Genomic DNA, 140,829 nt, shown 5'->3' with positions numbered 1-140,829 from the left:
TATTTTACATTATCAATTATTCATTCTAATCATTGGTACCTTTTAGGTATACAATATAATGACATTCATGATTTGGAAATCTGCGGCTTTACATAATCTCTCTTGGTTCTTATTTTTCACCCTTGCCCAGCCCTCCCTTCAACCCCTCCATTCCTCCCTATTTACAAAGATTTTGTTCCTATTTTTCCATTTTCTCCTATTAATCCCATTCCCTTCTATCATTTCCCCTAGCCCTCCAACTTCCTTCCCCTTTGCCCCTTTTCTTCCTATTTCACATTACCTATTATACATTTTAGTCCTTATTTACACTTTCAGTTTCTCACACCAGAGAAACTATTCTGTATTTATACATGTGTGTCCTATTTATTTCACTTAAGAGTATCGCCTCAATGTGCATCCACTTAGCTATAAACTTCTCTAATTTCTCATTTTTTATGGCTGAGTAGCACTCCATTTTATTAAAAAACCACATTTTCTTGATCCAGTCTCCAGTTGATGGGCATTTGGGCTGTTTCCAAGTTTTAGCTATCACAAATTGTGCTGCGATGAACATGGGTGCACATGTATCACTGTGGTATGATTCTTTTAATTCTTTGGGGAAGATCCCCAGCAGTGGAATAACGGGGTCAAATGAGACTTCCAGTCATAGTTCTTTGAGGTATCTCCATACTGATTTCCACAGTGGTTGCACCAGTCTACACTCCCACCAGCAGTGGAGCAGGGTTCCTCTTTCCCCATAGCCCTGCCAGCATTTGTTATTGGTTGATTTCGTGATAGCAGCCATTCTTTCTGGAATGAAGTGGAATCTCAGTGTTGTTTTCATTTGCATCTCTCGAATGATAAGTGATGTTGAACATTTTTTCATGTATTCATTTGCTATTTCTACTTCTTTGTCTGAGAAATGTCTGTTCATTTCAGATGCCCATTTTCAGATTGGGCCTTTAAATTTGGGAGGTCTGATCTTTTTAAATTCTTTATAGATTCAAGATAGTAGAGCTTTGTCTGAGGAAGAGCAGGTGAAGATATTTTCTCACATTGTGTGTTGTCACTTCACACTGCTGGTGGTTTCTCTTGTTGTGTAGAAGCCTTTTAATAAGAAGAGATCCCAATTTGATTGTTTGTGCTAGTTCATGGGCAACTGAGGTTTTGTTCATAAAATCTTTTCCTACACCGATGTCTTCAAGAGTTCTACCTAACCTCTGTTCCAACTGGTTCAGAATTTCTATTTTAATATTTAGATCTTTAATCCATTTAGATTTTACTTTAGTGTACAGCAAGAGATATAAGTCTAGTTTTAATCTTTGGCAAGTTGAAAGCCAATTTTTCCAGCACCATTTTTAAAGAGGCTATCTTTCCTCCAGTGAGGGTGTTTGGCTCCTTTATCGAAGATGAGATGGCTGAGTGTGTCTGGCGTTGTTTCTGCATCTTCTAATCTGTTCCACTGGTCCTCAGGTCTGTTTCTTTGCCAGTACCATGCTGTTTTTATCACAGTAGCTTTGTAGTAGAGTTGCAGGTTGGGGATTGTGATACCCCCTGCCATGTCTCTGTTACCTGGAATTGCTTTTGCTATTCTGGGTCTCTCCTTGTTCCAAATAAATTTTTGGATTGTTTTCTCAAGGTCCATGAAGTATGCTGTTGGGATCTCACTTGGAATTGCATTAAATCTATATAGCAGTTTTGAAAGTATGGCCATTTTCACTATATTAATCCTTCCTACCCAGGAGCAGGGGATGTCTGTCCATTTTCTGATCTTCAATCTCTATTTTCAGAGTGCCATAGTTTTCAGAGAAGAGGTCTTTGGTTTCTTTCATTAGGTTGATTCCTAGGTATTTCAGTTTTTTGGATGCTATTGGGAAAGGAATTATTTGCCCTATTTCTCTCTCAGTGAGTCTGTCATTTGTGTAGAGGAAAGCTATTGATTTTTGTATGTTGACCTTGTAACCAGCTACTTGGCTGAATTTGCTTATCAAGTCTAGCAGACTTTTGGTGGAGTTCTTGGGGTCTTCTATATAGAGTATCATGTCATCTGCAAATAATGACAATTTGACTTCTTCATTTCCTATCTTTATTCCTTTTCTTTCTTTCTCTTGTCTAATTGCCGTGGCTAATGTTTCCAGAACTATATTGAACAAGAGTGATGATAGTGGACATCCTTGTCTTGTTCCTGATTTTAGTGTTAAGGATTTCAGTTTTTGACCATTTAGTATAATATTGGCTGTTGGTTTTTCATAGATGGCTTTTATCAGATTGAGGTAGAGGCTGTGTATTCCAATTTATTTTTAGGGTTTTTATCATAAATGCTTGTTGAATTTTGTCAAATGCTTTTTCTGCATCTATTGATACGATCATATGGTTTTTGTCCCTGGCTCTACTGATATAGAATATTACATTTATTGATTTGCATATTTTGAACCATCCCTGCATCCCTGGGATGACTTCCACTTGCTTAGGGTGTATTGTCTTCTTGATGATCTTCTGCATTCTATTTTCCAGTATCTTAGTAAGGATTTTTGCATCTATGTTCATTAGTGGGATTGGCCTATAGTTCTCTTTTTCAGTTGGGTCTTTCTGTGCTTTGGGGATGAAGGTGATGCTTGTTTCCAGGAATGATTTTGGGAGTATTGCTTCCCTTTCAATTTCATTGAAGAGTTTAAACAGTAATAGCAGCAGTTCCTCTCTAAATGTCTTTCAGAATTCAGTGGTGAACCCATCAGGATCCGAGCTTTTCTTAGTTTGTAAGTTTTTAATTACGTTTTCAATTTTATTGATTGATATTGAGTTGTTTAAAATTTTTAGGTCTTCTTCATTCAACTTTGGTAATTCATATGTGTCTAGGAATCTGTCCATTTCTTCTGTGTTTTCTGTCTTATTGGCATACAGGTTCTCAAAGTAGGTATTGATGATCCTCTGGATTTCTGCTGGATCTGTTGTAATTTCACCCTTTTCATTCCTAATTGCATGGATTTGGGTCTTTCCTTTCCTTTTTCTGATAAGGTTAGCTAAGGGTTTGTCAATTTTTTTATTCTTTCAGAGAACCAACTCTCAGCTTCATTGATTTTTTGTATTGCTTTCTTAGTCTCCATTGCACTGATTTCTACCCTGACCTTTATAATTTCCTCCCTTGTATGAGCTTTGGATTTGTCCTGCTCTTCTCTTTATAGAAGCTTGAGATCCAGTACCAGGTTGTTTAATTGGGCTCGCTCTGTTTTCCTAATATGAGTATTCACTGCTATGAATTTCCCTCATAAGACTGCTTTCATTGTGTTCCATAGATTCTGATATGTTGTGTTGTCATTGTCATTTATTTGAAGGAACTGTATGATTTCTTCATTAATTTCCTCTGTGACCCATTGGTTATTCAGAAGTGTGTTGTTCAATTTCCATGTGTTTATGAAGTTTTTACAGCTTCTTTTGCTATGGATCTCCAATTGCATCGCACTATGGTCTGATAATATACAGGGGATAACTTCAATTCCTTTGCACTTACTTAAACATGTTTGATGAGTGAGTATGTGGCCTATTTTGGAAAATGACCCATGTGCTGCTGAAAAGAATATGTATTCTGATTTTGTGGGGTGGAACACTCTGTAAACATCTCTTAAGTTCATTCCTTCAGCAGTTAGAGTTCTATTATTTCGTTGCTTAATTTTTGTCTAGTTGATCTATGTCTTTGTGACAGTGGGATATTGAGGTCTCCCACTATTTTATTAGGGCTTATTTGATTTCTCATGTCCATTAATATTTGTTTTTTATCATTGGGCACACTAGTGTTAGGTGCATATATGTTTATGACTGTCATCTCTTCATCTTGGATTGTTCCATTTACAAGGATGTAGTGTCCTTCCTTTGTCTCTCTTAATCAGTGTTGGTTTGAAATCCACTTGATCTGCAGAGAGGATAGCTACACCTACTTTTGGGGGGGTTCCTTTCACATGAAGTAATGTTTTCTACCCTTTCACTTTCAGTCTATGATTTTCTTTTTGAATTAATTTTGTTTCTTATATGCAGCATATTGTTAGATCTTGCTTCTTGACCCATTCTGTCAGTCTATTTATTTTGACTGGTGAGTTGAGACTATTAACATTGATCATTGTAAGTTATACATATTGGCTTATCATTGTCATGACTTTCTCTTTTTGTTGGATTATCCCACTTTGTGTTTAATTTCTTGTCGTGCCCAATGGCTTCATTCTGCTGGGCTTCTGAGGTGGTGATCCTCATTGTCTTTTCCTAGGATATTGTCTAAGATTTTTTGGAGTGTTGGTTTGGTATTCATGAAGTTCCTAAGGTGCTCTTTGTCATGAAAGTATCTTATTTCTCCATCAATTTTGAAAGATAGTTTTGCAGGGTACATCAGTCTGGGTTGGAGGCTATTTTTCTTGAGGCTTGGAATATATCATTCCAAGCTCTTCTTGCCTTGAGGGTTTGCATTGAGAAGTCTGCTGTGATTTTGATGGACTTTTCTTTGTATGTGATTTGTTTCTTTTCTCTAACTGATTTTGGAATTTGGTTCTTCTGTTGGGATTCTGGAATCTTAACTATTATATACCTATGTGTAGATGTCTTTTTATCACAGCTAGTTGGAGTTCCATATGCCTCACTTATCTGTATGTCAAGTTCTTTTCCCCTGCTGGGGAAGTTTTCTGCCATCACTTCTGTGAACAGTTTTTTACGTCATATGCACTCTCTCTTGTTTCTTCACTGACTCTAATCAGTCTTATGTTATTCTTCTTTGCATCATCTGGCAGCTGTTGGATTGATTTCTCATAGTCTGTTACAATTTTAAAGAAAGTTTTCTCTCCCTGGTCACTAATTTCTATCTTATCTTGTATATCTGAAATTCTGTCCTCACAATGGCTCATTCTGCTGCATAAACTTTCAGTGGAGTTTCCAATCTCCTGGAAATCTGTTTACATCTGTTTTATGGATTCCATTTGTTTCCTATGTTTGGATTCTATCATGTTACTCAGCTCCTGTATATTTTTATCTGTGTCCTCTCTAGATTTATTAATGATTTCTTGCACTATGGGCACAATCTCTGCTGCAATCTGAGAAATTATTTCTGATTTTTTTTTCAGATCCTCTTTTGTTGCCAGTTCAGGGAGTCTAGGTGGTTGAGTATCAGATTTTTTCCATCTTGTTTCCCTTTGAGGTTGCTTTATGTGATCTGGACATCTTGATTTCAGGCTTGTTTAATGTTTCTTCTCATTTTAGTGGTGGAGGGGAGGGATGTGTGTTGCTGGCGCCCACGTGGCTCACCTCCTCTGTGTTGGAGGTGGTGGTAAGGCAGCCCAGAAGGTTCACCTCCTCTGAGCTGTGGGCAGCTCTGCTCTGTGGGGCTGGGGGCAGTGGTCTATTTCACAGATCTTTCCCATTTTCTCACCTACTCAGATGGGAGAGGCCATCTAGTCCCTGCTGTTCCACCTTTGTCACCTGTGAAGACTCTAAATAACTTATTTTCAATAAGTAACTTAATTTTCCTTTTAAGAGTGCCTTTCTCTGCATAAAAGACATATTCATCTACATGCTGTCTGAGGTTTCCTCTAGGTTGCAAATTATGACACTAAAACCCTCGCTCTATACTTAAGAACATTGGCTACACTATTGATCTTCTAGGACTCTTGGCACATAGTCCAGGGAAAGAATGAACTGTGAGACAAGGGACACTTCTCACAGAGGTTTAAATAAATGCTAAGGTACAAAAGATGAAATCTCAAAGCCTTAGCTTTCCAAATATAAATACCTTTTGCAACTTAAATTTCAGTTCCTGTATATGAAAGCAAACTTACCCTTAAAATACAATGCTGAAATATCTTAAAGAAATGAAAATAAAATCAAATGCAATATAATGGATTCAACTACTTTTGGCCTTGCTAGATGCTGCTGCTGGATTGATTTCTCATGGTCCCTTACAATTTTAAAGAATTTTTTTCTTTTTCTGGTCACTAATTGCAATCTTATATTCTGTATCAGAAATTCTGTCTTCACATTGCCTCATTCTGCTGCATAGACTTTCAATTGAGTTTTTAATCTCCTGGTAATCTGTTTGCATCTGTTTTATGGATTCAATTTGTTTCTTATATTGGCATTCCATCATGTTCCTCAGCTCCTCTATTTTTTATCTGTATCCTCTCTAGATTTTTTAATCATGTCTTGGACTATGGGCACAATCTTTGCTGTTATGTGAGAAATTATTTCTGATTTCATTTTTACCGGATCCTTTTTTGTTGCTAGTTCATTGTGTCCAGGTGTTTGCGTATCAGAGTGTTCTATCTCTTTTTCTTTAGGGGTTGCTGTAGGTGATCTGGAAGTCTGGTTCTGAGGCTTGTTTATCTGTCTTCTCATTTTGACAGCAGGCAGGGGTGTGTGTTCCTGGTGCCCATGTGGCTCACCTCCTCTGTGCTGGGAGCTGTTGCACACCTACCCAGAAGCCTTCCTAGCTGGGAGCTGTGGCATGCTGGCCTGGAAGTCTCCTCTGGTCTGGGAGCCGTGGGATGCCAACTCAGAGGCCTCCTCTGTGCTGGGAGCTGTGGCACACCTACCTGGACCATCTTCCTGTTCTTGATGCCAGAAGTCACCTCAAGCAAGGTTAGTGTTCTCTCTCTTCATATTATATACTGTACTATACTTTGTTTCATATTTTTGTGGTTAAAAAATACATATGGTTCAGAACTGATTAACATTATTTACATTGAACCTTGTGGGGAAATTTGATTTGGTTCATGACCAAGTTGGTTCACAGTCAGAATTATGGAATGAATTCAGTTCATGAATGGAGATACCATTGTATACAATTCCTCAACAGAGAACCAAAGGAATGAAAGTCAATAAAGTTACCTGTATACTCATGTTTATTGAAGCTAAGCTATGAGAGCATTCTAGTTGCCCAGCGATAGATGAATGAATAAATATGTTATATATATGTATAATATTTTATATGTTATTCATCCATAAAGAACAAAATCATATCATTTGCAGAAAAAAAATAGATGGAAATGGAGACCAGCAAGTTGAGTAAAATATGTCAGACCCAGAAAGTCAAGTAGTGCATGATTTCTCTTATATGAGGAATCTACTAAAAACATAATTGAATTTTTAAAAAGAAACAACAGGAACACGCTGAATCAGCCCACTGCAGACAGGCAGGTCTGTGCGTGCCCTACTGAAGTCCCGAGTCCCACAGAAAATGCCAAATCAGCCTGCTGCAGATAGGCAGGCCTGCGCATGCCCTACTGAGGTCCTGAGTCAAGTGGAAAATACCAAATTGGCCTGGGCCATGGCAACAATCCACTGGACCCCTGCCCTGCTCCTCTGTACTGCCACCTGGTTCCACACTACAAAGATGCAGAGGACACTGGAACACCAGACCACAGTACTGAGTCCCACTGTTCCTGGCCCAGAGGTAGGGGCTTCTGAGCCATCCTCCCACTGCTCCTGATCCAGAAGAACGGACTTCCCCGCCACCATCCCTCCCACTGCTCCCAGCCCAGAGGAAAGGGCTTTTGGCCCACCTTCTGTCCTGCTGCTCCTGGACCAGAGGAAGGGGCTTCCAGGCCACCATCTCTCCCACCACTCCCAGCCCAAATGTAGGGTCTTCTGAGCCACAATGACACTGCTGCTGGACCAGAGGAAGGGACTTCCTGGCCACCATCACTCCCGCTGCTCCCAGATCACAGGAAAGGGCTTTTGGGCCACCGTCCCTCCCACTGCTCTTGGCCCCTGTCCCACCTCTCCCAGCTCAGAGGAGGTAATCCATGCAGGTGCCAACACGCCCCCCCCCCAGTCAAAATGAGAAAACCCATAAATAAGTCTCAAAACCAGACTTCCAGATCACCTACAGCAACCCCAAAGGGAAATGAGATGGAGCACTCTGATACTCAACCACCTGGACCCACTGAACTGGCAACAAAAGGGGATCTGGAAAAAATGAAATTAGAAATAATTTCTCAGATAATAGGAGAAATTGTGCTCCTAGTGCAAGACATGATTAATAAATCTAGAGAGGGGCTCAGGAACAGGATGGAATCCCAACATAGGAAACAAATGGAATCCATAAAACAGATGCAAATAGATTTCCAGGGCATGAAAAACTCCACTGAAAGTCTACACAGCAGAATGAGCCAATGTGAGGACAGAATTTCAGATATAGAAGATAAGATTGCAATTAGTGACCAGGAAAAGAAAAATTGCTTCAAAATTGTAAGGGCCCATAAGAAATCAATCCAGCACCTGCTAGATGATGCAGAGAAGAATAACATAAGACTGATTGGAGTCAATGAAGAAACAGGAGAGAGTGCAGATGACATAAAAAATCTCTTCACAGAAATAATGGCAGAAAACTTCCCAAGCAGGGGAAAAGAGCTTGACATACAGATAAGTGAGGCACATAGGACTCCAAATAGCCTTGAACAAAAAAAAATCTACACATAGGCATATAATTGTTAAGATTCCAGAAATTCAACAGAAGAACAAAATTCTACAAGCAGTTAGAGAAAAGAAACAAATCACATACAAAGGAAAACCCATCAGAATCACAGCAGACTTCTCAACACAAACCATCAAGGCAAGAAGAGCTTGGAGTGACATATTCCAAGCCCTAAAAGAAAACAGCCTCCAACACAGATTGATATACACTGCAAAACTATCTTTCAAAATTGTTGGAGAAATAAGATACTTTCATGACAAAGAGCACCTTAGGAACTTCGTGAATACCAAACCAACACTCCAAAGAATTTTACACAATATCCTAGGAAGAGACATTGAGGATCACAACCCCAGGAAACAAAGCAGAATGAACCCATCTGGCATGACAAGAAATTCAATGTAAAGGGGAAGAACCCAACAAAAAGAAAAAGTCATGGCAATGACAAGTCAATACGTTTCAGTTATAACCATCAATGTTAATGGTCTCAATTCAGCAGTCAAAAGAAATAGACTGGCAGAATGGGTCAAAAGCAAAATCCAACAATATGCTGCATACAAGAAACACATTTAATTCAAAAGGAAACTCATAGACTGAAAGTTAAAGGGTGGAAAACAATACTCCATGCGACAGGAACCCCCAAAAAAGCAGGAGTAGCTATCCTCTTTGCTGATCAAGTAGATTTCAAACCAACACTGATTAAGAGAGATGAAGAAGGACATCCTTGTAAAGTGAACAATCCTAGAGGAAGACATGGCAATCCTAAATATCTATGCACCAAACACTAGTGCATCCAGCTATATAAAACAAGTGCTAATGGACATGAAAAGTCATATATGCACTAATACAATTGTAGTGGGTGACCTCAACACCCTACTGTCACAAATAGATAGATCAACTAGACAAAAAATAAGTAATGAAATACTAGAACTCAATCGAACTCTTGAACAAATGAACTTAACAGATGTTTACAGAGTCTTCCACCCCACAAAATCAGAATACACATTCTTCTCACCTTCACATGGGTCATTCTGAAAAATAGACCACATACTCACACATAGAACATGTTTAAGTAAGTGCAAATGTATTAAAGTTATCGCCTGTATATTATCAGACCATAGTGCAGTGCAATTGCATAGCAAAAGAAATTGGAAAAATTTCATAAACACGTGGAAATTGAACAACACACTTCTGAATAATCAATGGTCACAGAGGAAATTAAAGAAGAAATCAGACAGTTCCTTCAATTAAATGACAATGACAATACAACATATTGTAATCTATGGGACACAATGAAAGCAATCTTATGAGGGAAATTCAAAGCAGTGAATACGCATATTAGGAAAAGAGAACAAGCCCAATTAAACAACCTGATGCTGAACCTCAAGCTTCTAGAAAAGAACAGGACAACCCCAAAGCTCATACAAGAGCTTATTAAAATTATATAGATCAGAGGAGAAATCAATGCAATGAAGACTAAGAGAACGATACAAAAAATCAATGAAGCCAAGAGCTGGTTCTTCGAAAGAATCAACAAAATTGACAAACCCTTAGCCAACTTTGTCAGAAAAAGGAAAGAAAGGGCCCAAATCCATGCAATTAGGAATGAAAAGGGTGAAATTACAACAGACCCAGCAGAAATCCATAGGATCATCAATACCTACTTCCAGAACCTATATGCCAATAAGATGGACAACACAGAAGAAATGGACAGATTCCTAGATACATATGAATTAACAAAGTTGAACAAAGAAGACCATAAAATTCTGAACAACCCAATATCAACCAATGAAATTGAAAATGTAATTAAAATCTTATCAACTAAGAAAAACCTGGGCCTGATGGCTTCACTGCTGAATTCTACAAGACATTTAGAGAGGAACTGCTGCCACTGCTGTTTAAACTCTTCAATGAAATTGAAAGGGAAGCAATAGTCCCAAATACATTCCTGGAAGCAAGCATCACCTTGATCCCCAAAGCAGAAAAAGACCCAACTGGAAAGGGAAACTATAGGCCAATCTCACTAATGAACATAGATGCAAAAATCCTTAATAAGATAATGGCAAATAGAATGCAGAACATCATCAAGAAGATCATCCACCCTGATCAAGTGGGATTCATCCCAGGGATGCAGGGATGGTTCAACATATGCAAATCAATCAATGTAATATGCTATATCAATAGAGCCAAGGGCAAATCCAAATGATTATGTCCATAGACACAGGAAAAGCATTTGACAAAATCCAATATGCATTTATGATAAAAACCCTACAAAAAATTTGAATAGATGGTCTCTACCTCATACTGATAGAAGCCACCTATGAAAAACCAACAGCCAATATCATGCTAAATGGTCAAAAACTGAAATCCTTCACACTAAAATCAGGAACAAGACAAGGATGTCCATATCACCAATCTCATTCAATATAGTTCTGGATACATTAGCCATGGCAATTAGACAAGAGAAAGAAATAAAAGGAATAAAGATAGGAAATGAAGAAGTCAAATTGTCATTCTTTGCAGATGACATAATACTCTATATAGAAGACCCCAAGAACTCCACCAAAAGTCTTCCAGACTTGATAACCAAATTCAGTCAAGTAGCTGGTTACAAGGTCAACATACAAAAATCAATAGCTTTCCTCTACACAAATGACAGACTCACTGAGAAAGAAATAGGGCAAATAATTCCTTTCACAATAGCATCCAAAAATCTGAAATACCTAGGAATCACCCTAATGAAAGAAATCAAAGACCTCTTCTCTGAAAACTATAGCACTCTGAAAAGAGAGATTGAAGATGATATCAGAAAATGGACAGACATCCCCTGCTCCTGGGTCAGAAGGATTAATGTAGTGAAAATGGCCATACTTCCAAAACTGCTATATAGATTTAATGCAATTCCAATTGAGATCCCAGCAGAATACTTCATAGACCTCGAGAAAACAATCCAAAAATTCATTTGGAATAAGAAGAGACCAAGAATAGCAAAAGCAAATCTAGGTAACAGAGACATGGCAGGGGGTATCCCAATCCCTAACCTGCAACTATACTACAGAGCTACTGTGACAAAAACAGCATGGTGCTGGCAAAGAAACAGACCTGAGGGCTATTGGAACAGATTAGAAGATGCAGAAACAATGCCAGACACACTCAGCCATCTCATCTTCGATAAAGGAGCCAAACACCCTCACTGGAGGAAAGATAGCCTCTTTAATAAATAGTGCTGGAAAAATTGGGCTTCAACTTGTCAAAGATTAAAACTAGACCTGTATCTCTTGCCATGCACTAAACTAAAATCAAAATGGATTAAAGATCTAAATATTAAAATAGAAACTCTGAACCAGTTGGAACAGAGGTTAGGTAGAACCCTTGAAGACATCGGTGTAGGAAAAGATTTTATGAACAAAACCTCAGTTGCCTGTGAACTAGCACAAACAATCAACAAGTGGGATCTCTTCTTATGAAAAGGCTTCTGCACAGCAAGATAAACCACCAGCAGTGTGAAGAGACAACCCACAATGTGGGAAAAAATCTTCACCTGCTCTTTCTCAGGCAAAGGCCTACCATCTCGAATCTATAAAGAACTTAAAAAGATCAGACCTCCCAAATTTAAAGACCCAATCCAAAAATGGGCATCTGAAATGAACAGACATTTCTCAGACAAAGAAGTAGGAGTAGCAAATAAATACATGAAAAAATGTTCAACATCACTTATCATTCGAGAGATGCAAATGAAAACAACACTGAGATTCCACTTCATTCCAGAAGGAATGGCTGCTATCACAAAATCAACCAATAACAAATGCTGGTGGGGCTATGGGGAAAGAGGAACCCTGCTCCAGTGCTGGTGGGAGTGTAGACTGGTGCAACCACTGTGGAAATCAGTATGGAGATACCTCAAAGATCTATGACTGGAAGTCTCATTTGACCCTGTTATTCCACTGCTGGGGATCTTCCCCAAAGAATTAAAAAAATCATACCACAGTGATACATGTGCACCCATGTTCATAGCAGCGCAGTTTGTAATAGCTAAAACTTGGAAACAGCCCAAATGCCCATCAACTGGAGACTGGATCAAGAAAATATGCTTTTTTTATAAAATGGAGTGCTACTCAGCCATAAAAAATGAGAAATTAGAGACATTTAGAGCTAAGTGGATGCACGTTGAGACGATACCCTTAAATGAAATAAATAGGACACACATCTATAAATACCAAATAGTTTCTCTGGTGTGAGAAACTGAAAGTGTAAATAAGGACTAAAATGTATAATAGGTAATGTGAAATAGGAAGAAAAGGGGCAAAGGGGAAGGAAGTTGGAGGGCTAGGGGAAAGGATAGAAGGGAATACGATTAATAGGAGAAAATGGAAAAATAGGAACAAAATCTTTGTAAATAGGGAGGACTGGAGGGGTTGAAGGGAGGGCTGGGCAAGGGTGAAAAATAAGAACCAAGAGAGATTATGTAAAGCTGCAGATTTCCAAATCATGAATGTCATTATATTGTATACCTACAATGTACCAATGATTAGAATGAATAATTGATAATGCCAAATAGGAAGAAAAAGTCCAAAGGGGTAGGGGTAGTGGGAGGGGCAGGGGAAAGGAAAGAAGGGAAAAGAAAAATGCTGAGAAATGGAAAAAATGGAAATAAAGTCTTTGTAAATAGGGAAGGTTGGAGGGGGTGAAGGGAGGGCTAGGAATGGGGAAAAAATAAGAACCAAGATGCATCATGTAAAGGTACAATTCCCAATGAGAAATGTAATTGTGTTGTATACCTACAATGTACCAATAAAAGAATTTAATAAAAAATAAAAGAAAAGAAAAAAGAAACAACACGTAAGTAGAATTTAAACTACTAAAGGGAGGACATCAGGGGAGGGTAAAGGGAAAATGGTGGAGGAAAATTATCTATCTATCTATCTATCTATATACTCATGTATGAAATGTCAAATAAAAACCTGTCTTGTAAAATTATTATATACTAACTTTTAAAATTAATAAAATTAATATTACAATAATTTCCCATGTTCATTAAATTTCATATTAGATATTATTAATTTTATTAATAAATCTTAAATTGATATTTCATATATATTACATAAGTCTTATACAGTATAAAGGCAGTTTACCAAAAGCTAATTAGTAAGTGATGCTATGAAATTTACAGGAAATAATTATACAAATTTCCCCCTACTTAAATAGTATTACACTCTCTATTGTAAGTTAAGCCTTCTCTGACTCATTACTATTAACATGATTAAACCTAATTATAAAAGAACTGTCATCATTAACCAAGTTCCTCTTTAGAATTAAATAATGGCTATTTGATCCAGAAGCAGGTGTTATAATCTTTTGAGGGGTTTTCGTCACAGCACATTACTACTGCTTTACATAATTCAAGGTAACCCAACGGGAAATGTAAGTGATTTATGTTCCATATATCTGTCCTGAAGATCAAAATATGTTCATTTTATTTTAGACATAGGAACATCTTATCCTTCCCATCTCCTTATCTCAGGTAAAGTATTTGCTTCATTACTTTAAAATAAATGCTATTTTTAAAAGGAAAATTTTATGACTTTTAATTTTATTACAAAATTTACTACTGGTAGAAAAGAGTATATTATTAAAATTTATTTCAAATATCTTTCTCAGCATTGCCTAGATCTAATACACCAAAAAATAGATCATACATGGAACATTTTGCTCATAATTGCCATAATACTTTTTAATGGAATTATTTAAAAAATGAGTTCATTCAAGATAAAGCTACTAGGGTACTGAGGAAATCCAAATCATGTCATACTTAAATTGACTGAAGGAAATAAGTCATTTAACTTTTCAGACAGATGTCTTAGTGAGACTATGCTGGCTAGCTTCAACTATTAGTGGTCATGAAGAAGAATTAGAATGAAACTTAGTGGGTAAAAGATATTTCAAGAAGAAAATTTTAAAATAAGAGAATTGAATGGTTTTTTTTTATTTTGCAAAGTCTATTATGTGTGCTGGTCCCTATTTACATTTTCAGTTTCTTAAAGGGGTGGGGGGAAGGGAGGAAGAAAAAGAAAAAAATTGAGAAAAGAAGGAAAAAATGGAAACAGGGCTTTTGTAAATAAGGAAGGGGAAGAAGAGTTGAAAAGAGGGGAGGGGAATGAGAAAAAAATGAATCACGATACATCATGTAAAGTTACAAATTCCCTATGATGAATGTGATTATTATGTAAATTAAATTGCACCAATAAGATTAAAAATGAAAAAAATAAAATAAGACAATTGTTATAAAACTAACACTTCACAATGATTCTATTATAATAGAAAGTTATATGAATCTAAAGTAGAAGTGTAATGGAACCATAAATTCATCACTTTCTTCAAAGGTATCTTTTCAGATGTATGTATGCATCATTAGAGGTTATCATTAGTGTGTATGCTTGATTTTCTCAGTGGTATAACAATCATAACAGAGATGAAAGGTTTCAGATTAACTTCCTTACAATTGGAGATGCTTATCAGTAATAAGGATTACCACAGATCAAAGTTTTACTCTTAGCTATTGTTTATAACTCAAATTCTTGTCCTTCTAAAAAATTTAATGCTATATTTTTATATTCCATCTTAGGAATTAGTAATCGAGATAGTTTGCTTTTGTAGGTAAAGGATGAAACTGATATTTATCAATGCAAACTGTCCATCTCACTAAAGATATCTATTCTTACAGAATTTCCAATCTACAAAAACTACATAATCATTTATGTAATAATAATAATTTATGTGATACATAAATAAACTACATAATAATTTATGTAATAATTTATTTAAAATGTAATATATAATATAGCTGTTTCATAACATAAGCTATATGTATTCACAAATCTTATAAATGCATCATTTCTTCTCAGAGACAATGATATTGGCAGGTATATGCTTCATGGTGCTGCTCCAGCACGCTCCTGGCATGGTATGGATTTTACTTATAAAATAGATTTTAAGCCCTATTATTGGGGCTGATTCAATTTTACTTATAGTGGGTATTACATAGACAGATCAGAAAATACAATTTTTACCTCATCTTGTTCTCATCAGTATGTATCTTTAATGACAAAGTAATCAGGCAAATCCAGCTTTTCGGGTAGAAATAAATCTGGATAGATTTATTAACAGTATGGGGCAAGCAACAAAACAATAAGCCAGCAATATAAACATTCCATATGAAATACACCATGAATCATAAGTATAAAATCAACACTCCACTTACTTTCTAGGAATTTATTTTATCCTGAGTAGGCTGTTCAGTTAAAAGATGAAATATATGTCTAATGATCTAATTTCTATACCTGCAGAAGTATATATTTCTAGTATTCCAAAATTCTCAACAGCAATAGATCAGAAATGGACCTATAATCTTGGGTTTCAAAATTGAACTCAATATATTCCAATATAGTTCAATTCAACAACTACTTTATAGTGTCTAGTGCACCAAGTATTGTGCTAAGTCCCAGGGGTAGAGAAATTCAAAGATTAACATAGTAACTTTCTGCACAGCACTTCAGATTAGTAGAGGATTTACAAGCCAAAGGGAAATTTCTTTTTTTTTTTTTTGGTACTGGGGATCAAATTTGGGTCCTTGTGCTTTCGAGGCAGGTGACAGAACCACTGAGCTAAATCCCCAGACCCCAACAGGCAATGTTAGAAGAATGGTAAATATCATGTGAAGGCAGATAAATGGTTCTACATAATATCAGCGCTGAACATTTAGTGTTTTTAAAAATTCTAAGCACTTTTTATTCATGATCTCACCTAGACTTTATGATGATACAATTAATGGGATTTAGATCAGCATAGAGAAAATATTTGAGGAAAAGGTTACATAAGATTTGAAGTATAGCAAAAAGACAGCATAAAAGTTTGAAGGTAGTCAATGTTTGGTGGAATCAGTGTTCAAATTAGAGGTTGATTCAATCAGATTTGCATTTTATGGGGCAAGACTAAAGGCAAAGAAACTAGTTGGGAACTTGTTCAGTAATGTAAATGAAAGAATATGATTGTGATCAGTACTCAGTTATAGGAATGAAGATCTAATTTGAAAGTAGAAGCTTTTGGACTTGAGATTGGTTAAACATAGGTTTCAGAAGAAAGTGCCAATATCTGGTTTCTATCACTGTGTAGCTGGTGATACCATTCGCTAGAATATGGAGTATCTGATGACACAGAGACACTGGGTAGGGCCAAGGAATTAGTGCTATGGGTTTCAGGTGAGGTGTGAATAGGATCTGCGTTGGAGAAGAGAGACCAGATAAGTGTTATAAAACCATAAAAGTAGAAAATATATAAAGTGAAAAGAAACAGGGGCTTAGAAAATAATACTACAAAAGAATGCCAAGATTTAAGAGTGAGCTTGAGGAAAGGAAGCTGTGGAGAAAGGAGATGAAATAGCTGTCAGAAATAAGGAAGAAAAAGGCACACAAAAGCTAAGGGAAGAGAATGATTCAAGAAGGGGAATGATGCAACATTCCCCAGTGCTACTGAGACAAGTAAGATAAGGAAGGAACAGTATCCATTTACTTATCCATGCTATGGCTGTGATAGTCTTGCCAAATTTTGATTCTGTGGGGTGCTGAGGACAGAAGGCAGGCTGCAGTATGTCAAGAAGCAAGTGGAAAGTGACCAATTAGAGGAAGACCCAAATATTAAGATAAATCAGACATAATCTACTTCTTGCCAAAAGAGGAAATTCAATCAAGTAATGCAAGATCTAGATGATATATTTCTACATCCTCTTAAGCTCCTTGGAGGAGTTGCCTTGGCAATTGACTTTAAGAATAAATAGAACAATGTGGAAGTAAAGTTATGTACAGGAAAAAGAAGTTGACTTTATACCCAAAACCAGAGTCATTATTATAATTTGACTTCTGTGTTATTTTAAGGAATAGAGTGTTTTACTTCTGAAAAATTGGAACATTTTCCTAACTAAAAATGTATCTGAAGAGATCAAAAGATAAAGCAACTTCCATACTTTTCAAAAGAAAGTTATCCTAGAGTTCATTATCTGCAGAACTTTTTTAGTGAATTTGTCAACCACCATGTAAAAGTTAAGGAGCTCTCTATCTGAATGTGGAACCTATATCAAGATTACCAACACCAGGAAGTCTTTCCACTCCTAAATCTCAGTAATTAAAGGAGGATATGATACAGAGTTTGGAGCCAAGAAAGTAGGTCGATAATGGAGGCAGCTACTCCCAGAAATGGAGGCGGATGTAGGGAGTCAGTTAACAAGAAGTGCCCCACCTCTTTCTTTCCCACGGTCTGTTCTTTCAGTGTCTCATAAACCTGGAAAAGAATCTCACACAGTGTAAGCCAGAAGGATCAGCTCCACTGTACAGTGCAGGGCAGAAGAGGGTGGCTAACAAATAGGCTGAGTGAGACAGCAAATAAGAATCAGCACAGCATTATACAGGACCATTCCTGAAGGTTCATTCAGCTAGAGAGCTCCCTAACTTTTACATGGATAATTTTTCTATTTTTCAAAATTATTCCATTGTCTGATTATACTTCTATTAAGACAGGAAAGTGCAACTTTTGAAATTTGTTTAAGCATACATATGTACACAGGAACTTCATAAGATACTGAATTGTTGCCAAGCACACCCCAGAAAAACACTCATTTAAAAAATCTGAATAATATCTGATATTATTTGATATTGATAATATCAATAATATTATATTGATAATATGAATAATATCTGATATTATATGATAATGTTCATATGCATTATTATACTAATAAAATGCTGTTATTCTTTACATTTTTGAGTCATCATTTCTTGCTGTATATCATATGGGTTACCTTTTGCTATTACAGAATTCCAGGAATTATTTCTTGTTTTATTAGAAATTTCTAGTACTAATAGAGTCACTGATGAGGATCTTGCATTATAAGACAGAATTCTGTGTAGGCAAGTCATAGATCAAGTTAATCTATTACAAAAGCCAAAAAATAGTAATATTCTTAAAGATAGGTGCAAATTCCTTTAAAAATTCTATGTGCTAGACCAAGTGGTTCTCAAAGCATGGTTCCTGAAAACTTAGGAGAAATGCAAATTATCTGTCCCCACCCAAGCTTTCTGAATCAGAAACTATGGGGATGGAGTCCCGTAATCTGTATATTAACAAGTTTTATAGATGTCTAATTTGTGTTAAAGTTTGAGAACAAAAATGAAACATTTTTATTAATTTTCATATTGAAATAAATAAATTATAGATCTGTTACTTTGATTTCCAATGCTGTAATACTTTAACTTTTTACTCCTTTTTGAAGATAAACACCTCATATATCTCTTTATTGAGCCATCATCCATCAATTCAAGTGGAGATTATTGATAAGCACAATGATTTTAGGAGGATGGTAAAACCCAGTGCTAGAAACATGCTTAAAATGGTAAGTCATGCCTTGTTAATGAATCATCATCAATCAACATTTAGCCTCTTGGCAATGGACATTAAACCAGAAATTATATTTCTAAAATACTGTAATCTGTTTATTTCACTAGGAAATTGACATCTCAGTGTATAGGCTGGTAGTTAACTATATTTGATCTTACTCTCTCTATATATATGTATATCTATCTATATAGAGATCTATAAATCTCTATATCTAGATCTATATATATTTGAACCATATACATATATACTCTATCAGTATAGGATGGAGGTATAAATCATGGTAGACAGGTGATATGTAAGTAACATTACAGATTACATAATTTGAATAATTGGACACCAAACTCTGAATAAAATCTTAAATTTTCAATATGATGTAAAGTCTATAAAATGAAAAACCTACTCTTTTTTGCTATGGTAAGCTCATAGGTTATAGAATGTGTACATATTTGGACAACACATTGATCAAAGGAGCAATCAAAGGATTATCATGATTGGGGCCTGTAAACCAAATACAACAGAGTAGATCTTTTGACTAAAGAATGTCCTAAGACAATCTGATAGTTGATTCTGGAATAGTTACTTAATCTGGAAAAACCACAGCTTTATTTCTATCAGTGGAAATAATTCAAACTTTAACCTTGTGAAAATAAATGGATATAATATTAAATAAATAAAATTCCAGGAACAGATGGTATACTTAGCAAAACTTAGTTCCTCTTTCTCTTCCAAGTTCAACTGTTTAGTGCTATTATATGGAAGTTTAATCTGATTTGTTGCAACAAATCAAAGATATTTAAAAGGTAATACTCATATACTTCAATTACAGGCTAAATGTCTTGTAGTAGGGTTTTCTATAACAATGAGTAATAGAACCTAGTCTTTCCAATCCTGAGACTCTGTGAAAGCTGGTGCTTCTTCTAGGTTACAGGAAGGAAATTTTCAAGGCTCATGTTAGCTTCATATCTGAGATAAGATCTTATGCCATGTGCACAGAATAAATATCTCATGACCATAGCAAGCAACTGAATTATCTTGTCTGCTCTATTTTAACATGTCTTCTCATATTTGATTGGAATATTTTTTCTTCTTTAGAAACAATCTTTGCTTAATTTGCTAAATTTACATTGATTTTCCTAGGGTTTTTTTACATATGGGATAGAGTGGACATTTTTTTCTGTACGTTTTGTCCTTCAAATGCTATATTGCATTTAGTACTTTATACAAACCTACTGTTCCATGTAACATTTTACAGTATATTAATCTATAAGGGCTGTTACAAATACAGTAGGAACCATAGGGCAAACAAGCACTTGCTTAGATCTCAGGTCTAATTATGTTTGTACTTGGGAGGCTGAGGCATGAGGACCACAAGTTTAAGCTCAGCCTATGCAACTTAGTGACTTAGTGAGACTCTATATCACAATAAAACATAGAAAAGAGCTAGTGATGTTGCTCAGTGTGACAGCTTTGGTTCAATTCCTGGTACTGAAAAAAAAGTCTGTATAGCCTATGAGTATCCAGCCAAAAAAATGTAGAATTTGTCTAGAATATTTATTTTATTATTGGAAACTGGATGACTACTTTTTCCAAAAATGCTGTACTCTATGACAACCCCCACACCCCGAAAAAGATCTTTGTGGCAGCTAAATCATTTAGGAAAGCAAGAAATATGATTTTTATAGAGTAATAGGCAAAAGAAAAAATCTTAGAAAATGATTCTTCAAGTGGGCATATATTTTAAATATATTCATATGTTTCCCTATTATCTTTTTTTTTTCTTTTTTTTTTCTGGTACCGGGGATCAAACTCAGGACCTTGCGCTTGCAAGGCAAGCGATGGAACCACTGAGCTAAATCCCCAGCCCTTTCCCTATTATCTTGTGAAAACTTCATATTTTAATTTCCATATATTTGCCATATATTCCAAGACATGGAATGCTGAAGTTGCAAAGAATGCTGAAATTTGGGCAAAGAAGTGCATCTTTTCTCACAGTCCTAAAGATCAACGAAAAATTAGTTGTAAGTTGAATTCATGCAATGAATAATGTTATAAAAGCTAAATGAACTAAAAATCATTGAAATAATAAGTTTGAGAGTGCTAATCTTGTTTTTGCTCATTGGTTTTACTTTACCACTTCTAGTTACACTCATGTATCTTGCTTCCATCTCTGTATTTTCTCTTTTAAAACTCTTGTTCTAAAAGCTCATTACTCCTGCTACTCCAAGCCAAAAATTTAGACTGAGTATGAATAATTTAAATATTTTCTGAACTTAAAGTCATTCAGATACTAATCATCCATAGTAGCCATGTGCCAAGTTTCAGTCTTGAAAATCTGAAAAAGCTCCTATTTAGCATATTATAGGACAACCATCCAGACCTTGAGCTCCTGGTGGAAAATAATTATATCTCTTGGAATAATTTTCCATAGCATAAGTATGTAGATACTAAATAGGATAATTGTAAATTAATTATCACCTACTTTCCAAGGTACTCAGTATGTTCCATTTTACCTGTTCACTCTATTCCAATCTACCATTTTTATTAAGATCTGGTCAGCCTACTCATTCCCAGAGACAGCCCATTGTCACTTTTGCGTCCATGACTTGGACTTTATTATTTTCCTGCTAGAGATTCCCATATAGATATGTAATCTTCCATCTGACCTGCTTGCTGTCTACTACACATGTGCCTGTTATTTTCACAGCTTATGAGGCAAAGTTCAAAAGTAGTATTTAAGTATAACATTTTAACTATCCCTTCTATTGTACACTGTGAAGGTATAAAATATTAATGTTCAACTGACTGAATATTGATATTTATCAGTATTACTAAAATGATGATTATAACTTTATTATGACACACAATCAGTTTGAAAATGCATCATTAGTTACATTTTAAACAAGTTAGGGCTGGGGATTTAGCTCAGTGTTTCCACCACCTGCCTCACAAGCACAAGGGCCCGAGTTCAATCCCCAGTACCAAAAAAAAAAGAAGTTACATTTTTAAAAAGTTATTCATAAGCTGAGGTGGGAAGCAAGTAATTCCAATTAACAGAGCAAAGGTTTTGAAATTGAAGTTAGATTCTCCTCTAGATCTGCCAGTTTAAGATGACTGTACATCTTTGGAAAGTAATATTGATCACAAAAACTAAAATATTTTAGTAGTTTTCAATAAGAATTCTTCACAAGTCCTGGTTTAACTATTGTTGCATTGCCTTTCCTAATTTCCAGTTGCTGACTGTGGGGAGAATTACTTCTTGTCCAGTGATCCCAGAACATGGTCATATGTAATCCAATCTTTCTATGATGAAGTTAAAGATTTTAAATATGGATTAGGAAATATTCGAGCCAATGCTATAACTGGCCATTATACCCAGGTAAAAATAAAATGACAGAAGCTTAATTTTTTCATCTTCCATAATCCCAGACTTACCTTTCCTCCTCAGTTTTTCCTGTAAATACCAAGCACGTGTCTGAGCAATGATATTTGAGCTTGTATAGAAAAACTATCCTGCATTATGAAGCACATTTTACCCATACACAGATATAAGTATATTTCATAATTTCTTGTGTATTCACATGCACCCACCTGATCATTGTAACTCTGGATTTACCACAATAGATTCTTTTAAATAATGGTTTGTTAATAATGGGAATAGTGGGAATAAAGTGATAGATTAATTACATGTTACCAACATTAAATCATCTTCAAACAAAAGAAATTCTAGAGATACTTTCTCTGGGTCAGTTACAGGATGAAATGCTAAAGAAAACACATTATCAGAAACAGTATGATTTTATACATGCAAGTTATTTTTACATTATTAAATAAAATTTTACATTTTTATCTAAAATTAGAAGTTACATTGGGAAAAGTGAGATTATCTGCACAAAAACACAAGGTCAACAGAATTTGTTCTTGTTTTTCCCTTCAAAAATGGAATTGCCCACCACCTGCCTTATAAGCTCAAGGTCCCGAGTGCTATCCCCAGTACCAAAAAAAAAAAAAATAGAATTGCCCTTAGATCCCTTTCCTTTTTGTCCAGTCCTCCATTGCTTATATTTTTATGAATTTTAGGGATGATTCACCATTTTAACAAGTGTAACATAAAAGTGTTGTGTCCTTTAACTTTCAATGAAACCCTATAACTGGAAATAATTTTTTAAGGAATTTTCATCAAGTTTAGATAGAAATTTTTAAAAAAACAATGTTTTTCAGCTTTTTAAATTGCCACCACTGATAGCTTTTAATAAGAAACAAAAAGCCACATAGAGAAAAAAACTATACATTTAATTTAAATTATTTTATTTTAAATTTTCTACTTGCAGCTTGTTTGGGCCACTTCCCACCAGCTTGGCTGTGCATTAGCTCACTGTCCTCACAAGAACTATAAATATTTCTATGTTTGCCAATATTGCCCCACGTAAGTATAACATGGGGATTGCTTTGGGCCATGGTGGCCAAGTAACCTGCACTTGGGCTAGAATCCAGCCTCTTTAGTCCATCTAGAGTTACACGGTACTTCACACAGGCTGTAGAAAGAATAGGGAGCATTGGAAAAGACAGGAAAGGACACCCAGTGTGTTTTAAGGGTGGCAAACCCACAGTGATCACACAGCACGGTGGGTGGAGCATGGCTCTGCAGGCCACAGATTAAAGGACAGCATTAGCTTTGTTACTCATTAACTGTGTGGTACTCAGTTCACCAATAAATCACTCTGATATCCTTCTTGTTTTTCTATAAAGTAGCAAGGTCATAGATTTCTTTCAGGGATTTTTGTGAGGATTAAACATAATAGGCTATATTATGTGTGTAGCCAGTTTATGGCATATTAATTGATTCTCAATAGAAGAAAATTCTTCCAACAAAGAAATAAAAATATCGGAACCCTTCCACAATCTTGTACTGTGGTTCCACGCCCTTTGCTGTGTTACCAGGCAAGGTGGTGTCTATAATCCAAGCACTCAGGAGAGTGAGACAGGAAGATTCTGAAGTTGAGGCAAGCCTGGGCTACATAACAAAAACTTGTCTCAAAAAGAAAAAGGAAGCAAAAGAACTATTGCAGCATCAGCTTCTATCTTTTGTGTGTATGTAAATCCTGCACAACTTACTTTGAAATTTTTATGGCTTTAACCTGCAGAAATCTTTTTTTTCTAAGCTCATGTGACTCTTTTATATCCTATCCACATGGCACAATCTCAAAAAATTATTCTTAACCCTTTTCTTCAAATGTTCCATTGCCAGGGGAAACAATGTGAGAACAATGAAGACACCATATAAAATAGGACAGCCATGTGGGGACTGCCCTGGTCATTGTGACAATGGACTTTGCAGTAAGTAATATCTACTTTGTACCTTTTTATGGTGTTATCTCCAGGGATACTGACCTTATGTAGAAGACAGCTCAGTCTCTGGTTTGGGGTACATAGGTCCCTCATCTTCTTCAGGGCCCTCACTTTCCTACTTCAGTCCTACTCTTAGCAACGAAAACATAAAAACAGTGCAATGGCAAGTGCAGCTGCCATTTGAGGATGATGAGGACTAAAACAAGAAGTATATAATAGAAGTCATGTAAAGCAAATTTAAGCCAAGCCCAAGTGAAGATGAAGTTTCCCTTTAGCTTCTTTTTGTCTCTTCAATTGATTGTTTTCCATCAGTTAAGGAATAGAAAGGTAGATGTAGAGAAACTAACCAATTACACAATCTTGGATAGAGTCAGATTTTATTTGCTCCTGACCCTAAATAAAAACCAGGGAATATATGAAAAGAAACTTTGTACTGTTCTTTCTGTTATACCTACTCCTTTCTGCACACACACACACCCCCCCAGAACATATAAGGCAAACACATATATATACTCTATCAAATACATCACTTGATTTCTTTAGTAACTGCACATTATATTTAGGAAGTAGGCACTTAAAAATGTGGGCTATTTTAAGCACATATGTTGAAGTTTCAGCCAGTCTTCTATGAATCCTCAGGAATACATACAGACATATATAAAGCAGAATCACTGCTAGTCTGGGGTGCTTTTCTTTGCTATGATTGCAACTATGGACCTGAGTAAAAGAGTTTGTTGAATGGAATATGAGCTAGACTTGTGTTCCCTATTTGTGACCCTGGCCCCTTTGTATGATTTCATTGCAAAAGCATATATGGTTGCTCATACACACAACCAGACTAATACATTTGGAATTGGATTTATTTCAGTCACTGTATACCTTATTGTGACAGAGTAGAGAAATTTACTTGATTTCTTAAAGTTCTATGTTATGAGAACCCCATACCTGCTACATCAGTATGTCTGTTTATATAAAACAGTGGTAATGAACCTATGAAATGCATATTATTGTGTTTCTCTTTTAAGACAAAAGATGTTAATGTATGAGTTGATTCTTCTAAACTAAAACCTCAGTATTCAGGTTTAATTGCAGTTTTGGCATTTTGCAATAAAAGAGTTTTGGGTTGTAGTTTAGCACCTGGTCTCTAAAAGGTTTGCCATCACTAATATAAGGTTCTTCTGTTCACACCAACTGTTTGATAACAATTCAAGCCTAGCTCCCCTTATTTAAAAAAGAAGTCTTAAATAAACTATTACAAACAATGTGTTTTCCTTAAGAAAATATAATTTGAGATAACTAGAACTATAATAAAGAAGCAGCATTTCATTTGTTTTTTGTTTCATTTTAGCCAATCCATGCATGCATGCGGATACTATCTCAAATTGTGCTGCTCTGGTCAAGCAACATGGGTGTGGTATAAAAATCACAAAAGAAAGCTGCAAGGCTACCTGCAAATGCCCTTCAGAAATAAAATAATGCATCCTTAAAGGTGATATTTAGTGTCAAGAATAAACTTCACAGGTCTTAAATCACTGAAAATTTCATTGTCTTCTTTTAAACAAATGCACAGATTGAAGTAGTCTTTTATTCAATACATTCTAATACTTTCATCAATTAAATTTGATAATATCTCAGTAAAAGAAAAATATGTACTAAACACAGTAAATTCAATACCTGTGAGCAACAGATAAAAATGTAATGCTGAATCGAATAGTATTTAGTTATCATAATTGGTAGAATACGTTTACATGCATTTAAAACTTTGTATAACTCATGAATAAATGCTTTCAAAACTTTTGAAGCAGGGGACTCAGAAATGCTTTCCTTTCTTATTTATGTCATTAAAAAGTGCACTGGTGATGGCGTGCTTCTGGACAGCTTTGTCGTGGCCAAAAGGCACAACCTAAAGATGACACGGGGTTTTCTGATCTTAGTGGTGATTAAATACAGACATAAACCTAACTCTTTGGGCCAAAATGTGAAAGAAGTTTCTATACCTATAAGTGATCACAAACACCCCAGCTGTTGTTCCTAAATCAGTGCATAGTTCTGAGCTCCTCGATTGAGGGGAGGACTGTGTCCCTAGAGAACAGTCCCAAAAGTGTACCTAGAAGACTCTGGGCCACTTACAAATCTGACAGACACTGGAAAGTGGGGAAAGCATTTTTGTGGCTTATTAAATACTGAAAAATAGTATATGTCTGAAGAACTGAACTGCTACCACAGTGCAGAGATTGGAGTAGAACTTACTACAAAGGAGAATGGAGTAGGACATGTCAGATTCACACCAGAAGACCTGATTCTTTGGTTTATTCTGCAGTTCCAAACTGTAGAGTAGAAATAAATATATTTAAAAATTCTCAGATTCCCCCACATTGGTTCTCTGACCTGAAGATTAAAAGTTTCATGGTAAAAAGGGATAACTGAAATCCACTGGAACTACCCATTCCTCTCGACAAAGAATCAAATCAAAACTAAATTATCATGGGCCAGGATTTAGCTCAGTGGTGCTGTGCCCTGCCTCCCAAGCTCAAGGTCCTGAGTTCAATCACTAGTACACACACACACACACACACAAAAACACGAAAACTAAAACTAAATTTTCATCCCTTGGGCATTATAGGGTTTGTTATTATAATTAAAACATAACATTTTCATGGGTGGTAATTACAAACATATCTCTATTTATCATGCTAGTGAAAAACCAGGATGGGTTATAGATAAAAGTTGTAGACAGTCACAAACTTGATAACATGGTCTTACCATCCACAACTGGGATTTAACATTTATCTTTACAAGCCAGGCATGGTGGCACACACCTGCAATCCAAGCACTCTGGCAGGCTGAGGCAGGAAGGTCCCAAATTGGAGTCCAACCTGGGCAATTTAGCAGCTTAAGACCCTCTCTCCAATTAATAGGGCTGGGGATATAGTTCAGTGAAAAGGCCCTGGTTCAATTTCCAATATTTTAAAAAAGAAGATATTATCTTTGCTAGAGCAAACCAGCATATTCAATAGTAGCAGGATTGTATCTAGTGTCTTATGTTTATTCTAATGTAACAAGCAAGAATACTCAGAAACATTTTTCCTTTATATGACAAGAAAAATAGTGTACTTTTAATGCCTAGTCTACTCTCCTCACACTAGTTCTGCCACCATCCCCTTTCTGGAGATTCACATAATACTTCATTTATACACACAGAATATCACATTATTGTCTTAATACTGTAGTTCTTAATGTTAAGGTCTTAATAATGTTGTTCTTAATGTAAAGAATATGATAGTCACATAGTATGCCACACTATTGTTCTAATAACATTAATGAAAAGAATAAGGTTTTGTGCTGACAGTATAGAGATCAATATAATAAACACTCATGTATTCACCTCCCAGCTTTAGAATAAAACATTATCAAATTGTAATCTTCCTTTTTCTTCTTTCTTTTATCTTGGATTTGTTGCTTATCATATACACGAATATTAATATAGTTTTTTTCCATATTTTTTCCTTGCACAGATTTAGTATTATTTTTTAGGTAAATGCTAGCATACCATGCATACCACTTGTAACTTGCACTTTTACTTCAATTTTTAGAAATTAGTCATTCTGAGATCACCAGGCTCTTTACATTCATATTTTCTTTTATATAAGTATTGAAATATATTCTCTAACACACTTTATGTATTCATTCTTCTGTTTGTTGACATAAGATTGCAACTAACTTTTCACTATTGAAAGTAGTATTATAATAAACATTTTATATCTAACCTTGTAAACATACACCAATATTCTCTCAGACTAAAACTACTGAGCCGAAGATAGTTTGCATTTTCATCTTTAATGGAAATTGCCTAATTATTCTCCAAAATAACAGGATAAGTGTACACATCCTACAACAGGGAAGGGGATTTCCAGTTATTAAATATCCTTAAAAGGCCTGCTTTTATTACATTTTAAAATTTGCCCCAATATGGTACACTTTTTTATTCTTTTAATTATTTGTGAGATTGTGTATATTTGCCTATGTTATTTGGCTTGTTGGAAATTGCACTTTGGTATTCTTATTTTATTGCCTATGTCTGCTGATGTCAGCTCTGTATATGTGTGTGGGGGGGTTGTATTTTCTGAATAACTTAAAGCTTTGTATATATTATAGATTGTGATCCTTTGTAAGTTTTGACTTTGTAAGTTTGTTTCTTATTGTTTTCAGTTTTTACATGGTGGCTTTTGGTACAAAGAAATCAAAATTTTGATATAATAAATTTATTGTACTTTTTGTTTTTTACCATTTGTTCCTATCTTCTTAATTTTTGAGATACTCTATTTTCTTTCAAACTTTAAAAACATTCCTTTTTGTAGGAAACAGATAGTGGTTTTTTTGTTTTGTTTTTTAATTCATGATGATGAGCCATCATTCAATAGGACTTCTCAAACACAAACACTTAAATTCCAGAAAATTTCAAAAAAATATGTCTTTGAACTTTGAGACAGATTCTAGACAGTTTCAGACAGATTCAGTAGAGTAGCTGGATACAAGGTCAACACTCAAAAATCAATAGCCTTCTTGTACATAAATAACAGACTCACTGAGAGAGAAATTAGGGAAACAATCTCTTTCACAATAGCATCCAAAAAACTGAAATATCTAGGAATCAATCTAATGAAGGAAGGAAAAGACCTGTACATTAAGAACTACAATATTCTCAAAAAAGATGGAAGAGGATATAAGAAAATGGAAAGACATCCCTTGTCCTTGGGTAGGAAGAATAATTATAGGTAAAATGGCAATATTTCCAAAACTCCTATACATATTCAATGCAATCCCAATTGAAATCCCAACAGTATATTTCACAGAATGAGAGAAAACAATCCAAAAATTCATTTGGAACAAGAAAAGATCTAGACTAGTAAAAGGAATTCTAGGCAACAGAGACATGGCAGGGGTCTCACAATCCCCAACTTGAAACTATACTGCAAAGCAATTGTGATAAAAACAGGATGGTACTGGCAAAGAAACAGACCCCAGGATAAGGGGAATAGACTAGAAGATGCAGAAACAACTCCGGACACACTCAGCTACCTCATCTTTGACAAAGGAACCAACTATCCTCACTGGAGGAAAGATAACTTCTTTAATAAATGGTGTTGGAAAAACTGGATTTCAACTTGCCAAAGATTAAAACTAGACCCCTATATTTCACCATGCACTAAACTAAAATCCAAGCAGATTAAAGATCTAAATATTAAAACAGAAATACTAAACTTGCTGGAAGATAAGTTAGGTAGAACTCTTGAAGACATTGACATAGGAAAAGACTTTATGAACAAATCCTCAGTAGCATGGGAACTAGCACAAAGAATCAACAACTGGAATCTCATATTAAAAAGCTTCTGCACTACAAGAGAAACCACCAACAGAGCTAAGAGACAACCTAAAATGTGGGAAAAAAATTTTACCAGCTCTTCCTCAGAGAAAGGTCTACTATCTAGAATACATAAAGAAATTTTAAAAAATCAGACCCCCCCAAATTTCTAAACACCCCAATTATAGTCAATGAAATTGAAAACGTAATTAAAATCTTACCAACAAAGAAAAGCCTAGGTCCTCATGGCTTCACTGCTGAATTCTACAGGACATTTAGAGAAGAACTATTTCCACTACTGTTTAAACCCTTCAATGAAATTGAAAAGGAAGTAATACTCACAAATTCATTCCTGGAAGCAAGCATCTCCTTGATCCCCAAAGCAGAGAAAGACCCAACCAAAAAGGAGAACTATAGGCCAGTCTCACTAATGAACATAGATACAAAAATCCTTAGTAAGATACTGTCAAATAAAATGAAGAAGATCATCAAGAAGGTCTTACGCCCTGACCAAGTGGGATTCATCCTAGGGATGCAGGGATGTTTCAACATATGCAAATCAATAAATGTAATATTAACAGAGCCAAGAACAAAAACCATAAGATCATCTCAATAGACAGAAAAAGCATTTGACAAAATCCAACTCAAATTTATGATCAACACCATACAGAAAATTGGAATAGATGGTCTTTATCTCAACCTGATAAAAGCCATCTATGAAAAACCAACAGCCAACATCACACTAAATGGTCAAAAACTGAAAACCTTCATGCTAAAATCAGGAACAAGACAAGGATGTCCACTATCACCAATCCTGTTCAATATAGTTTTGGAAACAGCCACAGCAATTAGACAAGAGAAAGAAATAAAAGGAATAAAGATGGGAAATTAAGAAGTTAAATTGTCATTATTTGCAGACGACATGATACTCTATGTAGAAGACCCCAAGAACTCCACCAAAAGTCTTCTAGTCTTAATAACCAAATTCAGTAGAGTAGCTGGATACAATGTCAATGCACATAAATCAATTGCCTTCCTGTACACAAACAACAAACTTTCTGAGGAACTGGAGAAACAACTCCTTTCATAATAGCATTCTCAAAAATGAAATATCTAGGAATCAACCTAATCAAAGAAATCAAAGAAAACTTAGCACTCTGAAAAAAGAGATTAAAGAGAATATCAAAAAATGGAAAGACATCTCTTGCTCCTGGGTAGGAAGTACCAAAATAGTCAAAATAGCCATACTTTCAAAACTGCTATATAGATTGTTATGGTTTGTATTTAGATGTGCCCCCAAAGCCTCATGCTGATGAAGCGGGAGTTTCTTTTTTAGAGGTAGTTTAATCTGGAATGTGTAATGCTGGGGTTAAGGTCATGTGCTTACTAAACCAATACATGTGAGTGATTAGTTTGTCAACACCCTAATCCCGGTAGTCTGAATAAGATAAACAGGACAGAAAGATGCAGTTAACTCTCTCTTGTTGCCTTTGCCTTTGCCTTGTGGGCAAAATGTTTCTTCACTGCAGTGCCTGTTTGCCATTCCTACCTTGGAGCCAGCTGATTATGGACTGAAACCCCTACTAACTGTAAATCAAATAAACCCCTTCCTTTCCAACTTTTGGTGTTGGGTGTTTTGTCTCAGCAACAAAAGAAAAGTAACTAACACATAGATTCAATGCAATTCCAGTTGCGATTCCAACAGCATACCTCACAGAACTTGAAAAAACACACCAAAAATTCATTTGGAACTAGAAGAGACCTAGAATAGCAAAAGCAATTCTGGACAAAAGAAAAGACAAGGTAGGGTATATCACAATCCCCAATTTGAAATTATACTACAAGCAAGGCTACTGTGATAAAAGTAGCATAGTACTGGAAAAAAAAAAAAAAAAAAACAGACCAAAGGATCAGCGGAACAGATTAGAAGGTGTAGAAACAACTCCAGACATACTCAGCCACCTCATCTTTGACAAAGGAGCCAATGATCCTCATTGGAAGAAAGATAGCCTATTTAATAAATAGTGTTGGAAAAACTGGATTTCAACCTGCCAAAGATTAAAACTAGACCCGTATCTATAACCATGCACCAAACTAAGATTGAAGTGGATAAAAGATCTAAATATTAAGACAGAAACGCTAAATTTTCTGGGAGATAAGCTAGTTAGAACCCTTAAAACATTGGCATAGGAAAAGACTTTATGAACAAATCCTTAGTAGCATGGGAACTAGCACAAAGAATCAACAACTGGTATCTCATTGTATTAAAAAGCTTCTGCACTGAAGAGAAACTACCAACAGAGCTAAGGGACAACCTACAATGTGGGAAGAAATTTTTAGCAGCTGGACCTCAGACAAAGATCTACTCTCTAGAATATATAAAGAATTTTTAAAAATCAGACCCCCCAAATTTAAAGACCCAATTCAAAAATGTGCATCTGAAATGAATAGACATTTCTCAGACAAAGAAATAAAAGCAGCAAATAAAAATGAAAAAATGTATAACATCACTGGTCATTGGAGAGATACAGATGAAAACGACACTGAGATTCCACCTCACCCCAGAAAGAAAGGCTGCTCTCAAGAAATCAACCAATAACAAATCCTGGTGGGGGTGTGAGGAGAAAGGAACCCTTCTCCATTGTTGGTAGGAGTACAGACTGGTGTAACCACTGTGGAAATCAGTATGGAGATACCTCAAAGAACTAGGAATGGAACTCCATTTGACCCAGCTATTCCCCTGCTGGGGATCTTCCCAAAAGAATTAAAAGAATCATACCACAGCGATATATGTGCACCCATGTTTATAGTGGCACAGTTTGTAATAGCTAAAGCTTAGAAACAGCCCAAGTGCCCATCAACTGAAACTGGATAAAGATGTGTATTTTTATAAAATGGAGTACTACTCAGCCATAAAGAATGACAAACTAGAGACATTTATAGCTAAATGGATGCATATTGAGGCCATACTCTTAAGTGAAATAAATAGGACACACATGTGTAAATACCAAATAGTTTCTCTAGTGTGAGAAACTGAAAATGTAAATAAGGATTAAAATGATTAAAATGAATAATTGATAATTTGAAATAGGAAAAGGTCCAAAGGTGTAGGGGTGAAGGGAGGGGAAGGGGAAAGGAAGGAAGGGAAAGGAAAAAATTATGAGAAAAGGAAAAAATGGAAACAAAGTCTTTGTAAATAGGGAAGGGTAGAGGGGGTGAAGGGAGGACAGGGAATGGGGAAAAAATAAGAACCAAGATACATCATGTACAGGTACAAGCTCCCAATGATAAATGTAAATGTATTGTATACCTAAAATGTACCAATAAAAGAATTTAAGGAAAAAAATACGTCTTTGAAAACTTCCTCTCCTTTTTTTAAATTTTTGTCCTCCAAATATTCAGATTGGACTCTTTGAATGCTCTTCTCATTTTTTTCTTGCGTTTTCTCCCACCTTACACTTCCTTTGCTGTGAGTGCTCCACTTGGAGACAGCCTTCTTTAACTTTATTTTCTGTCTCCCCTTGATCTTTTAATTGCTTGCTGTCTTTATATTTATTTATAAAATCTTTTTGTCCTCTTGATATCTTTTTAGCATTCTAATCTTCCTTCATTATATATTTAAAATTTTAATTTTATTGGTACAACTAAACATACATAATGATCACATTCATTATAGGGTACTTGTACCTGTACATGATGTATATTGATTCCTCTCTTTTCCCCATTCATCTTGCCTCTCCCCCTCCCTATTTACAAAAGCCCTGTTTCCATTTTTTCCTTCTTTTCTCATTTTTTTCTCCTTTCTTTCTTTCCCTCTTCCTCTTTAGTTGCCCCTTTCTTTTGAACAATTTTTTTCTTATTTCACCTTGCCTATTATACATTTGGTTCCCATTTACACTTTCAGGTTCGTACACCAGAGAGACAATGCAATCTTTACACATTTGTGTTTGATTTATTTCACTTAAGAGAATAATTTCAGGATGCAGCCATTTAGCTATAAATGTCTCAGATTTATCCTTCTTTATTGCTGAGTAATACTGAATTGTATAGAAAAACCATATCTTTTTTATCCATTCATTGGTTGATGATGGGCATTTAGGTTGTTTCCAGGATTTAGCTATTAAAAACTGTGTCACTATAAACATGGGTGTACATATATGGTTATGGTATGATGCTTTTAGTAATTTTGGGAAGATACCCAGAAGAGGAATAATTGGAAGAAGTAAGACCTCTAATCCTAGTTTTTGAGGAATCTCCACACTAATTTCTACAGTGATTACACCAGTCTACACTCCCACAAACAGTGCAGAAGGGTTCCTTTTCCCCCACAGCCCCACCAACATTTGTTGTTGGTTGATTTCTTGATATTAACCACTCTTTTTGAAATGAGATGGTATCTGTATTGTTTTAATTTGCATCACTCTGGCAAAAAAAAAAAACTACCTGAGGATCAGTGGAATAGATTAGAAGATGCAGAAACAACTCCACACTCAGCCACCTTATCTTTGAGAAAAGGGTCAAACACATTCACATGAAGAAAGATAGCCTCTTTAAGCTGGAAAAACTGGCTTTCTACATCCTGAAGACTAAAACTAAACTCATGTCTCTCACCAAGCATGAAACTAAAATTAAAATGGATCAAAGATCTAAATATTAAAACAGAAACACTAAATCTGTTGGAAGAGAAAATAGGTAGAACATTTGAAGACATAGGTGTAGGCAGAGACTTTATGAATAAAATGCAGACCGCACTGGAAATACTACAAAGAATCAACAACTGGAATCTCATCTTATTAAAAAGCTTTTGCACAGCAAAAAAAAAAAAATCAACAGAGTGAATAGACAACCCACAAAGTGGGAAAAAAATTATATCCAGTTGTCCCTCAGATAAAGACTACTATTGAGAACATACAAACAATTGAAAAAAATCAGACCCTCAAATTTAAAGACCCAATCCAAAAGTGGGCATCTGAAATTAATAGACACTTCTCAGATGAAGAAGTACAAATGGCAAATGACTATATGAAAAAAATATTCAACATTTCTTTCATTGTCCTATCTTCTACAGGTTACTAGCAGTGGGAAAGCTTGGGAGTGAACTCTAAGTTTTAAATTTTTCTTCAGTTTCTTGTTTTGCACTTATGTCCTCCAAATTCCTTTCCTCTTTCTTTTCATTCAAATGGTGTCAGAAGATTTCATCAAATTCATGATGACTCTTATTGTTTATTCATATGGAAGACTGGGATGCCAAAATGTAGAGCAGATGTTTGGTGAGCATAGATAGAGCTGCTTGACAGGAAAGCCTTATACAAGAGTGATTTTGCAAGAACTCACCTATATAATTGGAAGATTTCTATCTGCTAATTTATATAGATATTTCTGCTGTTCAATTTATCCAGAAAGAAATCTTTCAAACCCTTGACTTAAGAGTACAAACCACATTTCAGAACACTGGGAATTGATTAGAAGTAGATAAACAAGAGTAGGTGTTCACTTAGTTCTCGCATTTTTAGTAGGGAATCTTTCCTTCAGCTATGTTTGGTTTCTGTGAAACCTGCTTGAGTCTTGGTTTAACCAGTCCAAAGAGCAAAGCTTTTGTCTGTTTGGAGGAGGAAAAGGGAGTTACCTGGATGCTCAGAAAAGGGGAATTACTTTAATGTTTCTAAAGTAGACTTTCAGCCAATCCTTCTTTTGAAAAGTTCTTTCCACATCTACGATTTCAGAAGTACCTGGTGTAACCATTTCCTGGGACTTCCTTGTATTCTACATCATTATTTGGCCACTCTGACTTTCCCTGGCTCTTGGTCTTCTTGGGGCTATTGTTCAGTATAGATAAGATTTTAGATTCAAAAATTCCATATGCATGTATGTGAAAAGAAATGTTTTCAGTAGAAAATTTTGAAAATTAAAATGTGGCCAAATCAATCATTTTTCCTCAACCTTTTACTGGTGTATATATCAAGATCTCTTCTTGGGAATGAGAACTGTAGGTAACCGTTGTTTCTAGCTCAGAGAGCCCAGAGTAAAACCAAGGCGGCTTTATGAGACCTTTTAACAAATAAAAAAAACCCGCATTTTTCAAAACACTTTTTTCCCATTCTAATACATGATCTTTGTGGGTGTATGGCAGACTTGAATAAATCAAGAAGTTTAAGGTGGTGGAGAAAGAGCACTTGGGTTGATGCACTCATGGGGCAGAAGGGGAAGGAAGAGTGACCTTCTCCTCCCTGAGTAGGGGGACGTTCATGTGTTCCTTGGCAGCCACCTGAAGATCTTCAATCTCAGTCTTAAATCTGACGACCACCTTCCTACTTGCTTTCTCACAGCCAGCCAAGGGAGTTTTGGGATTCTAGAAAGCTAATATATGAATGATGCTACAGCTGCTGCTCAAGAGAAGTTAATCTTTGTGGTAGACCAAATATTAGGGCTCAAAACAGAATTCACGGGAACTTTGATATTTGCCAGTCATGGTTAGTAAACTACATTTTGCCAAACCAAAATCACAGCCTTGAATTTCAGGCCTATTGCAGTTTTTCTATTGATAAAATATTGGTAATGAAATTAAGAAGTTTCACCAGTACAAATTAAATTTGTAATTGAATACTGATTTCTCCATTTCTAGTAATATCCATTTTTTTCACATGCATGAAGTTCTCACTTTGGTAAAGCTTACAATGTAAAAAAAGTACTACACATGGCATCTAATTGACATCCTGAGAAAAACGAATAGTCAGTATAAAGAGACAGTCAACATATTTTCAACTTATTCACATAAATAATGAAAGTAGAACAAATTACAGAATAGTTAACTATAGGAATAGACAGTCACAAAAAAGCAATATTTTAAAACAATAACATGCAAAAAGAAAGTCTGGCATCATTAATCCCTTCTTTAATTGATATTTATTGACAACTGCAAGTGCCAAACCCTAGTTGCTCTCATGATGGTGTAATATGGGAAAGGTGGCATTACATAGAACATTGAAAATCTACATGGTATTTCAGGTTGTGAAAAGAAACAGTGAAAGGTTTGAGAGGTGGCAGTGTTATTTTAGGTTGTATAGTTCCAGGAGGCCTGTTTAATGAGGTGTGTGTCTGTTTTCAGTTTTTTGCCTCTTGGCTCCAAATTCATCCTTCTTTGCCCTGCTTTATGTTAACTGGATCTCTCCCCAATTCACTCCTTCCCCCACCTCAGCCTAAGAGACAGAGGGTGGTTCCTAAATCTATTTCTATATTCTTTATTATTCCCTGTTCCTTTCCTGGTAGCAAATCCACTATTTCAGTAATTCTTTATATTAAATTCTGTTAAAATTACTGGTGTTTCTCTTTCCTGAATGGACCATGACAAAGACCACATGTCAATACAGCAGAGACCTAATAATAATTAGCCTGTTTTCCATAAGAGTGTCTGTGGGAAGCAGTTTCCTGCCCACAACCCTAAGTCTTTAAAATGGGAGCAGAGCACCATTTACATATTTAAGAATAGCAGGAAGGACAATGTAGCTACATTTAGAAAGAAACAGGAGGAAAAGAAGCTTAGAGAGATAGTGGAGGCCAGATTGCATAGGACTTCTTATGAGAAGGCATGCAAGGCAAGAAGTGCATATTCTGAGAGTGGTATGAGAAGCCATTGGAGAGGAGGGATTGGGGAAACATGACTGACATGAAATGATTTATCCTTTAAAAAAATCACAGTGGTTCATGCCTATAATCTCAGCACTCTGGGAGGCTAAGGTATGAGTAGTTCAAGATATGATGGGCAACTTAGCCAGACCCTGTCTCAAAAAGGGTTGGGGCAGGGGAGACTCAGTGCAAAAGCCCTGGGTTCAATCCCCAGTACTGGAAGGAAAAAAATGATAGCTCTTGCTGTATGTGCAGACTAGATTAACAAGAGGAATCTAAAAAGTGCAAAATACACAATGAGATACTGCAGTTTCTCAATCTGGCATTAAGTTTTTTTATTAGTAAAACTTCATATTACTGAGAATAAATTCATAAAAATTTTATTGGAAGAAAATTAATAATATCTCTTGAAAGCCTCACAGCTGGAAAAGAGTAGAAATCAAAAGAGAGGCTTCAGATTCAGACTTGTGCCCTGGTCCTGGTTCTGTTCCCTACTGGATACCTGGTTTTGGGTAAGTCACCTACATTCTGAGACTGTTTAAAAAAAAGCTTCAGAAATAATGATACTTAGGTCACAGAGTAATATTAAGAAAGTAATATGTAGGTATAAAAATGGATTGACCTACTGTATTGGGCCAAGTGTTTTAACTTAATTAAATGTAGGAGCTAATCTGTCAAAAATAATAGAATTGGCTTTGGAATAACTGATCTGAAATCTTTAACTCTATAATTAATGGACTTATTTCTTTTTCTTTTTTATTGGTACATATATGCAGTGAGCAATGATTACATTCATTGTAAGGAGTTGATAAATGTACAAAACATTTTAATTCTTTCTTTTGTCTCATTATCTGCTCTTCTCTCCATCTTTTGTTCCTCTTTCATTTCAGAAAAAGTCTACCTCCCTGTTTTCTATTTTCTATTTTTTATTTTGCTCTTTAATTTATTTGTACTTTGAGTTTCTGATATGAGAAAATATGCAATATATAGGCTTGTATGTTTAATTTATTTCACTTAAACTTCTATTCTCTAGGTGCATATATTTTTCTACAAAGGAATCAAATTTATCTTGTCTGTGGCAGAGTAGTTCTCCATTATATATAATTAATGGACTAGAAAATTAATATTTGTCTCAGTTTACTACAATAAATTCTAAATTTCTGGATATATTTCTGTAATTCACATCATCTTTGATGGAATATAGCTTGCTTATCAAGATGAAATGAGATAGATACATATCTAGCTTATCAAAAATATTTATGAAAGCATTTGGACCAATGCTTTGAATAACCTGTACTTAATTATTATTCTAACAATGTTAGCCATTGACCTTGGTCTAATTTCACTTCTAAGAATTTGTTCTAAAAGAATCTTTGTTCTAAAGGAATACATTTGAAAAATTACTTTTAAGAATCACTATATTCATAAACACTAAATCTACAACAATTAGTTAAGTAAGTTTAGAATATTTATGTTGTGGATTTCTATGTAAAGTTAGAAATATGTGTATGAAAACTGGGGATTCCAATTTTTTAAAATATATTGATATTTTCCACAATTTCTATAGTTAATACAGTACCTATTTCTTCTTTTACAAGTCAACACAGAATAACTTCAGGCTCTCTTACTAGCATGGTACCTTTCTGTTATTTACTTATTGGAGGGGGGAAAGATGGAACTCAAAGCCTAGAGGATACTAAGCTTATGCTATACCACAGAGCTACAGCCCCAGCCTTTGTCAAAAGTACCATTCAGCTCAATATTTAAACTTAATGCTCTGATATTCAAACTTAATAGTTTTAAGATACAATATTTATATAGGATTTATCAAGGTATGGGTAGTGTACCATATTTACCCCTGCAAGAAACTTTTGGGAGTCTGAGACTTGCTCTGTAATTGTGGATAAAAATTGAGTTTTTACATACTTGTAGATTCATTTCTGAGAACATACAATTTTGATCTTATTTTTATAACAGTTTGTGCTTAGAAGATAGTAAGCACAATTGCTTTGGTTACTCTAAAATTTATTTTGGTTAAGTCACAGTCATGAAAAAAAATTATCTAGGGGTCACATTCTTTTGTTTCTCCATTAAATTGCTTTTGACAAACTGTGCTTGGACATTGTGCCGTCAACTTGCACTGAAGAATGTTATAAGTAACATTTCTACTAAGTTTCTTATTGTATGACTGCAAGGATGTGGTTAAGAAATTAATATCCAGCACTCTGGGAAGTAGAGGTAGGGAGGTCACAAGTTTGAGCTTGGTCTGGGCAACTTAGTGAAACCCTGTTTCAAAATAAAAAATAAAGGGTTGATGATGTAGACCAGTTCCAAGGCCCTAGGTTCAACCCTCAGTACCACAAACACACACACACACACACACACACACACACACAAGATTAATTAATGCTCTCAATTACTCAATGTCTTTTCCTCATGAATTCATAGGGGAATTTCCCTTTGGTCTCAATGTTTAAAATAGTGACTTTCCCCAAGTAATCTATTGTTTCTTATTTTTTGAGCTCTTTGTTGCTGTTGCTTTATTTTCCTCTTCCTTTTAGTTGAAGAATTCAGGAGAGCTCTGGAAAAACTTCTTGTTATCTTGCTGTTGAAAATTCAGAACTGGAACAATCCTATGAAAAGAACATTGACAATAGCTACTAAAACTGCAAATGCAACATTCTCTTTAACCTATAATCCCACTTCTGGAGTTTACACCACTCCAAAAATACATAGATGCTTAAAAAAATACAAAGTATGTATGTTCAAATGTTTTTGCTGAAGCATAGTTTAGAATATCACAAATTGTACACAATCCAAGTATTTATCATAGACTTATTTAATACATTTTGTCAGGTGCCTAGGATGGAATGTTACACATATTTTTTAAAGACCAGAAAGGTTTCTGTATTCAGAAAGAACTCCATAATTTTTATTTTGCTGGGGAAAATTTCTAGTACAGTGGGTAGCATTTGTGTTTATTCATAATTACAGAAAGACATTCTGGAAAGGTCTATAAATACTAGAAATGTAAAAGTATTCACAGAGCAGGGAGGAGATGAAAGTAAAAATGGAACTTTTCCCTGTTTGTCTCTTTTTTAAAGAAATATGTTCATATAATACTGATCATTGATAAATATACATTTTGACATAATAAAATAAAAATTAAATTAGTTTTACAAAAATAGAAGGCATTATTTCTGAGTTTTGGAACCAGTTCTAAATTCATTGTTTATAATTTTGGAATCAAACTCACTGTGTTTTTGTCATTAACCTCTTAGAACTTAAATTGGACAAGTGAGAAACATTAACTCCAGTGTGCATGAAGTTGGTAAAATATGAGGTCAGTACTAATTTTGCAGTAGATATTAGATGATCGAGCAGATGTATCATTTTTAAATTACAATTAAACTAAAATACAAAATTTAGAAAATCTTATAAACAAATGATGAATTTCAAGAAAATTTACTCAGAAAATGTCTGAGGATCATAAGGTATGAAAGTATTGGAGCTAGAGATAAAAGTATTAGGTTTAAGCCTTAATTCTTCCACTTACTAGTTATGTGGCCTTGCACAACTTGATTCTTTCACTGTTAAATTGGAACACCAATTACCACCTCAAAGAGCTATTGTAAAGGCTGAGTGAAATCATGTTTCTGAAAACAAGGATCTGACCCAAAATAAGTAAATAATTTCAGTTTCAACTTCTGAAAAATGGAGTGAAAATAGCCAATTTAAAAATCCCTCCTAAACCTGCTTCTCTCTCTGCTTGTCACTCTAGTAAGGGTTATTCAAAAGAGTAAAATAGAATTTGAATTTTTTAAAAACTCCTATTTTATTTTATCTGTCCTGCGAGCAGTTTTACTAGTGTCAAATTTTCACATGCAAATTGAACTGTAGTGCAATTTTCTACAGAGTGCAAAAACATACAAATACTACAGGTGATTGTAGTGTTTTCCCTAACTTTGAAAATTTTATTCAAGTGGCCAGGCATTTGTGTAATGGTGCATTTCCCACATCCTCAAAGAAACTAAAAGATTTGTTTTCCCTATAAAATATTGACAAAGAGGGAAATGAATCACCTATATAATGTGAAATAGGAAGAAAAGGGGCAAAGGGGAAGCAAGTGGGAGGGGTAGGGGAAAGGATAGAAGGGAATGGGATTAATAGGAGAAAATGGAAAAATAGGAACAAAATCTTTGTAAATAGGGAGGAATGGAGAGGTTGAAGGGAGGGCTGGGCAAGGGTGAAAAATAAGAACCAAGAGAGATTATGTAAAGGCGCAAATTTCCAATGATGAATGTCATTATATTGTATACCTAAAATGGACCAATGATTAGAATGAACAATCGATAATGCCAAATAGGAAGAAAAGGTCCAAAGGGGTAGGGGTAGTGGGAGGGGCAGGGGAATGGAAAGAAGGGAAAGGAAAAATGCTGAGAAATGGAAAAAATGGAAATAAAGTCTTTGTCAACAGGGAAGGTTGGAGGGGGTGAAGGGAGGGCTAGGAATGGGGAAAAAATAAGAATCAAGATGCATTATGTAAAGGTACAATTCCCAATGAGAAATGTAATTGTGTTGTATATCTAAAATGTACCAATAAAAGAATTTAACAACAACAAAAAAAAAGAATCACCTACATCCTACCATATACCAAAACAAAAACATGTACATAGTACTTTAAGGGTACCTTGAGTGATTTCTAATGTTACTACTTATTATGCATCAAGTATAATTTATAAAAGGAGATACCTGTGAAGCATGAGAGTGAGGAAAGATATGGGAAGTAATATATTTTAAATATTTTAAATGTTTTTTAAAACTTTTATACATCTGATCAACCTCAGATTAAGACCTCAGTTTTCCTGTTTTTGTCATACTAATTTTTCATTGGACTCTTAATACCTTACAGAAAATGTAGTGTTTTAAATATTTAGGATATATTTTGAGTCATTTCATAAATTTAATTATATCTTGCTATAAAATTATTTAAAAGAAAGAATTGCATGTAGATTAACTGGTATAATATAACAAAACTATATTCAGTAACATTCTATTCATCAAACAGAAAGTACTGTGGCAGTGAGTAGGTGTAAGGAATCCTCAGACTCCCTCTGTGAAAGTTGTAGCACTAGCAAGTCCACCATCACTTATACAGTATCCCAGGAGAGCCCCTCTCACTTTCCAACTGCTGTTTCCCAGAGGCTAAAATGTATGCTTAGAAAAAGTTAACATTTAATCATAGTTTACATTTTTACCTTGCAGAAAAGTAAACTTAATTTGAAACTCACTACTGATTTAGGGAGAAATATAAACCATTCCTGTGACAGTTTCATTGATATAAAGAAATGACATGGATAAACATTTTTAAATGATATGTATAAATATCTTAAAAGAATGATATAAATGTTAGTCATTATGTGATCTGTATGTGTAGTGAAATCAACCTAAACATACAAACAAGAATATATTGTGTGTTTTGGAATGAATTATTTTTGATATTTCACAATGTACTCATGAAGTTTTTAGGTAGGAACACAAATGTTGATTCAAGTAATCCATCTAGAAATCATGTGCATTTTCTGTACACATGGCTGAAGGTTATATTTACATGGGCACAAGTTGAACTTCACAAACATGGTTGGATAGTCACACATAAAGAACAATTTGTTTTTCAAGGATATTAAAGTTTAACTCTCAGCTCCATTACCGAACTCCTAATCATCTTCAATCCCCGCCTCGGGCAGTGCTAAAGATTGAACATGCTTGGCAAGTACTGTACCACTAAGGTGCATCCCCAACTCACCTATTTTCAATTCTAAGGAGAGAAAACCCCAGTATTGCTTGTTTTCTTCTCATTGCCATGGAACTTACAAGACTCCAGTAACCATTTGTGAAGTAGGCAGTTGGATGTTTTGTCTTCCTTCATATTTAGTTGCTTCCTGACTGTTGGAGAATATGATTTTTTTCTATTTTTAGATTTATCAATATAATATACCTGGTTATCCCCTTTGTCACTGCTTTACTATAACATTCTCCAAGAGAAATGTTTGGTGTCTCCACCCTACTTATATTACATATATAGCACATGACATTGTAAAGTTACTTAAATCTTCTCATAACAGTGTTATAAATGATATCATTTATACTTAATAAATTTAAAATTAAAACATGAAATAGGATTGAGTCATGTACCTAAAGCAATAGAAGATTGTTCAAAGAGCATGAGTCATCAAACCACACAGATTAGCTCTGAATTTACAAGCTATGAGATTTTGGACAAATTAGTTTAATTTCCCATATGTTTCAACTTCATCTTCAAAGAAAAATGGAAAAACAATAATAATACTATCCTCCTCAGATGGTTTTAAACATTAATAATAGTATACAATATGTTATTTAAAAGCTACAGTGAATGTTAAAAAATACTTTAAACTCATTACATTAAAACACATGGCTATTAATCCCCCTCAACATACTTTCCTTTGTTTCAAGCACACGTATACCTTTGCTCTTGACGTTTTCTTAAGCAGTTCTGGAAGTCCTCTTTCATGAGTGTCTTTAGCTGTGGTGTCATGGCTGTCTCCATGATGGAAGGGATCAAAAACATTTACCTTTAATAATAATTTTGACTTTGGAGAAGAGCCACAAGTCACACATTGCCAGATCTGGTGAATAAGGTGATTGAGGAGACACTGTAATACTTTTATTTGACAGAAATTGCCAGTTACTTTTCAGGCCAGGCATCCTCTCTATAATCACCTTCAGCTGTTTGTTGTTCTTTCATTTGTTTGTAATTTAGTTCAATAGCAGCCATAAATGCTCTCTTGACCAATTTTTGTTCAGTTTTTTGTTTCCAATAAAAATAGTTCCACATTCATACATGAATTAATCAACATAAATACATCTCAGCTTCTATTATATTAATTACAATTTTCTAAGTACATTTATATTGCATTCTCTCATGTTTTCTTGAGATTACTAAAACTATATAGTAAAAAAACAATGAAAACATCTATTGACAATCTACTTTGTGTCAATTGCTGTAATGGAAGCTCTCCCATTTCCTTGTATTTTTACAAAGTAAGTATTCTCAATTTTAAAGTGATAAATTAAAAGTCAGAAAAAATTACAAACTTTGACCAAGTTTTTAAAAAATAGTAAATTTCAAAATTGACAGTTTAAAAGTTTGAATTTTAGAAGTCTCACCTCTTTACACAAGCATCATACTTTGTCAGGAGGGAAAATTAAAGCACAGATTAGAGAAATGGCTTGCTTGGTTGACAAGAAGGAGATGTAATAAGCAGACATTTTCTTTTCCTCTACAGAATTCAATGGTTTTTGTCCATTACATGTACAAAAATGTTACACTGACTTTCTTCTTGCGGGGCATAAACTTTTTGTTCTTTTCTAATAGTTTTCCCTGGTATATGCAATAACTCACATTAATAAGACGCATGGGCTGAATTACCCTGGGTCACAGAAAGAGGTATCCAGAAGTCACAGAATTTAGTTTCATCTGAATATTGTCCTAAAATTAAAAGCTAAGCAGCCTCACAAGGCAGATTACATCATCCTCAAAGAGTCCAGAAAATTTTTTCAGGACAAGGAGTCTTTTGTGAGCATTTGTTTCCTTTAGAATAGTCCAGGAACATGCAGAATGGTTATTTCTGACTTCGGTTCTTGTTTGCTTGTTTGTTTATTTGTTTGTTTTTAATTTATATTGTTTTTATTTTGGCAGCACTGTGGAATGATCCCAGGGGCCCTCTATTGAACTACATCCTCAGCCACTTTTATTTTTTATTTTTAGACAGTGTGTCACTAAATATCCCAGACTGACCTTATCTCTTGGCTCAGTCTCCCAAGTAGCTGGTATTAAACACCTTGTTGACTTGGGTATTCTTCAGTGTCTTCCTGGCAGTACCTAATGTTGCCAAGTAAGTCTTCTCCTGGTAAGTATGGTTAGAGTTAAACATCTGTAAATTATCCAAAAGCTGTCTAAGATAAAAAAAAAATAAATAAACTCTCCCTAGTCCCAAGATATTTCTACCTTCATCCACCAACCATTTCCTCCCCTGCCCTCATCAAATGGCCAGGAACAACATAAATAGGCAAGATGTCATGAATACCAATCTTTCTTCCAGTAGCATGATTTTTATAACAAGTAGGAGAAGAGAAGGTTCTGTACATTGGAATAACAATGTTGCAATTATAGTTGAGCCAATGCAATCAACTATAATTTTAAAAGCTTAGTAAATATTACTTTTGATGTTTCTTTTATTTTTTATGAAGTTTCAAACCAGTCATCTCACAGTGCTAATATATATATATATATATATATATATATATATATATACATATATCTTCAGAAACAACATGAACAACTCTTTCCAGAAGACTCAAAGGAATTTTATATCAGACATAAAGGTAACATGAATAACATTTCTATAAATAAGAGAACCTAATCCTGTCATCAAGAGGGTTATCAGTATTTGAATATATCATCAAATTTATCATTTGAATAATACTGATGGCTAATACTTGGAGGTTTCAAAATGAAATTAATTAATTTTCCTCAAATTGTGTGTTGAATTTTAAATGTTGTTTCTTTTTTCTCTCTTAGAAAGACTATTTAACCAAGGAAACATTCATTTTATAGAGTAAAATTAAAATCATTATAAAGTTCTTCAATATATAATTAGATAAAACACTACTTTGGAATACACATTACATTTAAATTCTTATAGCTGAATACAATTCATTCAATTAAAAGCCTTGAGGAAAAAGAAAAGATTATTTTTAAAGGCAATAACAAAACAAAAACACTTACAGAGAGGCTTATATATGTTTAAAAGTTAATAGCAATCTATTTATGGTAACAAATATACTTTTATGGGCCATGTATATGCTTAAAAATGAAATTAAAAATGTTTTTGAAAAGCAGCTTGATTTCATGAATATTTTCAGAGGTCTGACCATATAATTTCTCTCAAAACAGTTTGTTGAATATTTTGATACAATATTTGTAAAGTAAAACACATCATTTAGTAATTTTACAAGTATCTGCTTTTAAAATGATATTCCACTCCACTTTAAAATCCCACTATTACAATGTCCCAAAGCATAGTTATTCTATCTAATTAAATGAAATTTTTTTGGTGTTCAAAATATAACCTATCTTATATTTTTAAGGCAGAGCATTGCAGGAAAGAAGCAAAAGAAAAGGAAGAAAAGGGGAAGGAGGGAAGAAAGGAAAATAATTAGAAAAAGGAAGATTTTAAAAACACAAGAAGAAGATAGTGGAACTAGTATATTATTAGAATGCAAACTTGTTTTTAAATGAGTTATCATAATGATGTGACAGAGATGAATGACAAATTATAAAACTATTCCAATAATATTCTTAAAGTTGGCAAATTTGGAAGACCACAGGAATTGTTTTTTAACAAAAATTATGGAAATAATCTTGAAGCAAAATTCAAATTGCAAAATTTCTCTAATTTTTGGTTGTATAATCACTTTCTCCACTAGCATGACACTTTTTTCTAATGTGAGAGAGTGATTCATTAAAGTTTTTATTTTCTCCAAGAAAGCCCTAAATTGAGGCTATTGGAACATAGTTTGCTTGCACGCTAAGGGAATCTCTGAGAGGCAGTGGAAGCAGCAACTGGTAAAGTTATATCTAGAAGGTGGCATGACATACTTTATTTTGCAGCCAAAAACAGGGGTATTGTACAAGGAAAATGTGCTAAGTTAGTTATTGGCAAAATGCTGAGTTACATAAGTATTTAAACCTATGTTCATGATCTGAACATATAATCTTCAACAGTAAGTCGTGGATGAATCACTTTTTTTTTCCAGTACTGGGAATGTACCCAGGGCCTTCAGCATGCCAGGCATGTGCTTTACCAATGAGCTACACCCTCACTCCTAGTTTTTTAATTGTGATAAATTACATAGAAATGTGCTGTTTTAACTATTAGGCATACAGTGCAATAGTATTAAGTACACTCATAATGTGCAACCATCATCCACCTCGTAATGTACACTCATAATGTGCATGGCTATCCACCTCCAGAACTTTTTCATCTCCCCAAAATGAAACTATAAAAGTTAAATCTTTAACTCCTCACGCATTCTTTCTTCCAGCTCCCGTCAAACACTATTCCATTTTCTGTCCCTATGTACCTGAGTACTCAAAATACTTCACAAAAAATAGAATCATACATATACAAAATTATCCTTTGTGTCTGGTTTGTTTCACTCAATCTTATGTGAATATAATTTCACTCAGGATTCAACTATGTAGAGGTTAAACCATTCTACAATACTATATACTATGTTAGGTTTTGATTTTTAAGCTTAAGTTTTATTATATATACACTATTTCATGTATCCATTCATACATCAATAGACATTTGGGTTGTTTGTATATTTGTTAAGCAGAGTTTAAAAAATTAATTGAAATAATAATAAACTAGGTTGAAAAAAGAAAATTATCCCCTTCAAAACCTGTAGTAGCCTGCACTTCTTGCTTTAATTTTATTTTTTAAAAATATATCTATTGGCATCATGCAGATGGCAGGCTTAAAATATATCTTCTTTTGGCATTCTAAAGACTTGCTCTAGAGGATCTTCAAATGCTCAACAGCAAAGAGAGAGATTATATATAGAGCAGAATCTTCCCTTGATTCATGTGATACATTTTTGAAATATTAATAAGTACACTAAACTAACAACTTGGATTTTTCTTTTACTTAAATCTGTATATGTGTGAAGATTAACATCTGTCCTAAGAGCACAGAAGATAGATGGGAAAAGTCCTGGCCTGGTAGATTTGAATCTAATAGAGAACAGCCCTGATATATTCTGGCTGTGTGATATTTTAAAGTTAGAGCTATAGGTTTTTAATTTTCATCTTTCAAAAAAAATTTTCATCTTTCAAATATGGGTATTGAATTATTTAAATGACTAAGATACAATTTTATGTGATAAGTTTATCAACACCTAAGAGAGGACTGCATTATACTGTTATCCCTTAGTATCCCCAAGGCTTAGTTCTAGGACCCCAGAATACCCCCACAGACACCAAAATCCATGGATGATTAAATCCCTTATGTAAAAGGGCATAGTGTTCATATATAACCCATACATAGCCTCCAGTATACTTTAAGTCATCTCCAGATTACTTAAGAGTATCTAACATAAATGCTATGTAAATAGTTGTACTGTTTAGGAAATAATGGTAATGAAAAAGTCTGTATATGTTAGTACAGACACTACCATGCTAGGCCTATATATGAAGTATGTCATGTGCAGTTGTTTGAATCTGCTGATGTGGAGCCTGTGAATACCCAGGGTCAGGGAATGAAGTGGGAGGAGATTATGGCCATGGATCTCTTCAATCTACTCTTTGGAAAATTTGAATTTTAAAGAGTTTTAAGAGATGGAAATAGCTGACACAGTGGTGTTAGGTCATAATATGGTAAGTACTGATAGGTCTGCTCTTAAGATTAAGCTCTTTGTGCTGCTCATTAATGTTTAAAAGTATAATGGGGCTCTGAAACTCAAAGGGTTTGAAGACTGCTGCCATAAAATATTTTATCCATTTTATATAATAAAATAACTTCACTTTATGCTTCAAAGATGATAAAATAGAGAAAATAGTTATTCAGATAATGTTGTATTCTTCCAGAAACACAATGTCATTGTTTGGCAAAAAGGAGGATGAAATTTATTTGGAAAATCTGCCCTAAGTAAACTGCAGTCATATATTTGTATGTCACTAGTATTGAGCACATGGCTCATGTCCAAGAAATTTGCTCAGGAAAAATATGCATCGACTTGGAAAATAAACAAAGAAAACAAAAACCCATGAAAGAAAGGGAGTGCTTCAGAATTCTTAACAGTCCAAAACATAACCCATGTGGATTATGGACTTGTCACTAAAAATTCCTTGTAAATATAGTAGTTTCATGGTTGAGAAAGAAGCTTGAATGGAGGAGGGCACGATGAGATCTGGATGTACTGGCCTAAAAGCTATTAAACTTGAGTACACAGAGGGTTTACATGTGGAATTTGTTTAAAATTATGATCTTTGACTACCCCTTGAAAGATTCTAATTATAAAAACCTGCAGTCTGCATTTTAACCAGCATCCCAGATGTGCTGATGTATGGTCTCCATAGATCATGTTCTGAGAAACACTATACAGTACTAAGAAAAATTGAGATAAGTTCTGATTGTTCTGCTGTGGGTTTCTGATTGTTTCTGATTGTGAGTGTCCGTCCCATCAAACCCGCAGCACAGTAATTTGGAAAGCACTGAAGTTAGGAGTGGGAACCATCGCTGATCTGCAGCATGTCCTGGCTGTTCTGGATGCTGTGGATCATCTCCAGGAGGATTTCTTTTTCTTTCTCAATAGCAGTTGCTGCTTCTCCCCGCAGCTCCAGCTTCAACCCACAGCTCCAGCTGGTCCAGGCTCTCCAGCAGGTGATCCAAGCGGTCAGCCATGGACAACAAGTGACAGAAGCGGCCCTCGTTGGCCTCTGAGATAAGTTTAATAAGATCATAGGAATCAAATGCTAAAATATAGACTAAAATGTGAAGAATGATTTACTTTTTCTGTTTATATGTAATAGAGGTTATACCAGATTGATATTAAAATAATAATAATAAATTAATCTACTATTTAGTAAAGAAGAATAAGGTGAGTTCATTGTGAAGGGGTTTGGAGTGTTAAAGCATGTGGATGGGTGGATTGCACAAAGGAAGGCTATTGTTATTGCTTCTTGGGAGAGATAACAAGTCAAAATCACTCTTGAAGATATATACCCATGATGATATGCAGAATTTAATGAAACTGTGTTTTCCTCTTTTAAGGATGTACCTACTCCACCTGCTCTTATGTCTGGTCTCTGTTCTCCAACACTCCATACAACAGGTAAGCACCATGAGCATGGCACAGAAAAACAGACTGAAGCTGTCTCTTCATGTAGCCCCTAAACATACAAGAAGTCCCCCTAAATGTATTTTTGTTGTCTAACCCTTAGAGTAACTAATCTTTATTAACCTGTGAAGAAAAATAAGAAGGCTTTAAGGAATGAAAGAAGGATAAATTGTGTTATTTATATTTAAAAGTAACAAGCATAATATATACAGTTTATATATTTATGGTATGGTACTAGATTTTAAAACGAGATTCAGAAATTCTCACTGGAAGAAATGATTTTACTATTTTGGCTTTCTGCTCCCTTTCTAGCAGTATTATTCCCATTTAATTAGCTTATTAATTTAAAAACATCAATTTTAAAATGTTATATATGCAACAGAATACTGTTAGCCCTTAAATAAGGAAGGAAACCCTGTCTTTTGTGATAACATGGATGAGCCTGGAGAACAATACATTAAGTGAAATAAGGTAGACATAGAAAGAAAAAGTACTGTATTATCTCACTTATGTGTGGACTCTAAAATAACCAAACTCAGAGAAGCACAAGTAGAAAGTGGTTGCCAGGGAGGAAGGGATTGTAAATTGGGAAGCTATAGGTTAAAGGGTACAAAATGTCAGTTAATCAAGATAAATAAGCTCTGAAGATCTAATGTACACCATGTCAACTATAGACCATGATGTTGTATACTTTAAGTATTGTATACTTGAAGTATTGTATTCTTGAAGTTTGTTAAGAGGGTAGATCTTAGTGTTCTCATCATAGAAAGAAAAAAAGAAAACAAGGAGAACAGTTGCTGTATGAGGTGATATATATGTTAATTACCTTGATTATGGTTGTATTTGTCAGTTTTTGTTGCTAGGAGAAAGTACTGACATATACAACTTCAAGGAGAAAAGGTTCATTTAACTCACAGCTTCAGGGGGTTAAGTTCATAGTCAGTTGGCTCCAAAGCATAAATGGTGAAAAAAGAGAGAGAGAGAGAGAGTTATAGAGAGAAAGAGATTGATTCTCCAAAGGCACACCAGCTCCCATCTTTTAAGAGTACATTCAGCTATGAACATCATGGATTAATCCACTGATGAGTACAGTGGCCCCATGCCCTGGTCACTTATGAGAGTTTAATTTCTGAACACATGATACTTCTGGGGGACATTTTAGATCTAACCCATAACAGTGGTGATCACATTAAAATCGCAATACAATTTTTGATATTCTAAAATATCAAATTATGCACTGCAAATACATTAAATTTTATTTTAACAGTTGTATCTGATTAACACCAGAAATGAAGTCTTGCCAAGTATGGTGGTCCACACCAAAACCCCAAAACTCTAGAAAGCTGAGGCAGGAAGACTGTAAGTTTGGGCCCAGCCTGGGCAACTTAGCAAGACCCTGTCTCAACATAAAAAATAAAGAAGGCTAGGTATCTTGCTCAGTTGAAGGCCCTAGGTTCGATCCCCATTAACAAGAAAGAAAGAAAGTTATCTTTGGGTAATCACTGTATAAGGCTTGAGGATAAACCCAAAGGACAATATTTCATTATGAAATTTAGACCAAAAGACTAAATGTTTTCATTTTTACATGCCTTTCACTTAGGATAGCATTTCATTGTCTGACTTAAACCCTGAAAGAAAAGAGGTACAGAATATAATCCTTCATCTTCACAATGAAGCAAGGTCATCAGTAACACCATTTGCAAGTGATATGTTGAAAATGGTAAGATAAACACACAGAAGAAAAAAACTGTAAAATCCTTCATCAACATTTCCTCTCAACCAAGAAGTAAACCTTTAAGTCTCATTTCTAATTAATCCATGTAAGGTTTTCTACAAACTTCAACTAAATTCTATTTCATTTTCCAAGAACATGCTCATCACACCTTCCATAAGCCATTCTGTCCATTTGAAACACCCACTTTCCTCTACACCATCTCATCTCTCTTGATAGAAACCTTACTTGTATTTGGAAACCCATATCAAATGTTCTCTTTTATACAAATTCTTCATAATACTTTCAATCAGATGAAATTTATTTGGGGAAGGCAAGAGGATGGTGGATATAGTTATTCTCCCAATTCTTTTGAACCCCTAATCCTCCAGTGACACATTCTGTTTTTGTTGTTATTGTGATAAGATTTGATGTAGGTATACCCCAGTTTAAAATACCATGTTTTTCATATTCCAGAGGCCAAAATGCAATTATGTCTGAAATGTCCTAGCTGGGCTGTAGGCAGGAGAACTAGGCCTACTCAAATGATTTTTCCCTAGAACTATGTAACATTGCTCCCAACAGGTATTGCTATTGTAATATTAATTGTTTTCAAATATTGTGATAAAAGAAACACACATTAGTTTCCTTCCTAAGCGATGATGTCATGTAAATTCCACAGGAAAGAAAAATCAAAAGGAAGGAAAGATTTCTCATATATCTAGATTGAGCACAGTATATTTGTCCATAATGCTTTCCCAAAGACTGAATAAATATCTTTCTTAGAAAAATGCACACACCTACCTCAAATTTTTTTCTGGATATTAAATAAAAAAGGTTTTTTGCTTTGAAACATTAATGTTCTTCCTTCCATCTTATTCTTGTTTTTTTTTTACTGCAAATTGTTTTGAAAAGGAAAAATTCTATTAATACATCCATCCTATTATGCTTTGGATATGCTAATATCCAAATAGGATATTAGCATATCCTATTATGTTCCTATTATGCAATCTACTAAAGATTCTAATTTGGTCCTTGGGAATTATTTCTACAATTGGAAAGAGTTCTTTTTCTGTTAGTGTATTACGTGGTAATGTGACACCAAAAACAGGCAACAACACACAGAGTGATTAAAGAATAATTCAGTAATGAAGCACAAGTCCACATCGTTACCACTGTTTGTTTATTAGGAACTAAATCATTCAACTGGATTCCACTTCTTTCTGCTTATCCAATACAGGTTTATTCCTTCAAATGAAACAAAAATTAGGAAATTTATGGAAATAAGCCCAAACTACTCTCATACATTAAAGTTCCATTTCCAATCCACAATCAACCCACTTTCCACTTAGATTTTTAATAAAGTAGTACTTAAACATAAGAGACATAAATTGCCTTTTATGTCTACTTGGTGACCTACTGCTTAATAAATTCTTCAGCTAAATGAGAGCCTCAAAAATTTTATTTATTTTTTTTAATTTTTTATCTTAATATAATACAAGTAGATATTAATGAAGAAAATGTAAAACCTGTTCTATGAAAAATTAATTTTTCATAACAAAAATGATTAGAGAATAACAATGGTAAATACACTGTGCATCATAATGTAAAAAGAATATATTTTCATTTGCTAATCTTTCAGCTCATTTCCTAATAATACTATACCTTTTTTTTGCTTAAAACATTTTAAGTATTTGCAAAGCATCTCACATTCTGTATAATTTTGAACAATTTCTTCCTACTTCACAGTATTTTTTATTCTTTTTGGTCTTTATTTTCACTTACAGTTTCTCACACCAGAGATATAATGCGATAATTACATGTGTATTTGATTTATTTCACTTAAGAGTATGTTCTCAAGGTAAATCCACTTACCTAGAAATGTCTCGTTTATCCATCTTTATAGCTGAATACTATGCCAATATATAAAAAATCTTTCTTTATCCAGTCATCAATTGGTGGGCATTTAGGTTGTTTCCAAGATTTAGCTATTACAAACTGTGCTGCTATAAACATGGGTGCACATATATCTCTGTGGTATGATGATTTTAACTCTTTTGGAAAGATACCCGAAAGGGAGAATAGGGACCTCTAATCCTGGTTTCTTGAGGAATCTCCACAATGATTTCCACAGCAGTTGTAGAGTGGGAACAAAATTTTAACCAGCCCCCAGACAAAGGACTAATATCTAGAACATATAAAGAATTGAAAAACATCAGTCCACCAAAATATAAAGACTCAATTCAAAAATGGGCATCTGAGATGAATACACACTTCTCAGATGAAGTAGAAACAGCAAATAAATACATAAAAAAGTGTTCAACATCATTGGTCATTTGAGAGATGCAAATTAAAACAATGCTGAGATTCCATCTCACTCCAGAAAGAATGGCTATTATCAAGAAATCGACCAACAACAAATGCTAGTGGAGCTATGGGGGGAAAGAAACCCTTCTTCACAAATTATTTAAAAATAAAAAAATTACTGATGATGCCTAGCCACACTGCTTATAAAAATAGCACACATTGCTAAATACATTACATTTCATCTCTTGTTTTGTAGGTTTCTTTCTAAACAGTTGTTTTTGTTTGTTGTCAAAATATTGTATCCTTGACTGAATGTTTTCTTTATGCTTTGGGGGATAAGCATGCAATATTCCCTTATTAATTAACAAATGTAAAGGTATGGAATTTTCAAAGGGATGAATACATTCCATTTGCAGCCTGCTGATGACACCCTTTTGTGGCCTCTTTTAATCTGGTGATGCCCTCCTCAGCAAACTAATTAATACTTTTCAAGCTATTTCATTTTTAAAACCAAACTACAATTAGGAAAATCATTGTACACAAAAATGAATCTCAGAATATTAGAATTATACAATGCCATAGGGCATTGAGAAGGACATAAAGATTTTGACTCATGGCAATTTATGAACTGCCACTTTCCAGCAGAATAATGCTCCCTACAAAAGTCTCCAAAATATTCTAGGGAAACTAGAATAAAACCTTAAGAAAGTCATGTACTCATCTATGGAAGATCCTTGAGATCGGAGAAGCTACAGACCACACACTGAAGCAGTACAAGCAAGCCAGTGTGAGGAAAGAATGATACCATAATGTTCAGAAGCAAGGAAAATAGATTTGAGCAGGCATGGTGGCAGACACCTATAATCTCAGCACTCTGGGAGCCTGAGAAATGGGGATCTCAAGTTCAAACCCCGCCTGGGAAATTTAACAACTTAGCAAGACCCTGCCTCAAAATGTAAAATTTTTTTTAAAAAGCTGAAGATGTTGGCAGGGGATTTAGCTCAGTGGTTTCGGCGCCCGCCTTGCAAGCACAAGGTCCTGAGTTTGATCCCCAGTACCAAAAAAAAAAAAAGCTGAAGATGTTATTCAGTATTGAATAACAGGAAAAAACTGTGAATGTATTAAGGACTTTCAATCTGAGAAGATTTTTATTTTTTTTCAGTCATCATCTCCTCTTTAGTACACAGCCATATGTGGAGCAATTTCCATAACTTCTCAGCCATCTGATTATATTAACACTCAGTCCAACCTAGTTTTAAAAAGCATTCAAATATAGTGTAAAAAGGACTCTAATTCCCTTGATGTGTAGGATGGGGAAAGGACAAGAATAGTGGCAGGAAGTGTCTTATATAACTCCCTGAATGTCAGTGAGGCAAAAGGTGACCACCGCTGATTTTATTTGTGCTCAAACTGATCCTGTGTGCTGTTTTTACCTTTTGTTTTCATACTGGTCTTTATTTAGCTGTGCCTCATTTGGCACTCTCTCAATTCTATGTTCTCACTTAGATCTCCAAATGGACAATCCTGTTTGGTGGACATTAGGACAGCCATATTGCACTTAACTTTCCTCTTTGCCTTCACCTGGAGCTCTAGACAACACCTAAGCTCTCCTTTGTGCTTCTGAGGGAGCCAGCTATGGTGGTATAGCTGATACCAGTTTCATGGCCTTGTCCACTGGGCCAGGGCTGTTCTTTCTCTCCAGGTACAAGCTACTAATGGCTTTCTGAAATCTCCCAATTTCCATTAGGCACAAACATTTGTGTTCAAATGAACCCACAATGCTTAAGCCATACCTCTTCAGCTCTACCTACCAAGAATTTCCCACCTTCTGTTCTGGAAGTGGCAGCCATGTGTCTAGGACTCTGCAGATCAGCACACATCCAGCGAAGAACTCAAGGTCCCTGTTTGGAAACCCTTCCCATCTCTAGAGTCCACCCTCCTTTGCATGTCTTGGAGTGGGTGGGAGAGAAAACAAACTGGCCCCTGAAAGCTCTTGTCTTGGTCCTTTTCCTAGTCTTACTCTATAAATTAAGAAGAAATGGGGCTCACATAATAATCCCAGGGGTGCTGTATCACAGAATCAGATTATCTCCCTCCTGGTACAACAATGACTGATTTCTCCAGCAAATCAAATCAACGTGAAGGAGACTGCTGTCACAACCAAATTTTTCCATACTGGTTTCAACAAATCAACTACGAAAAACACCTTTGTGATAACTAGATATTTGAATATGGATTCTTGTTAAATGATATTAAGAAATTATTATTTGTTTTATTAATTGTGGTATCATTGTTATGTTTTAAAAAGAAGCCATTCTCAGACATGCTGAGTGGAGTATTTATGAGTTATGGGGCATGACATCTGGGATTTATGAGTTTAGGAAATTAGTAGAATGAAAAATTGAGAGTAGCGGTAAAGAAAATAAAAAAGGCAAAATACGGCTAGGCTGTCAAAACAAGGTGATGATGACATGGGGCTCAATAAACTATTCTATTTCTGGGACTATTTGAAATTTTCCAACAAAAATGTTTTGGGGGGGGCTGGGGCTAGGGCCGCTGGCGAGGCAGGGCTCAGGCCCGGCCGGGCAGGTCCGGAGGTTGGCGGGGGGTGTGGGGTGTGGTCCGTGCCTCGTGCTCTCCTCTCCCTGGACCCTGAGGTTAATGCCACCACCCGCAGGGCTGGACCCCGACGCAGTTAGAGCCGCGGAGCCTGGAGAAGCCCGGAGCGTTACTGCTTTGGAACAGCCATAGATGTAATTACATAAAGTAGTTTTATATGTAAAACTTGCAGAGGATCAGAACAATGCCTCCAGGACCATCACCAGGTAAACTGTGGGGCATCCACTTGATGCCCTCAAGAATCCTAGTAGAGTGTTTACTACCAAATGGAAAGATCGTGACTAGAATGCCTCCATGAGGTTACATTAATAACCATAAAGCATGAACTATTTAAGGAAGCAAGAAAATACCCTCTCCATCAACTTCTTCAAGATGAATCTTCTAACATTTTCTCGTTACCCAAGAAGCAGAAAGAGAAGAGTTTTTTTGATGAAACAAGACGACTTTGTGACCTTCGGCTTTTTCAGTCCTTTTTAAAAGTAATTGAACCAGTAGGCAACCGTGAAGAACCTCAGTCGAGAAATTGGTTTTGTTATCGACATGTCAGTGTGTGAATTTGATGTGGTTAAAGATCCAGAAGTACAGGACTTCTGAAGAAATATTTTGAATGTTTGCAAAGAAGCTGTGGATCTTAGGGATCTCAATTCACCTCATAGTATAGCAATGTATGCCTATCCTCCAAATGTAGAATCTTCACCAGAACTGCCAAAGCACATATACAATAAATTAGATAAAGGTCAAATAATTGTGGTGATTTGGGTAATAGTTTCTCCAAATAATGCCAAACAGAAGTATATTTTGAAAATCAACCATGACTGTGTACCAGAACAAGTAATTGCTGAAGCAATCAGGAAAAAAACCTCGAAGTATGTTGTTATCCTCTGAACAACTAAAACTCTGTGTTTTAGAATATCAGGGAAAGTATATTTTAAAAGTATGTGGGTGTGATGAATACTTCCTAGAAAAAATATCCCCTGAGACAGTATAAGTATATAAGAAGCTATATAATGCTTGGGAGGATGCCCAATTTGATGCTGATGGCTAAAGAAAGCCTTTACTCTCAACTGCCAATGGACTGTTTTACAATGCCATCCTATTCCAGAGGCATCTCTACAGCTACACCGTATATGAATGGAGAAACATCTACAAAATCCCTTTGGGTTATAAATAGTGCACTCAGAATAAAAATTCTTTGTGCAACTTATGTAAATGTAAATATTCGAGACATTGGTAAGATCTATGTTCCAAAGGTTATCTACCACAGAGGAGAACCCTTATGTGACAATGTGAACACTCAAAGAGTACCTTGTTCCAATCCTAGGTGGAATGAATGGCTGAATTATGATATATACATTCTTGATGTTTCTCATGCTACTCAACTTTGCCTTTCCATTTGCTCTGTTAAAGCCTGAAAGGGTGCTAAAGAGGAGCACTGTCCATTGGCCTGGGGAAATATAAACTTGTTTGATTACACAGACACCCTAGTATCTAGAAAAATGGCTTTGACTCTTTGGCCAGTACCTCATGGATTAGAAGATTTGCTGAACCCTATTGGTGTTACTGGGTCAAATCCAAACAAAGAAACTCCATGCCTAGAGTTGGAGTTTGATTGGTTGTGCAGTGTGGTAAAGTTTCCAGATATGTCAGTGATTGAAGAGCATGCAAATTGGTCTGTATCCCAAGAAGCAGGATTTAGTTATTCACATGCAGGACTGTGTAGCAGACTAGCTCGAGACAATGAATTAAGAGAAAATGACAAAGAACAGCTCCAAGCAATTTGTACAGGAGACTCTCTATCTGAAATCACTGAGCAAGAGAAAAATTTTCTGTGGAAAAACAGACACTATTGTGTAACTACCCCTGAAATTCTACCTAAATTCCTTCTGTCCATTAAATGGAATTCTAGAGATGAAGTAGCTCAGATGTATTGCTTAGTAAAATATTGGCCCCTGATCAAACCTGAGCAGGCAATGGAGTTTCTGGACTGTAATTACCCAGATCCTATGGTTAGAGGTTTTGCTGTTTGATACTTGGAAAAATATTTGACAGATGACAAGCTTTCTCAGTACCTAATTCAGCTAGTACAGGTCCTAAAATATGAACAATATTTGGATAACCTGCTTGTGAGATTTTTTTACTCAAGAAAGCACTAACAAATCAAAGGATTGGACACTTATTCTTCTGGCATTTAAATCTGAGATCCATAATAAAACAGTCAAAAATTGTCTGATTTTGGAATCCTATTGTAGTGCCTGTGGGATGTATCTGAAGCACCTGAGTAGGCAAGTTGAAGCTATGGAAAAGCTCATTAACTTAACTGACATTCTCAAGGAGGAGAAGAAGGATGAGACACAAAAGGTACAGATGAACTTTTTAGTTGAGCAAATGAGGCAACCAGATTTCATGGATGCTCTACAGGGCTTTCTGTCTCCTCTAAACCCTGCTTATCAAGTAGGAAATCTCAGGCTTGAAGAGTGTCGAATTATGTCTTCTGCAAAAAGGGCATTGTGGTTGAATTGGGAGAACCCAGACATCGTAACAGAGTTACTGTTTCAAACAATAAGATCATCTTTAAAAATGGGGATGATTTACACTAAGATATGCTAATGCTTCAAATTATTCACATTATGGAAAATATCTGGCAAAATCAAGGTCTTGATCTTCGAACGTTGCCTTACGGTTGTCTATCAATCAGTGACTGCATAGGTCTTTTTGAGGTGGTAAGAAATTCTCACACTATCATGCAGATTCAGTGCAAAGGGGGCCTGAAAAGTGCACTGCAGTTCAATAGCCACACATCCGTGGCTCAAAGACAAGAGCAAAGAAGAAATATATGATGCAGTCATTGACCTCTTTACACATTCATGTGTTGGATATTGCGTGACTACCTTCATTTTGGGAATTGGAGACCATCACAATAGTAACATGGTGAAAGATGGACAACTACTTCATATAGATTTTGGACACTTTTTGGATCACAAGAAGAAACAATTTGGTTATAAACAAGAACGTGTGCCATTTGTTTTGATGCAAGATTCCTTAATAGTGATAAGCAAAGGGGCCCAAGAATGTACAAGACCAGAGAATTTGAAAGGTTTCAGGAGATGTGTTACAAGGTGTATCTAGCTATTCAGCAGCATGCCAATCTCTTCATAAATCTTCTCTCAATGATGCTTGGCTCTCAAATGCCAGAACTACAATCTTTTGATGACATCACATATATTCAAAAGACCCTAGCCTTAGATAAAACTGACCAAGAGGCTTTGGAATATTTCATGAAACAAATGAATGATCCACATCATGGTGGCTGGACAACAAAAATGGATTGGATCTTCCACACAATTAAGCAGCATGCATTGAACTGAAATGAGAAGTGAGAAACTGAAAGTTCAATATCTGGATTCTTCACTGCACTGTTAATAACTGACAGCAGGCAAAGACTGATTGCATAGGAATTGCACAATCTATGAACAATGCTAGAACTTACAGCAAGAAACAGAAATAAAATACTATATAATTTAAATAATGTAAATGCAAACAGGGTTCGATATCACTAAACTAGTTCATTTCAAAGTTAAGCTTTAGAATAATGCTCAATTTCATGTTATGTCTTAAGTCCAAAAAAAGGTAAACTTTGAAGAGTTTTTACATCTTTTTTTAAAAAACAAAACAAAAACCCCCAAAACATATAGAAATGATGGAGAAGAAAAACGAATGATGTTCTGTGTCCTGCAAATGTTCTGTGTTTTGAAAGGTGGATACAACAAAGCCTGTTACTGCGTTAGGTCTAAGTAAAATGGAGTTCATGTTAAATTACACAAGATTGGAAAAGAATGAAAACTTTTGATTTTCCCATTGTTGTTCAATTTACAATTTGAAGTGGGTTTTTTGACTCATTGTTTAATGAAGAAAAATGCTTGGGGTAGAAGGGACTCTTGAGATTTCACTAGAGACTTTTTCTTTTTAATAAATCAAATCTTTTGATTATTTGGGGTCTTATCTGCAGATTTTAGAAGCTGTCACAAATGAGAAAAACAAAGTTTTTTAACCATGTCTTGATTATTTTTAAATATCCTTGTCCTGAAGGTGTATGTGCAACAACAGGTCCAGGCATTTATAGAAATTGTAGAAAGTGCTCTGAATAAAATGTTGGAGATTCCAGCCAATTTTGTCTAAATTTCTAAAGGGGTAGGAAGGAACCAACTCATGTTTATTTTACATGCAGTCTTTACCTAAAAGCAACTATGTTTTTTGTAACCTTTCCTTCATCATTCTTTACCACATTAACTTTCACCAAGCTATTACAAAATATTTTAATTTATTGATTAAACTGGCTGCTTAGAAACTCAACAAATTAAACCTAAGAACTTTATATATCAATTTTAAGTGTATAATAAAAGAAAATATTCTTCTAATAGAGTCCTCAAAACCATGTCAAGATAAATTGTGGAATGCAGATATATTAATGATTAATGTTTATTTTTATGAACTGTGCCAATATTAGTTAATTTCTACTCTTGTGTTTTAATGGGATCATTACCAATGAGAGACAAAGGGACTGGACTGCTCATTCCTTGTTTGCATGTAAGAGACTTTTTCTTCTTGTCCCTCTCTGTGTCTGCTGTCTCTTGTCTCTGTATCAGCTCCTGTGGCTTCTGTCACCTGACCAAAGGCAGACAGATAGTGGAAGGGAAGAGAGGTGAGGTGTTCCTGCCATTTGCCTTGGTATGGTTCAGACGATGGCTGCATCCCTCCGGGTTGCAGTCATAGTCTTTCCTTAATAACACAATTTTCTCCTCTTGACCCTTCAGGCAGCTGGATAGTTCCTGAGCTCACTAAGATCTTGTCTAGATCACGTCACTTCATCAGCTCCTCTGTGAATAGTTTCTTCATTACTTACTTCAGAATTCAGCTGAGTGTGTCTTCTCTCCGCTCTCATGAGCCTGACTAAAAGGGAACTGAGGGTAGGACGTCAAACCACAAGCTGAGAATCTAACTTCTTGTGAGGGTGGGGGTGGCCCAGACATATAACTGTCCAATCCAGTCCAATATGTCCAGACATATTGTGTGAGTTAAGTGCCGGAAGGATTTAGCTCAGTGGTTTCACCACCTGCTGAGCAAGCGCAAGGACCCGAGTTTGATCCCCACTAACAAAAGCAAAAAAACTGTGTCAGTTAAGAACTTTTGTGGGCAATAGATGTAGAATAATGGCAAATACAACTAGATTGTCAAAACTAGGTGATAGTGACATGAAGCTCCTTGTCCATTACAAACATAACTCTAACAATTTTCCATGTTTATAATGAATATGTTTGATCATCTTCTACCTTTCTGATACCACCATATATTGATTTTACTGAGACAAAAATAAAGTCAATAATTTCTCTAAATTTTACAAGAACTGCACATTCTTTCCTGTCTCACTAGTCTTTCTAGTCTTTTTCTTTAGGCAGAGATTTTAAGCTTACATTATAAAAGCAGACTCTAATTTAAAACTACAATATCTTGCTCAAGAGATTCAGAAGGAAAGTTTTAATACTTTCTCAACTCTGAGCACATGAAGCTTAGTTGGATATTTCATGTATAATTGGGAAAAAATATAATGCATGTATTAAAAGTTAGTGGGAGTAAAATATAAAAAAAATTTATCTTTTAAATAGTTAAATAATATGTTAAATGTGCTGAGTCAGTATACATTTACTATGGGAAGCAGAATTTGCCCAAGATGAGAAAAATTTGAAGCTGAGTACAGTGGCACAAGTCTAAATGCCCCACCTACTCAGGGGGCTAAAGTAAGAGGGTCATAACAAGATCAGACAGGACAACTGAGTGAGTTCCTGTTTCAAAATAAAATTCTACAAAGGAGCTGGAGATGTAGCTCAGTGATAGAGTACTTGCCAAGCATGCATAAGGCCTTAGGTTCAATTCTAGTAGAACCTACCCAAAAATATCAATAGAAAAATTTCACTTATTTTGAATAATTTAGGTGAACAGTTATTAATTTATTAAATAATCTTACTGCATATATACCTCTTTCTAATAATAGCACATGTGTAAAGGTTCCACTCTGTGGCAGGTTTTGTGCTAAGCACTTTACATGGATTTTCTCATACATGTGGGTACTGCATGCACAGGCACCATCATATGTGCCATAACCTTCAAACAGCACAATGACAACTATTTTTATTTCCACTTTGGAGATGAAGTAGATTATTGAGCCAGTAGTACCTAGCCAACAAGAGACTGAACCCAAGTTTGAACCCAGGCTCTCTGACCTCTCGCTCATGTGCCTAACTGAAATGGAAATCTCCTTTCAGAAAGATCCCTTTTGTTCAAAATTAACCTTTTCTGGACCTTAACCATCCTGTCTCTTAAGAGTTTTCTTCATCAGCTATCTGCTCTTTCTCCACTATTATTAGATTTTTTTTCTTCCCAATAGAGTAAAGGCAAAAATTGTACATTAACTTAGAAAGAAAAGGTCTAATTCACTGAGTTTCATAAAGCTCCATTAGATAATAAATAGCACTTTATGGACACTTCTAATAAAAAGCAAAAAAGAAGGTAGGGGGCCAGGGATTTAGCTCAGTGGTTTCGCTGCCTGCCTCACAAGTGCAAGGTCTCGAGTTTGATTCCCGGTACCAAAAAAAAAAAGGAGGTAGGAGAGTCAGTTTCTCAACCCTGATACCAGTTCCTCTGCTTTCTTCACTAACAGTCATGTGGGCTGAGCATAGGACAGAGTGCGAATCTCTGCACCTGGAGAGGCACGCTGGTGCCACCATTGCTGGAAAAGGCTGCTGGTCCCTGTATCTTAAAATGCACAGATGAGCAGGAAAGGCAACAGGTCTCAGCAGAGAAGGACAAAGTGGTAACAACAGAAACCACTAGAGATTTCTGTACCCAACCCAAGCAAGGTGGGCCAGCAAGCAGGAAATGTTAGCCTGGAAGAACAGAAAAGCTGGTAGTGTCCTGAGGAGCATTCCTTACCAGCAGCCAGTGACCAGAGACATGGATGTGTAACCATATCCAGTTGAGGCATGATCCTGTAACCAGAGCAGGGGACTGCAAGGTAGTCAAAAAGCTTGAAAAATGATTCTATGTGAGAGAGAACATAGGAGGAGTAGCAAGCAACATTCAGAAACTAGAGAACTCTGGAGAAACACTACTAAATACCATGTGAAGTGGAAGTCAGGACAACTGCTAGCAGAATTGTATTCACTACCATTTGTAGGACACCACCCAGGAAGCCTTCATCATACCTTGTCAGAATTTGCAAACTCCTGGAATCTCTTACAAGGGTAAATATAAAGCATCCATGATAGTGGCTGTGGGTGGTGGCACACACCTATAATCTCAGCATACTGAAATGGTGAGGCAGTAGGATTACAAGTTTGATCCCAGTCTGAGCAACTAAGAAATTTAGCAAAATCCTGTCTCAAAATGGAAATAATAAATAAATAAATAAGAAGGGCTGGGAATGTGGCTGTGCAAAAGCCCTGGGTCCCATCCCTAGAACCACAAAAAAATAATTAATTAATTAATTAGTTAATTAAATGAAAAAAATACAATTGTCCCAGATTTGGAATAAATCTTGATGTGAGGGGTGTGGTGTAGGGGGTGGAAGTGGGGGTGGGAATTTCCGAGAGTTCCCCAATTATAGACTGTTCATCAAGCAGCTGAGAGATATCACACACTCTCAGGTGATGAGGTCAGAAAAAGTCTAAATCTGAGTGGCTGCTGTGCTAGTTTCCTGGGGCTACACTGTAACAATTTACCACAAACTGGGTGACTTAAAGAAACAGCAATTTATTTTCTCACAGAGCTGGAGACTAGAAATCCAAAATCAAGGTATTGGCAGTGGAGGTATTTTTGTTAGCTCTGGGACTGAGTCAGCTGCAGGCCTCTCACATGATTTATGGTGCTGCTGTCTTTGGATTCCATGGCTTGTGGCTCCTTCAGGCTGATTTCTGCCTCCTGCCTCACCTGTCCTCCCTCTGCATGTGCTTTCTCTGTATCTGTAGGTCTCTCCCTCCTCATAAAGTTACCAGTTACTAGATTTAGGGCCTACCCTAGTTCAATGTTACCTTATCTTAACTTGACTACATCTGCAGGGTACCAGGGGCTCAAATTTGATACGTGTTGAGGCCAGATGATTGAAGACACAAGACAGTCCACAACAGCTGCCCAGTTGTTTGAAGTTAAGAGTATCCCAGGGCAAAGTAGGTAATGAAGCTCTTTAGTTGGGTTTTTTTGTTTTGTTTTGTTTTATTTTTGTTTTCTTCAGGATTTAAGTTCTAAAGTCTTTCATTTGTACCACCAGTAAGACACAAAAACTTCTTCTGAGCTAAAGTTTGAAAAAATGTTCATATCCTTCCAGTCCCAATAAGGAATGAGACAAGGATGTTCACTATCACCACTCCTGTTCAATAAAATTTTGGAAATATTAGCCACAGCAATTAGACAAGAGAAAGAAATAAAAGGAATAAAGATAGGAAACGAAGAAGTCAAATTATCATTTTTTCAGATGACATGATCCTCTCTATAAAAGACCCTAAGAACTCCACCAAAAGTTGTCTAGACTTAATAACCAAATTCAGTAAAGTAGCTGGATACAAAGTCAACACACAAAAATCAATAGCTTTTCTGTACACGAAAAGCAGACTCACTGAGAGAGAAATGGGGCAATCAGTTCCTTTCACAATAACATCCAAAAAATTGAAATACCTAGGAATCAACCTAACAAAAGAAATCAAAGAACTCTACTCTGAAAACTATAGTACTCTGAAAAAAGAGATTGAAGAGGATATCAGAAAATAGAAAGATATCTCTTGCTCCTGGGTAGGAAGAATCAACATAGTGAAAGTGGCCATACATCCAAAACTGCTATATAGATTCAATTTAATCCCAATTGAAATCTCAGCAGCATATATCACAGACCTGGAGAAAACAATCCAAAAATTCATTTGGAACAAGAAGAGACTGAGAATAGCAAAAGCAATACTAGGCAATAAAAACTGAAGGACCCTAGTTAGCAAGACAGACTCCATATTGCTGCTTGACCCACCTGCCTGCCCTTTAGATGAACTCAAAAGGAGGAAGTTTAAAAACCTCCTCCCCTTAGAAAGTCTCTTTAACAATAACAATTAATCAACTATTGTTTTACAAATGTTCTAACAGCAGGATGTTCTGCTTCTGTACCTTTTGGTTGCTTTACTAGTTCTATCCCATGGGGGGGGCCTAGAAACTGTTGGCCTCAAAGGTGTATAAAATATGTTAATCTTCCCCCAGTCGGGGCTCCAGTCTGATGCTCAGCTCGGGTTCTGGCCAGTAATAAACTTCTGTGTGGATTTAATATTGGTCTCTGGTTGGTTCTCTCTCACTGGGTGTAACATTCTTGGAGGCTCCAGCGAGATAGCCAGCTGCTCTGGAGCTTATTATCTTGGAGCCATTGTTTCTTTTTAGGAGAGACCAGGATCGGACATCAGCGGTGTTTGGCCCCTCTGGACACAAGTCTGCAGAAGGAGAAGCCACCCTAATGGTATTCCAGGGCTCCGGGTAGACCAGTCCTAGGCAGGCCCTATCGCCAATCAACCGACCCACAGGAGTTTACTGGGAAAGCCTCTAGAGGTAAGAATCGAATGATTCTTAGTGCACTGTGGATAGGTAGGGAAAAGCTGGACACAGCACAAGTTTCTCCTACCTAGAGTCTCTTCACGACGGCAAGCAGACTCACTGGGTCGGAGTCCTCAGAAGAGTGACTCCCTGGGTGGGGTCCAAATCCATTCAGCCCTAGAGGTTTTACTTGGCCAAAGTTTGTCTTTGTTTATTGTTGCCTGTCTGCTTGCTCTGTGTGCCTTTTGCATTTTCACAGGCTAAAATTATGTGTTCCTCACAGTCCACAGAAAGAATTCCACTTGATTGTGTTTTGAATGACTTCAAAAAAATTTATTCCACAGACAGGGAAGATAAATATGGCATAAAATTTTCTAAAGGCAAATTACGAATGCTGTGTAAATTAAAATGGCCCAGTTTCAGAGTCGGTTGGCCCCCGATGGGACCTTATTCTATGCACATTGCTCACAAGGTTTGGAATGTGGTCACAGGAGTCGGGACCCCACAGGTCCCGATCAACCTTTGGCACTCTATCAGGACAGGACTATGGTCCATCAGCCCCATCTTCCTCCTCCCTTTTTCCTTTAAAACAGACAGAGCCTGGGGGGAGGATTGATTTATGTCCCTTTTACAACTAGTGATCTTTACAATTGGAAACATCAAAATCCCCCCCTTCTCTGAAAAACCTCAGGCATTAATCTCTTCTTGAGTCTGATTTTCATACCCATCAGCCAACCTGGAATGATTGCCAACAGCTTTTACAGATCCTGTACACCACAGAGGAGTGGGACCACATTTGTCAACAGGCAGTCAAGGAGGCCCTGGGGCCAAACCCAGTGTCACTCCCGGAACTCCAGGGCATTCAGCCAATGCTGAAATGGTAGTTCTGTCGCAGCACCCCAAATGGGACCCCAATGATGGTGATGGTAAGAGAAGGCTGGGGACCTACCACCAGCACTTATTAAGGGGACTCCAGGCAGAGGCCAGAAAGCCCACTAATTTGAGTAAGGTAAGTGAGGTTCACCAGGGAAAAATGGAGTCTCCAGCTGCATTTTTGGAGAGACTATTGGAAGCCTATAGAGTTTTCACTCTTTTTGACCCAGAGGCTCCGGAAAATGCAGCAGCTTTAAATCTGGCCTTTGTTTCCCAGTTGACCCCAGACATTAAAAAAAATTACAGAAATTGGAGGGATTTGAGGGAAAGAATAGGACTGAAATCCTGAGCATAGCCCAGAAAGTTTATGATAACTGTGATGCCCCCCTGAAGAAGTCCTAGCCAAGAAACTGGGAAAAGTCACTATTCCTACACTCCAGGCATGAGAGACAGTCCCTCCAGACAGAAAAGGAGAAAGTGCCTTTTTGGCTTTAAAGAAAGCCTTAGTGTCAGCACCAGCCCTGGCCCTACCTGATGTCACCAAGCTCTTTCAGTTGTTTGTGGCTGAATGAGGGGGCATAGCCAAAGGAGTGCTAGCTCAGGCATTGGGGCCTTGAAAGAGACCTGTCGCCTACCTGTCTAAAAAACTTGATCCTATAACAAATAGATGGCCTACTTGTTTGAGGACAGTTGCAGCCACCACTCTCCTGGTCCAGGAGGCAGATAAGCTCAGCCTGAGACAAGACTTGGTCATCACTAGACCCCATGCGGTGGAGACATTGCTCAGAGGAGCCCCAGAACAATGGCTCTCCCATGCTTGCCTGACTCAGTACCAGGCCCTGTTGTTGGATGCTCCATGCAGCAAATTCGCCTGAAAAATAACTTTCAATCCGGCCACCTTACTCCCAGACTCTGACTCATATGCATGCCCCTCCATGCCTGTCTGGACACTCTGACAACTTCCACCACCAACAGCCCAGATCTGACTGATGTTGCCCTCCAAAGCCCAGATGAGACCTTCTTCACTGATGGAAACAGCTTCATGGAAGACTGAGTCAGGTATGCGGGGGCGGCTGGTGTCAGTCCAGTAAAACAGGTACACTGGACACAGGCATTAAGCCAAAAGACTTCAACGCAGAGGGCTGAACTAATAGCCTTAACTCAAGCCCTGTTAGGTTGAGACAAGGCTGTAAACATCTACACTGACAGCCAGTATGAATTCGCCACTGCCCATGTACATGGTGACATCTACAGACAAAGAGGGCTATTGACATCAGAAGGGAAAACTATCAAAAAAGAAATTTTTGCCTTATTGGAGACAATTTGGGAACCCAGGGCATTGGCTATTATTCATTGTAAAGGCCACCAAAAAGGAGACAGCTTCGAGGCCTGCAGTAACTGCAAGGCCAATGATGTGTCCGGAGGAGTGGCCAAAAAGCAGTGGGGCCAATAGACATTCTGCCCATCTGACACTTTGGCTACCTGCTAGAAAGACCCACATGTACCCCAGAAGAGGAAGAGGAAAACCAAAAGCGAGGGAGTACAAAATTGGACTCAGGTGGGTGGAAAGGGACAAACGAACAAATTTGTCTCCCCCGAGCCCTGGGGTGACAACTTGTTCATCAGTTACATCATTTAACTCACCCGGGAAAATCAAAGTTAAAAAGACTAATGAGCTCTAAGTTTTCAATCCCAGGACTGACCTCTATGGTCCAGGACATCAGTTCCAGGTGTCAGGTGTGTACACAGTTAAACTCCTAAACAAGACCAAGAAACAAAGGTAATTGACTATGGGGAAGGGAGCCAGGGGAACATTGGGAACTTGATTTCACTGAAATAAAATCCAGCAATAGGTTCAAATATTTACTGGTATTGGTTGACACCTACTCAGGTTGGGTAGAAACTTTCCCCACTCATAGAGAATCAGCCAACATAGTAACTAAGGTTTTGCTCCAGGAGATAGTTCCCCAATTTGCCATCCCTCATTACCTGGGGTCTGACAATGGCCCTGCCTTCACAGCACAGATAACCAAATCATTGACAAGGGCACTACATACCAATTGGAAGTTACCCTGTGCCTATCACCCACAAAGTTCAGGGGAAGTAAAAAGGATAGATAGGACCCTGAAAGAAACCCTGACTAAATATGTTCTAGAAACTGGCAGTAGGTGGCCTGATCTGCTTCCTCTAGCCTTATAAATAGTTAGATGTACCCCATATGTGACAAGTTTACCCCTCTTAAAGTCCTGTATGGGAGGCTGCCACCACTCCTCCCCAAGTTAAACCTTGAACAAATAACAGTTCTTGTGTCTCTTTACTTCAGTCTCTTCAAGCCTTACAGATTCTTCAGAGTGAGATCCAGGCTACAAAACAACAGGCTCGAGAAAAAAACCTTTGCAATGTTCTAGCCCCATGGTTTCAAGCCAGGAGACCAGGTCCTGATATGCTTGGTTTGCTTGCACCGAGGACTTGACTAAATACATTCCCAAATCAGTCTTGGCTACCCAATCTGCCACTTTATTTTGTATCACTGTGTATGTTGTTCCACAAGTCTTGTATTATAATAAAAATGGGGGCCATGAACATCTGGGATTTACCACTGATTTACACTATAGGAGTAAAAGGGTGCCCATGTTTTAGTGCCCATTCTGGTGGGATTAGGAATAGCCAGGTCAGTGGCTATTGGAACTTCCTCCCTGATCCTTCAGGACACAAATTTTAAAGCCCTAAACCACCAAGTAGCCAGAGATTTGGGTCACCTGAAAGACTCGATCTCCAGATTAAAGAAAACTAGGTTGATTCCCTAGCTGAGATGGTCCTGCAAAATCAAAGGGGACTTGACCTCCTGTTCATAAAACAAGAAGGGTTATGTGTAGCCCTAGAAAAAAAACCTGTTGCTTCTATGCTAATCAGTCTGATGTCATTAGAGATACCTTAGCTATGGTCAGGAAACATTTAGACTAAATATGCTCAACAAAAGGATCAAAATTGGTTTCAAAATCTATTTGACTGATCCCCATGGTTAACTACCCTACTTTCTGCTGTAGCAGGCCCCTTAGTTATCTTACTTCTGCTTTTGCTCATGGGACCTTACATTATAAATGCTCTGACTAAATATGTCAGACAGAGGGTTGATGCAGTTACACTGATGGTGTTGAGACAAAATTATGAGATTTGAGAAGATGTTTTAGAGAAAAAATCCAAAAAATAAATACAGAAATCAAAAATTTGATTAGGTTACAAGAACCAGTGGGGAATGAAGGACCCTAGTTAGCAAGACAGACTCCATATTGCTGCTTGACCCACCTGCCTGCCCTTTAGATGAACTCAGAAGGAGGAAGCTTAAAAACCTCCTCCTCTTAGAAAGTCTCTTTAAAAATAACAATTAATCAACTATTGTTTTACAAATGTTCTAACAGCAGGATGTTCTGCTTCTGTACCTTTTGCTTGCTTTACTAGTTCTATCCCATAGGGGGGCCTAGAAACTGTTGGTCTCAAAAGTGTATAAAATATGTTAATCTTCCCCCAGTTGGGGCTCCAGTCCGATGCAAGCTCGGGTCCCGGCTGGTAATAAACTCTTGTGTGGATTTAATATCAGTCTCTGGTTGGTTCTCTCTTGCTGGGTGTAACAAAAACAAGGCTGGGGATATCATAACCCCCAACTTGAAACTATACTACAAAGCCACTGTGATAAAACAGCATGGTACCAGCAAAGAAACAGACCTGAGGACCAGTGGAACAGATTAGAAGATGCAGAAAAACTCCAGACACACTCAGCCAGCTCATCTTTGACAAAGGAGCCAAACACCCTCACTGGAGGAAAGATAGCCTCTTTAATAAATGGTGCTGGAAAAATGGGGTTTCAACTTCCCAAAGATTAAAACTAGACCTATATCTCTCACCATGCACTAAACTAAAATCTAAATGGATTAAAGATCTAAATATTAAAACAGAAACACTGAACCAGCTGGATCAGAGGTTAGATAGAATTCTTGAAGACATTGGTGTAGGAAAAGATTTTATGAACAAAACTTCAGTTAGTTGCCCATGAACTAGCACAATCAATAAGTGGGATCTCTTATTAAAAAGCCTCTGCACAGCAAGAGAAACCACCAACAGTGTGAAAAGTCAACCCACAATGTGGGAAAAAATTTTCACCAGCAGTCCCTCAGACGAAGGTCTACTATCTAGAATCTACAAAGAACTTTAAAAAACCATCCCTTCCAAATTTAAAGACCCAATCCAAAAATGGGCATCTGAAATGAACAAACATCTCTCAGACAAAGAACTAGAAATAGCAAATAAACATGAAAAAATGTTCAACATTACTGGTCATTCAAGAGATGAAAATGAAAGCAACACTGAGATTTCACCTCACCCCAGAAAGAAATGGCTGCTATCATGAAATCAACCAATAACGAATGCTGGCAGGGCTGTGGGGAAAGAGGAATACTACTCCACTGCTGGTAGGAGTGTAGACTGGTGCAGCCACTATGGAAATCTGTATGGAGATACCTCAAAGAACTAGGACTGGAACTCCAGCTATTCTCCTCTTGGGTATCTTCTCCAAAGAATTAAAAGAATCATACCACAGTGATATATGTGCACCCATGTTCATAGCAGCACAATTTGTAATAGCTAAATAGCCCATGAACTGGAGAGCGGATAAAGAAAATGTGGATTTTTTATAAAACGGAGTATTACTCAGCCATAAAGAATGAGAAATTAGCCGGGTATTTAACTCAATGGTTCCACCACCTGCCCTGCAAGTGCAAGGATCCAAGTTCGATCCCCGGTACCAAAAAAAAACCAAAAACCTGGGCCAGGTATTTAGCTCAATGATTCTGCCCCCTGCCTTGAAAGTGCAAGGTCCTGAGTTCAATCCCCAGTACCATAAAAAAAGAAAAAAAAAAAGAAAAAAGAACAAGAAATTAGAAACATTTATAGCTAAATGGATGCACATTGAGGTGATACTCTTAAGTGAAATAAATAGGACACATATGTGTAAATACTAAATAGTTTCTCTACTGTGAGAAACTGAATGTGTAAATAAGAAGAAATAGGCAGAAAAGATGTAAGGGGGAAGGGGAAGTGGGAGGGGCAGGGGAAGAAAGGAATGGAATTAATATGAGGAAAAGAAAAAATGGAAACAAAGTCTTTGTAGATAGGAAAGGATGGAGGGGTTGAAGCGATGGCAAGGGAATGGGGAAAAATAAGAAGCAAGGTGGATTATGTAAAGGTGCAAATTTCCAATGGTGAATATCATTATATTGTAAACCTTAAATGTACCAGTAAAATTAATTTAAAAAAGAAACTGAGGCAAAATTATCACTTGAACTCATGAACTTGAGATTAGCCCTGGAAAAATAACAAAACCCTGTTTTTAAATAAGTAAATATTTAAACTATTACTTTATGATGTTATTAAAAATAACATGTATGTATATGAGAGCATATTTGTGTACAGATGTATACAGGGAGACTCAAAAGATATTAAATAGCAAACAAATGCCATGACAGTAACAATGAGCACAAGAACATTCATACTTACATTGTATGGTTTGGTAGGTATGAATCATTTAAAAAGTATACAAGTCTTTGTAGCTTATCATTTAAAAGCTACAATTATATATTAATGAACATACATATGTGTGCATATATGTGTATAATTATTTATAAAGAGAAATGAATGTAATTATCTATAGAAGGAAACACTTTCTCTGAAGCCAAGTCATGCCTGAAACACTTAGAAGAACTACAAAATTAATTAGCTAAAGAAAAAGAATGACAGTTTTAGAGTCAGGCAGATTTGCATCTTAATTTAAGTACTGATATTTTCAAACTAGCATTAGGCTTCAACACTACTTAATTTATGTGTTTTCCTATTTGTAAAATTATAATAAGCAAATGATAATAAACAACTACCTTGACAGCCTGTTTCAAGGATTATAGTTGGTGGATGTAAAAAGCTTGGCAAATACCAGGTGCCAGTGGATGTTAAAAATGTCCCCAAGTGCTTGCTCACAAGACATGTAATGCTACAGAGGAGCAAGCTGAGGCATTATGATAAAACGTGGTGGGGAATGGGACCAAGTTCTAGAAGGATAACAAAGTAAAGACTTTAGTTCCACCCTTATCTTTGAAAAGCAGCTTGCTCAAGGGGACGCTTGTCTTCTGTGACTTGACTTTCATTTAAACCATATACTCCAGCAAGATCAGCTGCTAGCCCAACAATGGTGGGATCTCACTAGAATCCAGATGCAATTTTTGTTGCTTCCCCTCTTCCTCCATCTTCTTCTCCTTCTCTAGCTTGTTCTTTATTCTTTACTTTTGTATAGTAGCTACCATGGTCATTTTATTATTAGAGAACATGGGGATACATATTTGAGACATAATTTTTTCTTGGCAAGGTTGTGAAGAGAGAACGTTTTTGAATTAAAATGCTACCTTAACCAGATAGTTAAGGTAAAATCAAAAGTGAGAAGATATAACAATATTATGTACCAGCTGGTATGATGGGATGAAAGCACTTTGCCTATACAGTATATAAACCAAAAAATCAAAAACCCTAGCCTAATTATGAGGAAAAAATCAGACAAACCCAGACTGAGGGACATTCTAGAATATCTTACTAGGCTCTGAAGAGATCTGAAAGACAAGTAGAGACTACAGAGCTGTCAGAAAGAGTGAGAGAATAAAACATCATGTTTACTAAGTACAATATGGCATCCTGGGTTCCACTTTGCAGCCAAGAAAGATACTAGCAAAAAGTCTGCAGTTTAGATGATAATACTGTATCAATACTAGCATACTACTGTCTTATTCCCTTTTTGTAATTATAGTATGGTCATGTGAGAGATTAACATTGGAGGAAACTGATGACAGGTGATAAGTTCTCTAATATCCTTGCAACTCTTCTATAAATCTAAAATAATTCAAACTAAAAATTTAAAAATTTGGTATGATTCCAACTGTTCATGGACTACAGCCATGTTGATGATTTTATTATTTAAATAGTATGCCGTCATTTTTATTAAGCTTACATAGAAGTTCCAAATTTTTCCAAAACACTTCTCTAGACATTTGTCATCTTGCTTGCTCTTTAATGACAGATTCCTCATCTATCTCTCTATCTATGCCTGTCTGTCTATCTAGTCAATGGATTTCATGCCAGTATGGCAGCTGGGTGACTAACTACACATTTGAACCAGTGGAGAACATTATGTTTGTAAAATATAAAAACATATGAAATTTCAATGAGACTAAAATAATGGGTAAATAAAGACCTAATACAGTGTCCAGAACATAGAAAATACTGAAAACTCTTAAGTGTTTTTGACTTCCTAAAGCTGCATCTTGCTCCAGCTTAGTGGACACACAAAGCAGGGAGGGACTTAAAAGAAGTGGTGGTACTATTGCAATCACTATTTACTAATAGGAAGTTTCTAATGACTATTAAATATGCTTTCCATGTATTCAATAATTGAGGAAAAAAATGTGTTACTTTCCTAAAGCCACACAGCAATTCAAGGATCAGTCTAAGATAAGAGCGTGACTACCCATTCAAGATTCTTTCCAGTTTCACCTCCTTTACTAAAAGGCATTAAAAGAGACCCAGGCTGTGGTTTCAAAGCAGACATGGCAACAGGTAAATCCTCTGCACGTGAACATACCTGCATCCTCCAACACGTTCACTTCATAATCAAGAACTGTCAGGAGAGAAGTTTTGTACAGGGCTGATGGAATCTTCAGGGTCACACTGTCAAGTGTCCACCCTGCCAGATCTTTGATCCTTCTCAAGCTTCTTGGTTTGAGTTCCATACTCAATTTTGTTCCAGACACAGAGATCCTGACGATTAAACTCTCATTGATTAGAACAAGGAGAGAGTAGACAATACTAAAGTTGCTATCTATAATTTAATATACAATTTATTAAGGGAAGGCCATCACTCTCTTCCTCCCTCACACCATTTGTACTACCTTCTGAGATTTTATTTTCCTTCAAATTTCCCCTTAATTTGATTCATTCAAATGATATTTCTTGATTTTACACTGTGTAGGGCATGGTACTAACTCCAGATAAAAAATGAAGTGAAACAGAGAAACAGGCTCTGCCTTGTAAAGCTAACAGACCAGTAAGAGAAACAGCCCATTTATTCAAATTACGCATAGATACAGCACACACAGCCATCTATGCTAAGTGCTAAGAAATGACTATAATTTAATAAAAGTGGAATAATTAAGATATTAAATAGCCTCCAAAAGCATTTTAAATAAAGGCTTTGGCCCTGGGGTGGCATTATTGGGAGGTAATAAACTTTTAAGAGGTGGGGCCAGGTCCTTAAGTCATTGGGGGTGTGTTATAAAGGTGATTTATGGAATTCTGGGCCCCTTTCTTTTTCTCCTTTTTCTTCCTTATGATGAGGTAAGCAGTTTTCTCCACCATATATTCCCTGCCATTGTCATCTGGCGCTCCACCAGAAGCCAAGACAATAGATTTGCCCAAACTTTGACTAAAACTTTGAAAACTGTGAGCCAAAAATAAACCTTTCCTTTTATAATTTTGTTGAGCACTTCATCAGAATGACAGAAAGCTGACTAATATAGAGAGAGAATAGTGAGAACCTTACTTAAAATAGGAGATCAAGGAAGGCTTTGCTGAGCAAGTGACATTTTATCTGAGAACTGAATAATGCTACCTGTGGAGGAGAGAACCTATGGAAAGAGTGTTTTACTCAGAGAGAAAATTGTGGGTGAAAAGCTGAAAAAGAGAAATAGTTCATTTCCCAAGTCATATGTGATGCAGCTTATTTCAGTACAAAGGTCTACGTCTGGAAGAAGAGCAACAAACCTGAGCTCCTCAAAGTGAGCATGCTGAACCCAAATCCTTCAACAGTTTCATCAAGTGTACCAACAGAAACTTCTGTTTTCAGTGTGCTGGCTGATTACTGAGCTACTAGAAGTGTCACAGAAAAGGAGTGATGCAATAGGTCTTGGGTTATTTAACATGTTTTATCACATTATTAAATAATTTTGAAACGATTTATATTGGTTAAATGTTCTTGCAATGTATAATTTGGTGCTTGTTTTTCACAAGCATTTGTATGGTTTGTTAATATAAATTCTTTAAATTTATGATTTGTTGATGTTCTCATGAACCCTCTTTAGGCAACTACAAAGCCAGAAATCAACATGCAGGGCAAACATGTACATCCCCATAGGTAGGCATGTGAACCCATCCAGCTGGGCCTGCTAGCAAGAACAATAGAAATACCATTTTCCAAGTATGAGTCACATATTTGTAAAATTTCAGACATTGTTTAGTCCTAAGACTTATTGTTCTATTTATTGTGGAAAAACATATCAGAAAGACACACACACACACACACACACACACACACACACAAACACACACAGCACAAGAAAAGGATGTCAAGAGAAGGAAAAGAGGACAGTGGGGAGAAAAGTAAGAATGTAAGAGGGTAACAGGGAAGATGATACACAGAACATTACATGCATGTATGAAAACCTCATAATTAAATCTATTATTTTGTACAATTAATTAATATGTGCTAACAATTATAATAAAAACATAAAAATAAAATTGCCTAAATTAATTTCAAAAAAAGAAAAACATACTAAATAGGCAAAATTGCTTCTTATATTGCTCCATACTGGCCATTGTCAATGGGATAACATCTAACATCTATCATCCTTAATACTGAGTGCAAGACCCTTCACAGTCCGGTCCAGTTCCGGCTACTCCTTCTTTCCCTCTCCATTAGTTTGTTTAACTGTTTGCTATTTCTTAAATATGCCATGTTCTTCAAAATTTATGCTGTTCCTTTTGTCTCTTTTACAGGAAATATATCATTCTTTTTTTAGTTTACATATCAATATCATCTCACATGATAGTGGTTGTTAGCCCAAGGCAATATGTATTAAAAATAAAATTGTGCTGTATAATAATTTGTTTTCTGATACTTTTGTAGCTACTGTCTTATTACTTATTTGTTTTTACACAACCATGTGCTTATATATATGTCTCCACAGCTAAATTCCTAATTTCTTCAAGGAAGTTTAGATTTGTGTCTGCTAAAGAGCCTAGGACAGTTTCTGGTATTTATATAAAAAAAAACACTTAAGAAGAGTCTAATGAATTAAGTTCAATAGGATTCTAGATACTTGGGCAATGGATCATTTAATATCTTCCAGTCTACATTGTAAAACAGATCTAGATTCTCCCAAGCTACACTGTATATTCATTCTTCAAACTAATATTCAAAACTACAATTAGATTACAGAGCATAATTTTTCAGTGGGTGGGACATTTCAACCATTCTTGCCCATTTCTTCTTGTGACGTCAGTGGGGTGCCTTGAACGTGCAGCCTGATTTCACACACACAGCTCTCCTCTGTTCTTATCAACTTCTCACAGCCTTAAAGTACTCAGTGTGTCTCTGTCCTTTGCCACAAACATGAGGTTCAAATTCCCTCTCATGGCCATAGGCCTGGAGGGTGCCATGATTGTTTTATTTCATTTGTATGTTCAGTATGAGAAAGATCAGAATATTTCCCAACAACTGAACACCACCAGGCCAACAAAAATGGACAGCTTCCTTCCACTATACCCTCGTGAGTAGGCAATTTATTTCTTATTTCACACTTTTGGGTTTTTTGAGTTTGCGGAATGGGAAAATCTTTGAATATTGTAATACTGTAAGCTTTGAGAAACTTGTAGAATTATGTGATAATTATGAATGCTGTTGAATTACATAATCATACACATTTCCGCTGAGGCATCTGGTCTCTCTCTCTGATTAAGGCATTTGGATAGATTCTTTGTGCAACAATCAGAACAAGAAGTTTAAAATTAAAATAATGTATTATTTTTGCATCTCATACCTACTTCTAAGTGTCCTTCTTTATCTCTTGAATTAATCACAAGTTCTTTTAAGGAATAAAAATGTTAACTCTTATCCCCTAACCCCCAAAAACCATAGTGAACTTCGTAGAAGAGAGACTGGAAAACAAAATAGAGTGACAAAAAGGGAGCCTGGATCCCCTGTCAGATTCTAAGTTACAAGAAGGAGTATCTGGGAAAATGGAGAAAGTTAGTAGAGTTTTAATTTAAACTTAATTTAACATTACTCAGCTACTCCAGGTTTTATCATATTCTGAAAGGAAGACAATTTGTTCCTATGAGATTAAAAGAAAATTGTGAGCACCTAACATACTGTCAAAGCAGAGTCCTTCCATAGGAACGGTGACAGAGGGAACACAGAAATAAGATTTTGAGTTTAGAAAGGTAGGCTATGAAATAGTGAATATTATTATTATTACAGTAACAACAATTAACAGAATGCTTACTATGAACAAGTCACATTACCTCATTAACCAGAGAGGGAGATCATAGTAGATTGTTACATAGATTACTTTTTTTAAAAATAGAGCAGAAATACTTCTAGAATTTTAAAACAATTTAAAATAGTAGCAAAATCATTATAGTATATAGCATATGTCTAAGCTTTTGAAAAACAATTTGACAGGGCTGGGGATTTAGCTCAGTGGTTCTGCTGCCTGGCTCTCGCAAGCACAAGGACCCGAGTTCAATCCCCGGTACCAAAAAAAATAAAATTTTTGACATTTGTGTATTCTTTCCTACATTTTTAAAGAAGAACATAATAGGGGATTTTGTCATGTAGAAATGATAACCTATAGTGACTTAGCAAAAATACAAAATTGAAAGTTAAGAGCAGGGTTAAGCCTCTAAGTCAGACTCAGACTCCAAGTCTAGTTGCCATTATACTGCAAAGATATCTAAAAGGATTTTTGGGTTTTTTTTTTTTGGTACCAGGGATCGAACTCAGGTCCTTGTGCTTGCACAGCAGGTGGAGAAACCACTGAGCTAAACCCCCAGCCCTAAAAGGATTTTTGTCTAAACAGTCTTATAATTACCAAGTGAAAGAACAAGAAAATAGAATAAAATTATGTTCAAGTCTGTATGTTTTTGTAAATATTTTCTAATTTATTCATTTAATATTTTTAAGTATCACGCATGTGCCACATTAAATTTATTCAAAGATAAAACAAATAATTGTGAAAATTTTTTATTTTTTTCATAAAGTAAAAAAAATTTTTAAATTCCTTTTTATAAAATTCTACTATTTGGTACAAATGGAAGCAAAGAAATTTAATACAGTCATAAAAATGCCAAGAATATGATCCAGACTGAATGTTATTTAAATAAAGTTATACTAAGACTATAAGAGTTTAATTTGCATAATTCAAGTTGAACTTTCTAAGTCCCAGTGTCCTGGCTCCTGGCTCAGAATTTAAGACAAAAACCAAGCTGGGGGGAAGGCACTAAAAATGGGGTGATGGTGGTGATAGCAGTGAAGGCCGTGATGATGATGATGACGATCCATTCATTATATACTGGTGGGTTCTGATTTTTAACTTCAAATCCAAATCCTTTTGCAGAAGCAAAATTGTGCAAATTTTAAATTAGGATAAGAACAATAATTATAATGACGCTTACTCTGTCCCAGACACTATGTTAACTCACTTTGCATTTATTTTCTAATCCTCAACCCTTAGTGTACATGTTAAGAAGAAAAACCTATAATGAAGTTAGGGTTTAGACAGATTAAACAATTTGACCAAGTAACATATATATGAATAAAATATTTTTACAAAGGCAAAGAAACAGACTTGACGATTTGAAAATGACTAAATTGTGTTGCCTTCCTTTGGACTGATCCTGAATACAATATAGGCCTAATGCATACCAATATTGGAATGTAAAAGCTTACTGGGTGTTACATGTACACCTGAGCTTTATGTGCTTTTTCTGTACTGACATGTACTCTATCCCAGCTACTGGAGATATGAGCAGGTAAGTAAAACAAAAGCCATGCCTTCATGGAGACTTATGGAGTAGGATTCATTTTACAGACAAGGAAACTGAAGCTTAAGGAGATTGATTGGTTGACCAAAGGTATACAGATAATGAACAATTCAAATGGAAGATGAACTGCTAGCTGTCATAGAGCTAAGGTGGTGTTCTCAATGCATATGATGCTTCCCTAAAATGTGAAGGACACAATCATATCCCAGCCAGGGACACAGGAAATCAAAAGACTCTATAGGATTCTATTACTTTGAGAATTCTCCACATTTAAATTTTTCAGTAGCTCCATTTTCTGTTGCTAATTTTTAAGAAAATGTCAGGGCAGCAAGGAATGGATGAGGGGAGCAAGGAAAATCTGGGTACTTGGTTCCATTCCCCTGCCTTCTTCGCTCAAAACTGTGAAACATGCTGTTACTGGGCAGAAAGTCTTTGATATATCAAGTCAGCATTTTCTCCATGGGTCTAAAATGTTTAAAAGAAATGGAAAGTTTGAGAGCATGGAATTCTTATAAAAGTATAATTTAACTTTGATAAGAATTTCTCAACAGTGGCACTATTAACCTTGTTGTGAGGTACTACCTGTGTGTTATGGGGTGCTCAGCAGCACCCCTGGCCTGAACCCTAAGGACTTTAACAGTATTAGCCCTCTCCCTCAAGCTGTAGCAACAAAATATCTTCAGATACTGCCAAATGCACTCTGGTTCTAAAATTGAGAACCACTGATGTTTTAGCATCTTGAAAATCACCCCAAAGCGCAAACCGCTAAAGAAATCCCTTTTTCCTTTATGAGGTGTAAATATACTTTCAATAGCAAAGCCTTGCAGCACAAAGTCAAACTTGGTGCTTTGTCTGTTTCCTCACTGCCAATCTCCTAAAGCAGGGTTAAAAAAAAAGAATACACGATCTTAATTGTTTATAGCCATTTTTAATCTTACTTTTCATATGTGTTTATTATTTGTCAAGAGCCTTCATAACTTTGGTAAGATTCTTTATTCACTTGAGTAATAGTTGAGGTTTTTGTTCCCCCTTGTGGTAAAAAGTAGTAACAAGCATTAGATCAAAGGTGGAGGAAAAGTTTGTAGTTAACACAGGAAATCCTCTTTTTCTCATACTAAATGTTTTCCACCAAATGGGAATAGAGACATGCTCTGAAGCATACTGTGATTTCTCCCAGTATGAGACATTACAAAACTACTGAAGCTACTCAAGAGGCGGAGGCAAGAGGATCCAAATGCCAGAGCAGGCAACTTAGTGAGACTGTCCCATAAATAAAAGTACAACACTGTTTTTGTTTTTGTTTTTGTTTTTAACTTTTCTAGGTCCTTTGTACACCTACATAACTTTTAAATTTCAATATCCAATTCTTCATTTATAGCAAGTATACACAGACCTGAATTTTTATATATACCTTGTGTTTTCTAATCCTGCTAAATTCAAGTACAAGTTCTAGGGGCTCCTAGAGATTTCTTAGTATTTTCTCTGTAGATGATCATTTCATCTACATATAAAGATTTTGCTTCTGCCATGCCAATCTTATCCTAGTTGTGTCATTTTATTGCCAGACTATTTTGGTGGGGACTAGGTTTCAAAGTTGAATGGACAGATAAAGAGTAAGCATATCTGCCCTTGTTCCCCACCTTAAGGAGAAAGCATTGTATCTTCTCCATTTATATAAGGCATTCTCGCTGGAAGTATGGAGTACATGTCTTTAATCTGTTGAGAAGGTTCTGTTCTACTTCTAGTCTCCTGATAGCTTTTACCATTAACAGCTGTAGAATTTAGTCCAATACTTTTTCTCCAGCTAGTGACAGGATCGTATGGCTTTTTCCTTTCCTCTGTTAAAATGATGACTTTTGGGGGTGGATCTTCCAATGCTGAACCATCACTGCCATCCCTATAACAAAACCACTTTCTACATCCTGCCAGATCTGACATCCAATAGTTTGTTTTGTTAAACAAATTGCTATCTATGTTCATACTTTTTTCTTCTATTATCTTTATCCAGTTTTAGGATTAGCACAATGTTGAGTTCCTAAAATGAGGGGAGATGTGTTCTCTCTTTTTTCTGCTTTAATTGTTTGATATAATTTATCAGTTAAAATGTTTATGAGCCTGCTGTTGTCATATAGGTAGGTTTTCAAGCTAGGAATATACTTTCTTTAATAGGTGCTCTTCAAATTTTATATTTCCTCCAGAGTTAGTTTCATTAATTTGTCTTCCAAGGCACTTCTTAGAAGTTGTCAAATTTATTTCAAAAAAGATTTTTGTAATGTGCTTTCTATATCCTTCTAAATTCTGTAAAATCTGTGGTAATGTCTCCTAGATCTTAATATTGTAATTTAAAAAATGTATAATTGATATTGTGTAACAGGAAGAAAAGGTCTAAAAGACCAGGGGAATTGGTAGGGGTAGGGGAAGGGAAAAAAGGGAAAGGAAAAAACATGAGAAGAGGAAAAAAAATGGAAACAAGGTCTTTGCAAATAGGGAAGGGTGGAGGGGGTGAAGGGAGGGCAAGGTAAGGAGAAAAAAATAAGAACCAAGATACTCATGTAAAGGTACAAGATCCCAATGATGAATGTAACTGTATTTTATACCGAAAATGTACCAATAAACTTAATGGGAAAAAATAAAATAAAAATTAAAAAATTAAAAAAAATAAAAGTACAACGACCTTGGTACAGTGCTGGTAGCAAAATTGGGTGGGGGGCATTTTTCAATTATTGATTATTGCAAACTTTGACATCAGTAGACTAGCAAGGAGAACAAGAGCACTCTAAGAAACAAACAAGAATATTTTTAAAATAACTATATGAAGATAACAGTACAGTAAAACTGGATCCTTATTTTTATTCTAGCTTTGTGACTACAAACAACTCACCTAAGTTTTCTGGGTCTTAGAGTCCTAACACAAAAACAAAATAAAATAAATTGTAGACCTGGAAAACAATTGGGACATCATCCGATCCAAATCTTCCCTAAAATAGAAAGAAAAGAATCCTAGAAAGATATAGTAAAACCATCCTAAGAGTCATGCATATTTTTTGCCCTCCAACTTAACTTACAATGTAAATAAATATGTACATAGAAACATTACATGGTGGCAAAACTATTTGTAAAGAAAACAAGTATACAAGGTCACCTGTATTTCATAGGTTAATGTGAGTTGACAGTTGGCCACTAGCAGGCCAGGTAAAATCCTGGTTCTTGGTCTCCCTAGATAAGTACAAGATGAGGATCAATACTATACAGTTCAATACCTGGGGAAGAAGGGTTGGGGCAGAAAGAGGAGGCCTCAGCTGATCACTCTGGAGGCTCCAAAGCTGGGATTGTTTAACTTCAGCTGGTCCTAAGATGAGCAAACACTCTTGGGAATCAGTAATTGGGCACAGACTACCCTGGGAAGGGGTGTGACGAGAGCAAAACAAGAGTTTTTTCCAGAGAGAAGTAATGTTATGCTCTAGCAGCATTTCCACATGGAAATGAGAGGTTTAAGTCTTTTGATTCTAAAGTGGGGGTCCAGGCAATGTATCATAGCATCCGCTATGGTAGGCAAACCTGGGGTATCATAGTCTCCCACCATCAAACACACCGCCTCCAGAGCGGATGGTGGAACTGAGGTAGAGAGGAGCCAAAGGGTACTAACCTCTCTGTGCACCTGGGAGGCCAGAGCGCTGCCTTGGATATTCTAACCTGCCCAGGTTATAGGACTGGCAGCAGGGACCCTCAGCTCCTATGTTCTTGAGGAAAGAATTGAATCAAGACACAGGGAAGCATTGAGAAAGGAAAATCAGGATTTGTTGCAAATGAAATTGGGCAAGGCAAAAGTTCTCCATTAAGGGAAACAGCAGGGAAGAGCTAAAAGGGTAGGTACATTGAATACAAGTTTAAGTTTTATTTAAATGATTTTTGTTGGGATGTTCTGCCTTTTCAGCCCATACAATCCAGTTTTAGTCCTTTCAAATGTCAATAAAATAGGAATAGATCTTGACATAAGTTATTTGTGCAAGATCTGGTAAAATTTTCCAGGGTCTCCATGGCATCAGGACTCATTAGTTGGGTAGTTTAGAGATTTAGGTACTTTAGAGATATTTTCCCTGGGAACATTCCTTAGTTAAGGTCTTAGGCCAATGCGGGCAGATCTTAAAATTTTATTTTTATTCCTTTTCATATCAGTGGGCCATTGGACATGACAACTAGGAATATTAAGTTCCTCCTTGATTTATTTTCAAAAATAAATTGCCTAGATAGCATGGTTGACTGTGTCTGTGACTTTGAGAAAGGTACAGTATGACCTTAAGATTTCATTGTGCTGTGTAGGAGCATTTTTGATTAAACACCAAAGTTCATAAATAGTAAGTGACTTGACTCACCCAAGGTCACACAATCATGTCTTAGAATTAAAAAGCCTAAGTGAAGATCTCCAGACACCAAGTAAAGTATTTGTTCCTCAAGTGAAAACAGGCTGTATGTTTGCTTAGTGCTCCATGGTTTGTAGCTGTAGCTCATTCGTTTATTCATTCATCAATCAAACATACTTTGCTTCTTCTCCTACATTCGGCTACCATACTGAGTTCAAGGGAGTGAAAGATGAGTGTGTCCTAATCCCTTCAATCAAGAAACTCAGGCTGGGGGTGTAGCTCAGTGGTAGGGCACTTGCGTTTCATGCACAAGGCCCAGGGTTTAATTCCCATCACTAACAACAAAAACTGTCTAGTACAGCAGATGGAAACTTCACTGACTAATGATTACAGTGTGAAACATGATAAGTAAATGTTAATACAATGTGACAAATAATAAAACCAAGGTCTACACAGAAAGTTGTGTAAATGACAAAAAGAAACATTAATTTTTCCCTTGAAGTATTGGGAAAATCAGGAGGAAGTCATAATTACACTGTGCTCTGCAAAGCTTTCCTTGGTTGGACAATCATAGGAAATTTCTCAGGGAAAGGATGAAAGTCACACATATAACAGTGCATAGTTTTCCAAAAGGTTTAAATGCTGAGTAATTTGCATGTTCTCATGGCAGACAAGTAGCCAGCCTAGCATTGCATTTACACTTACTCAGCTCTGGGCATCATCTCTGATCACACATACAATGGGTGCAGTCTTGATGAGAATGAAACCAGAGAGGGATACCACAGCAAAAAGTAATCATGACAACCAATCATTTATTTCCAGTTAATGTGACTTTCTGGCAGTGTTTTGTTCAAAAGTGGTAACATTTCATAGATGGAATGTATAAGGGGTGATTGAAAAATACAGTGAATGTTGATTTTTTTAAATTTACCACAATGGCATATTGCCATTAATCCCCCTCAAAATATATCCCCTCACTTCAAACACACTTATCCCATCATTCTTGTCCCTTTTTGAAGCAGTTCTTGAAGAAGTCTTTTGTGAATGTCTATACAAGGCATGATTTAAAGAAAAATACGGTGAATGCTGCTGCCAGTGTCATCCAATGGAAAGGTAAGTTCATAAAGGGCTCACAGTATGTCCTCATCCACAATACTCAAAGCTCAAAGTACATACTCAAAGTATATTTGATTGTTCACCAAAGTCTAAATGACCATGAGAGACAAACATTTTGAATAGATTCAGGGCATCAAGGTAGTCACAAGAGAGGAGCTAAAGACACCAAAAAGGACTTCCAGAACTACGTCAACAAGTGGCAAGAATTGATAGTATGTGTCTTTGAAGTGAGAGAGAATATTTTCAAATATCTGCAGAGGATTAATGGCAATGTGCTTTTTACTGTAATAAAAATGTTTAAAGTTTAAACACACACCGTATTTTGATCACACATTGCACTATAATGTAATTTTTTTTGTACTCCACTCATGCAGACTTTTTTCCTCTGCTCTTTTGCAGTATTTCAAGATGTGCATGTGATGATATTTGTTGGCTTTGGCTTTCTCATGACCTTCCTGAAGAAATATGGCTTCAGCAGCGTGGGCATTAACCTACTCATTGCTTCTCTGGGCCTCCAGTGGGGCACTATTGCACAGGGGCTCCTTCACAGCCATGGGCAGAAATTTCACATTGGAATCAAAGAGTAAGCATCTTTGCTATGGTCTGTCTGAATGTTTGTGACTCCTGCCACCCAAAAATTTATATGATGAAATCTTAACCCCTAAGGTGGTGATGTTAAGAGATGAAACCTTTGGGGGGTAATTAAGTCATGAGGGCAGGAGGCCCATGAATGGAATTAGTGCCTGTCTCATTTCCCTCATTGCTGAGACACAATACCCACACCCTCAACTATAGGATGTTTATTTTGGTTCATATGCTCATCTCATGGTGATCCAGAAGCAGGGAGCTGAGGGAGGAGGCAGGAAGGAAGATTACCTTCTGTGTCATTGCAACAGTGACCCATCTCTTCCAACCAAGCCTCACCTTCTAACTGCCAGTAGCAATAATGCTTCTATAATGCAATTACCTTCCAAAGGTCCCACATATGTTCAAATGAGGCTTTAGGGAGACATCTACACATAAGTCATAACAGTATACTTATAAAAGAGGGTCAAAAGAGACTCCTCATCTCTGACCACAATGAGGACACAGCTAGAAAACAGCATCTATGAATAAAAAAGCAAGTCCTTGCCAGAAATCAAATCTGTCAGTATCTTGAGCTTAGACTTCTTTGCCTCGAGAATTATGAGAAATAAATTCCTGTTGTTTGTAAGCTACTCAGTCTATGGCATTTTGTTATAGTAGCCCAAACAGACTAAGATGATCCTCTTCAGCCCACACTTTTTCTGATCGATTATTTCCCTTAGTTTCATTCAGGCTCTGAGCTGTCTGGTAAATGCCTCCTTAAGCAACAGAAGTTTATTGAAATCTAAGAATCCAAATCAACCCCTTGCTCTACTGAGCTGGATCATCCATTCATGTCTCTAAATTCTCTAGTTTGACTTTAAATGTGGGAGAAATCTCCTTCTATAAAGAGCAAATCTCCCCAATTAGTTATTTTTGAAGATTGTTTTTAAAATCTAAACAAGTGTTCTTATTTCTGTGGAAGGAATTCATATTGCAGCTCAACAAAAGTTAAGTAAAACCTCAAATGAGATAAAAGACAAGTAAAAATAAAGAGGACTGAGACTACCTAGAACAGTGATGGCGAACCTTTTAGAGACTGAGTGCCCAAAGTGCAACCCCAAACCCACTTATTTATCGCAGTGCTAATGCTGCAATTAAACCTGAATACTGAGGTGTTAGTTTAGAAAAAACAATCTTTTGTCTTAAAAGAAAAACACAATAGCAGAGCTTTCGATGATACAAGCCACCCCCTGCAGCACGCGTGCCACAGGTTTGCCACCACTGACCTAGAGCATGACAAGAAGAAAGAGGAAGAAAGCAGAGGAAGTGAGAACAGGCCTGGGAGGAAATAGATGGAGCCTGGTGGGAGAGGCTTGCACCCTGTAAAACCTGGTGCTATATAGTCCAACTTTCCAACTCAGTTTGTCTTTGGTGTGCTTTACTCTTTGACTTACTCTTTCTTTTCCCTCAGAATGATCAACGCAGACTTTAGTACAGCCTCGGTTCTAATTTCTTTTGGAGCTGTCCTGGGAAAAACAAGTCCCATTCAAATGCTGATCATGACAATTCTAGAAATTGCTGTTTTTGCTGGCAATGAGTTTCTGGTTGGTGAGATATTTATGGTAAGAGTGAGGATTTATACTTTCCTATCTCTGAGCATCAATTCTGACTGTAATATGTAATGGGTTCTCAATCTACACAGGGGAAACCTTAATGGTCAGAGTAATAATAGCCATCATTTATTTATTATGCCTATTTATTTATTCTCATTCATTGAGTGCCTATGATAAAAGAGGGGTTTCATAAACATCTCAATTCATCTTCACAATAACAACATAAAATACATATCACTTTTATTACCATTTATACACAATAAACCTGATGGTCAAAGATAGATGTTAAATGACTGTCCAAGCCTGGATTTAAATCCACATTTTTTTAACTCCACAATTCTTTATTATACTGTACTACCAATCAATGATCAATTCCTATTTATATTTCAACTACTAGGTAAAGTGCTATATAAAACCTTATATAAGTTTTTAATTTTTTTTTCCTTTTTGAAAATTTCACAGGTTTTCCCCAAGTATAATAAATAGCATATTTTAAAGACTCTCTAGTATTTTTTTATACTTCTGTTGCACATTACATTCAACAACAAATTTAACAGTTTTCTAGGTGTGGGTGACTCAGTGACACAAAACAGTTAAGGTCTCTCCATACAGAGCTTACAATCTGGTGGGGGATAGAAAAGTCAAAGTAATAGTTGCATATCCACCCACTCAAAGACACAAAGAATAATTAGGGGATGGGTGTGAGAAAATGTAACTAATTAAGACTGTAGAAGCAAGAAGAGGACTCTCTGAGGAAGCGATGTTTAAACTAGACTTCAAATATATCTAGCAGTTCCTCGTTAGCTAAGGAGAAAATGCACTTTAAACTCCTTCCAACCAAGTAAGGATCTGCAGGGGAACTGGATCTGTCTGTCTAGTCAAAGATGGAACACAGCCACAACATTCTTGGCACTTCAATTTGATCCAATTTGAAAATCTTACATAAAATATTTGTATCATTTTCCTGTCTTAAAAAGTACAGAGATGGCTGCCCGCTTGGCACTCTGAACTTTCCTGCAGAGGCAGAAAATGGAGTGTGCTGAGTTAAACACTTACTATGTCCTAAAGAGGAGACTAATATATATCTCTTCAAAGCAGTCTTGGAAGTCAGTTGGTTTTCATGCCATCGTATAGCAAAGTGAAAAAATATGCACAAAAACTGACATATTGAAGCTTCAAGTCTTTGGGGAGCAGTCTTTTTTCCTATCCTGTTTTGTCTCCCTTTCTTTGACAGATTCTTGCTTCTTTTTTCTTTTTATTGTATAATCAATGAAGTCATTCTTTAACTGATTTTTCTCTTTAACTCAGTTTCACTTCTATTTACACAAATGTCCTTTTGTCTCCTCAGGCCTCTGACATTGGGGCATCTATGACCATCCATGCCTTTGGAGCCTACTTTGGCTTGGCTGTAGCAGGAGTCTTATATCGATCTGGCCTGAGAGAGGGGCATAAGAATGAAGAGTCTGTGTACCACTCGGACTTATTTGCAATGATTGGTGAGTGGGGATGAACTTGCCTGACTTTTGTCTCTTGGGTCAGGCATTCAGGAAAGTTAACTTCAATGTAGGTGCAAAGAGGCCCAAAAAGGAACCTCCTTTGAAGATTGCTTTGCTCAATGCTCTCGTTTTCTCCTTAGATGGCTAAGCCTAGAGTCAGAGATATCATCAGTGTCCAGAGCAAGCTGCCTCCCTCGCATGGTCTTCCCCATTCAGAACTAATATCCTCCTTATGATTTGCAGGGACTCTTTTTCTATGGATATTTTGGCCCAGCTTCAACTCTGCCATTGCTGAACCTGGAGACCACCAGTATAGAGCCATTGTCAATACGTACTTCTCTCTTGCTGCCTGTGCTCTCACAGCCTATGCAGTATCTAGCCTTGTCATGCACCGGGGCAAGCTCGAGATGGTAAGTGCCATTTTAATCCCAGTGGAAAGGACACTTAGTGACACTGGCAATTGCTCAATTAGTACATCATTTCTGCACCACTGCTGAATACTGGGACAAATGACAAAACTTCAGATCTTGGAAAAATGTTTTGAAAATAATGAAATACACTCATTCATTCACTCATCAAATTTTATTTTGGCAGATTAAAGTGTCCTTTAATAGAAAATGTCATCATGTAAAAATCAAAAGTTTAAGGAATATATCTTTTTAATAATATAGTTAATTGCTCCCAAGTTCTTAGAAAATCTTCCCTAAAAGCCAGACCTGCCTAATTGATTCTATTTTCCCAATTGCAAATATTGTTCTTAATGAAGTTACAACTAAATCCAATGTGGTAGCCTTAGTAGGGTTCTGAAAATATAGAAGGAAATTAGTGGACTAGTGATGAAATTTAAATACAGTCTCTAATAGTATATCAGTATTAATTTCTTTTTTCTATGGTCAACACGTTAATATCAAGGGAAATGGGTAAATGACATATGGAAACAGTATTTTTGCAACTTTAATGTCTAATATTATCTCAAAATTACAAATGTTAAAAAATCCTCAAGTGTCTTGAGTTTCTTGCCTGTGAGCTAGAAAAAAGACAGAAAAGGAGAAAGCCTCTGATCAGCCACCCGCCTCTTAGTTAAACTGAGGAGGAAAGGAATATCAGCTGGACATGGTGGCACATGCCTGTAATCTCAGCACTAGAGAGGCTGAGGAAGGAGATTCGCTCCAAGTTTGAGGCCAGCCTGGGCTACATGGTGAGTTCAAGGCCAACTACATAGGGAGACCCTGTCTCAAAAAAAAAAAAAAAAAGAATATAATTTGTTTTTTTAAATGATGAGGACATGTCTTTCAATTTTCCACAAATTGTATCATTGAGACAATTAGAAACTGGGGAGAAAAAAATCATACATGTACAGCATGGTGATTTTATTTTTGTATTAAGGATTGAACCCTGGGTCTTCCCACTGAGCTACTTCCCCAGCCCAGGTTTTAGTTTTTCAGACAAGGTCTCACTAAATTGTCCAGGCTGGACTCAAATTTGTCATCTTCCTTCCTCCCAGAATGGTGGGATAACAGAATGGTGGGCTTGGTGGTTCTCTTTTTAAAGATAACCTTTCCTGAAAATGGAAACAAAGTCTTTGTAAATAGGGAGGGATGGAGGGGTTCAAGGGAGGGCAGGGGAAGGGGGAAAAATAAGAACCAAGAGAGATTATGTAAAGGTGCAAATTTCCAATGATGAATGTCATTATATTGTGTACCTAAAATGTACCAATGATTAAAATGAATAATTGATAATTTGAAATAGGAAGAAAAGGTTCAAAGAGGTAGGGGAAGTAGGAGGGGTAGGGGAAAGGAAAAATTATGAGAAATGGAAAAAAATGGAAACAAAGTCTTTGTAAATAGGGAAGGGTGGAGGGGTGAAGGGAGTGCAGGGAATGGGGAAAGAATAAGAACCAAGATGCATTATGTAAAGGTACAAGTTTCCAATGAAAAATGTAAATGTATTGTATACCTAAAATGTACCAATAAAAGAATTTTTTTAAAAAAGATAACCTTTCCTGTTCAGCTAGCAAAGCTAGCAGATTGTCATTTCTGAAGAATTCTGCTAAACAGAAATCGATCCTCAAATGTGCTCAGCACAATGACACTTACAACAGTTGCTGTCTTTCATGTCAAAGTGTACATTTCATCATCTCTACTTTCCTTCTTTGAACATAGGAGTGCTATAGACTTGACAATGCACATGACAGTGCTAGTCTTCTTCTGGATTATAACAAATGTGCAGTAAATCCTGCAGCAGTACACAAAAACTGCTAGAATATTTCCTCTGTATAGCATCCCCCACTACAGCTCCTTTTGATTTTCTCACATCATGCCATCACCGATTCCATTTGCCCGATGACTCACCCACCACCAAGGACCATGGCAGGAAAGATATCAAATGTCATCTGCTTGGAAAAGAGGCCTTGTGTAGATATAAAGATTCTTCTTTTTTAGCTTATATTTTTACATGGATTGTGTCATTTTTATGCTTCTGTTTTAACCTTTGTTATGGTTTATATCTACCTGTCCCCCCTCTGGGGCTCATGGGCGTGCTTTGGGAAAGTGACTGGATTACGGGGTAGGTAGGTAATTTCCTGTTAGCAGATGGGCCCTGGTTAGTTTGAGTCTCTGTGGGCATGACCTGGAAGGGTTTATCTAGTGCCCTGTTCCACCCTTGTATCTCTGCTCTCTGCACATTTGACAGGACGTGAGCAGCTTTGATTTGTTGTCCCCCTCCGCCACACCTTCCTGCCTTAGAGCCAGTGGACTACGGACTAAAATTGTGAGACAAAACAAAGTTTCCCTTTAAGTTGTGGGTGTTGGGCATTGTGTCCCAGCAAGTGAGGAGAAAGTGACTAGGACAACTGTGACATGTAAGATTCTTTCAGTTAATGTTCATTTTATTGTTCTGTTTGTATCAGTAGCCCTTTCAGCTGATCTCTGTGCCAGGGTCCACTGAGCTCTGCATCTCTCCAGTTCTGACCTCTGCCTCATGCAGCTTGCCTCACTCATGATCCTGCCTCCACACAGGTTCACATCCAGAATGCTACCCTCGCGGGAGGAGTTGCTGTGGGCACCTGTGCAGACATGGACATCCAGCCATACATTGCTATGATCATTGGGAGCACTGCGGGACTCATCTCCGTGCTTGGATACAAGTTCCTGACTGTAAGTATGACAGACACTCAGAGTTAGACTTTGACTCTGCATCATCATCTTTCACATCTCTCCAACAGAAAAACAAAAAACAAAGATGTGATGTTTCCTTTCATTAGCATTTTCTTTGCTTAGAGGCCCTTTGCCTTCCTCTCATAAATGCCATTCACATTTCAGTAGTCCTATAGGTCTATACTTTCTTGATTTCTGTGAGGCAGAAGTGACTCTGATATCAGTTATTTATAATTTAGTATGAATTTAGTGTTACATGTTCGTGCTGTTTTCCTCCAGGGAATTTGCACTGAATTTTTTTTTTTTATCTGCTTTGTATAACTAAGGATTGTGTCTTCTGTTAAGACTTGGGATGTCACCAGATAAGAAGAAGTAGGACCTGGAATCATTCCACAGACCTGGCCATTAGTGACTGAAATGAGTTTTGTCACCAATGCACTTAAGTCATTTGACTTAAGTGAATTTCAGATATTGGTAGAGAACTGAGCTATAGATAGAATTTATTTTGGGTGGAAAAAGAAATGGGGAGATGATGTAGGTCAGAGGATAAAAAATAGCAGATAGGTTTAAAATATATATAAAATTCATGCTAAATAAGTATATTTTAGCTGCTCATGCCACAAAAACAAACAAAAAAAGGTAAATATGAAAGTGATGGAAATGTTTTCTTTACTACAGTAACTATTTTACTATCTATATATATTGCATAACATTGTTATATATCCTAAATACACACAATAATATTCAATTTATAAAACTTTTCTGCACAATTATTTACTTCTGTTATGGAGCTGTTTATATCTAACAAAATAATACCCTTTCCTCTTTTTATGGACTTAGCCATTTTTTGCTTCTACACTGAAGATCCATGATACATGTGGGGTACACAATCTGCACGGCTTACCTGGTGTGATAGGAGGTCTTGCAAGCATTGTGGCCATAGCTGTTGGAGTGTCTAATGTGTGAGTAAAACACAGGATTTTCCTTTCCCCTGATTCTGTGCTGTTTTCTCTGATTCTATGAACTGTCTAGTGATGGGGGGCAATTTTTTTAGCATCTCAGGCAGAAGTTTATAAATCATCTTTACTGGTAAAAAAGAAACACAACTGAGAAAGAAAAAGTATTGTAAGGTGTGATTTAACTAAAACATTATATGTCATTTTAAATCTCTTTTCCATAGACAACTGTCTCTTAACAGTGCAATTTAATAATCACAATCACATTACTGTGGGTTTGCTGTTTTTCTTGGTCCCACCAAAATGGAAATGAGACACAAGTAAAGAACTGAACAATAATTTCTGTGCAGTCCATGAAAAGAGTGAGTTAGCCTAATGTGGAAAGCAGTTAGATCTAGGGAATCAGGAAGACTTGTCCTAGCTTGGTACCCATTAGTTATGTGACCTTTGACATGTCACTCAATTTCTCTGCTTCTCAGTTTCCTCCTCTGTAAAGTAAGATTGGAGTATTTATTTTCTAAAATCCCTTCTAGCTATGAGACCTAGATTCTTCCCAAAGAGGGTAAACATGTCTATTAAATGGTCAAAGGAAAAACTGCGAAATCAAACCCAAAAGAATGAAAGTGAAGTCATAAGCTATCAGTTATTATTTTAAAACAACAAAATTGGAACAATTTGATATGAATATCAAGTATGCAAAACAGCTGGGAAGAATAGAGATTAGAGATCACTAAGAGAGTAAGTAAAGAAGAACCAGAATGTTCCATTTTTAAGCCAATTAAAGCATAAAGAAAAAGTTGGATAGTTTAAAAAAACTTTAATTTTAGCAGACTAAAATTTTAATCTTGTTAGTACTAATACATTTTTTAAAAATACTCATTTAATCATGTTATACTGGACAGAAATTTTGCTTCCTAATTCAAGTGTATAGTTGACCCATTTATCTATGTTTTCCTTTGTTTAAACACCTGTTGCAAATTTTGAAGACAACTTCAGAAATACTTACTTTTTTCAATTCTCTTCAAGACCTAAGAGACTACTGAATTCAAACACTAAATATTTTAATGCAAATGAACCATGATGAAGTATGAATCAATAAGCTCAACTCCTAAGCGGTAGTGTATTATGTATTGTACAGAAACCCCAAGAGATGCCTCATGATTAGGAATTCCTGAGCATCATTCCTAGATTAGTAACACTACTACAGTTAAACAAGTCTGCCTGTCTCTTGAAAGCAGAGGCTTACTGTGAACAGACATTGAGTTAGTTTTATGACTAAGGGTCTAATCCTTGGATATGCAGGTTTAGCAATATCTTCTTGATTTATTTGTGAAGGGAGGGTTTCAGTAATAGCAAGGAAAGGGGAAGAGCAAAAAGCTATTACTGAAGCCCTCCCTTATGCAAAAATGCTATTAATCTCATTTAACTCAGTGGGTTTTTTTGTGTGTTTTTGGTACCTGGGATCAAACTCAGGACATTGGGCTTGTGAGGCAGGAGGCAAAACCACTGAGCTAAATCCCCAGCCCCTAACTTAATGTTTTCCAAGCCTATTGGATAATAGAGCAATTTTCATTAAAAGTATCTTTTTTAACACTTGTAAAAGATCTTGCGAAATTCCTATAAAAACAATTTAGAAAAGAAAATCAGTTTCTTACACATCAAATTGATAAAGAATAAATGAATAATACTGAATGATACTCAAAGTAGAGATATAGTGATATGAATTGCACAATTTCCTGTTTCAAAAAGCGCATAAAAAACACATAATCTATTGATCATATTTGTAAATAGGTTTTACTTTAGGAGGATAATTAGACAAGTTTAAAAGCATATTCAACATGTCCTTACAGAATTTTTTTAAAATGAAACATTGAGAGCAACCTAAATATCAACCTGTAAAATTATAATTATAGTACACTTGTGCAGTATATTATTCTGTAACAATTCTTATAGTCTAGATCTATATTAACTGACATGAAAGAAAACTAAAGCATTTTCATCAATATACATGTTTTGATCTTACATTTTTATTCTGATGGTACTGGAGGGATATTAAATTTATTCCTTTCTTTTTATTTTATAATCTCATATTTTTATTATAATATCTTATTACTTTTGTAATTTTTCATATATTAGAAAGATGTCAACCATTTATATTAAAAGAAATCAAAGTTTAGTACATTCTTTGGGTTCTAGTGATTCCTTTGCATCATGAAACTGAAACACCAATGAATTCTCACTTTCTAATTATTTGCTTCCCTGAAATCACTCCTTCAATCTTTCAACAACTATGAATTGCCTGCTATGAGGGTCACTGAGACGTCCACAACCCTTGCTTATGTGTCACTCATATATCGCCTTCTGGATTGCAATAGCCTTTTATCTCATTTTTCTAGTCGCAAAATTTTTAGGTAACTACTTCTAAGATGATAGACACATACTTAAGTGTCTTCAGTGATTCTGCCCTAACTACTGAAATCTGACCTTATGATAACTTTTCTAATTTCACTGTTTCTTCAGAGTGCAATGAAGAGATGGTAGCCCACATTGTTGTTGTTTTTTTATTAAATTCTTTTATTGGTACATTGCAGGTATACAACACAATTACATTTCTCATTGGGAATTGTACCTTTACATAATGCATCTTGGTTCTTATTTTTTCCCCATTCCTAGTCCTCCCTTCACCCCCTCCACCCTTCCCTATTGACAAAGACTTTATTTCCATTTTTTCCATTTCTCAGCATTTTTCCTTTCCCTTCTTTCCTTTCCCCTGCCCCTCCCACTACCCCTACCCCTTTGAACCTTTTCTTCCTATTTTACATTAGCGATTATTCATTCTAATCATTGGTACATTTTAGGTATACAAAATAATGACATTCATCATTGGAAATTTGCACCTTTACATAGTCTCTCTTGGTTCTTATTTTTCACCCTTGCCCAGCCCTCCCTTCAACCCCTCCATTCCTCCCTATTTACAAAGATTTTGTTCCTATTTTTCCATTTTCTCCTATTAATCCCATTCCTTTCTATCCTTTCCCCTAGCCCTCCCACTTACTTCCCCTTCGCCCCTTTTCTTCCTATTTCACATTACATATTATACATTTAGTCCTTATTTACACTTTCAGTTTCTCACACCAGAGAAACTATTCGGTATTTATTCATGTGTGTCCTATTTGTTTCACTTAAGAGTATTGCCTCAATGTGCATCCACTTAGCTCTAAATGTCTCTAATTTCTCATTTTTTATGGCTGAGTAGTACTCCATTTTATAAAAAAAACACATTTTCTTGATCCAGTCTCCAGTTGATGGACATTTGGGCTGTTTCCAAGTTTTAGCTATTACAAAGTGTGCTGCTATGAACATGGGTGCACATATATCACTGTGCTATGATTCTTTTAATTCTTTGGGGAAGATCCCCAGCAGTGGAATAGCAGGGTCAAATGGGACTTCCAGTCCTAGTTCTTTGAGGTATCTCCATACTGATTTCCACAGTGATTGCACCAGTCTACACTCCCACCAGCAGTGGAGCAGGGTTCCTCTTTCCCCACAGCCCTGACAGCATGTGTTATTGGTTGATTTCATGATAGCAGCCATTCTTTCTAGAGTGAAGTGGAATCTCAGCTTTGTTTTAATTTGCATCTCTCGAATGACCAGTGATGTTGAACATTTTTTCATGTATTTATTTGCTACTTCTACTTCTTTGTCTGAGAAATGTCTGTTCATTTCAGATGCCCATTTTTGGATTGGGTCTTTAAATTTGGGAGGTCTGATCTTTTTAAGTTCTTTATAGATTCGAGATAGTAGACCTTTGTCTGAGGAAGAGCAGGTGAAGATTTTTTCCCACATTGTGGGTTGTCTCTTCACACTGCTGGTGGTTTCTCTTGCTGTGCAGAAGCCTTTTCATAAGAAGAGATCCCACTTGTTGATTGTTTGTGCTAGTTCACAGGCAACTGAGGTTTTGTTCATAAAATCTTTTCCTACACCGATGTCTTCAAGGGTTCTACCTAACCTCTGTTCCAACTGGTTCAGAGTTTCTATTTTAATATTTAGATCTTTAATCCATTTTGATTTTAGTTTAGTGCATGGTGAGAGACCCACATTGTTTTATACTTTATTCCACCCTCATTGTCTAAAACAAAAGCTGACACATTGCTGGTACTCAATATTTACTAAATGAATCAAATTAGGGATCAGTTTTTTGAGAGCACTAAACTTTTTCTAAGGAAGGTATTCTTATTATTCCTGAAGATTCATCGGAAGGTCTTGTTTAAATGCACCTACGAATTTTCTAAACTCCTCAGGAGTTTCAAAGAAAATGAAAAGATGAAAGCAGAAAACTAACAGTATATACATCTGCTAATGTTCAATGCTCCCCTTTGTCTTGAAGATGGCAGACACCACGTCAGCCTTCAGTAGGTAAGATTCCTTTGCTGGTTTTCAGGAAAAATATAATTGTTTTGTTTGGCTTCTTAGGTCCACCGTAGCCATGCAGGCAGCAGCACTGGGTTCTTCCATCGGAACAGCAATTGTTGGAGGTCTGTTTACAGGTCAGCACACTCAATGTTTCCCTGTGTCCCATGCTCTTAGCATAATAGATTAACAAGCAGGTCAACGAGTAAATTTTAAATTGTTCTAAGCCTCCAGAAGTAAGGCAATTATGCCAACTCAAGGGGATGATTTTACAGCACTATTTTAGTTACTATGTTAGTATATTTTCCTCTGCAGTATCAAAATGTGACTTATTTCCCTTTTTTCTTTACAGGTTTGATTCTAAAGATACCTTTCTGGGAACAGCCCCTTGACCAATACTGCTACGATGATTCTGTTTATTGGGAGGTACTGTACAGTATTCTAAACAAAAATATAAATAATTCCACTGGTGGAAATTTGCTCACCTTAACACTACATGCCTGTAAGGCATATGCATGATGCAACTGGATGAACTCTCTAGAGAAACAGACAATGTGTCCAGCCAGATAAAATTTTAAGTTATAATATCTTCCAAAGCAGAAATTAAATGAAGATAGACTTAGTTGACAAATGTCTTTTCACTTCTGACATCAGTCAAAAAAAAAAAAACTACTCATAAAAAATGATAAGGGTATTCGACAACAGTGTGAAATATACCAAATGTAAAAGTGGACAAAAGCAAATGAAACTTGTAAGGTTGAAGACTGAGTATATACACATCAAGAGGGCCTATATATCATAAAATGTCAGCCTCTTTCTCTCCTCTACTTTCTCCCTCTTTACTCCATTGACATTTCCTCCTAAAGTATTTCCTGTGAGTTTAAGAGGGGGAGATGCTTGGATATTTTCAAGGAGGAAAGGTTTGGGAGAGAATGTAGTCAAAGTGGATGAGATAAATGTTGTTGTTCTTTTATGTTTCCTCAACTCAAAACAATTTTTATTCCCAGTTCTAAGCATGTATAATAATTACAGAAAACACTTCTGTTTCAATATTAACAAGACAAGTCTAGAAAAAGAAACTATTAAGTGTCTCAGTCTTGTTTCCTTTAAAGGTCCCTAGGTGGAGAGAACATGACTTTCACTTCCATGAACATGAAGACCACAAGCAGCTTGAACTTGAAGCGTAATATTGTCCTGTGCTCCAGTCCTTTCCCATTGCCTAGAGTCAAGTTTAAATAAAAAAGCAGCATCAAACAAGAGCATGGAGCAACGTGAATATATGCTCAGCCCCAAATGCCCAGTGTAAAAATGTCTTGACATGTGGTGTTGTTTCTCAATACTCAAATGATTATTTAATTGAAAGGATGTGGCTGATAAAAAAATATGTCAAATGGATTGTATTTAGTATCTTAAAAACTCCTTTGCAACTGGGTAGGTACAGCGTGAGCATTGCTGTATATTCTTGAATTTTTCCCAGAAGAGATAGATTTATATAGAAATCAACACTTCCTAGTCATGTCAGTTTCTTAATGTAGATACCATGTCTTTATTCTCCAAGATTATATAACTGAAGCCAATGAAACAATATATGTACAAATCTATAAGAAAAATAAAGAAAATGTATATGCATATAAAGCAAGAATATTATTGTTTGGGGTAGTGTTTTTTTATTTTAAAAAGTGTCATTTCAGCAATATTACATCTTTGCTTAAATATTCTTTATTCCTTTTGCATGTATCCTATTTGCAATAAGAGCTCAAATGCTATCTAGCCTAAGCCTATTTTAATTTTAAAGAATAAAATGTTATTATAAAATAAAGCATAGTCCTTTTTTGGTGGTTGGAATTCATTTTAGTAGCAAGCACAAACACATAGTTCTCATATTTAATCCATACTTAATTCAAATAAGTATATTTAAACTTACATATTTGCTATTTTTCAAAGCAAACAACTGTCTAATGTTATAGGCTAGTTTTTAAAGAACTGAGTTTTAGAAAAGGTAACTGATAGTCATAAAAAACTTTGGAATATCAAATGACTTTTTTTTTTTCCTACGGGGAAGGTTTTCATATTTTTCTGCTATCCTTGAAGTCAGAAAATCTTGCCAGAATGTTTGTAGGTATCAATAAGAAAATGACCCCCATCCTAGTTAATATAATGTTATCCACAGCCCAGTTTGTGAATATTAGAACTTAAAAATTACAGCTAGCAATAGATTATTTTATTCCAGTTTAAATATTGTAATTTGTTCATAGACCCTATTTTACTACACATATAGGTGATTTCTTTCACCAGGACCTCTTTCAAGTGGGCTTTTCAAAAGGTGCTCATTTATACACTAAGACCACTGTTTCTTCTCTTGCTGATCATCATATTCATCTTCATTATAAGGTTGTTCAAGACCTGCACCAAGGCAAATGTTGAAGGGTCTTGTACATACAGGTATAGAAGCAAGCTTATTTTGATTTGTTCAGGAACTGTGTCATGTCAGCTAACTGTAAAGTCATATTTTAAAACTTCCGATCTAGCATTCTTTATTTCATAGTAGTATATTACCCTTTTATCTATTTTGCTTGGAATGTCATTTTAATTGAATGTCATTTTAATTGAAGATTTGAATCTTCTGCTCAGATAAATTCCCTTTTAGTATTTGGTAAAATTTCTTCTCCTCTATTCATTTTTCTTCTTCTAGCACTCTTATCATTCATATAAAAAGTCTGTAGTTATCCAAGACTGTTCTCTTTCCCATCTTCATTTCATTGGTTCATCCATCCACTCCTTCAATTAATTTTTATTTGTTTGCAAACCATGGTCCAACAAAATTTAGTATGTGTGTGCATGTGTGTGTGTGCTATGCTTAAATCTCCTTGATCACTGTTGTGATTTTGTTTTCTGGAAGGGGTGTTATTTTATTCAAGATCCAAGTCTAACCTTGCTCTTTCAATATCTAAATAACATTATTTATACCTTATCTGCCCCCCCCCATTTTTTCCCTGGTACTGGGAATCGATCTCAGGACCTTGTGCTTGCCAGGCAAGTGCAGCAATACCCCCAAATTTTAAAATATCAAATAATAATATTACAGTACTTAATTGAGTTGATTAAAAATCTTAAGTCCTACTCACATGATCACTTTCAGGAAACTTGTTATTCTTTGTTATTGTCTAAATCTGAAAGACTGGCCCATAATGATTAACTGCAATTTTAGACAGTTTTGTGAAAACTGAGCTCTTTAGGTTTCTCCAGCCCTTGTTTCCATGGTCCTTAAGCTATTCATTTTATAAGAAAGCTCTGCTGTGGGAGCAATTAAAAGTGTATGTGTGTGTGTGTGGGGGGGGGGTATTTCCATTAGCTCCATTAGCTAACAGCTTTGTTAGAACAATTGAGTGTTCTCTTGATTCTTTTCTGTGTATTGGGAGCCCATAAGGTAGATAGTCCATTTCTTTTGTCTTTCACTGGAGGTTAAGTTCCTGCAGTTGAAATACCTAGGTGACAACAGTCTTGAAAATGTAGGGAGGCACCGAAATCTCTTAAATGAATCAGAGATATAATTCCCCTGGCCTACCACCTAAAGAAAATCTCTCTGTTATCCAGTCTTTTCAGCAGATAAACCTTGGTCTAAAAGCATGGCCAAAAGGGACTCAATATTTCTGCTAAGCCCTTTTGCAAATCAGGAAGAGAACTGCCACCCCAGAACATTAAGAAGTTACATTACCATCTCATGGGAATTCACAAATCTCTAAGGATCAGTAACATCCAGATCCTTATCCCATGGGGATCTTTTAACTTCCTCCAAAACAGAGGGAAGTTTTCTATCAATTTTGTTTGCTTGTTTCCCCAGACTTCAGTTTTACATCTTCCAAAACTGATCTTTACACAGCTCAGAAGTCTTGTAGTTTGATTAGAATCATGGAATGAAGCACGAAAAGGACACAGTGAAATTTCCATCTCTCCCACTTAAATAAGATACTGAATCTGTATCTTATAAAAGGAGATAATATCTACTTTGGTAAATTATTTTGAGGTGGGATGGAATTCAGTCAATAGCAAGCATAAATCTTGGGATTTCCTACAAGTTTTCTTGGGAAATAATTATATTTTGATAATAAAGTTGCCATTGCATGTATTTTACAACTTGGTAATGTCACATGTTCTATTTAAACTGAATGAGAAACTAGATTTCTTAATTTCCTTGTAACCCTCATTTTGAATAGATCACATTTTAAAAAAGCTTTTCTAGTGGATCAATGTATAAGTACTGAGCCATACAGAGATTGCACAAACAATGTAATAAAAGGCAGAACTTCAGTTCAAATTCAGATCTGTTTTGGTTGGTCTTTGGCCACTCCTCTTCCTCTCTCACTCTTTCTTTTTTTGGTACTGGCAATTGAACCTAGTACTGAGCTATATCCCCAGCCACTTTTTTACTTTGAGACAAGGCCTGGCTAAGTCACTACGTTGTTCAGGCTGGGCTAAAACTTGTAGATTATGCTGTGTGAGACCTTCTATATCAGCCACTTTTCTTTCAAGACAAAATACCCAACAACTGGAACTTAAAGCAGGGGAGGTTTATTTGGACTGTTTCAGTAGATTCGATCAATGGTCAACTAACTTCAGGGCAGAAACAGCATGGCAGAGTGGCATGGTAGAGGAAAATTGTTCACAGCCTGGTAGCCAGGAAGCAGAGAGAAGGGGAGAGCCCAAGGCAAGAATGTATCCTTCCAAGTTATACCCTGTGACCTGCCCCTTTTGACCAGGCCTCACATCCAAACATGAGACTTACGGAGATATTTTAGATCTAAACCATAAAATTTTTCCCCAGGCTCTCCAAAGGCTCACATTCATCTCATTATGAAAAAATGCCGTTAGTTCATCTGTAAGAGTCACTAAAGTCTTAACACTTCCAGCAGTACTGAAAAGTCCAGCTGACAATCTTCTCTGAGGCTCAAGGCAAACTGTTAGTTGTGAGCCAGTGTAAAAATCAAAAGTAAAGTTAAAACACTTCCAACATACAATTACACGGGGTAAATATTTCCATTCCAAAAGGGAGAAAAAGGAAAATAGACAGAAACTGTCCAAAGACTGAAACCCAGCAAGGTAAAAATTAAACCAAGAATCTGCATATTCAGATCCCAGGTGAGATATGAGCTCCAAAGGGCTTATGCAGTCCCACCCCTCTGGCCTTGCCAATTGCAGCCCAAATAGCCTCTCTCTTGTGATAGCTCCAGTTACTGCCTGAAGCTTTTCTCAACGGATATCCTATGTTCTTCAAAAGGTTTCCAGTGTACTTTCACAGCTTCATGCCCTAGTCTCTCATGGGCTCCTGGTAAGTATTGTGACCCTGTCACACATTTTTTCCTGGACTCCCAGGCTTCCTTCTGAAATTTAGATGGAAACCTCTGTAATTCCATTACTCTTGCATTCTGCATGCTTGAAAAACAAGCATTACACTGATGATACCAAGTTTGGCCACCAGCTTTAGCAGTATCTAGGCTCCTTTGGGCCATGGCTGTAGTAGCCTCTGAGTAGCTGGATGGCTGAACTCGGAGATAAACTTCCATAAGAGGCCTTGGATGAGCAGGCATCCCAGAGATTCTCTTCTCAAATAAAAGATTGAGCAGGGTCTTGCTGATTTTAGTGAAGCCTTCAAGGCATCTGTCTTCTGGACCCTGTACAAAAACTTGGCTTCTTTTTAATGATAATCTTTCAGCAACCATAGTCTCCTTGGAAACAACTTTGGAAGCACTTTTTTTCTGGAAAAATTGCAAACTTTTTAAATCATTCAGCTCTGTTGTTTGCTCTTCATTCATACTATAGATCTGGCTAAAAGTAGTCAGCTGTACCCATCTACAGCCTGAACACTGGACTGCCCTGAAATCCTTTCAACCAGATTATTAATTTTCAACTAGATTATTATGCTGTCCTTAATCCTCATCTCCCGAAAAGTTTCAGGACAGAGACAAAATGTAGATAAATTTTCTGTCAAAGCAAAATACACATGGCTTCTAGTCCAACTGCCAGTGGAGTTCTTGTTCCCAACTGAAACCTCCTGAGCCTGGTCTTTACTATCTTCTTTTCTATCAGCATTGTGGTCTTCTGCATTCTGAAAAGAATCTCCCACCAATTTACGCTTAGTCTGCTTACAGCATTCCATAGCTTCTCTACCCAACATCTCCAAACCATTCCAAATTCATCCCACAAACCATTTCCAAAGGCTTCTAAGATATATGATCAGGTAGAGTCATAGCAACAATCCCACTCCTGGTATCAATTTTCTGTGTTAGTCACTTTCCTGTCACTGGGACAAAATACCCAGCACACATAAAAGGAGAGGCTTATTTTGACTCAGTTTCACTGGACTTAGTCTATAGTCAACTGGCTACAAGGCAGAAACAGCACAACAGAATGGCATGGCTGAAAAAAGCTGTTCACTGCATGACAGCCAGGAAGTAGAGAACGAAGGGAGAAGCCAGGTAAGAGAATACACTCATTCTAAGTCACACCCACACTAATCCACTACTTCCAACCATTCCCCACCTCTGAACATGAGTCTTTTAAAGGAATTTTGGATCTAAACCAAAATACCTTCCTAAGATCCAGAAATAAATTATCGTGGTGTACTATCTAAAGATTAAGGTAGACTTTTTGTCATGCTTTAAGAATCCAGACAACAGATTATAACATTTAAGCATGCAAATGTAGTTGTGTTTGAGATACGACTATAAATAGGCATTGTGTATATTAATGTATCATCAGAATGGCATAAGTAGTACTATGATATAGTTTTTAAATATTAAAAAGAAATACAAAAAGAACTTTTGGATCACTTTTACACATTTTATGAAGAAAATGAAAATATGATGTGCCAATTAGAATAACTTCATCTAAATTCTAGTGTAGTAGTTGTGTCCGGGTAGGTCTGTGACCTCTATTACTCTTTACCGCAGTACTTTAATTTTTAATAACCCCTTGTTATGACCTGGACTGTGTCCATCAAATTTTATAAGTTGAATGTACTTACTGATGCATTAAATGTTGGGAAAAGTTAGAAATAAGTCATTTCAAGAGTGCAGAAGAGGGCTAGGGATTTAGCTCAGTGATACCGCACCTGCCTGGCAGGTGCAAGGTCCTGAGTTCAATCCCTGGTACCAAAAAAAAAAAAAAAGAGTGCATAAGAGAGTCTTAGTAAAATGATTTATTTGCCTTTTGCCTTTAATTAGTTTTTTGGTTATGGCTTTCTACTCTTTGTTATTAAATAAAAGACTAAAGTCTAGTGAACAGCCACACTAGCAATAATAATAGCTAAGTTTAAATAGTACTGTATGCCATACAGTATTCTAAGTATTTTTATTCCACTTAACCCTAGACAAAACTCTATGACAGTATGTATTATCATTATTTAACAAATAAAGACATAGAGATTAGGTACCTTGCCCAAAGTTACACAATAAGAGGTGGAACCATTTCTGAACCCAAGCAGTTGAACTCCAGAGCTGTTCTCTTGAGAGAAGATGGTACTGTTTTCAACAATGAAGGTAATACCATTTTTTTTGTCATTATGAAAGACATTTTTCTTCTTGTCCACATTTAATGGTCAATCACCTGGGGACAAAGAATGACTCAATCAAATTAACAAGCTCAGGTATACTATTAATCTGCCAAGAAGGCTAACCTTACATAGGAGCCAAGTAGAGTTGCTGGAGGAAGAGAATTCATTTTAAGAAGCCAATATTGCCTGGAACAGTGTGTTCCAACTCTCATTCCAGCATTCTAGGAGGCTGATGCAGGAGAATCGAAAGTTGGAGCCAAGCCTGGGTAACTCAGCAATGTAGTAAGATCAAATCAGAGGTGTGCAGAGCATTACAAAAGAAAAAAACAAAAAACTACTGTGCCATATTGAAACATAAAACTAAAACCTGGTCTTGGGTGAGGAGACATAGGGAAATCCTCTCATGAAGAAGTAATGTTTTAAAAACACAATTCCTCGAAACTAATTTTCTGCAAACAGACTTAGATAGTGGTTCCAAATTAATACATACAGTAGTGGCAGAACAGAAAGCATATTCTGTCTTGAAGGGAAATAAGTTAAGATTTATCTTTTTATCACAGACTAGTAATAATTCAGACTGTGTGACACTGATTTCCTCTACTTCCTATCAACTTAGTGGCTCAGAAGCCTCCATAGTATTCTGCTAGAAGTGTTAAGTAAAATTTCAGTTGACCAAAATAATCATTTCTTTTTTTTTTTTTTTGGTACCGGGGATCGAACTCGGGTCCTTGCGCTTGCCCAACAAGCGGCGAAACCACTGAGCTAAATCCCCAGCCCCCAAAATAATCATTTCTTACAAAAATGTGAATATGGCCATTTACTACTTTATGCAGAACTTATATAACACACAGGGAAAATTGAATATCACATAAAAGAATATTGCTTTTGCAATAGATTTGTCAAGAATACACACACGCATACACAAATATATATATATATCAAACAATATTCATATACCTTCTAATAGATGTATGTCATTTTTATAGAAGAATGGTGCATATTTATCACAGACAGAAAATATACTAATCCTTGAATGATGGTGATAACAGAATTTCGTATCATGTCAAAAACGTTTTAAATAAATCACTGATCACTTTGGCTGTGAACTATTACATACTTTACCTGAAAGATAAATATAGGCATTGCCTAATGAGCAGAGTGAAATCTAGAAAAAATTTTAATTAATTTATTTATTCTTTTATAAGGCAAGGGCAAAATTAAGGTAGGAGAAATTAACTCTTCCCAAACTATTTTTTCTCTGTTAATAGAAATAAATCTCCACCAGATTCTGTTCTCTTTTAACAGACAAATATGATAAAAACTTATACACTTTATTCTTAACCTTTCCATTTAGCACTTTAGTAATGCTGTATGACCATCTACTTTCCAAAGAATTTCATGGTCAATACTTACTTTTAGAAATTAAAGAGCAATTTTTTTCTGAGAACCTTGTAAATCATGTTACAAAAGCTCCCAAACTATGATATGAATTCCTATGCTGTGTAGTAAAACTGACCCTTGGTCTTTACATACTTCTATTTAATAGGATAGATATTTTTAATGAAAACATTTTAAATGACAGACAATACTTCCATTATCTCTTTCTCTAACAAATCCACTTTCTTATCATCAATTTTTATTTTTGAGTTTCTTTTTAACTGTTGAGATTTTTTTCTTAAGAGCATTGTTTTATACCAAGCACCTTGATCTAAATACGGCAGTATAATTATGATGCTTTGAAAAACCTGTAAAGAACAGAACACAGAAAAATGATAAAGTGCTTCATAATGTTTAGTTAAATGGAGTCCCTATAGTTGTTCCAAATTCTCTTTTTTTAAAACTATAATAAATAAGGGTTTAGGGGTAGTATGTGTTTTTAAAAGATTTTAGCATATTTTAAAACAAATACTTTTGTCATCAGTATAAAAACTTCAATTTCTTTCCTCTAAAGAATTTGAAGTTGAATGAATTCCACTCAAAACTGCTTCCATTTGTATGGCTTTTTAAAAAAATCACTTAAAAATGCTTTTGCATCACTTGTTTTATACTCTTCCAAACAAAAAAGAGAATGCCAAAAAAATGTATACATCAGAAAAAAAACTTTTATAAATACTTCAATACTATATTTATTGAGACATCATGAGATGAATATAAGTTACCTTTGACCTCTACAAGAGGTGCTCAAAGTAGTGGCCAGATCTTCCAGACATTTATTAGTTTGTATGGCAAACTGCTGAAGTGTATATACATCTTTTTGGCAGGCTCTGTATTATGCCTGTTTAAATTCAACAAAATAGGAATATAGTTTTCACAATGTCAGTTCAAGGGTAACATCTTAAGTAATGGATTTATCATTATTCAATTTATGGTAAAGATTGAAGAAGATAACTTTTCAGATTATGCTATCTTTTGGGGTGAGTCCCAATACTGGAGATTGAACCAAGGGATTTTGTACTGAGCTATCCTAGCCCTTTATTTTTAGATAATCTATGTATTGGATATTAATTACTTGTCAGTCCAATTATTTAAATGCAGGATGACCAAAAATCTCAAGTTTTAAAAAATTTTAGAAGATAATAGGAAGTATAAAAATGACAATTTTATTGAATTTATTTAATACAAGAATAGACCGATTGAAATGACACCTGCCCAAGCAATGTTCAGGTCAGTGCGTAAACAAACATGCTGCTCGAGTGACACGCAGGGTAAACTATTAAGTGGTTAATGTGATAGTCCGCTACTCGTAAGTATTTAAGGTGTAGCCAAATCTGTACTATATGCATTTAAAAAAGAGTACAGAAGTATACTATTACTCTATCCTCCTACAAATTACGAAACAGACATGGAGATGGGGATGTCAATGACAAAATTTAGGACCACTCCTTTCCCTTTAGTGTTTTATATCAGCAAACTCATTTCTGATAAAAGGAATAGAGGAATGAGTTATGTATTCTTATAAGGCCATAAGGAATATACACATAACAAGTTAGGTACAGTATATAAGTATGCATATTTACATATATGTGTGCATATTGTTTTTTAGGCATACATAGCTAGATATATGAATTAGTCATCATTCCTTTTCTAAGTAGTTTATTATTTTAAAATTTTCAGTTAATTATTTTTTAAATTATTTTTTAAAAATTAGTTGAAAGCTCATAAAATACATTTATGTAACTATATGTCAGATCATTTACAAACAGTAGTGGAAGCCAAACTACCACTTCATTCTTTCTTGAATAATATGGTATCTTATTCTACATCCAGGCTCTATCCTGTGTTCCATTCCTGTCTTAATTCCCTCAATGTGACATCTTCTACCTAAAAATCCAGGTAAATGAGAGTTTCATTTGTAGACTTCTCCTGGAAGAGCTGCCATATACAGCAGTTCAGGTTGTTTATTAAATAAGAGTACCTAGGTGAAGGGACAAGTGAAGGCTGAAACTTTAGATTAAAAAAGGTGAAAAATTCTCCCTTCCCTTTTTCATGGTATTGAAAATTGAACCCAGTTGGAGCTTGCAATCCTCTGCCTCAGCCTCCCAAAGTGCCGGGATTATACATGTGAGTCACCATACCCAACTGCAAATTTCTTTTTACTACTGTTTATGAGGTAGGGTCTGTATCTCCTTGTCTCACATCCTGACAGACTCTGCAACTATTCAAGCAGAATATAGTAGAAATGATTCTGTTCCAATTTACTGGCCTAAACATAAAGAAACTGGCAGAACTTCTTGCTTGGAAACCCAGTCATCATCACTTGGGAAAGCCAATAGGGACAGGAACTGAAACCCCAGGTGAAAGCCCTTGTTGCGCTCCTAGCCAACAGCTAGTAGCAATTTGCCAGTCTGGTTCATGTACCTAAGCTATTGCATGTACCATTGCCATTACGTGACACTGCATGGAAAAGACTTTAAGGAGGCTTCCCAAGCCCTTCCGGATTCCAGTTTTGAAACAAAACAGGTGATTAAAATTTCCACTTCAATACCTATCATATAAATTAGTCCCCAAACTCTACCACTTACAGTCCTTAATAATCTAGCCCTGCTTAGTTTTCCATACTTCTGTCTTACTACTCCTCAGTTGAATCTCCCTCTCTAGATAGATTTGATTTCTTGAACACACTTAAGAGTAATTCTGCCTCCCATGCACATACTGTACCCACTACCTGAGCTGCTCTCTCCCCAATCTCTAGCTACCCTCTCAGGTAAGTGGATGTCAAGTTGAGGGAATTAGGCATTTTAGGAATGGAACACAGGATAGACTGGATGTAGAATGAACTACGTTCCTCCCAAAGCCTTTCTAACCACTCTACTTCCTAATTGTTCCAGGTTGAGAACAACTACCATGATGCTTAAGGGCAAGCTAGGGATAAAAATAAACAGTTCAGGCACCAAATACTGGCTCTACCACTTAATTAGCCACACAGCTTTGAGCAAGCAAATTAACTCAGTTCCCTCACTCCTAAAATTACTGGCCCTTCTAAGACTAAAATGATTTAATACGCAATATATAAAGTTCTGAGAATAGTACTTGGGAAGTAGTAAGAACACAGTAAACAAAAGCCAACATTTCTATCCCTGTTAAGACAGTTATAATGTACAGTATATAAAAACGAATACAAATTTTGTCCTGTTCCTAGATCCACAGAAAATCATAGCCTAATAAGAGTGGATTGACAGATATGAAAACAATTACTGTCTAAAACGGATAAATACTCTAAAAAGACACATGAAAGACCATCTTAAATTGCTTTGTGCAGGTGTGCCAGTATACACTTTTCAAAAAAAACTATTGTTTGAATTACATTTTGAAATATTTAACTAGAGGAAAGGGAAATAAAGTACGAAAAATTAGCAAAAGCCGATGACGAACTGAAACATAACTGGTGAGTTCGGAGCAATGAAATTATTCAGCGAGACTTTCCATGTGAATGGCGGGGAGGGAGGATTGCAACAGTAGTTTGCGAGCAGGAGTTACACTGTAAAAAGTGGGACATCCCACGCTGTCTTGTTTTCCTTACCGGCTTGCAGAAACTCGCGGAAAGCAAGTATCTTAATGTAGACCTGCATATGAGCACAAGAGGAACAGGATCTCTGGAGAAATAGACCTACACTCATCTCTAAGGATGCACTTCGCCCTACTTCTGGCTGAGGGAGAGCTTCAGGAATGAGGACGAGGAAGACGGGAAAGTAGGAAGGCATTATACATGGCTTCCCTCCCGCCTGGTAAATCAAATGCTTCAATCCGCAGCCTCGAGCGCAAACCTGCTTGGACATGACATTTCCCCTTGAAAAATACCTAATGCTGTTCAAATAGAGACCGCAGAGTTTGCCACCAACGCGGTGGCCACAAAACTCATCTCTTAAGCTGGACCCACTCAGCAGGTTAAGCGCTTTCACGAATTACCGACTGATTTCTCTAGAATGAGACTAGGAGCCGCGCAAGCAGGAGTTCGCTCCCAAACAACAGAAAACCGAGATAACCCGGAAGTAGGTAGAAAGAAAGCGGAAACGCTTGTAGAGGGAGGTGGGCATCTAGCCATGTCCTTACGTCACCAGAAACGCGCCAGCGAGAGCGCGATTTGATTGGCTGGAGGGAGGGCGGTGGCGGCCTTCGCCCCTTGATTCCTTCGGTGTCTGCAGCTGTGCGAACCTCTGACTAGAGGGGCTGCAGACTGGAAAGTCCAGCCTCTCTCACCAGGCCGAGTCTGGAACAGGTTGGCCATTGAGAAGGACTGTAGATTTTGAAGCAGTCGGGCTTTCAGATTCCTCTTTATTATCTGGCTCATCTCTCTGTTTACCTCTCTGTCCTCTGTCTCCTGTATTTCCTTTTCCTTTTTATCTTCCTGCTACGACACAATTGGAATCTCTTCTGCCTTTTTGATGCTGGCTTCTACCTACTTCTCATTTCCGGCTAAATCCTTAGGAAATCGGAGGTACCGCTGCAAAACAGGTGCTTTTATAACCTCAGGGGCCGTGTCGCTAGCTTCTCTGGCCACCCAAACTCCCAGTAGTAGAGGTCACTTGTATGATTCCAGAGCGGTACGCTGGCTCCAAGACTCTCACTTCTAGCCTGCTAGGGTTTTTGCCAGAGGCGGTTGAACAAAACTAGGTGAGGTTAGGAGTGAGAGAATAGGAAAGGCAGGCCTAAATTGAAATCAGATATAATTACTTGTTCTCAGTTTTTTCATTAAAAACAGTTATCTTTCAGAAGCTTGAAGCTGTTGGTATTATATGCGTATAAAGTCTTAAAACACTTGATAATATTTTCCCAACAAATTTTTGCGTTTAATGATTTATTTACGTTAATATCAACTTGGCATAACCCATGTTTCCATGTCCAATGCAAATTGGCAGTGGCTAGCTTTTCGTTAATTAAATTGGAACCTCATATAAATAGTCAAACTTTAAATTTATTTAGTTCAGAATTTGTTTTACAGATTATTTTGGATATGTGGGATGGGTTTCATCATTGCTATTAAATTTTAATACTAATTTATATTTGCTGCTGCTTTGAATGTTTGAAGCCTCTTTTGATTGATCTTCCAAGAAAATTCAAAAGTCCTATTACTATTAACAGTAGTTGTGTTTCTATTTTAAAATGTTATTTCCAACCTTCACTAATTTGCCGTTTTATTTTCAGGAAGCAGATCTGCTACACAGGTCTCTTTCTGTCATTTATCCAAACAGAGGAAAGCTTCAAGAAAAACATATAAAATGCGTGTGATACTTTCTGTCAATAATCAAGACTCGGTTTTCAAAGTACATTTTATATTTTTACTATAGATGTGGTTCAGTTGTAGTTTCATTTTCTTCTCACTCACATTTTAAGCTATTAAATGTAAGGATAGCTTCCAAAAAGACTGATACAAAGGATCCTGTGGATTTAGTAGAATAAAAATCATAATGGCTTTAAAAAGTAATAGGAGTTGTTTTTGTTGCATTGTATTTAGACTTGGTTCTATGAACTTTTTTACCTAATTGTGTGTATTGATTTATAAGGATTTATCCTAATTTTTTCACCTAATACAGTACTTTTTCAGCCTGTCTCCTTTTATTTAGAAACTATCCATAACAGTTATAACTTATTATTTATTTCTAATATATTTATGGGATGCACATACATCACAGTTGCAGTATGATGAATATCTACAAACACAATACATCTATGTAATTAGCATTCATTCACTCTAAAAGGTTTCTTCTTCCTCCTTTTCTGTACTACCATAAGTGACCACTCTGTGACTTTTGATATCAAAAAATACTGTAGTTTTTCCTGTTTCCTAAACATTTTAATAGTGACATAAAATTCTATCATTTGTATATACTGTAATTCACTTACTCTGACATTGTTAGACATTTATATTTCTATTTTCTCTAACACAAAACTTATCTGTTTTACGTATTATTATAGTAACTTTTCCAGTAATGGTATTTCTCAGTAGAAATAAACATTTCTCAGATTTTTCTATATACTGACAATTTACTTTTGCAGATAATCAAACAGTTAACACTCCTGTCAGTGGTTTATGTTTATGACCCAATAATAAATATTAGATCTTTTAATTTTTTTTTTTAGTGCTTCACTGAATTGATAGTTAAGAAATTGTGTGGAAAATAGAATTTTAAATTCATTTGTTGCCTTAGTATAAAAAACATAGTATTAATGAAATTTACATCTCAAATATTTTACAATAACTGGCTCTCTATATTGAAGCTGTATAATTCTAACAAGTATTTAGTAATTCAGGTAAGTAGTTTACTACTTCTGTGTGGAATTTTTATCAAGCTACTTTATTTATATTTCTGGATCTCAATGTCTACATTGATAAAATGGTAAAACTAAGCTCAGTCAACTAGTGTAAAACTTAGCATAAATAAATCATGAAGCACACAGACATATTGGGAGAATATATAGCCTGAAAGTTCAAGGAATTTGTAAACTAACAGAAATATGGATTTCCTAAGAGGCCATTTAGTTCAGCTCCTGAGCTCAGGGAGAAGCTGTGAACAGTTAAATTAAATTAGACTGTCTAGGTCCAAATGCTGGCTCTTCTGTGCCTCAGTTTGCTAATCTGTAAAATTGCTACTCTATGTGAATTCCTCAGAGCCTTCTGTGTGCCTGATACATAAAAACCCTGCATATTGGAGATAATGCCTTAGGTAAAATTAGCCAAAGGAAAAAATAGAATATTCTAGGCAGAAGAAAGAGCAAGAGCAAATTCATCAGTCTTTGGCTTATACAGCAAACTAGCTAATCCAGTATTTCTAGAACACAAAATGTGTAGAGAACAAAGGCAGAAATGAGTTCAACAGGTAGACAGAGACCCTTGTTATGGAGGACTTGGATGCCTGTTTGTCCTGTTTACCACATCTTTCTCCATCAGCCTCATAATGCATGTCATAAAGTATAAATATGTTTAAAATATAAAAGCATTTTGAGTGAAAACAATTAGGAGACTGTGCTGTTTCCTCCACATTGCAGAGCCTTTGAAAATTTTTGTGGGGAGTGTGACAGATTTGCATTGATATCATTGTGTAGAATGACAAGGGACTAAGACTGGTCAGTAAGATCAGCTAAAGGGCTATAAAAGAAAGAAGAGTGCAACTAGAATAATAGTAATTTTGGTGAGGAGACAAGAATGTTAGAAAACATCAGGTGCAGGAAGCAGAAAAGGGAAAATATCAGACTAATATATCCTCTTTCTCTTCTCACCAATAGCTCCATTTTTCTTGCCCTTCTAAATATATGTACATTGTGTTTCTCTTTCTAGGTCAGGTCTCATTCCTTTTAGATATTTCCATGCTCCATCATGTTACGGGCTAAGAATCAGCTTTTTTTACTTTCACCTCATCACCTGAAGCAGCTAAAACAGTCATCAGGCTCCAGGCTCATATGGCAACGGCTTCTGCACCAGCAACAACCTCTTCATCCAGAATGGGCTGTCCTGGCCAAAAAACAACTGAAAGGCAAAAACCCTGAAGATTTAATATGGCGTACTCCAGAAGGAATCTCTATAAAGCCCTTATATTCCAAGGCAGATACTAAGGACTTGCCTGAGGAACTTCCAGGAGTAAAGCCTTTCACACGTGGACCATATCCTACCATGTACACATATCGGCCTTGGACCATCCGCCAGTATGCAGGCTTTAGTACTGTAGAAGAGAGCAACAAATTCTATAAGGACAATATTAAAGGTGAGATTTTAATGTGAGACATAATATTGATAATAAGACCTAAAACTCCTGAGCTTGAAATTTTTTTGAGGTGAGACTGGTTTATCTCTGAAAAGATGATATTCAATTTATAATTTTGTAGTTAAAGAGGAAACTGTGAAGACCAGAAGTTTTCAGCTTTCATGGTCAAAAAAAATCAGTCAGTGAGAATAAAGTGCAAAATTCCTGGTGGTAAAACAAACTTCTATGTAACATATAAAAAAAGAATTATGTGGAGTGTCAAAATACGTGGACTTTGCTTTTGAAAAGCTTTCAATTGATATTGTTGAGATAATAATTGGAGGGGAAGATAGTTTAAATGATTCCCAAAGAAAATAGTAAACATTTGTTAAAGTACTGATATATTCAATAAAATATAGTACTCTTTGAAAATTATATTTACTATTTCTTCTTTCTGATCTATAATAAAATTATATTGTTGATCTAGCTCAGTGGCGCCACTCCTGCCTCACAAGTGCAAGGTTCTGAGTTTGATCCCCAGTACCAAAAAAAATTATAGTTTGAATGCTAACTGAAGATTTCTAAGTTTATATTGCCCATGAAAGACGGAAGTAAAATGTAGTGTAGATTATTTAAAAATTTTGATTAGAAGTTAGCTCAGAGAGAGAGTGGTTGCCTAGTGTGCTGAAGCCCTTGGGTTCAATAACCAGAATCATGGGGAAAAAAGTGTGTGCGTGGCGGGGGGGGGGTGTCATAATTGTTACTGGGATATTTAAGTAGCCAAGACATCCTGCCTATTATAACCTTGTTAGATAAAAAAAGTGAGTGAGCATACAAATGATAAATTGTATTAACCATATATAAATAGCTAGATCTTTTCATGAACATTAGAAATACTTCAATCAAAAAACTATTAAAATTTTAAAAAGAGAACCAAAAATAACTTGATGCTTGAGCTTAAGCAACAAATCTTCAGACAGACATGAGATAAATAAAATATTGCATTCCTTTTATTCTCATATTATACTCTGGATGTCAATTGGTGCATTTTAATACTTTGAAAAAAGCTGACTCTCTTAGGAACTGAAGTTCTTGATTTAAATGTGCTTTCATATGTCTGAGCATAAAAAAGTTATAAAATATACTATGATGAGACCATTCAGTCCCTTCAGTAGTATAAAGTAAATGAGTTTACTTTTATGGCAATCTCTTTAATATTACTTTTTTTCTTTTTTGTATATTTAGCTGGTCAGCAAGGGTTATCAGTTGCCTTTGATCTGGCAACACATCGTGGTTATGATTCAGACAATCCTCGAGTTCGCGGTGATGTTGGAATGGCTGGAGTTGCCATTGACACTGTAGAAGATACCAAAATTCTTTTTGATGGAATTCCTTTAGAAAAAATGTCAGTTTCCATGACCATGAATGGAGCAGTTATTCCAGTTCTTGCAACTTTTATAGTAACTGGTGAAGAACAAGGTGTACCTAAAGAGAAACTTACTGGTACAATTCAAAATGATATACTAAAGGAGTTTATGGTCAGAAATACTTATATTTTTCCTCCAGAACCATCCATGAAAATTATTGCTGACATCTTTCAATATACAGCAAAGGTATACTTTACCATTATTATAGATTTTGCTGTAGTTTGAATGTAGGAATTTTTGCAAAATATTACAATTTAACTTGAATTTAGTAACTAGAATGAAGAATAATTTAGTAAATAGCAAATAGAATGAGTAATAAGTCAGGATGTTTATTGATGTTAGTTTTTTGTCTTTAAAGAACTAATTTTATGCCCTGCATTATTTGGGCATTATATATTTATTGTCTTTCATTTCTTAATTCTCTGATAATTGTTAGAACTAGAGAAGTCTCACAATTTATACTTCTGTAGTTACCTCAAGAATTCAGGTGTTGTTAATGTAGACACTGGTCTTAAGATACAAGAGGATCAAAATATCAGTTTGTTTCTGCCAAAAGCTGGAATGGAAGATACCACTTACATCTACAACCTTAATGAAGACCCTAGTATTTACCCCTGAATTAGATTCAGCTTCCTCAGAGTTGTGGGTAAAGAGGATTCCTGCAGTGTTTCTGTAGAAGCAGCAGTCCCCTCATAGGGAAGGCTGGAAACATTTTCCTCCCCTTTCTTCCTTTTCCTTAGCAGTTCATATGTATTTTCCGTCATTGTTCACTTTGCTTCTTGCTAGAAATGTTTCCTTCTACCTTAGATTTAGACCATTATCTAATGGCAGTGGGAAAAAATCTCTTTTCAGTCAAATGTTTTTTAAATCTTATTTCACTTCTTACAATTTCCATTATCTCAGAATTCTAGAAGCATTGTTTACATTCTCTGTTTTACATTTAGCCTTTACATTTTGCACTTTTATTTATTTTTATGTATTAAATATACCCAAGTGAACTATATTGCATATAATTGTGTATTTCTATCATCTGTTTCTATTTTAAGAACCTATACAGAGGATTGTGTCTAGTAGCATATGACAAACACACAAACACTATTTATGTTTAGCAATGACTTAAACTAAGAAGTCAGTTCTCCTTCATCTAAAGCAGTCAGAAGCTTGGGTATCAGGGACTTGTTTCTATGGAAACTTCACAGTTAATCAACGCTCCAGATTCCTTCTACCTTGCTTCTCTGTTGTTATTGTTAAGGAAGAAGATGGGCAAGATATATGTCAGAAGGAGAGGGATCTGGCTCGTCAGAGTTAAAGTGATCTAGAAGGAACATAACATACTCCCACTTGTATCTCAGGGGACAGACATAGTAGTAAGAAAAGAGTGGAAATGTAAGGCTTGCATTTTGTCACTCTGAATTTATTGTTCAACTATTAGAGGAGGAAGGTCAAGAATGGTTTTTGCAAGCTGGTGACATGGTTCAGTGGTAGAGTGCTTGTATAGCATGTGAAACCCTAGATTTGATCTCCAGATCAAATTTTATAAAAAACAAAAACAAAAATTTAAAAACCCAGAATTTTTCTGTAACAAAATACATATAACATAAAATTACCATCTTAACCATTTTTCAGCCTACAGTTCCATAGCAGGCATCACCACCGTTTCCCTTTAGACTCATCTTGCAAAACTGAAACTATTTATTAAACAGTAAATCCCTATTCCTCCCTCCCTAAAGCTCTTGGAAACTACCATCCTACTTGATATCTCTAGGAATTGACCACTCTAGATACCTCATATCACAAGAACCATACAGTATTTGTCTTTATTTCATTTAGCATAATATCTCCAAGGTTTATCCATGTTACAGAATTAGAATGCCAAAATTTCTTTCCTTTTTAAGATTGAATAATGTTCTAATTTTCTGGTATTTTATTATTTTTAAATTCTATCAGAAAACACCTGGGCCGGGGATTTAGCTCAGTGGTTCTACCACCTGCCTCGCAAACGCAAGGACCCGAGTTCAATCCCTGGTCACCAAAAAAAAAAAAGAAAACGCCTCTGCATAGAGAAGCACCTGTTATTCTTATACGTAGACTCTCTCTCTCTCTCTCTTTCTATATATATATTTATGATTAGTTTTACAATTCCCTATGGTTCTATCCCCTTACTGATTTTGTGCGAGAACTTTTTTTGAAAGGGGTACTGGGGATTAAGTCCAGGGCCTTTGAGCTGAGGTACATTCCCAGATTTTTTTTTTTTTTTTTAAGACAAAATCTCACTAAGTTGCTAAATTCCCTAGGCTGGGATTGAACTTGCTACCCTCTTGTCCAGCTTCCCAGACTGCTGGGATTATAAGAATGTACCCCCATGCTCAGCTGACAGAACATTTTTTGAGAGATTTTGGTTAGTTATAAATATTTGCAAATGTAAAATATTTAACTATGTTTTAGATATATAGATATATATATATATATATATATATATATAAGGTATCAAATTATATAGTGAATGTTTAAGTTAAAAAGACTTATTATAGGGGTCGGGGATTTAGCTTAGTGGTTCCACTGTCTCTGGCACCAAAAAAAAAAAAAAAAAGATTTATTACAGTAAAAGACACATTGCCATTAATCCCCTTCAGAATATTCCTTCTTGTTTTGAAAACACTTGTCCCATTTCTTGTCACTTTTTAAACTAGTTCTGAAAGTCTTCTTTTATGTCTTTAGTTGACTTGTCATGGCTGCTTTGATGTCTGGAATTTATTCAAAATGGTTACTTTTCATGGTTATTTTGACTTTAGGGAAGAACCAGAAGTGGCACAGTGTCAGATCCAGTGAGTAAGGTGAATGAGGATGTACTATAATGTTTTTATTTGACAGAAATTGCTGTAAACATAAATTTATTCAGGACATTGAGGCAGCCATAAGAGTATAAACACATTTATGAAAGATTTCCAGAACTGATTCATAAAGTGGCAAAACATGATGAGACAAGTGTTCAAAGTGAGGAAGAGTATTTTAAGGGAGATTAATGGCAATGTGTCTTTTACTGTAATAATTTTTTAAATTTTATTTAAGTGTTAACCATATTTTTATCATTCCTCATTATGTATGGAATATATATAGTGTATATATGGCATGTTTAGATCATCTCATACATTAATAATGACAATACTTTTTGAGTGCTTACTGGAATAAGTGGTTTAGATGAATCATTAAATCCTAAAAATTATTTTTTAAATTTTATCGGTACACTTTATTGTTTTAATATAATGACTTTCGTCATTGGATATTTGTATGTTTACATAATATATCTTGATTTTTATTTTTTCCCCATTCCCCTACCCTCCTGTCAACCCCTCCACCCCTCCCTATTTCCCCTCTTTCCTTTCCTCTAACCCTCCCACTTCCCCTTTCCCTTTGCCTAAAACAATTCTTTGAGGTAATTTCAGTCATTACTTCAATTTTGTAGTTTAGTAAACCAAGAAATAGTAAAATTGAAAAACTTCCCTACAGTCTTAGCTAGTTAGGTGACATAGCTAGAATTTGAGCTCTTTGACTCTGGAGTCCATATTCCTAACCATTATACTGAGTTTGATTTAGCTATTATGAAAAGTTTAACTCAGGAAAGATTAATTTTTTGGTTGTACAGGATATGTGTGATTATATACTCTGTCTGACATGAAATTTTAGGGTACTCATAGAATTTCAAGTGAAAGTAGGAAAATGCACATGCTAAAGTGTGAGGGTGGACTACTGTGAAAGAGTGAACACAGTAGCCCACAGTTAGTGTCTTAATGATGGTTTATGGATCAATTGGAGAGTGAATTCAATGTAGCAAACTTTAAATATTTCCAATTGATCATAAACTACCAAGTATACGAGTTGAAAATTATTTAAATATATTTGCTTTTAGAAAATGGGCTTAATGGAACCTTTTCATATTTTTATTCACTGTTGTATTTACTTTATATAGCACATGCCAAAATTCAATTCAATTTCAATTAGTGGATACCATATGCAAGAAGCAGGGGCAGATGCCATTCTGGAACTGGCCTATACTATAGCAGATGGATTGGAATACTGTAGAACTGGCCTTCAAGCTGGCCTAACAATTGATGAATTTGCACCAAGGTGAGTAAATCAAACTTCACTATTGTCTCAGTGTTAAGAAAGTACAGGCTAGGATAATAGTGCACATCTGTAATCCCAGCACTCTGGGAGGGTGAGACAGGAAGATCAAAAGTTTGAGCCCAGCCTGGTCAATTTAGCTACCTAATAAGACCCTGTCTTAAAATAAAAAATAAGAAAGGGCTGGGAATGTAGCTCAGTGCAATGGCCCTGAGTTCAATCCCAGTACCACCACCATGAAACCACCCCACCAAAAAAAAATCATAGGACCATTTTATGACTTGTTATCACTATACAACAAAGTATATTGACGAAATGAATTTAGGGTTTTTTGTTTTTTGTTTTTTGTTTTGGGACCAGGCACTGAACTCGGGTCCTTGTGCTTGCTCAGCAGGTAGCGAAACCGCTGAGCTAAATCCCCAGCCCTGAATTTATAAATATAAATGTCATGTTAGATTTATATTGTCTTATGTTTTTCTAAGTGATAACCAGAGAATAAGCTGTACTATTTATAATAAAAAAAAATCAGAATTATATTTGGCAGTACCTCTGTAAATAAGTGGACTGCCATGTCTCTACTATGCAGAGAACACAATCAACTTGCATATTTTAAGAAATTACATTGAAATATAAACAATGTTAAAACAATTTTACTTTTTTTTTAAAAAAAGGATATGGACAATGAGACTATGAAATCATCAAATTTTTTCTATTGTACTTATGAAACAACTGTTTGGCCACAGTACTATAAAAATATTTTGTTTATAAACAGCTTATTAATGAAGTTGTATTAAAAATACAGGAAAACTTAAGTGTATGAGCTATTTAAATTTAGAGGTCAAAAGTCAATCCAGGGATCAATTCGACAGTCACTTTGCCACACTTTGCTCTGGGTGAAGCACTTAGCTATGTGTTGGCAATACAACATGTGACAGACATGACTTCTGCCGTTAGAGAATTTAGAGACTCGTGAATATTTTTTCATACCAGGAATATTCTGTACTTATTATGACAGCAGCTCTCAAAATGTGGTCCAAAGGCCCTTTATGGAGCCTTTCAGATCAAAACTGTTTTCATGACAGTATTAAAACTTTATTTGCCTTTTTCACTTTCATTCTCTTAAAAATTTATAGAGTTGTTTTCCAAGAACCACATGATATGTGATGTTGCAGCAGACTGGGTGCACAAGCAGAACTGTCTGCTTTTAAACCACACATTAAGATTTGCAAAAATATAAAATGACAATTCTTTTGTAGCAATTTTTTGTGTTAAGTATAATTTTCATAAGTATTATGTTAATATGTTCCAAGTTTATTGTTGTTTACAAGAACTAGTAAATGACTTATATATAGTATCCTAATATTTAAGATTTTCAGTAATTTTTAAGAATGTAGAGATGCTGGGTTAAGAACTTCGTCTAAGTATAAATCAAGAACTTCTATTACTTTTTGGTTTCTTAAGGTTAACAAGGGTTTTATATAAGAAATCATAACCTTTGTGCTTCCAGAGACAGGTAAATAATCTGAATGTGTAAGTAAGAAACGGAAAATAAAATAGAGGAGTAGTAGTGAGGTTCAGGACAAATTGGAGAAAATATGCCAAGACCAAATACACTAATCATCTTTTAAAAAAACTTGTTACCCAAACAAAATGAGTTTATCATTTTATTCCCTTCATAGACAACTTCTGCTTTACATTTTGTTATTTCTCATTTTTTTAAAGAAACTTTCATTAATTAAGGATACAAAAGGAGATCCTTTCCTAACCTAAATCAATTGCAAAGTCAAGAATTCTTACCAGAAACAAATAATCATAGCTACTCTTTCTGCATAGATAAAATAATAGGTTTATGTGCTAAGTTTATAGTTACTTTAATATTTATGCCTTGCTTTTAATTCAGATTCAGTTGTTTGATATTTAAATCTGGATATTACTTTTCTAATGTGTGATACAGTCCGTTTTATAGTGTTAAGTTTAAGCAAATGCTGGACCTAACGTTTCAGATTATCTTTCTTCTGGGGAATTGGGATGAACTTCTACATGGAAATAGCAAAGATGAGAGCTGGAAGAAGACTGTGGGCTCACTTAATAGAGCAAATGTTTCAGCCTAAAAACTCTAAATCTCTTCTTCTGAGAGCACATTGTCAGACGTCAGGATGGTCACTTACTGAGCAGGTATATGTATAATTTAAAATAGAGAATTTTAATAAAGAAAACTAATATTTTTTTCTAACCTGCATGACACACTAGATTTAAGGACTCATCGTTAATAGTTGAAGTAAAATAATATGCATTTAGGCTTGTGTGTACACATGTTGAATAAATAAAATTGGCTCCATCTGATGGCTAACAATATAAAATAATTTAAATAGGACCCTACATATCACTGTACATAAAAGTAAAAAGAATTTGATAAGGAGAAAGTAAAAGTTACAATTTAATTATTATTTTTCTATATAATCTTGAGTTAGAATTCTTAGCATAGAATTGCTTAATTAAAACTTGATATTATACACACGCATATATTTTATTATTGTTATGTGTTTAAACAAGCATCCAAGCAAACAGACCATGTAAAGACTGTTGTCATTTTAGTAATTTAATTTAATTTATGCCATTAAAAATTAGGTAGTGATAATCTTGTTTTTATTCACATTTATATATTTGATACATTAAAATTTGTAAGTTTAAACATCCATTTGTTTTATGCCGTTAAAAGTGAGTGGCAACTAATATGCTCCATATGAAATATAACTTCGTGTCCTTTTAAGAGGAAAAATAGAAATTTTGAGCTGGAAAAAACTTTTATATCTTTTTTGTCTTAATCTATTTACTTTTATAGCTAAGAAAACTGATGTTCAGAGAAATCCAATGACTCCCAGACAACAATTAGAATATATTAAACTAGAACCAAGATTTCTTACTTCAGAGTCTTTGTTCATTTATTTTATTAGTCATTTTTTAGGTGCTTGTTTTATGCACATCATTGTGGTAGGTACTTTGGTAGGTACAAAAAAATTAGGGATAGTGAATTAGGAAATGAAAGCTCATATAATTAAAGTAAAAAAGGGGCACTTTATCCTGTATTTATGAAACAGTATTTAGGCAGTATCAAAGTTGGTACAACACTACTTGATATTTTAGAGGATTGTAAAAGACAGTGTATCTGACCACAGATGACACACTTTAGCTATTAATTTGAATTCTGGCTTATTTACTAATTAAGTTTAACTGATTCTCTGAAGCCTAAGGTGAACATTGGCGTAAAGAGTATGTAGCCATCACTGCTTACTTACATTTTCTTTAATAGTTGCCTTCCTGTCAATCAGCTGTTTCCTTTGTTTTTTCATAACAAATGCTTTAGGACCCTTACAATAACATTATCCGGACTGCAGTAGAAGCAATGGCAGCTGTGTTTGGAGGGACTCAGTCTTTGCACACAAATTCCTTTGATGAAGCTCTGGGTTTGCCAACTGTGAAAAGTGCTCGAATTGCCAGGAACACACAAATTATCATTCAGGAAGAATCTGGGATTCCCAAAGTGGCTGATCCTTGGGGAGGTTCATATATGATGGAATCTCTTACAAACGATGTGTATGATGCTGCCTTGCAGGTCAGTTTCTCCTCCTCACAACTTTGCATTAAAGATTTATAAATCAAGTTTTATAGATTTTTTAAGTTACATATATCATCAGTTTTAAATTTAATCAAGACTTCTAAAATATTTATGAGGAAAAGGATATTTACATTTGATTATATAGCTTTCAAAACATACTTGATTTAAAAATACATTTGTATTTGTATTAGTTTTATTCAGAGTTAAAAAGACAACTAGTATTAGTTGCAGAACAACAGCATTCCTTTGTCTACTATTTGTTTTTATAATGTCCCATGGAGTAAGCTGCCTACTTCTTTGTTTCTTTCTGTTTTTAATCTATGTAATTTAAAATCACATATGCATACTGTTTCTTCTAATTTTGTCAACTTTGGACATTAGAAATTAAGCTTTTGGCATTATTTATTGTTTTTCTGGTATAGTAGTTTGATTTTTTTAACTGATTCACATCCCTTCTTTCTCTCCTCCCTTCATATGGATATAATTATATCCCAGTCCTTTCTGAGGTGTTTACATGTTTTCTTTTGACTTAAATTGCTTTTTTTCTAGGCCTCGTGACCATTGTTGTTCTTTGATATCTTTTTGTTAGTATCTTGGGAATATTTTGTCACTTCTATGTTGAATTCTAAATCCTGACTCTCATGTCTGTCTCTGTTTTTTTGAAGCACTTCTCATAGCAACCTCCATAAACAGTGCATATGAGGTAAATTATTTAGTGTTTGAAAATGTCTTTATTCTTGTACTTGAATGATAGTCTGACTAGGTTTGAAATTATTTCCATTCAGAATTTGTAAACATTGTTCTATTTTTTTATTCTAGCTTCTAATAGTTTTAATCAGAAATATGCTGCTATTCCCCCTCGTGATCTCTTTCTAGAAGCATCAAGATCTTTTTACTTTTTGTGTTGCTATCTATGTACCTTGCTTGGTATGTGTATTTTTTTCTACTTTATACTGAATTTTTGATGAGTCTTCCATCTCCCCCTTTCTAAAATATTTTCATAGCTCTGGAAATTTTTCTTGTATATAGTATTTTCTTTGATATTCGCTTCCTGATATTTTTCTCCATCTAGAACTCCTATTCAGAGATACTGCATGAATATTTGTATCCTTAAATAATACATGATGTTACCTTCTCTACAATACATCTCTTTGGCTTTTACTTCTATAGAGATTCATCAACTTTATCTAATTATCTTTGTAACTAATATTTTAATTGAGCTCATTTCGATTTCCAATTTTTATTCTTATATATAATACTATTTTGTTTTATCAGTGCATCATCTCTTCTTGAGAGAATATTAGGAGTATTTTTTGACGTTCTCTTTTACATTTTGTATTGTCTCTATGCTTCTTTTTCTAGTCTTATTTTTCAGAATTTAGGTTTTAATTTCAATAAGATATCTTACTCTTGTTGCTCCTATATTGGGTGTTTGATAGTCTTTTGCTTCTCCAGTTTATTTTATGTAGACAGGAAATTTATTTTCTTGACAAAATGAAAGAGGTAGTTGCAAATAAGTATTTCCCTTCTTTTTAGCTTCCTGTCTTATCCTTACCTTCTGTAGACTCTGATATAGATTCTTCTTTCTCGAATCCTTTAAGTTTGAGCTTGTTCCTGTCCATCATCTGTTTTCTGCCTTTATATATAAGGCTGTGATTAAAGGTTTAGGTATTTCCTGGTTTCATTAAAGAAAGAGTTGTATTACGTCTCTGTTGTTCAAATCAAAAGTGCAGTTGCATTTTGCAGTATATTTTTCATTATGTAAGCATGGTAACTTAGTGGGTATAAATAAAAATAAAGGTTTGAGAATTGATATTGTTTTTAATTTTCTCTCGAGACTTGAGTTAGAAGTTTTGTGTTTTTCAGAATATACTTTGTTAGTTTTTCTGTTGTCTTTTCAGTACAGTCCTACCTCAGTACCTATAGGTTTCAGAAGAAAAGCCTGTGTGCTTATCACATTTTGATGAGAAAAAATATCTCACCACCTAGTGCTCTCTCTAGCTCTGGAACATGTAGAACCCTCACATATTACCATTATTGTCCTGTTTTGTACTAAAGTGGTAATCATGGGTCACAGAAAAATTGAGTGATACCACTAAGCCTGAAAGGCTTATATCAGCCCAGTAAAGGGCTACTATTAGTCCAGTAAATTATGAAAGTCCTGGAAATTTCAAAAATCATTTCTAATTTTATTTCTTGTGGGAAAAAATTAATTCAGTACAGTACTCAGTTTTGGCACTCATCAGGAGTTCCGGAACAAATGAACAAGTACCCAGGTATGACTATAACTTTAAACACATAAATTTTAAATAATTTCCTGGCTATTTAATTCCTTTCTTATAAAATTTAACTTTTAGTTTATAATTTTATTAGTAATTATATCACAACACTCAGAACTAACTTATATATGTTAAATTTTTCATAGTCTCTCTAGTTTTGTTAATCTGTTTTTCTTATTAGCTTATTAATGAAATTGAAGAAATGGGTGGAATGGCCAAAGCTGTAGCTGAGGGAATACCGAAACTTCGAATTGAAGAATGTGCTGCACGAAGACAAGCTAGAATAGATTCTGGTAAGAGAAAGTGGAAAGGTTTATTTGAAACTTGCTATTTAAAAAGAAATATGAATTTCTGTTTGAAAATTACACATAGTTAATAGAACAAAATTAATGAAAAAGTGGAATTTGAGTAAAATTTTTCTCATATCCACATATCTCTATCCATATATGTCTGTGTCTGTATTTTTGCATGCATAGATGCACATAAGCAAGCATACATACATATATGTGGATGCATATTTATTGTATATATGTATGCATGTGGGTTGATATTGCCAGTATTTTCAAATGACACTATTGACAGTAATTGTGCTTTATATTGGAGGATTCATTCATTCAGTTCATCAGTGAATGCTTCTTTAGTAGGTTATGTTTGAGCCACTTGCTATGTTTGGCCTTGGAACTGTGAACAAGACAGATATGAACTCTGAGCCCATAGAGTTTGGATTCTAGTAAAAAATAGACATCGAACAAGTAAACAAACAATATAATGAAAGCTTAAATTAAATGCTCTGAAGGAATAGGAAAGACTATAACCTGATATAGGAGTAGTAAGCTATCTTTAGATAAAGGTAATAATTTGGTAGCCTGAGGCAAAATATATTTTGTATCATTTAAGGAAACTTATTTGTAAATTTTGATTTATTAATTACTGATTTAAAAGAGTTTGTCTTTTTGTTTAAAAGTGATTGTCTGTGATATAATCCAGGAAAATATTAGAAAAGCTATTGGCTGTTAATTCTCCACTTTTTAAATCTTACATGGTCATTGCTCTGATTGTTTTTGTTTAATGTTAGAAAAAAGCTTATCAGAAACTCTTGGGAAGTGTAGATTGGAAGAATTTTTTTTAAATCCTCCCTTACAGAGATTCTGTTCTTTCCCCTCATACCCTCATCCCTGACTGAGACTTACTGATCTATATTGAAGTTTCATTGCATTAGGAATACTAATTATAAATGTTAAACTTATAAAGAAAATTCATAATAATCAAAGCATTACTATTAGGCAATTATTTGTGAATAGAATTTATATATTATTTTTCTTTGGAAAATTAAAAGGTTCTGAAGTAATAGTTGGCGTGAATAAGTACCAGTTGGAGAAGGAAGAGTCTGTAGAAGTTCTGGCGATTGATAATACTTCAGTGCGGAAGAAGCAGATTGAAAAACTTAAGAAGGTATTAATACCTGTTACTTTCCAAGTTCTGGGAATTGGCTAGTCCTCACATTGTCCTTTACAACCCCCACATGAGGTAGGCATTATTTCTCATCATTTTAAAAATAAAGAAACTAAAGATAAGAAATTGAGAAACTTGCTCAGGATCAATAACTGAACAGCCAGAACTCAGTCTAGTTCTGCTTGACACCAAATATTTGTGTGTATTAAAACATATCAGCCTCTATGAAACTTACGTGCTACTATTAAAAACCACACTAAATAATAACAGCCTACATAATTTACAGGTGTAAACTAGGGCTTAGATGATTATGTAAGTCACTCAAATTAAAAACAAAGTTCAGAGTCAGTATTTGAACCTAAGGGTTCTCATTGTAATTTCTTTCCATTATATCATGGCTCTTGATACAATTATAAAAGAATAGTTTGCTTTCTGAGTTTTTAAATTTAACTGTATTTGATAGTGCTTTGGTAAATATATTGGTCAGCCTCCCTGTTGCTGGAACAAATGTCTAACACCTGTGATTTAGAAGAGAAGTTTATCTACCTGATGCTTTCAGAGGTTTCAGTCCATGGTCCACTGGCTCCAAGGCAGGAACCTCATGGCACAGAAGGGCATGGTGGAGCACAGCTGCTAACTTCATGGCAGCTGGGAAGCAAAGCATAGAGGCAGAACTAGAGTGTGACATACGCCCTCCAAAGGCTTGGCCCTAGTACCTCACCTCCAGCTGGTCCCACCTTAGGAGTCTCTGAATCCAGTCAAGTTGACAATTAAGATTAACTGGCACAATAAGCTACAGTTTATAATGAACTCTATCCATTTTAAGTATTGTATATATGTTTATTTTAATTAAATACCATATTTCCTTGTTTTCTTTTCTCTCTGATATGAGGATAATGAAATGTTAATTTTTGCTCTTGTAACCTACATATTTCTGTTCTGTGAAGCTACCTTGGTCACTTAATCTCTAACTTCAGCAGATGTAGCTCTGTGATAGAGTACTTGTATAGTTTGCACAAGGCCCTGAGTCCAATCTCCAGCATCTCCCCTCCCCCAAATGGTCGAATAAGCTTCATCCCATTAGGTTGAATACCTGTCATCTTCAGTATTTTTCTATTAGAGTTAATAGCAGATGTTAATAACATTACTTCCACTTTTACTTTCAATCTAATCAGGAAAAATAGTGACTCTTCTGTCATATTTTGTCACTTTAAAGGCCCTGTTTAGTATGTAGGATTTTATTTTCAGTGATCACAAAAGTTTCTATATTTTAGGTACTTGGATTAACTATTCCCTCCAAGCTTGAAGGGCTCCATTTACTATAAATGATGATAAACCTTATTTTGAGTAAGAGAGAAATTCAGTAATAACAGTATAGAAATACTTGTTATCATTTATTGAGCTATGTACCATACACTGTGCTGAGTGGTTTTCTTAAATTGCTATTTTTGTGTGTTACTTGATTTAACAGATACTTTTTATGTTCATTCCTTTACAGATGAGGGGACTGGTGATTGGAGAGTCTCTCTTAATTGCTCAAGGTTATGCCATAAGTGCAAGAGTTGGATTGAATGCAGGTTTCCTGATTCTAGTTCCAGTTTAGGAAAAGTGGAGATTGTTTTGTAACTCTTACCTAATTTTGAACTATGAATCTCTTCTTAGGACCATGAGCAATCAAAGTTCTTCCTGAGTGAATGAATTAAGTGAATAAATATACTTCTTAGGTTATATATTCTTTCCATTTTTTTGTTTGTTTTTACTTCTGAGGTTAAGATGATGGAACAAATTCCACCTGTATAGCATATATCTGGGTCAAATCTCTTGGTATGTTTTATTCCCTGTTCACATTAACCATCTCTGCTTTACCTTTTCTACAAGATCAAATCCAGCAGGGATCAGGCTTTGGCTGAGCAGTGCCTTGCCGCACTAACCCAATGTGCTGCCAGTGGAGATGGGAATATTTTGGCTGTCGCAGTGGATGCAGCTCGTGCAAGGTGAGGATATGTAAGTTGGGAGATTTCCAGTTACTGAAAGTTTGACCAACTTAACTTTTCAGAATATATTTTAATAGATTGATCCTATAAGCCCTGTGAGCCCTAAAGAAAATAATGGAAACCCATAATAAATTTAATTCTTGTTCTTCTTAAATTTATCTGTGCATTTAAAAGATTCATATACTTTGAGTGGGGTATATTACTATTTATGAATTTCACTGTGATTCGGGACATTTCAAGTTATTGTAATGAATCAGTTTCACTGATTTTCAGGTTGAAATTTGATGTCCTTTAAAGTATATCATCAAGGTTATGTGTACCACCTTGATATTTCACCAGGAAGAGAGCCCTTTGTAGAAAAAGGGAAACATTTATTTGAGAACCTGTAGGAAAAATTTATTGTCACACCATTGCTTTTGGATTATTGGTAATTATGATGTAACCAAAAACACAACCATCTTGCCTACCCCATCCCAGAGATGCAAGGATGGTTCAGCGTATGTAAGTCTATAAATATAATTCACATAAACAGGAGCAAGGTCAAAAGCCACATGATTATATCAATAGATGCAGAAAAGGCTTTTGACAAAATCCAACACCCTTCTTGATAAAAATCCTAAAGAAAACAGGTATAGAAGGACCACATACCTGAATATGATAAAAGCTATCTATGACAAGCCAATTGCCAGTATTATACTAACTAAAGTAAAACTAGAAGTGTTGTTGTTTGAGTTTTCAATAGCCTATTTTTAAATTATAAAATGTCTAATTGTATTGACTTTTATTGTATAAAACAAATATTTATTTCTAAATAATGATGCTACTAGACCCTCTAATATTTTAGATGTACAGTTGGAGAAATCACAGATGCTATGAAAAAAGTATTTGGTGAACATAAAGCTAGTGATCGTATGGTGAGTGGAGCATACCTCCAGGAATTTGGAGAAAGTAATGAGATAACATCTGCTATAAAGAGGTAATATGTGAAATTCCTTTCCTTTTTCCCTTCCCTTCCCTTTCCCTTTTCCTTCCCTTTTCCCTTTCTCCTTCTCTTTCCTTTCCTCTCCTCTTAAGCCCTTTGCACTGAGCTATAACTCCATCCTTTTTTCTCTTTTTAAAATTTTATTATTTTGAGACGTGGTCTTGATAAGTTACTGAATTGCCAGGCTGGGCTCAAACTTTTGATTCTCTTGCCTCAGACTCCCAGAGTGCTGTGATTATGTATATGCAATTTCTTAAACTTGAATTTCATTTTTCTTGTTAACACAATCTTGAATCTTCTGAGGGCTTAGTTTTTTCACATACAACTTGAAAGATATTTGAATTGACTTTCCTATTAGTCTGTAATTCTAGCAAAGGTAATAAATGTTAAATTAGGTATTTGTTATTATTTATATTATGTGAACCTATTATATGCTCATATAATTAATGGGCTATGTGTAATTTATTTATTAGGCATAATATGTAATTATGAATATATTATATATTCATGTGCCAATATGTTAAATGTTGGTGTTTTGGTCAGTGTTGGACTGCATACATCCTGTGATCCCCTAGATTATAATGAAGCTAAACAATTCCTTTCTCCTTGTGACATTATACCTAGTGATGGTGTAGCCATAGCCACAGTGACATGGTGGCACCATGCATTACTCATATATTTCTAGTGATGGCTGGTGTAAACCTAGCACTACCAGTCATATAGAAGTACAACACATACAGTCATGTGCAGTATGTAATACTTAATGATAACACACAATTCTATTCCTAGTTTAGCATACTTTTTATTATTACTTTAAAGTATATTTTTCCCACTTATAAAAAATGCTTACTGTAAAATAGTGTGTCACATTATGGAGACAGCAACCTCATACATCTTGTATTTATGAAATCTCTTAATTGTGTCATTTTCTCTTTTACTTGGTTGAATCTTGTGCTGTTCTATTTATAACTGCCATAGGAGCCATAAGCTATCCGATATACATACACTATGGAGCCTAGATATGTAGTGTGCTATACCATATAAATTTAAGTTCACTTTATGGTGTTCACACCATGATTAAGTTGCCTAATGATAAATTTCTCAAAATGTGTCCCTGTCATTAAGCAATGCCTGATTGTGTGTAAATTATATGTAATTATACAAAAATATTTCATTTACTAGCTGATAGAGCAAATTAAATATTAAAAACTGGTAATATTTTGAACTTTCACCATAGTCTCCTATAGGATTTTCTCATTTCTTTTTTTTTTGGTACTGGGGATCGAACTCAGGTCCTTGCGCTTGCACAGCAGGTGGCAAAACCACTGAGCTAAATCCCCATCCCGAATTTTCTCATTTCAAACAGATGTGGGTAACTAGGTGTTTAGCTAGGTTTTGCCCTTTTAATCTAACTACTGTGGTAGACTTTCATATTTTCTTAAGTGTATTCACATCCTTCAATTGTCTGAATGATTATAATATCTTAATTTGCCTATTTAAACATAAGCATCTGGTTGGTATTTGTATATAAATTAAAACCAGTCTTTGTTGAACTGACAATAAATAACACTGTAACTGCATGGCATGGAAATGATGTGATCATGTTTCTCAACTGTAAAAACTGGCTTCTTGGTGATTGGTATTCTCAACCTTTGTGATAAAGTTTCCACTAAAAACCTTTGTTAATACTTATGTAAATATTAAAATAGCCATGGTAAAAATTATAAAAATGTACCTTTTTTTCTTTGAACAAAAATTAATACACTGGTTTTTCAATTTTCATATAAATTTCTTGTTTCAACCAAGCATTTTATTTATATATAAGAAACCATACTGCATTCAGCTTGGGAAAGTTCACACTTACAAAGGGTAGGTAATATATGGAGAATTTAAAATAGCTGGTGGGGCCCAGGGATTTAGCTCAGTGGTTCCACCGCCTGCCTCGCAAGCGCAAGCACCTGAGTTCAATCCCCGGTACCAAAAATACAAATAAAAATAAATAAATAAATAAATAGTTCAATCCCCAGTACCATAAATAGATAGATAGATAGATAAATAAATAAAGTAAATAGTTGGTGGTCACATATCTATATAAAGGGCTCTGAAAGGTACTTTTTAGGTTATATTTAAATATATCTGCATGTTGTATTCTGCAGGAAGATGAAGAGTTGTCATTTTTTCATCTTGCTTCACTGATATTTTCAGTGTTCTGAACTTGCAGACTGTGCCATCTTAAACTTTCCTGTAAGGGGGAGATAGTAGACATATTTAGTGTCTAATGGTGCTTTCAGTATAAAATATAGATATTAACAAAATAAAGAAGACCGATTCAGATTAGATATTCTTGGGAGATGTACTGTTCGTTTTTATATCTTACTTTTGGACAATTAATTTTTAACTGTTGTTATCTTTTAAACTGTTTACTAGAGTTCATAAATTTAAGGAACGTGAAGGTCGCAGACCTCGTGTTCTTGTGGCAAAAATGGGACAAGACGGACATGACAGAGGAGCAAAAGTTATTGCTACAGGATTTGCTGATCTTGGTTTTGATGTGGACATAGGACCTCTTTTTCAGGTACTAAAAAATTGTTCACAGCAATTTCAAAGAGTCAGCCCTAAGAAAAATGATGATAGACCGAGATGAAGTTTTTAAGTTGTAAAAGAGTGTATCTAACATAGTCTCTATTTTTGAAGACATATAGTCCAATTAACCATGACATATAAAAATAAATTATAGTTCATGGTTTAAGTCAAGCTTTGTAAAAATAAATGTAGCTTAAAACCAAAAATTTTCTTAAGCTTTGGTTTACTTCTAAAGATCCTGTTGTACTCTTTGAGAGTTAACCAATATGTGGGAAAGATAGGCCTCATGACATTTCTGCATTATTTTGAAAGGGAAAATCAGTCTTTAAGAAAGGTATTTGGGTATAGTGACACAAATACAATTCATCCTTTTTCTGAACATATTTACATGATAATATTTCTCACAGACTCAGGGTTTTACTTCTATGCCATGTGAGGTCCTTAACTGTAACTTCATTACTCAAGAGTAAAGAATCACAAGCCTTAAAATCTTGCCAAACTCAGAACTTTCACATATTGATGAATTTTTGTGCTTATAATTATACACTAGTTTCTGAACTGGTATCATTCATTCCACATTTTCAGATTTACAATGAAAAACTTAAAAGTACCTTTTATATGAAATGATTTAAATACACATGAATTAGCAATGCAGTGTCACAAACTAGTGCTGAAGGTAGATATGATTTTGGGTAACTCAGTTCATAATTCAATAACTGAAAATAACCTTTTTGATTCTGTATCCTAAAGTGTTTAAATTCAGTTAATAGATGGTAAAACACACCCTTCTACATGCTATCCCTTCTCTTTATTATGCACTCACAGGGGTGCTGTAACTTCTCATCTAATTTCTAGAGTTCTCACAAAGGTATTTTAGTTCATATACTGTTACTAATTCAGTGTCTCTGTGGGAGCCTCTGGAGCTTCCTAGCCTCTGTTTTGCTGATGTCCTTCTTTCCCATTCTATTTTAAAACCTAAGATTTATTCTTTTTTTTTTAAGTATTGGGGATTGAACCCAGAGCCTTTGCACTGATATATATTCCTCTAACTTTTGTTTTTTTGAGGCAGGGTTTTCACTAAGTTGCCCAATGTGGCCTCAGACTTGTGATCCTTTTGCCTCAGGCTCCCAGAGTGCTGTGATTAAAGGAATGCACCACCATGCCTGGCTAAGATTTACTTTTTCACATTGTATTTTGGATGTAGTCTTTTACTTCTTCGTAGATACCAAAACATGTTTTTTGTTTTTTTTTTTGTGGTACCCGAGGTCCAACTCAGGACCTTGGGCCTGCAAGGCAGGCGCGGCATCACTGAGCTAAATCCCTGGCCCTATAACATATGTTCTTGTACTGTATAACTCACTCCATAAATGTTGGTATTGAAGACATCAGATATACTTTGGAGAGATTATAATGAATGATATTAGCTTATATTACTTATTTATCTTAAAGATTCTTTGGGGGAACTATTTTCTTGTATAATGTAGACCTAATTGATACATGTTAATGCTAGAAGTAAATGCAGTATTGATATTATTACCTCAATAGTTTGAGTGGCATCATTTATACTACTGATTTCTTTTTATTCATTGAAGAGAAAATTCAGCCCTTTTGTTTGTTTTGTTGTGAGACTTGTTCTCAGTAATATTTTGTCCATTCTTTTAAGATCATGATACACGGTATATTAACTATTGTTATTCTCTAATTATTTTGTTATGAAATTTTATTTTATTTTTTCATAGAAGAGTGCATTTTATATTTTATTACTATCTACTTCTATTACATTAAAGCAAAAACCAAAAAAAAGATTTTGAGAATGCTGAAATCTGGAGTGATATTAACATCATGATTTTTGATAAGAGACTTGGAATGTTGACTTTAAGCAGATAACACTTTCACAACAGGTTTTTTCTGGTCACTGCTATGGATAATGATTTGTCCCTTTACCTTCTGACTGCTTAGACCCCCCGTGAAGTGGCCCAGCAGGCAGTGGACGCAGACGTGCATGCTGTGGGTGTGAGCACACTTGCTGCAGGGCACAAAGCCCTTGTTCCTGAGCTCATCAAAGAACTGAATGACCTGGGACGCCCAGACATCCTCGTCATGTGTGGAGGGGTGATACCACCACAGGTATTTCCCTTCCTTAGCATTTTCCTAGTACTGTAATGGGAATCCAGAGTAGTGATAGTGATAGATTACTTGTAGTGCTAAAGATAAACTTATTGTAGATTCAAAGCCAAATTATTTCCTGGTGATCTTACTAAGTTTTACAGAGACCAAAAGTAGGCAGTGATATTTTGTATTTAACATATTTTAATTCATTATGTATACTTTTATTTAATAGTTTACAAAGATTCTATGATAGAACTGTATCCATACAAACGAATAACTGATGGTTGATATCTGCTTTCTTCATATCCAGTAGTCAGTAATGGAGAAAAAGCAGGATAAAAGCAATGCTGCCTCACACCTGGAATAGAGAAGAATGGTAAACACATAGTGAATATATCAAACCCTAGCTGAGATACAATGAGGACTCCTTTTCTCTGTGGTAAAGTGAGACCTGTAGGTAGCTTGTGTCTGTTACAGAGGAGCTACTTTTTCCATTTCTTTCATGTTTCCATCCCTAAATGTGCTCAACCGGAAACTTTATTATGTAAGCTACTTTGGGTGAAGGGTAGTTTTTTTGGAGCCAAATATACCCTAATACAGGCATATGGAATCAGCTTGTCCTGAAGTTTATAGGCTGCATGGAGAGGAAAGTAGATACTTAAACAAAAATGTTGTTCCTCTTAGAAAAGGAGAAATGGGTGCTAGGTAGCAATTGATGTCAATCAGTTTATTAATAGGGTGAGAGGACACCATCCACATATTCCATTCCTAGTTAATTAAAATAATTAGTTAAAATGTAAGAATGATCTATTTCCATTCTAGTTTCCACTTATGCTAAGTTTTCCTTTATTACTGGAATGGAAAATATATTAAGTTAGAAGAACTATATTTGAGGCTGTTCTAAATGAATGATTTGTAGATGCTGCAAAAGCCCTGCTACTACAGCAGAAATTCATCAGGGAAATGGGATTTTGTTTCCAACTCCACAGTTTTTCTTCCTAGGTTACAAGTCAAAACAAGAATCATGAACTTATGTACCACTTATGAAATGAGAAGATACATACGTATAAGGTTGTGAAATTGGTGATAATATAGAACTAGTGAGCAAACTAGATGTTACTTATTTTCTAACAACCCAGTTCTTAAGGTTATATAGTCAAAATAAAACTACTTTTATTAATATACATACCTATTATTTTCACTGTGTGTGTGAGTGTGTGACATAGAGAGAGAATCTCACTATGTTGCCCAGACTGGTCTCAAATTCCTGGGCTCAAGTGATCCTCCTGCCTCAGCCTCCCAAGTGCTAGGACAACATGCACGTGCTGCCCCGCTTGGCTGAGGGCTGTCATTCTTTATTATATCTCCCTATGGAACAATTTTGTCTGTCTTGCAGTTACCGAGTCCGTAATATCTAAGCTCTTAATTATGATTTTAAGGTGTAGGAACCAAAGTAATTAGGCTGCATAAAATATTTAAATTGAAATAAGTTGAAATAAAAGTTAAGATAAAATGTAAGTCTGTTATGTAAGTGAGATGACATTTTCAGTATTTTACACAAGTCATATTAACTTTCTGGATATTTTAATTACTTAGAACATCTTTAATTGTTTGTCATGTTTTCCCCTATAAGTTTAAAAACACTAAGGATAATTTTCTATGACACACTTCTATATGAATATCCTATAAATATAATGAAAGTCAAAACCTGTCTATTTTTCTATTCATTTGTACTACATGTTAGATCTTTGTTACTGTAACAAATACCTGAGGGAATCAACTTGCAAATTGGAAACGTTTATTTTGGCTCACAGTTTTGGCAGTTTTAGTCCATGGCCTTTGACCTGTGGTGAGGCGGCACACCATGTTGGGGAGCATGGTGTCCACCTCTTGGCCAGGACATGAAAGAGGAGGAATCCTCTTCAGGGGTGCACTCCTAGTGACCTAAGGCCTCCTGCTGCACCTCATCTCCTGAACCTCCACTGTCACCCAATAATAGTACCAGGGACTGACAAGCCTTCAGTACATGACCTACATAGAACATTTGTTTACGCCATAGCACACTGTACATATATGAGTGAAATGCTGCTCATGTTCAGTTGAAATTCACTTAGTTTTAAAATTAGAAGGCATTAATATATGGTGTTTAATCAAACCGATATAGTCCTTACCAATGTGGAGTTTGTAGTTCCTGTGGTTGGGGTAAATATGATGTATCTTCACTGGTGTTTTACTACAATCAGGATTCTCCAGTGTTCTTAGCAGCAGTGGCCTCAAACTATTTTAGGCAGGTTTAGCAATCACATGGTCCCTGTTTATATTGTGAAGCAGTGTATCCCTGGCTCAGCTAAACAAAAAACAGTTTGAAATAATAACCTTCTATTTGGAAATAACTTCAAACAGATAAGGTCCAAAAATAAAAGTACAAAGAATCTATGTACTGTATACCTTTACCTAGATTTACTTACTGCCAACATTTTACTTCCTCACTTACTACGTTGTACAAGGCTTATGTAAGACTTAGGAAGTCAAAAACCATTTCTCAGTTGGAATTTTCATGATTCTTTTCCAGTTGAATACTCAATTCCAAGTGTGTGACTCAAATGTCAGGACAAATGACATGTAACATTATTAGGAAAGAGTGAAGTAAATAACGTATTAATCTACCTATCATCAGTTTGGAGATGATTGTGACTGTATTTGATCCAGTTTTCTTATGAGCTTTTAAAACGTCTAGCACTTACCCAATGAGAGTAACAAGTTTTGAATGCCTTTATTTGTCAAATACTAGGTATACAAAGTTGATTAGACAGAATCTATGCTTTCAGTAATTCAGACCAAGAGGTCACAGGTCCAATAAGATATGTTAAGTTCCATTGCAAAATCATAGTATTAAAAGAATATTATAAGAATATGATAGAGACAGAAAATAAATTGTTGGAGGATAATTAGCATGACCATATAATTTATCATCCAGGTTATGATCTCTTGAGAGTGGAGAGTGGTCCTGTTTAAAAAAAAAAAGTTGTGCAACAGTAGCACAAATCAGAACATCCTGTTACATGATCAGGATCAGTGCCTCAAAGATTACCCTATTCTTGTTATTATAACTATAAATTCTCTGGTGTTAAAGTAGCCTAAGTTTGCGGCATAAATTGTGCCCTGGGAATCTGTATGCTCAATTTTTGACTGTGATTAAAATAAACTAACAAATGGCAACAGAATAAAAAAAACCTAATCTTTATTTATAGAAAATCCAATTTCATCATGAAGTCAAATTCAAAGTACCACCATTTTGCTACCTATAGATAAAATACTCAGGAAGAGATAAATAGCCTTGTAAACTCAAAGCTATAATGTAATAACTAAATTTAACATAAAGACAAATAGTGAAAATTTAAGTGAGAGAAAGTTTTGGTATAGAGTTCAGAAGTTCTTAGTCAGGGACAAACAATTTTCTACCACCAACAACATGTGGGCAGAGTATGTTTTGGTTTTTAATGACATGGGGTTGGGAGGTGGTGCCACTAGCTATTAGTGACAATGCCCGTCACTGAAGAACTTTTCAACAGTATACTAGTTGAGAAAGTTTTGGCCATTGGGGCAAAGAAAACAGGAAAACAGTCATTGTGTTGCTTGGTTTTCTTGACATTAGAAATAAATTTTCTTCATTAATTAAACAAATTCTGTCAACAGGATTATGATTTTCTGTATGAAGTTGGTGTTTCCAATGTCTTTGGTCCTGGCACTCGAATTCCAAAGGCCGCTGTCCAAGTGCTTGATGATATTGAGAAGTCTTTGGAAAAGAAGCAACAATCTGTTTAACATCTTGGTTTTGTTTTACCCTTCTTCTAAAGTATTTTTTAAATTATGATCAAAGAAGAGAGTAAAGTCATACCTTCAGTTTAATCTCAATACCTGATCTGTACTTTCCTTGAAAGTTTTACATTAAATTACCTTACTTGTTGTCCTGCTATAAGTTTATATGTACAATTACACTTTAAAAATAAAAAAATTGCCTTAATCCTCCATAATAATACTTTATCAAATGTTTTATTTTAGAAAATAATAGTGACATACTATTTAGGAATATTTCTTATAAATCTACTTGCTTTTGACTTTAAGAATTAAACTTTACATAGGAAAAAATTTGATTAGTTTTGTTCTTCAAGTAGCATTACATTGACATGACCACCAAAATATAAAATCTATCATAGAAAAAATAGTGGGGATTATTTATGTGGGAAAATAGGTTGTGGTTATGAACCTCAGCCAAACACTACCAGAATCATGTTGGAGACTGCAGATTGGAACAGGAGACAAATGACAAAGTATTTCAAGTCTGATTTTACTCTCTTCCTTAGCGTGAGCATGTGATCTTGTTATTGCTTAACTTGGTCCAAAATCCAGGAGAATGTATGTGAACATTCCCTTTAATTAAATTGACTCTGGTTGTTAACATGGATTGCTTCAGAATAATGATGTAAGCTGTGAATATAAATAAAACAAAAGAATGTGACATAAAAATAAATTAATTTTCTAGATCCAGAAAGATCTGTCCAATAAAGATAATTTTTTTAATTTTAATTTTTTTCAGATCATTTTCTTTATTTGTATGCATTTGTAGTATATAATGTTTACATTTCTTATGGGGAGTTGGTGCATGTATAATATACAGTTTTAAGAACATAAATAATCCAAAGAATACCTGTAATTTGCTCTTAAGATTTTCTCATTAAAGAAGGAAAATGTCCTCTATTATTCATATAATACATTAAATGAATGTAAAATAAGTAACAGTGATTCTTTTGTAATGAATTTCTGCTGTATTTTATTAAGTCAGAGAACAGTATTTTGGTAAGAGATAAGTTTTATAATCCTTTACGTATTACTGTAGAATTTATAAACTACATTATAACCCAAATTAATTTTTAAAACATGACTATTAGAAAGGTATTAAATTCTGATTATTCCCATTTCACAGGTGTGCCTTCTGACTTCAATTCCAGTGATACATTCACTATGCCATTTTACTTACTCTTCCTTATAAAGAAATGCGTATCAATTCAATAAGTATTTCATTCCCGTGATATGTTGTTTGCTGAGTGACATGAAATAATATTCTCGATATTTAGCGGGTTTTTGGTAGGCAATTTTGGAAAAAGGAAAGGCAGGCAAATGCTGCTAAAGTGCTTGTCTATTTATGTGTTCTTTACCTGAACCGAGCACACTGGCTTCACTTTCCCAATTTTAAAAAACCTGTTTCCTAAAATATCCATGGCATGACCCATGGGATTTAAATTTGGTCTCACTCTAGATTGGATTTGATTATTATTATTTCCAGAAAATGACTAGATTAAACACTTTTGTGCTGTTTATATTAGAAAAGATTCCAAAAGAAATTTTACTTTATCTAACTTATTAATGTCCTCAGGTTTAGATCAAAACTTCTCTATCCACCAATAAGCAGACTTTTGGAAATGATCAGGACAATGACCAAGTGTGAAAAGAATGTGCATATATGTTTTGTACAGATCAGCTATAGATATTCAACAAATAGTATTGTAAAGTAGTAATGGATCAGGAAAACAACTACTTTCATCATTTGTTTTTGATGAAAAGAGCTTGAATCAAAATCAAAGATTCTAGTGGGAATTATAAAGCACAGTCAAATCAATGCAGAGAGCAGCTTAC

The 140,829-nt window shown here is 35.5% G+C and overlaps 3 protein-coding genes, 1 long non-coding RNA gene and 1 pseudogene across 7 annotated transcripts; 4 read left to right on the top strand and 1 right to left on the bottom strand.

Annotated features, from left to right (window-relative positions):
• The first annotated feature begins 13,744 nt into the window (after nucleotides 1–13,744).
• On the top strand, nucleotides 13,745–29,995 carry LOC101697420 (cysteine-rich venom protein pseudechetoxin-like). Of its 2 annotated transcripts, XM_087188132.1 has the most exons (9): nucleotides 13,745–13,826; nucleotides 13,905–13,943; nucleotides 15,325–15,383; nucleotides 18,741–18,860; nucleotides 20,793–20,883; nucleotides 22,096–22,241; nucleotides 23,194–23,288; nucleotides 24,111–24,199; nucleotides 25,560–29,995. In XM_087188132.1, the coding sequence occupies exons 3-9, from the start codon at nucleotides 15,330–15,332 to the stop codon at nucleotides 25,685–25,687; spliced, it is 723 nt and encodes a 240-aa protein (XP_087044258.1). In that variant the 5' UTR covers nucleotides 13,745–13,826; nucleotides 13,905–13,943; nucleotides 15,325–15,329; the 3' UTR covers nucleotides 25,688–29,995. The 2 variants fall into 2 exon arrangements, with proteins under 2 accessions (XP_087044258.1, XP_087044259.1); XM_087188133.1 differs by lacking the exon at nucleotides 15,325–15,383 and having other exon boundaries at nucleotides 13,756–13,826.
• Nucleotides 29,996–56,814: 26,819 nt separating this feature from the next.
• LOC101696815 (phosphatidylinositol 4,5-bisphosphate 3-kinase catalytic subunit alpha isoform pseudogene) lies at nucleotides 56,815–61,074 on the top strand (annotated as a pseudogene).
• Nucleotides 61,075–77,856: 16,782 nt separating this feature from the next.
• On the top strand, nucleotides 77,857–99,665 carry Rhag (Rh associated glycoprotein). Its single transcript, XM_013077946.3, has 11 exons — nucleotides 77,857–77,897; nucleotides 85,556–85,646; nucleotides 86,049–86,232; nucleotides 87,688–87,838; nucleotides 89,178–89,325; nucleotides 89,569–89,735; nucleotides 92,343–92,480; nucleotides 93,321–93,442; nucleotides 97,910–97,983; nucleotides 98,199–98,272; nucleotides 98,959–99,665. The coding sequence occupies exons 3-11, from the start codon at nucleotides 86,069–86,071 to the stop codon at nucleotides 99,031–99,033; spliced, it is 1,113 nt and encodes a 370-aa protein (XP_012933400.1). The 5' UTR covers nucleotides 77,857–77,897; nucleotides 85,556–85,646; nucleotides 86,049–86,068; the 3' UTR covers nucleotides 99,034–99,665.
• A 5,509-nt stretch (nucleotides 99,666–105,174) lies between these two features.
• Nucleotides 105,175–110,604, bottom strand: LOC147825011 (uncharacterized). The gene is made up of 2 exons (XR_015441573.1): nucleotides 110,416–110,604; nucleotides 105,175–105,448 (listed from the first exon to the last, which is right to left on the bottom strand). It is a non-coding gene; the product is annotated as an uncharacterized LOC147825011 (long non-coding RNA).
• Nucleotides 110,605–110,957: 353 nt separating this feature from the next.
• Mmut (methylmalonyl-CoA mutase) lies at nucleotides 110,958–139,722 on the top strand. 3 transcript variants are annotated; one of them, XM_004860298.4, is made up of 13 exons: nucleotides 110,958–111,111; nucleotides 114,169–114,592; nucleotides 115,817–116,184; nucleotides 119,966–120,123; nucleotides 122,124–122,295; nucleotides 123,485–123,733; nucleotides 126,197–126,308; nucleotides 127,352–127,467; nucleotides 129,346–129,461; nucleotides 130,306–130,437; nucleotides 132,871–133,018; nucleotides 134,986–135,153; nucleotides 138,832–139,722. In XM_004860298.4, exons 2-13 carry the CDS (start codon nucleotides 114,208–114,210, stop codon nucleotides 138,958–138,960), a joined length of 2,253 nt encoding a protein of 750 aa, XP_004860355.1. In that variant the 5' UTR covers nucleotides 110,958–111,111; nucleotides 114,169–114,207; the 3' UTR covers nucleotides 138,961–139,722. The 3 variants fall into 3 exon arrangements, with proteins under 3 accessions (XP_004860355.1, XP_087044257.1, XP_004860356.1); XM_087188131.1 differs by having other exon boundaries at nucleotides 110,979–111,330; XM_004860299.4 differs by having other exon boundaries at nucleotides 111,004–111,347.
• The last annotated feature ends 1,107 nt before the right edge of the window (nucleotides 139,723–140,829 follow it).

Source organism: Heterocephalus glaber, unplaced genomic scaffold, assembly GCF_053883595.1.
Source record: "Heterocephalus glaber isolate CG9 unplaced genomic scaffold, H.glaber_assembly_v1.0 deba00001523, whole genome shotgun sequence".
NCBI classification, from domain to species: Eukaryota; Metazoa; Chordata; class Mammalia; order Rodentia; family Bathyergidae; genus Heterocephalus; species Heterocephalus glaber.
Note: the sequence above shows the minus strand (reverse complement) of the source record. Positions and strands in the feature narration are given on the sequence as shown.

Coding starts and splice junctions, on each gene's coding strand:
- Rhag (XM_013077946.3), top strand. CDS start 86,069: ATGATATTTGTTGGCTTTGGCTTTCTCATGACCTTCCTGAAGAAATAT. Junction 89,326..89,568: donor GGACTTATTTGCAATGATTG/GTGAGTGGGGAT, acceptor TATGATTTGCAG/GGACTCTTTTTCTATGGATA. Junction 92,481..93,320: donor TTGGATACAAGTTCCTGACT/GTAAGTATGACA, acceptor TTATGGACTTAG/CCATTTTTTGCTTCTACACT.
- LOC101697420 (XM_087188132.1), top strand. CDS start 15,330: ATGATATTGGCAGGTATATGCTTCATGGTGCTGCTCCAGCACGCTCCT. Junction 20,884..22,095: donor AGATCAACGAAAAATTAGTT/GTAAGTTGAATT, acceptor CCTAATTTCCAG/TTGCTGACTGTGGGGAGAAT. Junction 23,289..24,110: donor GTTTGCCAATATTGCCCCAC/GTAAGTATAACA, acceptor TTCCATTGCCAG/GGGAAACAATGTGAGAACAA.
- Mmut (XM_004860298.4), top strand. CDS start 114,208: ATGTTACGGGCTAAGAATCAGCTTTTTTTACTTTCACCTCATCACCTG. Junction 127,468..129,345: donor AGATTGAAAAACTTAAGAAG/GTATTAATACCT, acceptor CTTTTCTACAAG/ATCAAATCCAGCAGGGATCA. Junction 135,154..138,831: donor GAGGGGTGATACCACCACAG/GTATTTCCCTTC, acceptor TTCTGTCAACAG/GATTATGATTTTCTGTATGA.